Source organism: Lithobates pipiens, unplaced genomic scaffold, assembly GCF_037356315.1.
Source record: "Lithobates pipiens isolate NorthernLeopardFrog02 unplaced genomic scaffold, aLitPip1_a1.2 Scaffold_17, whole genome shotgun sequence".
NCBI lineage: Eukaryota > Metazoa > Chordata > Amphibia > Anura > Ranidae > Lithobates > Lithobates pipiens.
Window position 1 is genome coordinate 9,132,533 of NW_027507755.1, and position 144,179 is coordinate 9,276,711.

A 144,179-nucleotide genomic window follows, 5' to 3' on the forward strand; every position below is an offset into this window, starting at 1 on the left:
TCTATTCATTTCCTTGAGATGCCACTTTTTGGTGGTAGCAATTTATAGAGGCAGATATTCCTTTTAGATTTTTCAAATCTACTAATATTTCATTATTCCTACTTTTATATATTCCTTGGCGCAGTATCACACACCATTTTCCATTCTCCTTAGCAGATGCCTAGCTAAAGGAGACAGAAAACAGAAGCAGTGTGGCCGTTATAGGAGGTCTGACCCTTTTGAACATTATGAAATTGAATAGCCAGCATGTTTGGCACATCCACCATTATTAATACTAGTGCAACTTGGATAAAAATGCTAAAATGTGCATCCCAGCGGATCTAGCTGTCTACCTTCTCTATAGTGTTTTGTCATTCCGTAGCAAAAAACCCCAAGAATTAAAAAACTGCTACACCCAGAAAACCTCAAGAATTAAGGAAAATAACACATTTACTGCATCTATATAAGTATGAGAGATGTAGGACATGCTGCACCTTGGTGATAGTTTCACATTGGCACGAATCATTTAATACCCTGCCATGAGATAGATGACGACTACGATAATTTAACAGAGTTTCTAATTTGACAACTGTTATGGGAGATTTAAAAAGATTATTTAAAGTATTAATCCCATGCTCAGCAATTATTTTAATGAATAATCACAACACTAAGTAATTAACTGGCAGTATTAACGGTGCGGGGAATTTCAAGCCGCTTAAGAAATGAACAATTTTCTTTTACACGTGGCTTTTTTTTAAAATAGGAATTTGTTTTTCTAATTGAAAAAGCAGATGATATTTTAAAGTGGAATTCCAGGAAGATGGTAAAAAAAAATACAAATATATTCAAGGCATTATAAACCCTCCAACCCGTCCCTTGTGTTTTTCTTTTCAAATATAATTTTTATTGAATCCCAGGAAGGGCAAAACCAAGTAATTACATCCATAATGTGCAAACATTGAAAACTTCAATCAAATAACTTAACATGTCCAGCTAACAAACCGTTTGCTGAAGTACGTTTGTCTCAAGTAAATAACAAAGAGCATGTCAGACAGGTCTCTTCTTTTAGTTTGTTTGTCACAGAAGTTAATGGTTGACCTATTAAGTAATGGCCCGTACACACGATCCAAAAATCGGATGATTTGCATGCTAGTCTCATATCGAAAATGGAGAGGTTACGAAAATTCGTATGACAGAATAAAAAATCGGAAGTAATGTCGTGTTGTAGTGTCTTGTTATTGTATTTTCAGATGACAACTGTACTGATTAAACAAAAATCCTTTGATCTAGTGTCGTACGAGAAAAATGTCTGTGTTTGTCCGATCAGATAATATCGGACGAACTGTCGTGATTGGCTCCTGAAAGCTCTGTACTAGCAATCTGAATATGGCACGATTGATTCGAAATCGGTATTTTTTGTCCGATTTTCAGTTGCCCAATCCCATTTTCCCCTTTCCAAAAACCAGTGTAGAGAAAAAATAAATGGGTCGAGAGAAGAGAAAAGGTAAGAAAAAATAAAAGCAGGGTGGGGAGGTAGAGAAGTTTGAGATGGTTCAGGATACCCAAGATAGTCGGTCGATAGGGCTTGTTTATGATCCGAAAAGGGCCATTCCCTCTTCAGAGAAGACAATCGGGTTCCAGAGCCTCCGGGCCTTAGAATATTTTTCACGTTTATCCTGTGCTGTAAGTATTAAAGAGGTGTTCTGGCCAAAATTATACTTTTAAAATAAAAATACCCCTATAATACACAAGCTTCATGTATTCTAGTAAAGTTAGTCTGTAAACTAAGGCCCCTTTCACACTGTCGGACCGTTCAGGTCTACCTGTCAGTTTTGATGGCAGACCTGAATGGGCGCTCCATGCTGGTCTATGGAGAGACGGATGTCAGTGGTGACATGTCCGCTGACATCCGACCCGGTCCGATCCATCAAAAGCAGAGAGGTGGCCCTACGTCCGGATCCGTCGATGGCGGATCAAATCGGGGGACATCTGATGAAAATGGACATGCTGTCCGTTTTTGTCTGATCTCTCCATAGAAACCAGTGGCACTCGACAAGCCCCTTCTCGCTCAGTGAGCAGAGAGGGACCTGTCATCCGCCGGCTCAGCAGAGATCAACGGAGTGATCTCCTGCTGAGCTGGCGGACTCCGAGGCAGCGGATCCGCCTTGTGGGAATGAAGCCTTAGGTCAATTTTGTATGTTTGTAGCATTAGTTTGTTACTTTATAAACTTCCAGCAGGCCGTGGGCATCTGAAGCCAGACTTTATATTTTACTGGCTCTCATCCTTGCAGATCTCGCACATGCTCAGTGCAGCACAAGCAGTGTAATGGGTTGCAGGTCAGGTTTCCATAGCAATGGCAGTGTCAGAGGAAGTTTTCACCCCTTAGCTATGCAAACCTCTCCTCCCTCCAGGAACCAGGACATATACTGCATGTACAACAAGGAATATTATCACACTGCCACCATGAAACTGCCCTCGTCACACTGCCACTATCACATTGCCCCCATCATACTGCCCCCGGCATATCACATCGCCACTGTTCTCATAACATTGCCCCCTGACTGCGCCCATCACACTATTCTTCTGTACAATAATTACACATGCTGTGGCATCCCCCTGGATCGGCAAACGTGCTTACTGATCTCAAATAGTAAACAGTTGCTGCCCTTCTTTTCTTGGATAATACCTGTGACACGGTTCCATCATCTGAACAGTAATCCTCAAAAGTTGTCAAGTGATGGTCAAAACACTAAGGGTTTGGTATGGAATTAGAAAATGGTGTAACTGTAGAGCATTTCAAAAAGGGGGGTTTGAAAGGGCCTGTGCCGCTTAACGACGACGCTATAGAGGGCCATTGTTCCACTATTAAAAAATGGGATGCTTGGTCACCGATTTGGTATAGGGTCCTGAGTGCAGGAGAGCTAAGGGCAGGAGAAAATTGTGGATTCCCTAAGATAGAGAATAAGGGAGAGTCTCGGGTAGAGAGGGAAGTCCTGTATACAGACCTGTGAGCATAGACGGAGTGTTGTGCCTCATAGAGGGTGCAATTTTAGCACTGGCGGTAAGTGATCATAGCACACCAAAGTATCATTTAAGGGAATGTCCGTTTGAGCCTGTTCTAATTGTGCCCAAAGCTTGGAACTATAATGACGGCACCAATCAATACATCTACCAAGGTGAGTCACCTGCAAATACTTCCAGATATCGAGAAGTGCCAGTCCACCATATTGTTTGGGTAGTGAGAGTTGATGACGAGGAAGACCAGGTTTTTTTATGTGCCTAAATAAACCTAATAAAAAAAGGAGTGCACCTGTCTAAAGAAGTGAGAAGGTATATTGGTTGGTAAGGCTTGGAATAGGTAGAGGTATTTTGGCAGGATACACATTTTTAGTAGGTTACATCTACCGAACCAGGAGTGCAGTCCTTTGTGCCAATTCTGTAACAGGACACGGGTTTTAGTCAGCAGATGTGTAAAATTGAGTTCATAAGTAGGGAATAAATTTGAGGGGATATATGCACCTAAATATTTTAATGCTGAGTCTGTCCATTTAAATGTAAAACTGGATTTTAAAGAGGGTAGGAGATATTTCTACTCCCATAGCTTTTGCCTCACTAAAGTTTATTTTCAAGTTTGAGAGTGCTGCATAAGGTTCAAATTCTTGAAAAGGGGGTTTGGGAGTGACACTTCAGAGTTTGTCAAAGAGTAAATCATCATCGTACACTCATATTTTGTATTGGGTATCTCCAACCGATAGTTCTTGAATATCTGGGTTTAGTGGGATTTTGCAGAGAAATGGCTTGTGCCATTCAAAAAGGGTAAAGGGACAGGAAGTATTCTGTTGGCCTTGATTTGAGCTGTCAGGTTGGAGTCGATTTTGGTGATCCATTGTATCCCTTGTGTTTTTACCGGCACAAAATATGCATTGATTATGTAGTTTCATGGTGTCATTTGTTGCCCTGTACACACATCCTATAGTAGAAAAAAACTACATTCCAGTGTCAAAAGTTTGTGTTCAAACATGAGACATGTTGCATGGCACTGCACAAGATAATGCAAGACCTTTGTCTGTAGTCTAGGGCTGAAACAATGAATCAATAAAATCGATATTGAAAATGGTGAAAATTGTCATCGATTTTCATTATAGATTAGTTGCTCCGGGATTAGTTGGTCTAATGGCATGCACCTTCCTCCCTGCCTGTCAGTTCCGCCTCCGCCAGAGTGTTTACTGCTACAATTCCCTGTGTATAAGCCGGCGCCGATGTATACCTTTCTCATAGCGGCGCTCGTGACCAAGCATGTCTGCTCCTCTACTCCCCTCCTTTCTGATGACATCAGCCCCGTCCACTTTGCTGCCTCAAGGGAAGAGAGAGTGAGAGGAGAGAAGCAGCCGGTCACGTGAGTGGCGAGCTGCGATAGAAGATACATAACAAGCGGCTTACTTTTAAAATAAAGTGAGTGAACTTGGAAAAACATTGTTTGATATTTCTGGGAGGACAAGTGCCCCATCATTAGTATTTCTGGGGGGGGGGGATAGTGCTCCATCATTGGCGTTCCTGGGGGGAGGAATAGTGCCCAATCATTGGTGTTCCGGGGGGGGGGGGGAATAGTGCCCCCACATTGGTGTTCCTGGGGGGGAAATAGTGCCCCATCATTGCTGTTCCTGGGGGGGAATAGTGCCCCCACATTGGTGTTCCTGGGGGGGAAATAGTGCCCCATCATTGCTGTTCCTGGGAGGGGGGAATAGTGCCCCATCATTGGTGTTCCAGGGGGATAGTGCCCCATCATTGGTGTTCCTAGGAGGAATAGTGCCCAGTCATTGGTGTTCCTGGGAGGAATCGTGCCCCGTCATTGGTGTTCCTGGGAGGAATAATAGGATTTTTATAACAGCTTACCTGTAAAATCCTTTTCTTCAAATACATCACGGGACACAGAGCCACAGTATTTACTGGTGGGTTATATAGGCACGTTTAGGTGTTGGACACTAACACACCCCAGACAGGAAGTTTAGCCCCCCTCTATAACCCCTCTCCTTACTGGGAGTACTTCAGTTTTGTAGTAAAGCAATATATGTGTATTAGAAGAGAGGAGGGACCTCTGTGTCCTGTGATGTACTCCAGGAAAAGGATTTTACAGGTAAGCTGTTATAAAAATCCTATTTTTCTTTTTTGTACATCACAGGACATAGGGCCACCATATTTACTGATTGGATGTCCCAGAGCAATGCTATCTGAAGGGAGGGAGACAAAACAAAAGTAGGGTGCAATCAGACCTGGGGAACTTGTACCACTGCCCGCAGCACACTGCGACCAAAGGCGATATCCTCATGTCTTCTCACATCCACCTGATAGAATCTGGTGAATGTATAGACTGAATACCAAGTTGCAGCCTTGTAGATTTGAGCCATGGAGGCTTGGTGATGCACTGTCCAAGAGGCACCAACAGCCTTGGTGAAGTGCGCTTTGATTTGAAAAGGTGGAACTTTACTCTTCAAACCATAAGTTTGAACAATTACCTGTCGAATCCACTTAGCAATGGTAGATTTCAATGCTTCTTTTTTAGGACCTTCAGGCAACACAGACAAAACATCCATTTTGCGAATCTGAGCAGTCGCTTCCAAACAGGTTTTGACCACTTTCACTACATCAAGAGAATGTCGTGACTTTTCCTCCGTAGAACAGGGATCTGGAAAAAATTAAGGCAGAACAATATCCTGGTTTAGATAAACCTGAAACCACCTTCGGTAGAAAGCTAGGATGAGGACGCAGTACTACTCTATCCTCATGAATAATTAAATTTGGATCTTTACAAGAAAGAGCCGCCAATTCTGACACCCTTCTCGCAGAAGAAATGGCTACCAGAAAAATGTGCTTCCTTGTTAAAAGGACCAAGGGAATATGTCGCATTGGCTCAAAAGACTGTTTCTGTAATGCCAACAGAATTAAATTCAAGTCCCAGGGGTTCAGGGGAGCTCTAACCGGTGGATTAAGCCGCGTTACCCCCTGTATAAAGCTTCAGACCAAAGAATGAGAAGCAAGTGGACGCACAATATCAACAAGGCCAAGACGTGGCCCTTAATAGTACTCAAGACCAGCTTCATCTCTAACCCCATTTGCAGAAAAGGATTCTCCATATGACATACTTTCTGGGATGCCAACCCCTGGATTCACACCAGGAGACATATGCCTTCCAGACTCTATAATAAATTACTCTGGAAGCTGGCTTCCTTGCATTAATCAAGGTAGAAATTACTGGGCCTGAAAGCCCATGACTCTTCAGAATGTGGGTTTCAATAGCCAAACCGTTAAATTTAGCGTTTGTAACGTAGGATGGAACACTGGTCCCTGCGATAGCAGGTCTGGACGTGGTGACCCTACCGCCATTTTCACTATTTCTGCATATCAAGATCTGGGCCACACTGGGGCCACTAGAAGCACCGATTTATTTTCCTGCTTGATCCTGCGAAGAAGTCGTGGTAGCAGCAGAATAGGAGGTAATGCATAAATCAGTGCGAACTGATGCCACGGAGTCACCAACGTTTACTTCTACTTTAACCACTTGCCGACCGCCGCACGACGATGTACGTCGACAGAATGGCACGGGCAGGCATAAGGGCTTACATGTACGTCCTTGCCTGCCCGCGGGTCGGGGGCCCGATCGGGCCCCCGCCCGGTGCCTGCGGCGGTCGGTATTCGTTCGGGAGCGATCCCGGACGAGGGGACGGCCATTCATTCATGGCCACCCCCTCGCGATCGCTCCCGACGAATGAAAATGTCCCGTGACATCACTTCCTCTCCTGTAATGTAAACACAGGAGAGAAAGTGATGTATTCTCTCCTCCGTGTCGGTATTTTTCGTTCCGGCACCGAGGAGAGAGCATCAGTGAGTTGCACAAGCACTACACTCCACAGTAGAACATGCCAGGCACACTCACACCCCCCCTTTACCCCCCGATCACCCCCCAATTACCCCTGCCCCCCCCAGTCACAGTGACACCAATTGCATTTTTTTTTTTTGCATTGGTGTCATTTGTGACTGTAATAACTGTTAGGGCAGTTAGGGTTAGCCCCCTTTAGTTCTAATGTGCCCCCCTAACCCCCCCAATAAAGGTTTAACCCCGTGATCACCCCCCCTCGCCAGTGTCACTAAGGCTGGGTTCACATTGCAGCGGTTTATGAGAACGAATGTGATTCGCACCGCACTGCAGTGCAAATCACATCCGATCTCTGTGCGATTCGAGTTCAGCCATACAGATAGTATGGCTGAATTCGTGTCGCACCCGCCGCAAATTCGCACGGGACGCTTTTTTTGGCCCGCAGCAGAATCGGATCGCATGGGTGTTCACACCATGCGATCCGAGTTTGCAGATCGCACTGCGATATGCGAACTGATCTGGGGGTGTCATTAACATTTCACTGACACTCCCAGCAGTTCGCATAGGGCAGTGTGAACTGCCGCCGGGAGGCATGCGATGCGGGAACCCGCCGCGGATTCATGGCGTTCCCGCATCGCTCCAGTGTGAACCCAGCCTAATAAGCGATCATTTTTCTGATCACTGTATTAGTGTCACAGGTGACGCTAGTTAGGCAGGTAGGTATTTAGGTTCGCCGCAGCTTTTTATAGCGCCAGGGACCCCCATATACTACCGCATAAAGCCCCCTGATTTCCCCCTAGTTAACCCTTTCACCAGTGATCACCATATAACTGTTACAGGTGACGCTGGTTGGTTAGTTATTTTTTTATAGTTTCAGGGCACCCGCCATTTATTACCTAATAAAGGTTTAACCCCCTGATCACCCGGCGGGTGTCATTTGTGACTGTAATAACTGTTAGGGCAGTTAGGGTTAGCCCCCTTTAGTTCTAAGGTACCCCCCTAACCCCCCAATAAAGGTTTAACCCCGTGATCACCCCCCGTCGCCAGTGTCACTAAGGCTGGGTTCACATTGCAGCGGTTTATGAGAACGGATGTGATTCGCACCGCACTGCAAATCACATCCGATCTCTGTGCGATTCGAGTTCAGCCATACAGATAGTATGGCTGAATTCGTGTCGCACCCGCCGCAAACTCGCACGGGACCCTTTTTTTGGTCCGCAGCAGAATCGGATCGCATGGGTGTTCACACCATGCGATCCGAGTTTGCAGATCGCACTGCGATATGCGAACTGATCTGGGGGTGTCATTAACATTTCACTGACACTCCCAGCAGTTCGCATAGGGCAGTGTGAACTGCCGCCGGGAGGCATGTGATGCGGGAACCCGCCGCGCATTCGTGGCGTTCCCACATCGCTCCAGTGTGAACCCAGCCTAATAAGCGATCGTTTTTCTGATCACTGTATTAGTGTCACAGGTGACGCTAGTTAGGCAGGTAGGTATTTAGGTTCGCCGCAGCTTTTTATAGCGCCAGGGACCCCCATATACTACCGCATAAAGCCCCCTGATTGCCCCCTAGTTAACCCTTTCACCAGTGATCACCATATAACTGTTACAGGTGACGCTGGTTGGTTAGTTATTTTTTTTATAGTTTCAGGGCACCCGCCATTTATTACCTAGTCTCACTAGTGTACCCCTAAATTTAGGGGTGTCTACTTTCCAAAATGGGGTCATTTGGGGGGGGTTTGTGCCATCTTGGCATTTTATGGCCTTCAAAACTGTAACGCCCTTAGAAAGCCTGAAGGCGGTGCTTGGTTTTCGGGGCCCCGTACGCGGCTAGGCTCCCAAAAAGTCCCACATATGTGGTATCCCCGTACTCAGGAGAAGCAGCAGAATTTATTTTGGGGTGTCATTTCACATATGCCCATGGCATGCGTGAGCAATATATCATTTAGTGACAACTTTGTTAAAAAAAAAAAAAAAAGTTTGTAATTTTCCCGCAACTTGTGGCAAAATATAAAATATTCCATGGACTCAACATGCCTCTCAGCAAATAGCTTGGGGTGTCTACTTTCTAAAATGGGGTCATTTGTGGGGGTTTTGTGCCATCTTGGCATTTTATGGCCTTCAAAACTGTAATAGGTAGTGAGGAGTGAAGTCAAATATTTACGCCCTTAGAAAACCTGAAGGCGGTTCTTGGTTTTCGGGGCCCCGTACGTGGCTAGGCTCCCAAAAAGTCCCACATATGTGGTATCCCCGTACTCAGGAGAAGCAGCAGAATTTATTTTGGGGTGTCATTTCACATATGCCCATAGCATGTGTGAGCAATATATCATTTAGTGACAACTTTGTGAAAAAAAAATAAAAAAAAATTAAAGTTTGTAATTTTCCCGCAACTTGTGGCAAAATATAAAATATTCCATGGACTCAAAATGCCTCTCAGCAAATAGCTTGGGGTGTCTACTTTCTAAAATGGGGTCATTTGTGGGGGTTTTGTGCCATCTTGGCATTTTATGGCCTTCAAAACTGTAATAGGTAGTGAGAAGTGAAATCAAAAATTTACGCCCTTAGAAAGCCTGAAGGCGGTGCTTGGTTTTCGGGGCCCCGTACGCGGCTAGGCTCCCAAAAAGTCCCACATATGTGGTATCCCCGTACTCAGGAGAAGCAGCAGAATTTATTTTGGGGTGTCATTTCACATATGCCCATAGCATGTGTGAGCAATATATCATTTAGTGACAACTTTGTGTAAAAAAAAAAAAAAAAATTATTTTTTGTCATTATTCAATCGCTTGAGGCAAAAAAATAAAATATTCAATGGGCTCAACATGCCACTTATCAATTTCCTTAGGGTGTCTACTTTCCAAAATGGGGTCATTTGGGGGGGTTTTGTACTGCCCTGCCATTTTAGCACCTCAAGAAATGAGATAGGCAGTCGTAAACTAAAAGCTGCGTAAATTCCAGAAAACGTACCTTAGTTTGTAGATGTGACAACTTTTGCGCAAACCAATAAATATACAATTATTGACTTTTTTTTTACCAAAGACATGTGGCTGAATACATTTTGGCCTAAATGTATGACTAAAATTGAGTTTAATGGATTTTTCTAATAACAAAAAGTAGAAAATATCATTTTTTTTCAAAATTTGCGGTCTTTTTACGTTTATATCGCAAAAAATAAAAATCGCAGAGGCAATCAAATACCATCAAAAGAAAGCTCTATTTGTGGGAAGAAAAGGACGCAAATTTTGTTTGGGTACAACATTGCATGACCGCGCAATTACCAGTTAAAGCAGCGCAGTACCAAATTGTAAAAAGACCTCTGGTCATTTACCAGCAAAATGGTCCGGTCTGAAGGTGGTTAAAGGAGAAAATCCACAAGAATTAGAAAAAATCCTTAGGAATCTCCCTTACCTTATCCAGCTGCATGGTTGTGTGGTAACAGATCCAATCTTCACCTCTCACGGTGGGCTCCATTTAGAAAACCTTTAGGGACTGGGGCTCCCTTTTTATCGGGGGATCCGCAGCCCTGGGCCTGTAAAGCACCCCACCAAGAATATGGCTGAAAAAAACAAATACTGGATCCTGGGGTCCAGCTCTCTAAAAAGAGAAGCGTTACAGGTAAAACCATGTTTCCTGTCGCATCATGGCAGCATATACTCTGAGTTGTGACTCCGCCCCCACAACCTGATAGGACCACATAGCTATAAGATGAAGATACGCCCCCGCCCCGGTATTCTCTTATTTTTCCTCACCTGTTGGGACCGCACGGATCATCACCCTCTTACCGCTTCGCCCCAGCCAGGTTCTAGCCTCTCCTGGGTGGAAGTCCTTACCGGTACAGCCTCTATGGAAGGAACCCCACTCTGGTGATCTCAGGGGTATGAATACTTTTTCTCTGCAAACAGAGCATTGCCTCTATAGCCGTTGAAAGTAAGCCTTAAACAGGCTGAAGGCATATAATAAAAAGATTGGTCTTTAAGCCTTAAACAGGCTTAGTACCTGCGGTGGTCTCCGGTTTCCTGTTCCTCCCTGGTGTCACTCTGTCTGCAACCTGACAGCATACTCTCTGCCTTCAGTATCTCTTGTCAGCTTAGGTTGTCTGGTGCCTTTACCCCAGTGTTGCCTTTCTGCCATATTTTACTTCCTTTTCCTTAGCTCTGTAGTCCCAGCACTTTGGGCAGCCTGTGTATGTCTATCTATGTCTTTTCCCTTTTCCAAGATGGCGTCAGCGGCCGCATGGCACTACTGAGCATGTGCGGGCAGGACATGACCCCGGCTCCAATTTTAAAAGGGGAAGATGCCTTTTTAACGCAGATGCCTTTTTTTGCCTGTTTTTTGTGTTCAGCTGAATTTCATGACTGCTGCATTTCTGTTTTTTCTACCCCAGTGTTGCCTCTCTGTTTGGTAAGTATCTCCCCTGTATTTTTCTTCTCTCTATTCCCCTCTTGTTTCTGTTATGGCTTTATCTTCCTTACCCTTTTTTGCGTTACCTGTGTCTTCAGGCTTCCTCTGTTTCCCTATCCATGGAGACCACTGCTCCAGCAGATCACCACCAGCATAATAGGTAAGAGGGGAGGAGTTTGGTAAGTAGAGAAGATCGAAAAAGAGAGCAGGACGCACTAGCGCTACCTAAATGGTTAGCCCCATCAGGTCTGCAAGATCATCTCGCAGAGATTCCTCGCATAGAAGAAGCCGCTCTGGCCATAGGCGGAGCCATTCGGGTGGAGGAAGTCGCTCAGGGAAAGGGAGTCGCAGAAGGAGTCGCTCCAGGTCTTGTTCAAGGCGCAGCCATTCCCGCCGAAGAAGATCCCCTGACCGGAGGCGCCATTCACCAGCACGTCACTCCCATCCTTATGAAAATACCTGCTGGGTATGCGGGGCCATAGCCCTTCCAGATATGTTGGCATGCCGCCGGTGCTTTGAAGAAGCCACCAGAGAGAAAGGGCAAGAACACAGAGAGCTCACAGAGTCTTCTGCCCCACGTGTCGCTCCCGACACGGAGTTATCTCCACGGGGTGCTTCGCTGGCTCCCCCAAGTACTTCCAGAGAGCATGATTCTCCTTCAGATGAGGAAGAACTGGAGGTTTCAGCGGGCTTTGACTTCTCCCTAATAGAGCCTTTTGTGAGGTCAGTGAAGGGGGCCATTAGCTGGGAGGAACCCCAGGAGGCCCAACCCAAAAGGAGAAAATATTTCCCGAACCTGATGAGAGACCCCGAAGCCTTCCCCTTCATTGATGAGTTTGAGGAACTTATCAGAGACGAGTGGCAGAGACCCGAGAAGAAAGCAAGTCTTAACAATCGGCTTGCCAAACTATATCCTCTAAAGGAGGCTAAAATTAAATCTCTCGTGTCCCCGCCAGTGGTGGATGCATCCCTCATGCGCGTGGCCAGACACGTTACGCTCCCTATCGAGGACGCTGTGTCATTCAAGGATGTCCTGGATAGGAAGATCGATACTGATCTCAAAAGAGCTTACTTAGCAGCAGGAGGTGTATGCAGGCCAGCAGTGGTTCTTGCAGCTGTGGGTAAGGCTATTGCCAGTTGGTCAGCAAGCACAGAAAAGCTTGTATCCAAGGCGCTGATCAGGACCAGATAGTTAGGGCCCTGCAAGAACTAAGCCTTGCAGGGGATTTTGTGGCAGAGGCATCTGTGGATGCTATTAAGTCTGCATCCAGGGCTATATTGTCCTCGGTAATGGCCAGACGGGCTCTCTGGCTCAAACCCTGGGCGGCAGATCCTGCTTCCAAGTCCAATTGGTGCCGCATCCCGTATGATGGCGAGAACCTTTTCGGCGCAAAATTGGACTCTGCTATTTCTAAGGTCACTGGCGGAAAATCAGGGCTTATCCCCTCGGATAGAAAGCCAAAGCTTCAGAGGCCTCCTCCCTTTAAGCGTAACCTCCCGGACAGGTACAGGGATGCCAAGTCCTACAGGCCTGGTAGGGAGTACAGAAGGAACTGGAAGGCCCCTCAAACGTCCTTCCTGACGTCCCAGAAGCCCAGGACCCCGGCATCTACTGACCAGAAGTCCTTTTGAAGGTGCGTCCGCCCAGCCAGCAGTGGTGGGGGCCAGACTCTCAAAGTTCACGCTGGTCTGGGGGGAAACAATAAGCGCTAACCACCGTTCGCGTCGGACACAGATGGTCATTCAGGTGACTTCCCCCGGGGGACCATTTTTGCCCAACAAACCTCCCGTCATCCCGGCAAAAGAGGTTAGCCTTGACCCGATACGTTCAGGATCTGCTCCAAAAGGAAGCAATTACCGAGGTGCCCCTATCCCAAAGAGGTCGGGGGTTCTATTCCCCTCTATTTCTAGTAAAAAAGAAATCAGGGGACCTACGTCCGGTCCTGGATCTAAACGTAAACCGCTCTATCCAGGTAGAAGCATTCAAAATGGAGAGCCTACAGTCTATCCTCCAGGCCATAAATTTGGGGGACTGGATGCTCTCCATAGATCTACAGGGCGCCTACCTCCATATCCCTATCCATTCAGAACTCCAAAAGTTCCTCAGTTTTTCGCTAAACCACAGACACTTTCAGTTCTGAAGTATTCCGTTTTCAATTTCTGCGGCTCCCAGGACCTTTACAAAGGTCCTTCTTCCCGTTATCGCGCATCTGAGGGAGAGGGGGCTGCGAGTCCACCATTATCTGGACGATATTCTCCTCCTCTCAGACAGCCGGGAGTCGCTGTTACAGCATCAAAAGATCCTCGTCTCCACTCTGCAGAATCTGGGATGGCTCATAAACTGGGGAAAGAGCCAGACTTGGCCCACCCAGAGAATGATCTTCTTAGGAGCCCAGTTGAATACAGTGCAGCTGCCTCCGGAGAAGTCTTCCCTGTTGGTCCGGAAGGTGAAGAAGGCCATTCTAGCAAGATCCCTGTCGGCCAGAGTATGCCTCAGCCTTCTAGGCTCCCTATCAGCGACAATTCCTATGGTCCGTTGGGCTCAGTGGCACACCAGACCTCTGCAGAACTCCTTCCTACATCAGTGGGATGGTTCATCCATGACCCAGACGATCCGGATCTCGGAGACAGTCAGGCGCTCATTGCGTTGTGGTCCCCACAACTTAAACAATTGCAAACACATAGTCATCCCTCCTCAGGAGGTAGTGACCACGGATGCCAGTCTAGAAGGTTTGGGAGCCCACTACCAGTCCCATGCAGCGCAGGGCCGTTGGCCTTTCGAAGTACGGGACTCGGTATCGAACGTGCTGGAGATGAGGGCAGCCCTCCAGGCTCTCCTGGTCTTCAGCTTTCTTTTAACGGGGAAGCAGGTCCTCTTAACGATGGACAACAAGGTTGCTGTCGCCTACATAAACAGACAGGGGGGGACCAGGAGTCCCTCCATGATGCGGGAAGTTCTCCCTGTGATTGAATGGGCACAGTTGAACCTGTCAGACTTGAGGGCGACTTACATCCAGGGGTTCGAGAACATCTTAGCCGACACGCTCAGCAGGGAGTTCGCCTTCAACAACGAGTGGTCCCTGAGCCCTCAGGCCTTCTCCCTCATCTGCCAGACCTGGGGTCAACCAGACATAGACCTTGCTGCGACTCCGGCAAACTCCAAATGCCGAAGGTTCCTGTCGAGGTTTCCCTTTGACTTAACGGAGGGGACAGATTGCCTCCAGCATCCCTGGAACTTCCATCTCGGGTATATCTGCCCTCTGACTCCCCTGATGCGAGATTTCTCTTAAGGCTCAAGAGATTAACGGCATTGGTGATAGCGGTGATTCCTTTTTGGCCCAGGAGGCCATGGTTCACCACCCTCCTACAACTGAGCACAGCAGACCCTCTTGCTCTTCCCTGTCAGCCGACTTGCTCTCCCAGGGCCAGCTACTACATCCAGATTCGGGGAAGCTGCACTTGATGGCTTGGGGGCTGAGAGGGCTAGGTATCTATGTCAGGGCTGCTCCCAGAAGGTAGCTGATACCCTGCTCCAGGCCAGAAAACCTACCACCAACTGCACCTACTGCGGGGTCTGGAAGAAGTTTGTTGCCTTCTCTCAGGACCTTGGCCGGGATCTGTCCTCCCTTTCGGCTCCTCTGATCCTAGAGTTCCTGCAATCAGGCTTAGACAAAGGTCTTAGCTCTAGTACTCTGAAAGTTCAGGTGTCAGCTCTATCCGCCCTGACAGGGGTTAAATGGGCTCACGATCCCCTTGTTATGCAATTTCAGAAGGCCTGTCTTAAACTAAGACCACCTAGGAAGCCTTCCTTTCCAACATGGGACCCATCAGTCATCTTAGAGGTACTATCCAAAGAACCCTGTTTTCGTCTGGAAAACATCTCCCTCTGGCACCTGACACTAAAAGTCACCTTTCCTGGTCGCAATCACATCAGTGAAGAGAGTTTCAGAGATGCAATCATTACTGATTAAGGAGCCGTATCTGATCATTAATCCAGACAGGGTAGTTCTAAGACCCTTGGATCACTTTATCCCAAAGGTGGCATCCTCTTTTCACTTCAACCAGGAAATCAACTTGCCAGCTCTTAACACAGACCAGGGTGACCCTCATCCTCTGGATGTAAGGGGCAAAATCATAAAATATCTTTCCCTGTCCAAATCCTTTAAAAGATCGGAGAACCTCTTCATCATTCCCTATGGCCTTAGGAGAGGTCAAGCAGCGTCGGCCCGAACCATAGCCTCCTGGTTGGTGAAGGCCTACTTGCTGAGTGAGTCGCAAATTCCTGAAGACCTTAGGGCTCATTCCACCAGAGCAGTGGCCACCTCCTGGGCGGCGTATTGTGGGGTCTCGGTGGAGACCATCTGCAGAGCGGCCACTTGGTCCTCCAGGAACACCTTTATCTCTCACTACAAGGTGGACTCAGCTCAGCTATCAACAGTAGAATTGGGAAGGACCATTATTCAAGCCAACTCTTCTATTCCTTGCTAATAAACGTTTACCTTTGCATCTCCCACCCAGTCTGCGAGTTAATCCCCAGAGTGTATGCTGCCATGATGCGACAGGAAAATGGAAAATTGTATACTTACCTTTCCGTAATTTTCCTTTCCTGTCGCATCTTCATGGCAGCATACAATATCCCACCCACAAAGGTGATTCATATATACAGAGAATACCGGGGCGGGGGCATATCTTCATCTTATAGCTATGTGGTCCTATCAGGTTGTGGGGGCGGAGTCACAACCCAGAGTGTATGCTGCCATGAAGGTGCGACAGGAAAGGAAAATTACGGAAAGGTAAGTATACAATTTTCCATTTTCTTCGGACACGAAGCCCGGGTACCATTCAATTCGGCCTAAAAAATACACTGCCGAAAAAACTGAGGTACTCCCAGTAAGGGGAGGGGTTATATAGGGGCCTAAACTTCCTGTCTAGGGTGTGCGAGTGTCTATCACATAGTGGTGCCACATAACCCATCAGTAAATACTGTGGCTCTGTGCCCCATCACTGCTGTTCCCGGAAGGGGGACTAGTAGTGCCCCATCATTGGTGTTCCTGGGGGGAGAGGGAATAGTGCCCCATTCATTGGTGTTCCTGAAAGTGAATAGTGCCCCGTCATTGGTGTTCCTAGAGGGAATAGTAGTGCCCCATCATTGGTGTTCCTGGGGGGGGGAATAGTGCCCCAACGGTGTTCCTGGGAGGGAATAGTGCCCTGTCATTGGTGTTCCTGGGAGGAATAGTGCCCCGTCATTGGTGTTCCTGGGGGGAATAGTGCTCCATCATTGGTGTTCCTGGAGGGGGGAATAGTAGTGCCCCATCATTGGAGTTCCTAGGGGGATGAGGCAATAGTGCCCCATCATTGGTGTTCCTGGGCAGGGATAGTGCCCCATCATTGGTGTTCCGGGGGGATAGTGCCCCATCATTGGTGTTACTGGGAGGGAATAATGCCTCATCCATTGGTGTTCCTAGGGAGGAACAGTGCCCCATCAATGGGGTTCCGGGGGGGGGGGGATAGTGTCCAATCAATTAATCTAAACAATAATTGGCCAACTAATCAATTATGAAAATAATTGCTAGTTGCAGCCCTACTATAGTCTGACAACTGATAATTTCTTTGCAGGTAAATGTCCCACAATCCCTGGGTATCATGCTCTGCAATGAAAGCTGCATAATAATTAGATTTAACACTGACCCAAGTAGAGCAATAAAGGGAAGAGATGTGTTATTAGCATTCCCAAATTTTGATGTAACACAGAGGAAATGGTGAGGTGTGCATTGGATACTGTGTGACCTGGAACAAAAAGCTGTCTTGTCCCTTTGGCGAATCGGGATAAGATAGGTAAACTAATACCTGGTAATAGCGAGTTCCTGAGGGAGCATCGTGTGGCGCTGGTCTCATGGCTGAAGGCAGATTGAGATTTTTCAATTGATTTCTTATTTTTAGCACAGAAACCAGTGACATTAGTCAGACAGAAGTAACAATCTGCACATGAGCACTCTTTTCTCGCTATATCATTGGACCAGAAAATGGCATTCCAAGTTCCTCTGAGCCAAACTCTAAGATCAATAGCACATTTTGCAAAAAGAATGTGAGGAGCGCATTCCTTGTCTTGACCAACAATCTTACAATCATATTCCTTTTTTTGTTTTCCACTCCTCCAGTCATCCACTTGACCACTGGGCACTTAATCCCCCTTCCTAACCAGACCAATTTTCAGCTTTCGGTGCTCTCACAATTTGAATGACAATTACTCAGTTATGCAACATTGTACCCATATGAGATGTTTGTCCTTTTTTTTTCACACAAATAGAGCTTTCTTTTGGTGGTATTTAATCACGGCTGGGTTTTTAATTTTTTGCGCTATAAATCAAAAAAGACAGAAAATTCGGTAAAAAAATAAATAAATAATAATAATTCTTTGTTTCTGTTAAAATTTATTACAGAGTATTGGCAGAGTATTGCACAATGATGCAGAGCTGTGGGCACTACACAGTCATGACGTGACACCAGTTTGTTTACAAGTGATCGCTCCGTCATTTGACGGAGCGATCACGTGGTAAACAGCCACTAGTATCAGCCGTTTACCGTGATGAGCCGGGTCCTCCGGAGCCAGCAGTCATGGATGTTCCCGGTTGCATGGGATATCCCATGGAGACGTCCACCCAGAATAAGCCGACCACACTGTAGCCGTCTTTCGGCTATAGCCAGGTCGGCATGTGGTTAAACTTATTTTATTTAAAAAAAAAAAACTAACACGTCATACTTTTGCTCAATGCTTTTGCACAGAGCAGCCCTGATCCTCTTCCTCTTCCTCATTGGCGAGTGCCCCCACGAAAACCTGCTTCCTGGGGGCACCCATGCGTGCTCACTCCTACTCCACCCTGTCTGCGTTTATGGACACAGAACAGATGGCTTGGCCCTGCCCCCCCCAGTCACACCATTTGATAGAATACATTAAAGATAAAAAAAAATAAAAAAATTAAAGGCTTTAGAACCACTTTAGCTGCTTGCCTACTTGCCACTTTTACCCCCTTCATGCCCAAGCAAGTTTTCTGCTTTCAGCGCTGTCGCACTTTGAATGACAATTGCACGGTTATACAACACTGTATCCATATGAATTTTTTTTTAACACAAATAGAGCTTTCTTTTGGTGGTATTTAACCACTTCAATACTGGCCACTTGTACACCCTTCCTGCCCAGACCAATTTTCAGCTATTAGTGCTCTCACCCTTTGAATGACAATTACTCATGCTACACTTTACCCAAACAAAATTTTTGTTTGGCTTTCAGCGGCTGCAGGAGGAAAATACAGCTGATTTACTAGAGTAAATGTCACCCTCCCCACAGGTGTGGTTGGTGGGGGTGTTTGGGCCCCCTGGAGCATGGGGGAGCCATAATCCGTTCTGAATAATATGTCTGGGTTTCAGGCAGACCGAAACCTGAACACATGATTTGGAACCTGGACTGACCGGGTAGACATATGCAGAATTAAAAAAAATTGTTTAGTTTCGTTATTTACATAAATTTGTTTCGTTAAATTCATTTACATAAACAAAGTGGTTAAAGTCCCCCCTCTTTTTGGGAAGAAAAAGGGATCTGTTTCTCCTCGATTTGGCCTTTCCTCTTTTTTCTTCCTCCCCTACTTTAAAGATCTATTATGGTTCTGGGTTTATCTAATTATATTTTAATGTGAATACATGGCACCACATCACCCTGGTTCTGTCCATAGATAATATGCAGTGCCTCTAATAAGGATGACTGGATTCGTATTTGTGCTGTTCTATTTGCCATAAATATTTGAGTATGTAAATTCCATACAATGTAAATTCCCCTAATGAAGGAAGACCGGGATCCAACCAGATACGAGGCTATTTCTCCACCGGGGAAGGGACTTTAAAACGTGCCTAGAACGTGAGAAACCAAAATATATATATATATATATATATATATATATACCTTCATCATGAAAACATCAGTTTAATTATATCTTGTTAAAAGATGCCATCTAGATCAACCCAACAAGATACAATAAAAATGATGTTTTTATGACGTGAAGGTTTTTATATATTTGGTTTCTCATGTTCTAGGCACATTTAAAGTCCCTTCCCCGGTGGAGTAATAGCCTTGTATCCGGTTGGATCCCGGCCTTCCTTCATTAGGGCACTTTACATGGAATATATATTTATACAGACATTTATATGGAACTTGAAACTAATGGGATGGTGCCACAGTGAGACTCCTTTTTCATTGCGTTTGTAGAGTCTACTTTTTCCTTTATTCATTATTTGGGTATAAACATAGTTATAGAAAACTCTGTTCAGATTTCAAGCTTTTTTTTTATGATTCTGCAATATCACCAAACAGGTGAACTGTTTTCTACTCCATGTAGTTGCCTCAAGGGGAAAATCGAAATCAATGTTGACTTTCCAGTGCTGAATTTTGCTTAATATTCTATTTTCCGCATATGAAATTAGCTGTGTAGCTAGATTAGCATTTTAAAGCGTAACTAGTCTTCATCTGAGCACCACAAACCAAAAACTATTTTATTTTGCTGAAAAATCTACTTTGAAAAACACCCCCCTAGCATTTCTGGAAGTGGCCACCTTAACCACTTCACACAAAACAACGTACCCGTACATCAGTACTTTGATGCAAAATACCAGGGTTATGGCAGCTAGCAGAGAGCTAGCTGCCATAACCTTGGTACCTTCTGGAATGCCATGCATTTCTCTTTAAGATAAAAGTGGTCTCCATGGCGGATTCGCCACAAGATCCCTTTTATCAGTGGCGTCTCCGCCGACAGACGAGATAACTTTTGTGCAAACCAAACGCTTATTGCAATTTTTTTTAACCAAAAATATGTGGAAGAATACATATTGGCCTAAACTGAGGGAGACTTTTTTTTATATATTTTTTGGGGGATATATATTACAGCAAAAGTAAAAAAATTGTTTTTCCCCCCCAAAATTTACGCTTTTTTTGTTTATAGTGCAAAAAATAAAAACCGCAGAGGAGATCAAGTAAAAAGAAAGCTCTGTTTGTGGGGAAAAAAAAAACAAAAAAACGTCAATTTTGTTTGGGTACAGCGTTGCATGACACCATCAGTTAAAGCGACGCAGTGCCGTATCGCAAACAAGGGCTTGGTCAGCAAGGGGGTAAAGCCTTCTGGGGCTGAAGTGGTTAAAGGAGATTTTTTTTCCCCCCAAGTGACTTTTTTTCTTAAATTGCATTTTAGTGTAAATATGAGATATGAGTTTTTTTTGACCCCAGATCTAATATTTAAGGGGTTTTCAAATGACAAGGGATGCTTACATTCCTTGTAATAGGAATAAAAGTGACCCTAAAAATTTTATTTAAAAAGATAGTGTCAAAATAAAAAGCAAAAATAAATGAAAAAAATGTAAAGCGCTCCAACCCAATGAGCTTGCGCGCAGAAGCAAACACCTACGCGAGTAGCGCCCGCATATGAAAATTGTTCAAACCACACGTTGGGTATTGCCGCGATCGTTAGAGCGAGAGCAATAATTCTAGTTATATAACCTCCGATAATGCAAAACTAGTAACCTGTAGACATTTTTAAACATCGCCTATGGAGATTTTTAAAGGGTAAAAGTTTGTCGCCGTTGGACGAGCGGCCGCAATTTTGAAGCGTGACATGTTGGGTATCAATTTACTCGGCATAACATTATCTTTCACAATATATATATATAAAAAAAAATGGGCCAACTTTACTGTGTGACAGGAAGTATTGCAAAGACCGCCATTTTATTCTCTAGAGTGTTATTAAAAAAAAAAAAAAAAAAAAACACCACACAACACACACACATATATATAGGGGGATATGCTTAGCTGAGAAAATTACTCCTCCCCTCCTAAAGACTCATTTGCCTAGGCATGGAAACCAGAAAGTAACTAATTAAATGTAAAAACAAAAAAAATATGCAAGCAGGTGTAGACAGGCGGCATCTCCCTCCTTAGCGGTCAATAGGATCGCTTCTCCTCTCGGCCAATCAGGTGACAGATCTTAGGACCCACTTCCTGATTGGCCGCGAGGAGAATCAGGATGATAATAGTGCATATTAATTCGCTATTGTCACACAACCTTTTTTGAAGCCTATTCGAGCTTCTGGCTCTAATCACATGCTTCTTTAAAAAAAAAAAAAAAAAAAAAAAAAAAAAAAAAGCACCATTGGAATCCATGCCTCTGGCGCCCCACATGTAGATAAGAGGGCCAGCCCCTCAGCATTACTGCCACCACTGGTAGGTAACCTTGGCACTCCAGCTGTGGTGAAAATAAAAATCCCATGAGTCATTGCAAGACAGCCGCAGGCACAACTCCCAAAGCCAGAGGCATGATGGGATTTGTAGTTTCACCCCAGCTGGAGTGCCTTCCCCTGCCCTATAGTATTTAACTTAGCTCCTCCCACACAAACAGCGAGGTGGAGGAGCTGGTCCAGCACGGAGTTATTAGTCTTAGAAGAAGAGGAAAGGGCTGGGACTTGGCATATCTCCAGGAATGTACCTTTCCTGGGAGCAGTCAAATACTGTAGCAAGTTCACATGAATAAAAAAAATGATTTATGGAAAAGAAAAACGACAAGTAACCACCTAAAATACTTGATTTTTCTAAGATTTTTATCTGCAAATGAGTTGGCGACAGGGTCATCTGCGCAGGATAAAATGAAGCAAACAAGAAAACTTCAATGTTAGGTTTACATACATCAAGTAGAGACACATTAAAGATAATACTTGTAGAATGTTTTAAAATCCAACACAAAATATGAAATGTATATAATAGTAATTAAAATTCAGGGAACAACATTTTCTGCTCAGATATGGAGACACTGAGATCTCAGCTCTAGAGAGGCTGTATTGGGTATTCTGCTAAAGCTTTGTAGGATCCAATGAGTTACTAAGGCTGGCCATACATTATACAATTTTCTTCTATAGATTTCCTTTAGATTTACCAAAACCATATAATATGAGGTCAAATCTGAACCCTTTCAGTTTGTGTGTAATCAGGCAGGCCCTTGTACTACACAGTTGAAGGTAAATCTAAAGGATTGTAAATTGTATGGTGTATAGTCAGCTTAAGAGATGGGAGATGAGCAGTGTCAGGACACACCTATACTTTTTTTTTTTTATCATCTCTTAAAAGGCAAAATTACTTTTCTATTTTTTTGCTTTTAAGTGTAAATATAGTTTTGACCCCAGATCTCGCACTAAAGAGGCCCTGCTTATTTCTATTACAAGGGATGTAAGATCGTTAGCGCGAGAACAATATTTCTAGCACTAGAGCTCCTCTAACGCAAATCAGGTAACCTGTAACAATGTTTAAAGCGTTGCCTATGGAGATTTTTTAAGTACCGTTGTGTCTCACTATTCCACGAGTGTGCGCAATTTTAAAGCATGACATGTTAGGTATCTATTTACTCGACGTAACATCAGCTTTCATACAAAAATATTGGGCCAACTTTACTCTTTTGGTGTCCCCCCCTCCCATTTCATAAAAGTGTATTTCTTACAAAAAAATTGTGACATAAAAAAAAATATTGCAACGATCGCCATTTTATTTTCTATGGTCTTTGCTAAAAAATAAAAAAGGATATACACACATACATATATACATACAAAAAAATTGGGCTAACTTTAAAAAAAAGTGTATTTTTTCCCCAAACAATTGCTGCGCAAATACAGTGTGACAAAGTATTGCAACAATCTCCATATTATTCTCTAGGGTCTCTGCTAACAAAAATAAATATATATATATATATATATATATATATATATATATATATATATAATGTTTGGATAATGTCCAAGTAATTTTCTAGCAAAAAATTGTGATTTTAACATGTAAACAACAAATGTCAGAAATAGGCCTGGTCCTTCATACAAGAGGATATTGGGGGGGGGGGGGGGGGGACATATTAGGAAGTATAGTGTGATCTTTATGCTGGAGTCCTCATCATACACTGTAAACTGTAAGAGCGCATGTTGATGGGCATTGTTATCCTGCACTGGTCAACACAGGTTGTCAAAAAATGGCAATGACATCAATTAAATATACATGGCAGCCTGGCCTACTGAGGTGTGTTTGAGGTGCATGCCAGTCAGTCTTCTTATGTCAAATGCTGCATTTGCTATTCTTTTGCACGTTTTTTTTTTTTTTTTTAAAGCCAGCAGCCACAAATACTGCAGCTGCTGACTTTTAAAATAGTGACACTTACCTGTCCAGCGCGCCCGCGATGTCGGCACCCGAAGCCGATCTCTCGATCGTCTCTCGGGTGCTGCCGCCGCCATCTTGGGTATGGGAATCAGGAAGTGGAGCCTTTCGGCTTCATTTCCCGGTTCCCTACTGCGTATGCGCGAGTCGCGCTGCGCAATGAGGATAGACCCGCTGCCTCTGGGATCTGTGCGTTTCCCAGCAGGCAGCGGGGGACTTTCGGAAAGGGGCGTAATCTACACCCCTTTCCGCAGAGAGCTATCCAGGAAGTGGGTGCAGATACCTGTACTGTACAGGTACCTGCACCCCCCTCCCCCTGAAAGGTGCCAATTGTGGCGCCGGAGGGGGGGAGGATTCCAATGAGCGGAAGGTCCACTTTAGGGTGGACCTCCGCTTTAAACGCAGCTTTAGAAAAAGGATGCCTGTCAACAAGAGCCCTAAAAGCCAAAACGTTAGGCGAGTGATTGACTCTCACATGTTGTTACCTGGAACCCAGGGTGCTGCACAGCTCGTCTGTGAGACTCAGGGAACCCAGGGTGCTGCACTCCGTGGTATCTTTATTGAAGCATTAAAATCACAGCACAGGTATGACAGGAGCAAGAAAGGTAACGCGTTTTGTGCTAAAGTCAGCGCTAAGAGTAAGCGATGACTTTTGCGGGAAACGAGTTACCTTTCTTGTTCCCATCATACCTGTGATGTGATGCAATTTTAACCACTTGCCAACCGCTGCACACCGGCACAATGGCAGCAGTGGGCATACCTGTTGCATCCCCTTTAAGAGGCGGTGATGGAGCGCGCATGCCTGCCGCATACAGTGTGACCGTGCCCTCAGGACTAGCGGACTTTGTCTGCCAATCTCCCGGCGATCGTGTCACAGAGCCTCAGAACAGGGAAGTGCCTATGTAAACAAGGCATTTCCCCGTTCTGCCTTGTGTCACTACAGAGAACACTGCTCTCTGTCATGTGAGTTGAAGCCCATCCCCCCCACAATTAGAATAACTCCCTAGGACACACTTAACCCCTTCATCACCCCCTAGTGGTTAACTCCTTCCCCACCAGTGTTATTTACACAGTAATCAGGGCATTTTTATAGCAATGATCGCTGTATAAATGACAATGATGCCAAAAAAAAAAAAAAAGTGTCCTCCATAATGTCGCAGTGACGATAAAAATGGCAGATGGCCACCATTACTACAAAAAATAAAAAAATAAATAAAAAGGTATAATAAAAATGCCATAAAACTATCCCCTATTTTGTAGACTCTATAACTTTTGTGCAAACTGATCAATATATGCTTATTGCGATTTTTTAACAAATATATGTAGAATACATATCGGCCTAAACTGAGAAAAAAATATTTTTTTATATATATATTTTTGGGGGGATATTATAGCAAAAAGTAAAAAATATTGCATTTTTTTCTCCAAAATGTAAGCTTTGTTTATAGCGCAAAAAATTTAAATCGCAGGGGTGATCAAACACCACCAAAAGAAATCTCCATTTGTGGGTGGGTGGGGGGGACATCAATTTTGTCTTGGTACAACGTCGCACGCCGGCGCAATTGTCAGTTAAAGAGACACAGTGCCGAAACGCAATAAAGTGCCCTGGTCAGGAAGAGGGTAAAATCTTCTGGGGCTGAAGCAGGTAATGCTTCAATAAAGATTCCAAGGAATGCAGCAATATTCCAAATTTTGCAAGTTAAAGAGCCCCAAAAGTCCAACAAGTGACTCAATCCATCATGCACCACCTATGGCGGCATTACCTGTATGAAATCTTTTATTGAAAAATAATACTAAGAAAGTAAGGCTGCCATGGCCCTTCTGCAAATGATTGTTCCTGGTCATACTGATTTATTAACTTCATTGCTTTGTGTCACAGGCCTGGGGTAACAATACAAATCAGAAGACTCTGACTTTGCATTGCTTCCTCTAGGCAAGTGACTCAAAGTATAGGATGTCAAGAGGAAGTCAGACAACAAGCATTTTCAGAAGGTCTTCAGTAAAGGCAGGCTTTGTAGTTCTCGGAGTAGAAATGTGTCATATATTATATATACACAGTTATTTCACTTTGAACATTGATAGCTTTGTAACATTATCTAGAAACATTACATCATAAATTAATTTTTTTAATGTTTTCATAAAACGTTGAGTGCAGACCACAATTTGGAGAATTACAGTGTCTATAAAACTGCTTGAATGTATGCATTAAACAAAGCTTAGGTCTGTAGGCATGTACTTGTGGATCTACAATAGTTTTCTAATATAAAATTACAAACAAGTATTCTTTTCTTGCTTTGCTCAGGAAGCTGCAATACATGTGCTGTATCCGTGTGATGTGTATTTGGTCAGAGTGTCCTCTGACTGTCTCTGCAGTTCCTCAATGTGAGAATTCAGAATCCTTTCAAAGTCCTGAGCTCTTCTGTTCTCCTCCAGCAGGAATCTTTCTGCTGCCGCTAGGAAGGATTCTTCTCGGTCACACTACAATGGAACAAGATATTGCAGTAAGTGCTAGTTCACCGGTCACAGCCAGGTCTCAATACTATGGGGCTATATTGTCCTCGGATGACAACCATTGTGAACAATGGTCTCCTAACTGTGGCCCAAGGGCCAGATGCAGCCCTTTGCTTCCCTTTAGTTGACCCTTGGGGCACCGATATAAGGCACTATCCCTCCCACACCATTAATGAGGCACTATCCCTCCCACACCATTAATGAGGCACTATCCCTCCCACACCATTAATGAGGCACTATCCCTCCCACTGACACCAACGGTGGGGCACCGTTCCTCCCACCGACACCAACAATAAAAGGGCTTTTGCTCTTACTAGCACCAACAATGGGGCACTATTGCTCCCACTGACACCAAAAATAAGGGTCTTTTCTCCTCCTACTGACCAAAAGGCACGAGGAGTACAAAATCTGCACAGAAACCAATTAGCTTCAATATTTTTGTTAAAGGTTAATTGAACAAGCTGAAGTTAGAAGCGGATTGGCTACCATGCACAGCTGCACCATTTTGTGCCCTCCAGTTTTAGTGAATCAATCCCCAAGGGTCAATGTCTCCCCCGCCCTCCATTGCAGCTAATCAAGCACAGAGTATGGGGAACATCTCTTTTCACGATTGTGACTGTAGAAACACATGGATCTGTTTTACTGAACAGCCAGACACTGGCTAAAAAAATAAAATAAAAATTAAAATAAAAAAAGATTATACCAAGCTCATGAGATCTGGACGTTTTAAAAAACGGCCTAAGCATGGCAAGTGGTTAGGATGGCAAATACAGGTACATCTAAAAAAATTTGAATATCATCAATTCAATAGTCATTCAATTGAAAAAGTGAAAATTATATATTATATAGATGCATTACACACAGAGTGATATATTTCAAGCATTTCTCTCTTAATTTTGATGATTATGGCTTATAGCTAGTGAAAATTCAAGATTCTGTATCTCAGAAAATTAGATTACAGAAGACCAATAAAAGAAAAAAAAGATTTTACTACAGAAATGTTGGCTTACTGAAAAGTATGTCCATGTACAGTATAGCATGCACTCAATACTTTGTCGGGGCTCCCTTTGCATGAATTACTGCATCAATGTGGTGTGGAATGAAGGTCAGCTGCTGGCACAGCTGAGGTGTAATGGAAGCCCAGGTTGCTTTGATAGCGGCTGTCAGCTCACCTGCATTGTTGGGTCTGGTGTCTCTTATCTGCCTCTTGACAATATTCCACAGATTCTCTATTGGGTTTAGGTCAGGCAAGTTTGCTGGCTAATCAAGCACAAAGATACCATGATAATTAAACCAGCTACTGGTACTTTTGGCAGTGTAAGCAGGTGCCAAGTCCTGCTGGAAAATAAAATCAGCATCTCCATAAAGCTGCTTAGCAGAGGGAAGCATGAAGTGCTCCAGAATTTCCTGGTAGAGGTTTGCACTGACTTTGGACTTAATAAAAACACAGTGGACCAACCCCAGCAGATGACGTGGCTCCAAGTCATCAAGGACTGTGGAAACTTCACACTGGACCTCATGCAACCTGTGCCTCTCCACTCTTCCTCCAGACTTGGGGACCTTGATTTTCAAATGAAATGCAAAAATTTACTTTCATCCGAAAAGAGGACTTTGGACCACTGAGAAACAGTCCAGTCCTTTTTCTCCTAAGCCCAGGTAAAATGCTTCTAACGTTGTCTTTGGTTTAAGAGTGGCTTGACACAAGGAATGTGACAGTTGTAGCCCATTTCCTAGATACATCTGTGTTTGGTGGATCTTGAAGCATTGACACCATAGTCCACTCCTTGTGAATCTCCCCCAAATTCTTGAATGGCCTTTGCCTCAAAAAACTCTCAAGGCTGTGGTTATCCCTGTTGCTTGTGCACCTTTTTCTATCCCACTTTTTTTCTTCCACTCAACCTTCCATTAATATGCTTGGATACAGTACTCTGAACAGCCAGCTTCTTTAGCAGTGACCTTATGTGACTTACCCTCCTTGTGGAGGGTGTCAATGACTGTCTTCTGGACAACTGTCAAGTTATCAGTCTTCCCCATTGTTGCATAACCTACTGAACCAGACTGTGAGACCAATTAAAGGCTCAGGAAACCTTTACAGGTATTTTGAGTTAATTAGCTGATTAGAGTGGGACACCATGAGTCTACCATTTTGAACTTTTTCACAATATTTTAATTTTCTGAGATACTGAATTTTGGGTTATCACTAGCTGTAAGCCATAATCAAAATTAAAAGAAAAATACTTGAAATATATCACTCTTTGTGTAATGAATCTATATAATATACGCATTTCACTTTTTGAATTGAATTACTGAAATAAATGATGATATTCTAATTTTTCAAAATTTCTAAATTTTTGAGATGCACCTGTATGTAACGTTCATTAAAAATATGTGCTGATCCTAAGGTCTTTGTTCAGGCACTTCCTTTTATAAAGGTGACAATTGTGATCTAAACACAGTAAACAGGAGTAGAATGTGAAATTCTGCCCAATTCAGAATCCCAACTCACTCTCTTGTCGCAGAAAGATCTCCTATTCCTCCTTGATGATTGAGGCACACCGGCATCTAACTGGATCTACATCAGGTGACCCACCGAGGAGATGATCTTGTGACATAGAAGGAAACACATTTCCTAAGATTTCAGGATATAGGCCAGAAGATGTGGATTCTCCAACGAGACCCAGGATGGAGATAGTAGGGTGAGCCAGTCTCAATGTAGTGTGCGCCACATCAATAAGAGCCAAAGTGGCCTCTTAATGCCACACTAATAACACAGGACTGTGACTCCTCAAGTATAACCTCGCCCGAGTAGAGATTAAAGAAAATATGATTGAAGAAATGAAAGCCTAGAAAAATTCAGCTACCACATCTACAGTGAGGGAAAAAAGTATTTGATCCCCTGATTTTGTACGTTTGCCCACTGACAAACAAATAATCAGTCTATTATTTTAATGGTAGGTTTATTTTAACAGAGAGACAGAACAAGAACAATATCCATAAAAACCCATTAAAAAAAAAAAAGTTATAAATTGATTTGCATTTTAATGAGTGAAATAAGTATTTGATCCCCTATTAATCAGCAAGATTTCTGACTCCTAGGTGTCTTCTATACAGGTAAACCGGGGAGTAAAAGGGAGTGCTCCTAATATCAGCTTGTTACCTGTATAAAAAGACACCTGTCCAAAGAAGAAATCAATCAGATTCCAATCACTCCATCATGGCCAAGACCAAACCTCTGTCCAAGGATGTCAGGAACAAGATTGTAGACCTACACAAGGCTGGAACAGTCTACAAGACCATCATCAAGCAGCTTTGCGAGAGGGTGACAACAGTTGGTGCGATTATTCGCAAATTTAAGAAACACAAACTGTCAATCTCCCTCGATCTGGCGCACCATGCAAGACCTCAACTTGTGGAGTTTCAGTGATCATGAGAACGGTGAGGAATCAGCCCATAACTACACAGGAGAATCTTGTCAATGATATCAAGGTAGCTGAGACCATAGTCACCAAGAAAACAATTGGTAACACTACACCGCAAAGGACTCAAATCCTGCAGCGTCCGCAAGATCCCCCTGCTCAAGAAAGCACATGTACAGGCCCATTGGAAATTTGCTAATGAACATCTGAATGATTCAGAGGAGAACTGGGTGAAAGTGTTGTGGTCAGATGAGACCAAAATCAAGCTCTTTGGCATCAACTCAACTCACCGTGTTTGGAGGAGGAATGCTGCCCATGACCCCAAGAACAGCATCCGCACTGTCAAACATTGAAGTGGAAACATTATTCTTTTAGTGTTTTTTCTGCTAAGGGGACAGGGCAATTTCCCGCATCAAAAATACGATTGACAGGGGCCATGTACTGTCAAATCTTGGGCGAGAATCTCCTTTGCTCGTCCAGGGCATTGAAACTATGTTGTGGATGGATAGTCTAGCATGACAATTACCCAAAACACATGGCCAAGGCAACAAAGGAGTGGCTCAAGAAGAAGCACATTAAGTTCCTGTAGCGGCCTAGCCAGTCTCCGGAACTTAATCCCATAGAAAATATTTGGCGGGAGCTGAAGGTTCGAAACCAAAACGTCAGTCTAGAAAACCTTAAAGAGGGATTTCACTGGGAAAAAAAAAGCCAGCAGCTATAAATACTACAGCTGCTGACTTTTAATTGATCCTTTCCTGATCCCTCCTGTATTGATTTGTATCCTGATCCCTCCTGTATTGATTTGTTGGCGCTATATAAATCCTGAATAATAATAATAATAATAATAAATGGACACTCACCTGTCCCAGGGTCCAGCGGTGTTGGCAGCCGAGGCCGATCGATCGGCTCTCGGCTGCTGCCGCCGCCATTCTGGGTGAGGGAAACAGGAAGTGAAGCGTTGCGGCTTCACTTCCCGGTTCCCTACTGCGCATGTGTGAGTCGTGCAGCGCAATAGGAATGGTCTGCGCTGTCTCTGGGACCCGTGTGTGTCCCAGCAGACAGTGCATCGGGACAGGAAGAAGCATAGACTCCCGTGGGAGTCTATGCCCGTAAGTGGGTGCAAATACCTGTCTTAGCCCTTGTACACATGGTCGGACATTCCGACAACAAAAACCCGACGGATTTTTTTCCCCGACGGATTTTGTCCGAAACTTGTGTTGCATACACACGGTCGGACAAACTAGAAAATCCGACCGTTCGGAACGTGATGACGTCTGTACGTTACAACAGGACTACATTCAGGCTAGTAGCCAATAGCTTTGGTCTTGTAATTTGATCTGAGCATGCGTGGCACTTTGTCCGATCGGAATTCTCTACAAACGAAGTCCTATCGGAGCATGTTGTTGGAAAATTTTATATTCAGCTCTCAAACTTTATTGGTCGGACATTGACGGAAAAAGTCTGATGGAGCCCATACACGGTCGTATTATCTGACAACACGGTCCGATCGGACATTTTCCGTCGGAATTTCCGACCGTGCAAGGGCATAGACAGGTATCTGCACCCCCCTGAAAGGTGCCAACTGTGACACCGGAGGGGGGGGGGGGGGGGGGGGGGGTTCCGATGAGCGGAAGTTCCACTTTAGGGTGGAACCCCGCTTTAATGACTTGGAGAGAATCTGCAAAGAGGAGTGTGCAAACCTTGTGGCCAACTACAAGAAACGTCTGACCTCTGATTGTCAACAAGTGTTTTGCCACCAAGTCATGTTTTTGAAGGGATTAAATACTTATTTCACTCATTAAAATGCAAATCAATTTATAACTTTTTTGATATGCGTTTTTCTGGATTTTTGTTATTTTGTCTCTCACTGTTAAAATAAACCTACCATTAAACTTATAGGCTGATCATTTGTCAGATGGAAAACGTACGAAATCAGCAGGGGATCAAATTTACCCTCACTGTAATTGGCATGCTGCAATAGATTACATTTTTGTTTGTGAGTTTTAGGCTCCATGTACACTGAAGCTCATAAACGGAAGTTTTTGCTTTTTTTTTTTTTTTTTTTTACAGCCCATAAACTCCCCTCTATGTTATCCTATGTGTCCATGCACACATGGATATTTTTGGATGTTTATCAGCAGTGGAGTTTATGGGCTGTTTTCTAAACGCCATAAAATTGTGTTCAGGAGTCGTTTTTCTGACCACAAAAAGGCCAAACGCTCAAAAACATGGCTCACCAGTAACTTTTTTTTTTATGGATCAAAAAAGTTAAAAACCACTAATAAACACTATTGCAAAAATGTAAAAAAAATAAATAAATAAATAAAAAGTTGAAAGACTCACCGCAAAGCTACGGCTTTTTTTAACGTTATTTTAACGTCCGGTGTGCATGGAGCCTTATGATATAAAATGATGCATGCACAATACATACAATTGTGATTAAATCATACACAAGCATTAAATAAGTATTACTTACAGATGTAGAAGTTCCATCTAGCTGATCATAAACACAAATCAGAGACAGATCCATGTCTGGGAACTGGTGGCCACTGTGTAGAGATGTCTCACTATTTAGAAGAGGCAGAATGGCTTCCAGGCAGCTCTGATCCATTAGGAGGCTCTGGGATGGCGTTCCCCAGCCACTGTTATTCGGAGTAAGCTGGCAGGCACCCCGCAGTGTTAAATTATTACTTGTGGTGTTTTTTAGCCGTTTTAGCTTTCCAAGGTGATTTTCTTCATTACATAATCTGAAATAAAAAGTATGATTACAACGTTAAACTATTATTGCACCAAACTCATATCTGACCCAATGAATAAAAAAAATGTCATGTGTGCAATGAAGAGGACCTTGAAAGCTGTAATGAAAACATTACACAATCTCTGCAAGCGTAAGAAATGGTCTCTGCTGCATAATAATGCAGTATTAATGTCACAGAAGATAAACACAATTCATGTACTGCAGAGCAAACATTATATATTCAATTACAGCCAACTACAAAATGAGGTTAAAATTAAAATACCATTCTACAAGCAATATTGCCACGCAAAGTTATATGAATAGTATAAACACACACGCCAAAAAAAGTACCTGTGTACAAAGCCAGCTCCATAAAGAGATGGTTTGATGCGATTGGTGTGGAGGAACTCAAGTGGCCTTCACAGAGCCCTGACCTCAACCCTACTGAACACCTTAAAGAGGATCTTTAGTCGTTTTTGAACATTTTTTAAATCAGCAGCTACAAATACTGTAGCAGTTTACTTTTAATAGACACTTACCCATCCAAGGATCCAGCGCAGTCCTCACCCAGGCCTGTTCTTTGCCGGTTTCTTGGGTCCCTGGTGCCACCTTGTTGACTGTGGGAAGCTGGTTGGCGCTCTATGAATGGTCCCACAGCCTCCTGGGACCTGTAAAATGTTGGGGAGGAGGAGGATCAGAATAGCTCTTTTAAAGTGAAGTTCTGCTTTGAGAATGAACCAGAATGCCAACTGTAATTCAGGTCTTCTCATCCACGATCTGTACATGTCGCAAATGCTCTTTGGGCTTAATGGGCAAACATTCCCACAGCCACACTTTCTTGTGGAAAGCCTTCCTGGGAGAGTGGAGGCTTTTTTTGGCCCCAAAGGGACCAGGGTGGGGGCGGGGGGGCCTCTCTATATACACGTATATGGTTATGGAATGGCATGTCCATCAAGCACCCAAAGATGTGATGATCAGGTGTCCCCAAAATTTTTTGATTAAAGCTCTACCCACTCAGACAGTACAAATTGCTATAATATACATTTGCATAGAGATCTGCACAGTTCAAGCCAGTGGATATAGAGTAAAGTTGGCCAGCGACAGATCGAAATTCAGCTGATTCAGCAGAAACAGGATGAATCTCAATCAGTTTTTGGTCATCCCTGCTCAATAGAAGATGATCATTTGAATACAATGTCCCAGTTGGAAGGGGGGGGGGGGGGGGGTGGCGTTCCTGCATCCAACTTGTTTGTGTGGATGGAGGAATCTTTCATTCATCCAGCTGGCTGAGCAGAAAAAAAAACCTCCACCAGACGAATAAAGAAAAAATATCCATGAAGACTCCTTAGATGTATGACAAAATTTTGTCCAAGGCCAAAAAACCAGGAAGAAATATATATATATATATATATATATATATATATATATATATTTTTTTATTAAAACCACCAAATATAACATACCTTCCTATTTACAAAGACTAGTAGCATAAGGCTTTAAAATAGTTAAGGAGTTTACTTCCACTTTATGTCCCCTTTTAGGAAAACAATGGAGTATTGTCTGTTAAAGTAAACATTTACTTTTAGGTATTTTTTTTTTTTTTGATATTTTACATACAAATTTAACCAGTTCCCGACCACCGCATGCAACTATACATTGGCAGAATGGCACAGGTGGGCAAATGGGCGTACCCGCTTGTCCCTCCTTCAGAGTGGGCTAGTAGGCGTGTGCTCCCCGTGGAAGCGTACCCGATGCCCGGGCTCGATGTCCGCCAGTGGCCTGTGATCACGGCGAGCAGAGGCAGAACGGGTGCTATGCAAACAAGGCATTTCCCTGTTCCTCCTAGTGACATGACAGAGATCACTGCTCCCTGTCATCTGGAGCAGTGATCTCCGTTATGTTCTAGTGAGCCCATCCCCCCTACAGTTAAACACAGTTAACCCCTTGATTGCCACCTAGTGTTTAACCCTTCCTTGCCAGTGACATTTATATAGTAAATCGGTGGCTATTTTTAGCTCCGATCGCTGTGCAAATGCCAGTGGTCCCAAAATAGTGTCAAAGGTGTCCGATCTGTCTGCCGCGATGCTGCAGTCCCGATAAAAATTGCAGATCGCCGCCATTACTAGTAAAAAAAAAATATATATTAATAAAAATGCCATAAATCCACCCCCCCCCCCCATTTTGTAGACGCTATAACTTTTGCACAAACCAAGCAATATACACTTATTGCGATTTTATTAACAAAAATATGACGAATACATATCGTTCTACACGGAGGAAGAAATTAATTTTTTAGGGATATTTATTATAGCAAAAAGTATAAAATATGGTTTTTCAAAATTGCAGTTTTGTTTATAGTGCAAAAAAGAAAAAAAACGAGGTGATCAAATACCAAAGGAAAGCTCTATTTGTGGCGAAAAAAGGATGTCAATTTTGTTTAGGTACAGTGCCACACGACCGCATCAGTTAAATCGACACAGTGCTGAATCACAAAGAGTGCTCTGGTCATTAAGGGGGCAAATTCTTCCAGAGCTGAAGTAGTTAAAAATGCTCCAGCCAGTGGCAATCCATTGTGGGGACCAACTTTAAAAGCACAGCTCCAAACCAAATACAAATTTATATGTCCATCAGATTTTATTTATTGCAGCGTCAACAGCCGGCGGGGAGATTTTTCCATTCTTACTTTGTAGTTACAGAGAAAAGAAATGGGCAAAATTTCTAACAGGTGCTAAAGACAATTAAAAAGGAAGACTGAGAATCTCTGATGGGCATTAATGTCTGTCTCTAATGAGGAGATCCCTCACTTTGATCACCAGGATAGAAGTTTCCCGTGATGGTGACAGACCATGACAAAACCCAAATATGTAAGAAGCAGTATGAGTGGCACACCAATGGTCAAAGAGTCTTTATTTTCTAAATTATAAAAGAAGAGCCAACTCATTTTAGAGGTTTAAACACTCTACCTTCACCAGGGCTGAAATATTAACAGCTTGCTGACCAGATGCCATCATTATTCCGTGGCAGGTCGGCACGATCCCGTGAGCCGCCGTAGCTAGAGGTCAACGGATATGGGTTTCTCTCTGGCCGATGCTGATATTTAGAAATCGTGGTGGAAGTTAGGCCTATTTTTTTTTTTTTTTATTTTTTTTTTTAATATTCCCTTCGTCTCATAAAATCTAAGAGTTAAACCCCTTTCACACTAGGGCATTTTTTCAGGAGCTTTTGGGCTAAAAACAGCGCCTATGAAGTGCCTGCAAAATGGCTCCCCTGCAGTCTAAGCCCTTGTACACACGGATTCATTCCAGAAGAGGTCTGGAAGTGATGTTGCATGCACACAGTCGGACTAAGTTGTTGGAAAATCCGATTGTACATAACGTTATTTCGTTATGACGGGACTACGTTCAGGCTAGTAGCCAATAGCTTTGGTCTAGAAATTTGATCTGAGCATGCGTGGCACTTTGTCCGTCGGAGTAGGCTACACATGAGCGGAGTATGTCCGATAGGAGCATTTTGTCGGAAAATTTTACCGGCAAGTTGGAAAAGTTCGTCCATCGGATATTCCGACGGAAACAGTCTGATGCAGACCACACACAGTCGGAATATCTGACAAAACGCTCCGATAGGAAACATTCCGTCGGAATCTCCGACCGTGTGTACAAGGGCTTAGTGTAAAAGCCAGAGTGTTTTCACACATTTTCTCGTTCAAAAGTTTTTATTTTAAAAAACATTGAATATCAACAAATACAGATTATTTAGACAATTATAAGAGAATAATATTGAAGTACTGACATTGCAAGAAAAGATTATAGACTTCAGTTTTCACAAGGTCAATAAAAGAAAATGATAAATACTCTGTATAATGTTTAGATATTGGATAATCTTGTGTGTAAAAAGAATGATTATTACTAGAGAGTTATAAAAAAAAAATTCTCTAAACCGGAGTATGTATTAATATATCCATTTAAAGATTTGAATTTCACAAGCTCTTAACCTTAACTTCAAATATTTGTTTAGAACTAATACTGTATTTTAAGAAAAGACTGAGTTTGAAAAGATAATAGTTCTTGAATATACAATGGAAAAGAAAATAATAAAAAGGAAATGAAAGAAAATAAAGGCTAATGAGAGGGGAGGATGGCAGAACTCCGAAGGCAGATTTTGCAGAAACATTCTGTTGAAAGAGAATCAATCACCATGACGAGAGTATTCGATTGTCAAAGTTGTCTGACATAGTATTTAATCCACGGTTTCCATGTATTGTCAAACTTCGTCAAGAGATTTTTATCTAAAGCATCCATTTTAGCACGTATAAAAGATTGATTCCAAGCTTAGTTTCTGTAATATTCATTGCAGATGTTTTCCCAAGCATTAGCTATAGTCTGTTTTGCGGCTATCAGAAATGAGGAATAGTTTAAATTGTGTCTGAATAAGAGGGGTTTTAAATTAAGAGCCACCATTGGGTCTGGTAAAACTGAACACTCAAATAATTTTGAGGCTATTGCAAATATCTTTTTCCAAAATATGTGCACAATTGGGCACTGCCACCAGATGAGCGTGTATGTACCTTGATCCGGACAGCCGCGAGAACAGAGGCCAGGATTGTCTATTGTAAATTTGGCTATTCCGGAAGGAACCAAATACCATCTCATAAGAATATGATGTCTCAACCGCCAATATATTTGTAGAAGAAGATTTGGTATTAGACCATATATGGGACCAAATCTTGGGATCAATTGTACAATCAAGGTCTTTTTTCCCCGTTTTCACACATTTTTTCCACATTTTGTCATGTTACAGGGGGGCTGAATACAAATGCACATCAGTTTTCACATATTTGTAAAAAAAAAATAAAAAAAAATAATGGAAAACAATTTATCATTTCCCTTTCACTTCACAATTATGCGCTGCTTTGTGTTGGTCCATCACATAAAATCCCAATAAAAACACAATTACGTTTTTGGTTGAAAAATGACAAAATGTGGAAAATTTTCAAGGGGCAAGGATATTGTTTCAAGGCACTGTATGTAATAGGAAAATTACATAGGATAGTCTTTTTAGGCTCGAACACAAGAGCCCAAAGGGTTCTGGGAATGTTGGAGGCTGACAACAGATGCGTGCATTTGGTATCTGCATATATAAGACTTGTAGGTGCAGGGAATAATTCATGCCGTCGTCCTTAGAGCTCAAGGGACCAAAACAAAAAGAACAAATAAATATATTCCTTTCATCCATATTACAAACCAATTTAATAGAACACCAACTGAGCGTGATCATTTATATAACAAATATTCTATTTCCGTAATGGTGGAATGGTTCCTCTAGCATTTGTAATTTTCCTAAAAGGCGGCTCGAGCCCTCTTTTCCTGTGTGGCTGGGACATTAATCTGATGTATTAGCATACATATCTGTATTATAAAGAACGCAGCCCAGTGTAACCATGGTGAGCGCTCACTGTAACGGCGAGCGCTGGGCTCCATGCAGAGTTATATAGAGATTTCACTATAGGGATTTTTCTTTATACTTCAACATCTTGCAATAAAATAACACCAGTCCAAGGAGGCAATATGTTGAATTGTTAATGTGAGCAATATGGACTTTTTGGAAAGTCCATATAACTTTAAGTCCATATAATATTACTTTTATTAACATAATTTTTATGTTAATAAAAGTAAATTAGTATTACTGTATAGACCGTATTGGATACCTTAAATGTCCCTCTTTTCCTTTGATGCGTTACTTCCGATGTGGTATCCCATATTGGTTTAGATCACTTCTTTATTATAATTATTATTTTTTTTATTTATTATCAGATTCAGTTTATTACATTTTTTTCCATACAAACAAAACAAGAGATCGATGGACCATACAAAAGTAAGGCAAAGTGTTTAACCGCTTGCCGACCACCCGCCGTCAATTAACGGCGGCAGAATGGCACTCCTGTACAAAATGCCGTAGCTGTATGGCAAGCACTTTAAGGAATATAGGGCGCATGACGTAGGAGCTCGTGAGTGCGGCCGGCAGCCCCGATGGCCACCGGTTACTCACGATTTCCCCTGAGAAGGAAAGAATGGAGATCTGTCGATGCAAAGCGACAGATCTCCGTTCTGTCAGGGGTGAGGAGAGCGATCTGTTGTTCCTAATGCATAGGAACAATGATCAGTCTCCTCTCTCAGGCAGTCCCCCCCCCCCCAGTTACAATCACTCCTTAGGTCACACAATTAACCCCTTGATCACCCCCTAGTTCCAGTAACATTTATACAGTAATCAGTGGATTTTTATAGCACTGATCACTGTACAAGTCTCACTGGTCCCAAAATAGTGTCAAAAGTGTCCGATATGTCGCAGTCTTGATAAAAAAAAAAAAAAAAAAAAATAATATATATATATATATATATATATATATATATATATATATTTTTTTTTTATTATACACACATACATACATACACATATGTATGTATGTATTTATTAATAAAAAATGCTATAAATCTGTCCCCTATTTTGTAGACATTATAATTCATGCAAACCAATCAATATACGCTTATTGCATTTTTTTTTTACCAAAATTACCATGAGCTCCAATTCTTACTCTCCATTCCCTAAAACCATTCAGAAGAGGGAAGCAAGTAAAAGAGAAAAAACAAGTAAATAGAAAAAACAAAAAACTTGTAAACTTTAAAAAAGTAGGTGTACATACACACACACACACACACACACACAGTTAAAAGGTCAAGTTTCTATGATGTTATTACAGCACTCAGTCTTTGGGTACGAGTCTATCAGCATAGCAGATCTTGACTTGGCAATATTTGAACACTCTTCTTTGAAAAAAAACACTCCAAATCTGTCAGATTGCGAGGGCATCGCCTGTGCACAGCCCTCTTCTGATCACGTCACACATTTTCAAATCGGATTCAGGTCTGGGCTCTGGCTGGGCCATTCCAAAACTTTCATCTTCTGGTGAAGCCATTCCTTTGTTTATTTGGATGTATGCTTTGGGACGTTGAAAGATAAAGTTCCTCTTCATGTTCAGCTTTCTAGCAGAAGCCTGAAGGTTTTGTGCCAATATTGACTGGTATTTGGAACTGTTCATAATTCCCTCTACCTTGACCAAAGCCCCCATTTCAGATGAAGAAAAACTGCCCCAAAGCATGATGCTGTCACCACGTTTCATGGTGGGTATGGTGTTCTTTTGATGATGTGCAGTGTTGTTTTTGTGCCAAACATATCTTTTGGAAAATTAAGGCTAAAAAGTTCAACCTTGAATTGATCAGACCAGAACACATTTCCCCACATGCTTTTGGGAGACTTCAGATAGGTTTTTGCAAAATTTAGCCAGACTTGGGTGTTTTTCTTTGTAAGAAAAGGCTTACGTCTTGCCACTCTACCCCATAGCCCAGACATATGAAGAATACGGGAGATTGTTGTCACATGTACCACACAGCCAGTACTTTCCAGATATTCCTGCAGCTCCTTTAATGTTGCTGTAGGCCTATTGGCAGCTTTCCTGGCCAGTTTTCTTCTCGTCTTTTCATCAATTTGAGAGACATCCAGTTCTTGGTAAGGTCACTGTTGTGCCATATTTTCTCCACTTGATGACTGTCTTCACTGTGTTCCATGGTATATCTGATGCTCTGGAAGCCCTCTGGGGACCATGGCTTATGCTGTACGATGTGACTAAGAAAATTTCAGGAAAGACCTACTAGAACAGCTGAACTTTGGGGTTAATCAGAGGCACTTTAAAATGATGGCAGGTGTGTACTGACTACTATTTAACAAGAGTGTGAATGTGATTGCTTAACCACTTGCTTACTGGGCACTCAAACCCCCCCTCCTATCCAGACCAATTTTCAGCTTTCAGTGCTGTCGCACTTTGAATGACAATTGCGCGGTCATGCAACACTGTACCCCAAATTTTTTTTAAAAAAAAGAGCGAAGAACGGGTAATTTTTGTCTGTCATTGATGTATGCTGATGAGGCGGCACTGATGGGGACCGATAGGTGACAGTGATGGGCACTGATAGATTACACTGATAGGCAGCACTTCTAGGTGGCACTGATTGGCACCACTGGTGGGCATTGATAGATGGCACTTGTGGGCACTGTTGGTCGGTATAAATGAGGCATAATTGTCTCTTCCTCTTAGGGACCGATGTCCCTTTAAGATAAGCCGGTGATCGGCTTTTTTTTTCTCCTCTGTCAGCGTGAGGAGAAAAAAAAAAAAAAACGATCACTGAGCTTTTGTTTACATCATGTGATCAGCCGTCAATGGCTGACAGCTGATCACATGGTAAGGGGCTGGGACCGGCCCCTTACTCAGATCGGTGATCACTCGAGTTTCAGTGACTCGGTGATCACAGAGCGATCCGCGCGCACCCCATAGGGCACATGCAGGGAGCGTGCACAGGGGAGGCCATCATATGACAGCCTCCCGGGAATTCACACGGATGTCAGGTAGTTAAAGCTGAACTTCAGTCATTTTTTCATCTTTCCATCCATTAAATCTCTGCAGCATATTTGGCAAATACAGCATCACGGTATATATAAAATAATACGCAAAGTGGTTGGAGGGAAGCTTCAGAATGGCAAAGATATTTTTATTATGAATTATGTGACTGCAGTTCCTCCAATTCCGAAAACAGCGACATCCCCAGTTAGAGGATTTGCACTTATGCAACCACACTATTTTAGTTTTACACCCCACCTCCTCCAAAAGATTTCAGTATGTTTTTCAACTGAGTTGTACAGTTTACAGGTTATATTAAAAAAGGTGGAAAAAGTTTATCTTTTTCTCCTTTTTTACATCACAGTAACCTGACATTTTAACAGGAGTATGTAGACTTTTTATATCCTCTGTATAATGGTTTGCATTTCCTTGAAATCTTAAGAAATCCATGTAATACTGGCACCCCATATTAAGTAAAAACATTGCTTATGTAGCATCATTACACTGAACGGGAGGAGGTTCTTCCTCCAAAAATTCTATTTTGGACAAATTGTATAGGAGCTAGACCAGGGGTGTCCAGCCAGGCATCCCATATATGTTCAAATTTGATTGGACTATCTCTATGTATTTAAACCAATTTCTACTTTGGCAATGTTGCATTCACAGCAACATGGGATGGAGATGTTGTAGAACCATTTCTGTGCTAGAAGTTTCCAAGCAATAAATACAATTTTAATGATAGCTGTGTATATGTGTGGTGTAGAGCTACTCATGTAACCAGCCCACGAGACAAAAGTTTAGTGTCTAACGTGAGATTAGGATTCCATATACTGTTTATTGATCCAAGCATCTTTATCCAATATCTCGTCAGTTTGGACACATCCATAGCATATGAAGGAGTGTGCTATTACATTTTGGGCAAAGAGGGGCGTCCCTCTTCTGCCAAGCATGTTGTTTCTGTGGAGTAAGATAGGTGCAGTGTATAATAAAAAGCTGAGCAAGTTTCTGAGCTGATGACAGAGACTTTAGGACCATTCTTCATTTGAGACATGTTCCAGGTCCTCTGACCATCTAATTCTACACAATAGAGACATAGCATTGGAAACTTGAGACATGAAAGAGCCATATAAAGACGAGAGGTTACAAGTTGAGCAAGTATCTCTGGGTCACCCAACTGAACTTAAATCGGGTGGAAATGGCATGCCTGAGCTGTAAGTAATGGTAGAATATATGGTTCAGTAGACCATATTCCTTTCTTAGTGTCTAAATTGACCTTCAGAAAATTGCGGGATGTTGTGTATACCAAAACCAGACCAGTTCATAAATCCCTGAAGTTTTGTAGTTCAGGGTAATTACTGTTCTTAAATATGCCCGACATTGCACCAACAATCCACCAATTGTAGGTGCAATGCTCTGCAGGCTCCTGAGAAAAAAATATATAGTTTTCTACCTCCAAAAATAATAATAAAAAATAAATAAAAAAAATAAATTAAATTATATATATATATATATATATATATATATATATATATATATATATATATATATATATATATATCCATCCAGGTGAACCTTAAATCCTGCAAGGGGGGGGCATTACAATGGTAGATTTTGTATAATTTCCAAAGTTCAGATTTGGTAGCACTCTTAACTGACCTTTCCATTATGGCCCAGATCTCAGACAGAGACAGAAGCAAAGCCTGCTCCCACTCCACAAAATAAATAAATGAGAAAAAAAAAAAAAAAAAAAAAAGTAAAGTTCTTCTTTATTCTTACAGTGAAAGCAAATACAACCCCAAATACAGATCTTTTCATTGCACTTTTACATAATACAAAGTCGTATTTTAGGTTTATAGGTCCCTTAATGGAAAGAAGAATTCAGTAGGAACAAAAGCACAAGGCTACAGATGAAGAATAATGACAGTCTTTTATTCATTAAAAGCATGGCACCTCAGACTGAGTCACATTTAATTGCTGTATGACTAATTTAGACACACAGACTCCTCACAGAGTCAGAAGAAATAAATGTAATAAATGTGAATAATTACAGTTCTGACTATGAAGACAGAATTGTGACCATTACAATTAGAAAGGGCTCGTGAATAAAGAAGCTTGTATTTATCATGAGCGTACTCATGGGTTCTGATGCTTGGGACGGCAGGGTGGGGGGTGTGGAGTACCAAGCTTTAAAATGTTTAAACTGGAATACCCATTTCACTTATTTGGTTTCCTCCTTCTGCCCAACTCTAGACATTGTGTAGCAAAATTCAGCAAGAAATCTGTAGGGGGGAAGGATATGAAGATGGAACCACTCATGGGCAGCACAGTGGCTTAGTGGTTAGCACTTTGGTTCAAACCATGTGCAGTTTGTTTCGTTCCGAATTGAAATTCGGACTAATTTTCAGTTTTGAGAAATTTGAGTGTATCCGAATTATTTGAATTACAATAGTACTGAATTTAAATGAATCCAAAATAATTTTTTTTTATCAATTTAAAATAGTTTTCAAATTTGAAAGGTTTTCATATTCAAAAACTTTTCAAATAGTTTTCACTTTACAAAAAGAGAATAAAATAGAAAATAAAAAAGGAATGGAAAAAAAAATAGAATAGAAAAGAATAAAATAGAATAAAAAAAAGAATAGAATAAAATAGAAAGAATAGACCCATCTTTTGAAATTAGAACTTCAAATAGAATACATTTTGAACTAATAGCAAAAGAATAGAAAAAAATAAAATAAAAATAGAATAGACTATAATGGAATAGAATAGACAAGAAAAAAATAACCACTTCCCAAAATTCAATTTGAATATAAAAAGAATAAAATATAACCATCTTCCGAAAATGGAATTTTGAATAGAAAAGAATAGAACTAAAAAAAAATAATATAAACAAAGAATATAACCATTTCCCAAAGTTCAAAAAGAATCAATTCAAAATTTGAATAGAAAAGAATAGGAAGATGCTTATAGTCTTTCGATTATAACCATTTTCTTTCTATTATCCTATTATATATTTTTTTCTATACTATTCTGTTATTTTCTATTCTAATCTATTCAAATTGATTCTATTTGAAATTTGGGAAATGGTTATTTTTTTATTCTATAGTTTTTTTTAAATTCTATTATTTTATGTTTGAAATTCAGAAGATGGTTATATTATATTCATTTTGTTTTATTGGATTTTGTATTTTATTCAATTTTTTTCTATTCTATTCCTTTTCCTCTTCTTTTCTAATTTTATTATCTTTGGAAATGGGGAAAAAAAAATAAAAAATCCTTCCATTTCGAAAAATTTTGAATTTGGAAAAATTCTAATTGATTCGAATAGGAACGAATGAAACTAATTCCGAAAAACGTATTAAAATATTTTAAACTAAAGAAATTTATGTAAATAATGAATCAAAACAAAAACGAAACTGCGCATGTATAAACCCTGCTTAGGACACTATCTGCATGGCGTTTGTATGCTCTCCTTGTGCTTGGACAGGTTTCCTCCGGATACTTAGGTTTTCTCTCACATTCCAAAGGTAGATTAATTGGCACCTCTCCAAATTGGTCCTAGCATGCATGTATTAAATTAAAAGGCAGGAACTTATGTGAATGTGCTGCATGTAAATTGATGCTGGATATAAAAAACAAAACAAAAAAAATGTAATAAATAAAAATCTACAAAGACAACATTGGCAGGAATCTGACACTGAATAAGATTCTCTGTTCGTGACAAATGAAGGCGAACAGGGACTGCACGCAGTTGCCGCACATTTGTCAGCAAAAAACGGGGTAAAATGGACAGCGAGGAGGCGTCACATTGCGTCACCGTCTGTCAATCTCCAAGTTTGAATGCAGATCACACTTTAGTGGAGAGGTAGATTTAGACGCACGTTCAACTTAGCAGCTTGCTTGTTTTTCCATCAGTGTTTAATAAACCCTCCGAATTGTTTTTAGACTCCAATTTCTTCTACAATAATTGAAACGCCAATAAAAAAAACTCCAATAATAAAAGAAATGCACGTCTCCGGAGACCTGCAGAATGCAGCCGCCGCTACAAGTTTAACCATTCCTCATTAGCCCACAGATTTGTTTACCTGAGACAGCATTTAACACCTGGACTATCGCTCGCTAGCAAAGGCTTTGTGCTCATTAGCGTCACCGAAAAAAAAAAAAATAACTGTTCCCAAAGTAGTTTTATTAAAGGCATCATTCGTACCGTCTGCATTGTTTCTGGGCTTCTAGCACAGGAAAATGTAGTCCTGCTTTAACCACTTGCCGACCGTATAATTTACATATAAAGGTGGCAAGTTGGCTCTGCTGCGCTGGATCACGTACCTGACACTTCTGGGTAATGGGCGTGCATGTGCGACCCCGGCAGCCACACTCCGCTGTGATTAGACACAGCGGGAGCTAATCTGCGGGTACCGCGGACTCGATGTCTCCCGATTATCCAGCAGAGGGGCAGAACGGTGGTCTGCCTATGTAGACAAACCCAGATCGCCGCTCTGACAGGAGGGAAGGTACGGATCCTGTGCCTCTGCAAAGCAGGGACAAGAATCCATGTCTTCTCCTAGTAAAAGCCCTTTCCACAGTACACTAAAACACTGGCTAGGAACACAGTTAACCCTTTGATCGCCCCTGTTTAACCCCTTTCCATCCAGTGTCATTAGTACAGTGACAGTGCATATTCTTAGCACTGATCACTCTATTGGTGTCACTGGTCCCCAAAAAGTGTCAGTGTCCAATTTGTCCTCCGCAATATCGCAGTCCTGCTATAAAAGTCGCTGATCATCGCCATTACTTGTAAAATAAATAAAAATATGCCATTGTTTTTAAATGCTATAAAACATTTGTGCAAACTAATCAATATATGCATATTGTGATTTTTGTTTACCAAATATATGTAGCAGTATACATATTGACCTAAATGTATGATTTTATTTCATTGGGTATGTTTCATAGTAGAAAGTAAAAAAAACAAAACAAAAACAAAACAAAAAAACAAAAACAAAAACAAAAAAAAACAAACAAACAAACACAGGTGATCAAAAACCACCAAAAGAAAGCTCTATTTGTGGGAATAAAAGGACATACATTTTATTTTTGTGTACAGTGTTGCATGACCAGTTAAAGTAACAGTGCCGTATCGCAAAAAATGGCCTGGTCAGGAAGAGGAGTAAATCTTCTGGAGGCCAAATGGTTAAAAAAGGAAAAATAAAATAAAATACAATTGTACAACTTGAAAGGGATCTACCTAGAAAAGGTTTTGACACAAGAGTCACACAATTTCACAAATTTTTCCATTTGGATTGAATTGGAAAAGGGTGCTCCTTGGTGAAAAGTTGTGCGATTATGGGTGAAAACACAAAAAGAGACCCCAAGTGTCTATATAGGGAAACGTATTTTCAGTTTGTGCATTGAAGGGTTAAATCCCTTCATATTATGTCCCGGAGACACAACAGGAAATCAGAGGAAATCTTTGCAAAGTGAAAGAAATCTCAACTTCCAGAGTCATCAATGGAAGAGATATCTCCATCAGAGGATAATGCCTTACCTCTTGCTCTAATGACACCTCATACTTTTTGTATTTTTCTCTTGGTGAGAAGTCACTAGGAAAAACGAGGGGACACTCCCTACATATGATTAAAGCCTGACAATGGGTCTATAATTTTCATACTCTATCCAAAACAAAAAATATTTTTACATAGGCATAAATATGAAACTACAGATATCTGCCATCTGTGAACCCTCCTTACCCTTAGATCTATTTTTATATCATGAAATACCCATTTTTTCTATTATTCTTAAGCCCCATACACACCATCAGATTTTCTGCTGATTTTTGTCTTCAGATTTACCAAAACCATGTAGTGCAAGGGCCTGCCTGATTGCATACAACTCCTAAGGTTTGACCTCATATTATATGGTTTTGGTAAATCTGAAGACATAAAAAAAAAAAAAAAATCAGCAGAAAATCTGATAGTGGACAGGGATTAGAACCAGTTATGTTTTATCGATGTCTCTATTCATCCTGTTTACCATTATCGTTAAAAGTGAAAGAAAAAATAAATAAATAACAAAAATTGTGGGTTGTCCCCAGAAAAGTAAGAAGAAATCTTCCAATGAGTACACTAGTTCTGGTGACCTGGGGGTCCCCAAGAGATTCCCTTAATTTACAGGGATTTCCTCTCACTTCCTGTTTTGGCTATGGGACAGGAAGTGACAAAGATGGCTTACTCTATCCAAAATGATAGAAAAAAAAAAAAAAAAAAAAAAAAAAGGTTTTTCCTACAATTCTACTTTAAGCTATAAAAATCACAGGTCCTTTTCTTGGCAGTAATGGTGGGTGGTCTGTCTTTCTAGATAGAGAGACACTCAGTTTAGGAGTACTGCAAGCCAAGACTGTTTGATGATGCCGCCCCCCCCCCCCCAACTTTAGGGGCACAGTCTACAACAGCCTGGGCTCACGGGAGGTGGGTTCAAGTAGGGTTCAAGTAGGGTTGCCCCCCCCCCCCCCCCCAACAGATGCAAGTTGGCATTTTGTTTTAAAATTAAATCTTGAAGTTGCAATTTAGAGCACCTCCGATTAGTACTACAGAACTAGTTTATGCTAGGTAAATTAATTAAAATGAATTAACTGGTTCATGCATACCTTTGCTGGTTCTCTTGGCTCTCTGTTCTGCAGGTAGCGCTCTGCCATGGAGCATCTTTCATCCTCTCTGGCTGCTCATCCAGTATCTTTTGCTCTCCATTACTGCACTTCACTGGCTCCTCTTCCTCTTCTGGTAAGGACAGACTGTATCCGGCTTTGTATGTGGATTCTGCTGGACAATGTATTGCCTAAAAGATGTATTACACAACTGATTAGGTCACAGGGACAATCCAACATAATGTTCCCACATATCTAGAAATAGATCAGAGTATTCTGCACTCTTTGGTACATACTCTGTATGGAGCATGTCATGCCGTACAACAGTAGCCATCAACCCTGTCCTCAGGGCCCACTAACAGGCCAGGTTTTCAAGATAACTGAAATACATCACAGGTGATATCATTTTCTGTGCAGTGATTGCAGTATTCTAGTCTGCATATCCCCAAGGTAATACATAAAACCTGGCCTGTTAGTGGGCCCTGAGGACAGGGTTGATGACCACTGCCGTATGGTCCATGGCAGTTCTAAAACACTCTTTGAGTCCCATGTCACACTTGAGATGTGGAATTTAGGATCTCTACGGACAACATGTGGACAGTGAAACATTCACCTGCTTGCATGCGTCCTAAACTGGCTGGGTAAATGTAATGTGGCTCTGTTGTTGGTGACTTCGGCAGCATTTTTGAAGGTGATAGAGCAACACGCTGCTGATCCAGTCGGCACATTTAGCTATCCTGTTCTGTTCTCACCAGCAACAGGACTGCATGTGAGATGGCCCTACATTTTTCTGAGTATTGAACATGGAAAAAGAGTTTTCACTAAACCACAACCTGTGAAACTGTTGCATGCTCTCGGACATACTCTACAAACCACAAATAGCACGCTTAACGTGAGTATATGGGTAGGCTAGACTCTCCTGATTTAGGGTTGTCACTTCATCCCTTTAAACCCAAACACATATGAATTACACAGGTTCTGAGGCCAATTAAATGCATATAAGGCACAGAGATTAAATTACCACCTTAATCAGCCACAGTGTAATTAATGTGTTCGGGTTTAAGGCCTGATTCCCACCTATGCAGGTTGCAGTTTGCATATTCCAGGTGAATTTTGAGTTTTTCAATACATGTTGTTGTTTTATTGAAGTCTATAGAACTAAAATCCAGAAAAAAAAAAAAAAAATCACTGGTCCTTTCCATAAAAAGCACAGACATGAACTACATCCATAGGAAACCATGTTAAATAGACTGTAGTGCGTTTCTGCAAAACTGAAAATGCACAAAAAAAGAAAAGCAGGTGTGAACCAGGCCTAAAGGGATGAGGTGGCAACCCTATCCTAACTAGTCAAGAACATTTATAAAATCTTCAATGATAAACGATGCACAGCATACGTGTGAAAAAAATAAGGTGCGTTGGTGACAAGTTTATATTAAATTTTTATGTGCCTCTTAATTACAAAACTTTTGCACTTGACATAAATGCCTACTCACTAAGACTAAGCAAAAGGAAAATTGTACATTTCATATTCCTTATTAATGTTGGCCTCACAAATATCTAATAAAGCCTCTAATATAGTGATCTTAAATGACTCATACCGTAGGAACGTGATTGTAAACTGACCATATGGACAAGCCAGCCCATTCTCCTTTCAGGAATGTGCTATTTTTCTTAGAAAGTCATTTTTCTTGCAGTGGGGGTTGACCATTTCCTACACACAAATCCTAGATTACCACAACCAAAACCTATATGACCTCAGTTTCATCTTCAGAGCTTGCAATCATGCATGAGTCTGTCTGATCACCTGTGTGCCACGCTGCATATGCAGATGGGACTCTGTGGTCGAAACAGCATCTTTAGTTAACCGCTTGCCGACCCGCGCATGTACATTTGAAATCGGCAGAATGGCATGGCTGGGCAAATGGGTGTACCTGTACGTCCCTTTGAATTTCCCGCCGTGCTGGCACGCGCGCACCCCCGTCGCGTGCTCTGATCACACCCGTGGATCCTGCAGACTATGTTCGCCAGTCTCCCAGCGATCATGCCACAGGAGAGGTAAGAATGGGAGATGCTTTTGTAAACAAAGCATTCCCCGTTTTGCCTAGTGACAGGACAGTGATCTACTGCTCTGTCATCGAGAGCAGTGATGACGGTCCTGTGTGTGTTCAAGCCCAGCCCCCTCACAGTTAGAATCACTCCCTAGGAAACACTTAACCCCTTCACCGCCGCCTACTGGTTAACCCCTTCACTGCCAGTGTCATTTACACAGAAATCAATGCATTTTTTATCGCACGAATCGCTGTATAAATGACAATGGTCCCAAAATAGTGTCAAAAATGTCCGATGTGTCCGCCATAATGTCGCAATCATGATTTTAAAAAAAATAAAATAAAAAAAAACCGCCGCCATTACTAAAAATAAATAAAAATGCAATAAAAAACTGTCCTCTATTTTGTAGACGCTATAAATTTTGTGCAAACCAATCAATATACGCTTACTGCGTTTTTTTTTTTACCAAAAATATGTAGAAGAATACATATCGGCCTAAACTAAGGAATTATTTTTTTATATATTTTTAGGGGATTTTTATTACAGCAAAAAGTAAAAAAATATAGCTTTTTTTCAAAATTATCACTTTTTTTCTTTAATAGCGCAAAAAAATAAAAAATAAAAAAAATAAATGGATGATCAAATACCACCAAAAGAAAGCTCTATTTGTGGGGAAACATTTTTGGTTTGGGTACAACATTGCACGACCGCGCAATTATCAGTTAAAGTGACACAATGCCGAATCACAAAAAGGGCTCTGGTCAAAATATATCCTTGCTATAGGTGTAGGCCATTTACATACCTCCCAAAGCCTGGCTGAAAAGTTCCCAGAGGTTTCATTATCAAATCTGCTTTGTTGCTAGAGGCCCAGCGGTTACTGTTCACCACCAATGTTCTGGAGATTTAAAAAAAAAAAAAAAAAAAAGGAAGAAGAAATGGACTTTATAGGTACGCATAAAAAATTATTACAAAATGTATTAAGAATTGACAAATCAAAAATACAATTCCTAACAATTATAACTGGACAATACAAAAAGAAAAAAAGGAAATGTTAAAGGGTTTTTTACATTTCCGTTTTTTTCTTTTTGTATTGTCCAATTATAATTGTTGCTATTTAATTGTATTTTTGATTTGTGAATTCTTAATAAAATTTTGTAATAATTTTTATACGTACCTATAAAGTCCATCTTTTTTTTTTCAAATAAAATATCAAAAACTACTATTAGGATGTGGCACGTGTTGTATTTTGGGTGTTTTGATTGCCACCCTAGACCTAGGGCATAGCAATCAATTTTCTTCCACCAACACTGTTCACCGCCATCATCACAGGCGTGAGCTCTTTCTCCGATTCAAACCCCTTCACATGTCATCTCTCCCCTGATGCAGTAGCTCAGAGTTTAGCATTTGAAAGGCAGGGTGGGATTTGGTCATCGCCGGGAGTTTTTCAGTCAGGCTTAGCGAGGTACGTAAACAGCCCACATCTATAGCAGAGACATTACTTAACTTTGGTCAAAGCTGCACCGTTTTTTTTTTTTTTTTCCCTATAGGCACTCCTTACCTGCATATGCTTTTTGGTAAAGGTGAACTAACCAATTAAAGGAACTGTATACTGACTGCACATGGCTGTATATGCTAGGATTTTCTAAGTGGAGTTTACAAGGAATACCACACTAGACACTGCAGACAAAATGAAGAACGTTCTGCAGATGGAAGTTATTCCAACTGTTCAAATTTCATCCAATCGTTTTTACAGTCAGATTTATCCTAAGTCCATTGTCTTTAGGAATACAAAGTTGCACAGTCTCTGCTTTCTTCTCAGGCAACATTTTATTAGCAGTGAAATCAGCAAACGAGGAAAAAGATTCGGAAATGCCATCCATTCACAGCGTCATTCAACAAAGATGAAAGCCACCAACCCGCACCTGCTGCAGGGATTTTTGGCGATACAAACGTTCGGGTGAACAAGTGATGTTCTCAAGAAGCGTCTGACACCCGGCAATTGATCACGTCTGTCTGTTTTTATAGCCGTATAAATAAAAGCTGTACTTTGTAGGCCTTCCAGCTACTTCACAGACTGATGAATGCCAAGACACATGACAGATGAGAGGCGAGGAATGGCGCACGGCCTGTGGGAAGGGGCGGAGGAGTCCTAAGTCTCTCACCACGTTAGATGAGTCTTCTTAGGCATCAAAAGACATATCTACAAAGCACTGTATAGGAATATAGTCTACGGTAGCTGCCAAGCCAAATCCAATTGCAGCTGGACGGTTTTTCATGATAATTGACAGCTCTGTCTTATCACTTTGGGCTCAGTTTGGTTGGTGTAAAAACTGCAAGTAGAGCAGGGAGATGCTGATTGCACAGAAAGAGCAATGCTAGCATACATACACACATGGACAACTTGTTTTTCTTAGAAAACAATGGACTTGGTTTTTTAAATCATAAGTTCGCCTTTGTAAAAATAAATAAATGCACATCTTTTTTGCAGGTTAAAAAAAAAAAAAAAAAAAAAAAAAAAATGTGCATGTATTATCTTTTACTAGAAGCCTGGAAAGCAGATGGTGGGTGCAATGCAGGACTCCTTCAGACTGTCTGTTAGTTGCTCATACAGGAAGGCAGTTACACACCGACAGGAACAAACAATTCACTACCATATTTTTCGCTTCATCAGACACACTTTTTTCCCCCCAAAAAGGAGGGGGAAAGGTCTGTACATTTTATGGAGCGAATACTGACTTGGCCACAGATAGCAGTCTGAGCGGCCAAATGGAGTATGGCTACAGTGGCTGCTCGGGCTGCCCTGTCTTTATCCGACTGCCAGGCGGATGTGATGAAATCCTCACGAGGGAATGCCAATCTGTGTGAGGTGTCCCCCCCTCCTAGACAGAACACTGATCCAATGATACACTGAATCAGTGTGATGTGTACCATAGGTGGCGGGACTTTGTTAGAGTGGGCGCCAGGATATTCAAATCCGTGATGTGACAGAGTTCTGCGTGGTAAGGCTGCATTTTATGGGCACAGGTCAGGCTGCATCTCACGGGCGCTGGTAATTATTTTAGTATACCATTTGGTTTAGAATATTTTTTCTTGAATTCCTGATCTAAAAACCTAGGTACATCTTATGGAGGGAAAAATACGGTACCTAATGTTCACCGAGAACTACAAGCTGGCAACCTCAAAAGGATGTCATTACTTGTAGTTCATTCATTCACAGAACTCTGTTAATGAAGGACATGGCCAGGTGGGCTAAGCCCCACACAGCAATGTATTTTTTTTACATTTCTGATAGTGGTTTAGGGGGAAAAGATCCCTGGATTGTTGTCACTAGAGATGGCGGGTCAGGGAACATGTTACATATTCCAACCTAAAAAAACGGGTGGAACATGTAACATGTTCCCAAAGGTGAATTTATTGTTTAAGCCAGAACATTGACCCCCTAGCTACCTGAGGACCTGTCACCATTTTTTCTGGTAAAAAAAAAATGCATTTTTTTTTTTTTTACACTACAGCCTGTAAGGCATTTTACCTGCAATCAGCAGATCACGGATGCAATGCCAGGACCCTGCAGACTCCGCCACTGTCTGCTTGTACATCCTGTGCACTGAGAATCAGTGGACTACTTATCAGCGCCCTCGCAGTTCCTTGAGAAGTACAAGTTGTCTACCGCTGGCCAACAGTATTTTGTAGTTCATTCATTCACAGGAAACTGACCAAATAATGAGCGGCTGTGTCCGCCCACACAGCTGCGTCATTTAAATTGTGTTGGCAGCAGGAGGTGGATGTATAGGAGCAGGTTACATGTTACACCCCAAATATGGGTGTAATATACGTCTAAAGGTGAACCTAGCCTTTAATCATGATAAAGGATTCCAAGAGTTCTACGGGTTAGCAAAGTGAAAACACAGCAAAGCACCCTTTAATTGAAACCTCAGGCTGTGTGACCAGGGGATCAGGGATGAGTGAGCTGGGTAAGGTTCTGTAAACCACAGGTGTTTCACATGCCACTGTAGTCCTCAGAGATAGCCGAGACCGATTTTAACAATGGAAACGATTTCTGGAAGGGTCCATGAGTACTTTTTAAACTTCTTGAACAGATATAACAAAAGAACCCCAATGATATATTTTGCTACCCCTAAAAGCCCATTAGGGCAGCTGGAGGGTATTGTATACATGCTGCGGCAAATCGAACTTAGCTTGTTGCGTTTGACGGGTGACCTGTCAAACTCTTTCACTGAGGACTATGTCACAATCGCTAGCCTTTTGGTGCAGTAGTAGAATGGAAAAAAAAAAAATAAAAAATAAAAAAGTTGTTTGGGTACAGCGTTGCATGAAGGCACAATTGTCATTCAAAGTGTGAGCGCTGAACTCTGAAAAATGGCCTGGGCAGGAAGGGGGTATAAGTGCCCAGTACGCACCATGCACAGTAAATGGGCACCAATATTACAGGTGCTCTTTAAGCATCTTAAAAGGTGTCCTGACAGTCTACCTGTAAAAGTAAACGAGGTCCCTCCATTTGTGTAAATAAGCCAGCAGATGAAGGATAGCCTTACTGGAACATGCATTTACAATTGCCATACCTGCTTGTTCTCATTTTCCTGCTCGCTGACGTGTAATCCCCGCTCCAGTTCACAGACTTTCTCCCTCAGGGTTGCCATAGTGACATCTTGTTGGTTTAACTTTGCAGTCAGGCCATAGAGGTCTGCCTTCAGAGTCTCCAGGCCGGCACCCCCATCCTTCTTATTCTGGGGATCTTTCTCAGCCTGTCAAACAGAGCAAGGACGGTATTAAGTGTCCGTATTCACAGCATACACAAATGACTCAAAAGACATTACTTTAAGGATAGTTCACCATTACCAAAAAACGACCTATCTGTAGATAAAAACAAACTGTGCAGCTTTGACTAAAGTTGAATAATAACCTTGCCATAGGTGTATGTAGACCATTTACATATCTCATCCCTCAGCCCGATTGGAATACTCCCAGGACATTGCTAGGATGTTGCTTCAAACCTCCTTACATGCTCTCTCTCTCGCCTGATGCAGTAGCTCTTAGCCAAGCGTTTGAGAACTCATTCCACTGATGGGGAAGGTGAGCAATAACAGCTGGGCCTCTCTTAGCAATGGCCTAGCAACATACTGGGAGTTTTCCAGTTAGGCTTCTTGAGGTAAATAAATGGCCTACACCTATAGCAAGGGCGTTCAACTTTAGTCAGAGCTGCACAGTCCGTTTTCGTCTACAGACGTCCCTTTTTTGCATTGGCTGCTTTTTGGTAAAGGTTAACTAATCCTTTAACGTGAAAGAAAAGCCAAAACTATAAACAATGCAATGAGACATGAAATAATGGATTTATATTCTTTCAAGAGCTGATGTGGCCAGTCTCTATAGCAGTATTTCTCAGCCACCAGGCCATGGCCCACTGCTGGGCCATCTTTTCCCCTTCTCTTTGGCCTCCAGCCACCTGCACATCTCTTAAAGTGGAAGTAAACCCATCGATTAAACAGTTAAAAAAAAAAAAAAAGGCATGCCGGGAATGCCAACTGCACATTGGCTGTGCTCTCAGCCAAACTATCAAACCGTCCAATGGCTGGTGTCATAACAAATCACATGTGCAGCACCATAGCAGTTGAAGATTAAAACAGAGGCAAAGATGGCAGCTTCCTCGGCTGAAAACGATAGGGGAGTTTACTTCCACTTTAAAGCGGATCTTCACTGCATCTCAGCACCACAAACCAAAAATACCATTTCATTTATTTTTAATATTCAAAGCCTACTCCTCTATCCATCCTTGTCTCCATGCTTTATATTGGTGATAAATCACTTTGAAAAACTTCCCTAGCATTTCTGGCCATGGGTATCTTGAGTAAGAGCAAATCATTCATGTAGCACTTACTTCCTGCCCTTAGCTTAAGTATGCATACAGGTGAGTGTGCTTAGCTGTGAAAAACTCCTCCTTCTCTTCTCCTTTCCTGAAGGCTTCATTTCAATGAGTGTTTTTGGTGTGTTTTTTTTCCTTTCGCTCTCCGGCAGCAGAGCATCGGAGGTCTCCGGGTGCTTCCGTGGCTGCTCACGCTGAGGAGGAGTGGCTGAACATCACTTGGCTGTAGCTGAGAGGCTCAGAAAGACTCTGTGTCCGCCCCTGCTCATGAGGGACAACCATGAGGCAGCCTTCTCCAAACTTTGATGGGCCCTAAACTCCCTCGGCAATTCCGATGCACAAAAACTCACGCATGCTCAGATTCAACTACATAGACGGAAGCTATTGGCTACCGGCTATTGAACTTCCTTTTTCTAGCCCCGTCGTAAAAACACTGATTACTATTGAAGAGCTACAAAAGCTGGTATTGGAATCAGCCAACCAAAAAAACACCAGGACCAGATGGATTACCAAGTGAGATCTATAGGGAATAGGTGTGAAATAGGGCACTGGAAAATGAAGAATTACGGGGATCCATGACACAGGCTAGGATTGTAATAATACCACTGCTCTTGAGCTGGGCTCAAGAGCATTGCTGCCCCTCGATGCGGTCAACACATTTGACAGTGTCGAGTGGCAGTATTTGTGGGAAATCTTGTCAGCATTTAATAATCAGCCGTGTATTTATAAAATAAGTAAAGTTGTTGTATAAAAGGGCCCAAGGGTGAAAGTGAGGATTAATGACAGAGTCTCTGAATGTTTTCCATTCGTTCGGGGGGACATGGCATCTCCCCTGCTTTTTGCCCTGGCGGTGGAACCGTTGGCCATAGCCATTAGAACATTGTACAAAGTTACATAGTTGCTGAGGTTGGGGAAAAAAAAAAAAAAATCCAACTTATCTGTGTCAATATTACATTGTATATTGCAGTTGTTCAGGTGCTTCTCTAATGCCGCGTACACCCGACTGGAATTTCTGGCAGACTAGGTCCGTCAGAGTTCTGATGGACTTTTTCCGAACGAAAGTCCTTTGTTTACGTCATCACGTTCAAAACGAACGAAGTTCAATAGCCAGTAGCCAATAGCTTCCCTTGCATCGTATTTGGTGCATTGGACCAGCACACAGACGAATGGTTTTCCTGATTTTAGTCGATCGAAATGGAGTCCGTCTGATAGATTTGAAACATGTTCTATTTCTAGGTCCGTTGGATTTTTTTTTTATAAAACGATCAGACTAGCCCACACACAATCAGATTGTCCAACGGACTAATCCCTTCGGACCTAGTCTGCCGGAAAGTCCGGTCGTATGTAAGCAGCAGAATAGTTTTTTGAAAACTAGCGATTCTCCCTGCTGAGACCACCGCCTGTGGAAGGGAATTCCACATTCTTGACGCTCCTACAGTAAACCTCTTTTCTTCTAATTTTAATGAGTAGCCACGTGTCTTGCTAAACTCCCTTTTGCGAAAAAGTTATCCCTATTATGGGGTCACCAGTACAGCATTTATAAATTGAAATCATATCCCTCTCAAGCGTCTCTTCTCCAGAGAGAATAAGTTCAGTGCTCGCAACCTTTCCTCATAACCAATATCCTCCAGACCTTTTATTAGCTTAGTTGCCCTTCTTTGTACTCCCTCCATTTCCAGTACATCCTTCCTGAGGACTGGTGCACAGAAGTGGACAGCATAATCTAGGTGTGGCCGGACCAGAGTCTTGTAGAGCAGAATTATCATTTTATCTCCCCTTTTTAATGCATGCCAATATTCTGTTTGCTTTGTTAGCAGCAGCTTGGCATTGCATGCCATTACTGAGCCTATCATCTACTAGGACCCCCAGGTCCTTTTCCATCCTAGATTCCCCCCAGAAGTTCTCCCCCTGGTGTATAGATTGCATTCATATTTTTGCCACCCAAATGTATTAAGTTTAAATTTTTCTACATTAAACCTCATTTGCCATGTAGTTGCCCACCCCATTAATTTGTTCAGATCTTTTTGCAAGGTTTCCACATCCTGCGGAGAATTTATTGCCGTGCTTAGCTTAGTATCGTCCACAAATACAGAGATTGAACCATATAGCCCATCCTCCAGGTCGTTTATGAAAAAAATAAATAGGATTGGTCTGAGCACAGAACCCTGGGGGATCCCACTACCCACCTCTGCCCATTCCGAGTACTCCCAATTTATTACTACCTCTGAACTCGCCCTTGTAGCCAGTTTTCAATCCATGTACTCACCCTATTGTCCATTCCACCAGCCCTTATTTTGTTCAGTAACCGTTTATCGGGGACTGTGTCAAATGCTTTTGCAAAATCCAGATACACCACGTCTACGGGTCTTCCTTTATCTAGATGGCAACTCACCTCCTCATAGAAGGTTAATAGATTGGTTTGGCAAGAACGATCCTTCATGAATCCATGCTGATTACTGCTAATGATACCGTTCTCGTTACTAAAATCTTGTATATAGTCCCTTATCATCCCCTCCAAGAGCTTGCATACTATTGATGTTAGGCCAACTGGTCTGCAATTCCCAGGGATGTATTTTGGGCCCTTTTTAAATATCGGTGCTACATTGGCTTTTCTCCAATCAGCTGGTACCATTCTAGTCAATAGACAGTCAGTAACAATTAGCAACAATGGTCTGGCAATTACTTGACCGAGTTCCCCAAGTACCCTTGGATAAAAGCCATCTGGTCCCGGTGATTTATTAATGTCAAGTTTCCCCAAGTCTAATTTTAATTCTGTCCTCTGTTAACCATGGAGGTGCTTCCTGTTATGTGTCATAAGGATAAAAACTGCAGAACAGCGGGTGATATAAGGGGCTTCAGAATGGGGGTGGATGAGGAAAATATTTTTTGATATGCAGATATCCTCCTGTTTCTGAGAGATACGAAGCGCTCGCTGACAACAGCAATGGATATTATAAAAATATTTGGATTGTCCTCTGGGCTATCAACTGGGACAAATCTCTTCTCCTCCCAGTAGATGGAGTAGCACAAGGGCTACCGGAAAATTATCAAAATCTACAGGTAGTACAGAGCTTTAAATACTTGGGTATAAAATATAAAAAAACAGTAAATCCTAAATTGTGCATATTAAAAAATCTAGAGCACTTGATAAAAGGAATTTAGAGACAAATGTTGGACATGGAATTGTCTCCCTCTGCCAGTAGTGGGTCGTTGCAGTTTAGTTAAAATGGTATGGTTGCCTCAACTTCTATATACACTGTACAATTTTCCAATATGGATCCTCGGGGTGTGGTTTAAGAAACTGGAGGGTCTTTTTAGGGAACAAATTTGGAGGAAGGGACAAGAGTTCGTCTGAGGGTGCTGCAGTTGCTGAGAGACAGGGGAGGCTTGGCTATGCCCTTGGAGCTATATACTGGCAGCTCAGTTACAACAAATGGGGGGCTAGGGGGATGGGTAATGTTACTACTAGCTATAAATAACGAGCATTACTGGCCTGTACCCCAGCACTAAAAGTAGACACAATGGGGCGAGGGACCAATGCCCGTCTGCAAAGTTGTTGCTGAAGGTATGAAACACAGTATGATCAATATTACAGCACTCAGGATTTACAGATATCTGGGACAATGTGAAACTGCCTGAGCTTGAGAGGTTGGAGAATTTTGGCAATTGGAAACAGAAGAGGTGCCAAGACTATCACAATTATATACAGCAGGGGTGATGAGGACATTTCAGGAGTTGGAGGAATTTGGATTTTCAAATAGAAATTTCTATCATTATTTACAGTTAAGGCATGCACCGACAACACAGTTTAAGGAGGGGGGAATACTAAAATGGAGTGGGTTCCCCTTACTAAAAATCGTAGTAGGGGGTCAGTTCCCTAAAGGGGTTCAAAGTTGTATCAAAACATACATTTAAAAAAAGGTATTGGAAAAACTCTCAGTTGTCAAGTAGAGCAAAACAGGAGGAGGATGTGGGTAAACTAACAGATGTGCAATGGAATGGTATAGTGACCTCAATAGAATGATTATCCCTCTCATCAGCCCAGTAGCTCACACAGTTCTACATTGTCCACAAAGCATATTATACACCAAAAATAATATCTATACTTGGGGGATGTCTGGATGCATCTTGCCTCAGATGTCGGGGTGCAACTGGAGGTGTCCCAAAATATATTGATATTGGGAAGAGGTGCTGGACAAAATACATTCAGTATTTGGGACAAATTTATGCTTGGATCCGATAATTTGTGTAATAGAGCAGAGTGTGGGGTCTGGGGCCATACAAAACAGACATTTTGAGATGTTTTTGCCAAGCTAGAAAGGCAATAACCTGGAAATGGCTAAACACTAGACCACCATCTACAACGGAATGGCTGAGAATGGTTAATCACACAATAGTAAGAGAAAAACTGGCCTATATGAGAAGGGGAAGGGGAGGCAGATATGGAATGTATGGGTAGAAACCCGGGACTGATGCCCAAGATTGCGAATTTCTAGAAAGCTTAATTTGGAAATGTACTAATCCTAAAAGAGGTGGATATGTATTTATGGATCGTATTTTAATGTCTTTTCTATGAAAAATCTTTTGTGCACTGGACATTTTTTTAAAATAAAAAGTCAAATAAAAAAGACTTTGCTGTAATTGTAGTAATGTATGCTCTTCGTTGAGGCCTTGGAATCAATAAAAATCATCGAAGAAGAAGAAGGTTGAGAACCACGGCTCTGTCGGACTAATGCTTTGGCATGGTTTTATTATTTAGACGCTCCCTTTTGTATTTGTATTAGGACATTTCTATGGTCCGTATTTGCAGTCTTTAACCACAAATCCTGCCAAAACCTTCTTTTAAGTCTTCAATAAAGCAGGCAAGTATTGTCAAGTTTTTACTGCTGTCTGTGTACCCAATAAGGGAAGGGGGTAATCTATCCCGATTGTCTGAGATAGTAGAAAAAAAGGTGCAGGTAAAGGGATCTCTTATTAGAGATCTCTCTAGAGCAGTAGGTGTTTGCAATCTGGTCTTTAAAGTATATGAAAATGCAAAACTTTTTGTTTCAGTTTTGCATAGAGTAGAGAGGGATTAGAACCGCTGTCATCACGTTTCTATTGCTATACACACCCAGTTTAGGCTGGATTCACATACAGTAGGTACAGAAAATAATCACCCCCATTTAAAATAATCACATTTTGTTGCTTTGCAGCCTGAAATGAAGACAAGCACTGTTTTATCCACCTGTATCTATATTTGAGATTATTTCACTTTTGGTAGTAAGGCCCCTTTCACACTGGGACGGGAGCGGCGTCGGCGGTAAAGTGGAGCCATTTTTAGTGCTGCTTTACCGTCATTTTAGCAGCGGCATGCGACCGCTAGCGGGCGGTTTTAACCCCTGCTAGCAGCCGAAAAAGGGTTAAAACTGACCGCAAAGCGCCGATGCAGCGGCGCTTTACCAGCGGTATAGCCACACTGCCCTATTGATTTCAATGGGTAGGAGCGGTTTAGGAGTGGTGAATACACCGCTTCCAAGATGCGGCTAGCAGGACTTTTTCCACTGTCCTGGTAGCGCACCGCTCCAGTGTGAAAGCCCTCCAGCTTTCACACTAGAGTGAAAGGGGCCAGATTTTTTCAGGCGCTATTTTTATTGATGTAGCACCTGAAAAACGCCCCAGTGTGAAAGGGGCCTAAGGGTAAACAAGACAAAGGGAGGGGGTGAATCTCTCTTAGGCTCGGTTAACGCATGTCCCACTGCAGTTTCAGTACACTTTTTAAATGGAGTGTGGTGCGGTTTTGTTCCCGGTTCAAGTGGGCATTTTTTACTTGAAATCGCACCTGAACCAGACTGAAAAAATGCACAGGACTTTAATTTTTAAAGTCCACTGGGGCCAGCCCGCAGATAAAGTATGTGAACCGGCTCCATAGAGAAGGCTGCTAGTTTACATGTTATGCGAATTGGATTTTTCTTTGTATTTATTTGCTAGTTTACATGTTATGTGCATTGGATGTGGTTCAAAATGCCAGTTTCCTCCTGGCCATTTCATCCAGTTTAGAGCGGTGTGCTGATCCAGGGAGGGTCTGTGTTGTACCAAACACCTTCCACTATTTATGGCCCATACACACGATCTGAAAAATCGGACGAAAAATAACGCTTTTGACACGATCGTACAATAATTGGATCGTAAGTACAGAGCTTTCGAAAGCCTATCACTAAACAATTAATCTCATATTATTTGATTGGACAAGCACAAAAAATGTCCTCGTACAATATCAGAACGTATGCTTTTCGTTTAGTCAGTACAGTTGTCGTCCGTAAATACAATACAAATACACTACAACACATGACATCACTTCCAATTTTTTTTTTCTGTCGTATGAGAATTTCCGTGACTTTAGTAACCTATTCAGTTTCTACTTGCGACTAGTAAGCGAAAAAAGAGTTGGACGATTGCCGTCCGATTTTTGGATCGTGTATACGGGGCATTAATAATAGACTTCACTGTGCTTCTAGGCAACGCTAAAGCTCTTGACATCTCCTGACCTGTGCCCGTCCACAACTTTATCCTGGAGATCTCTTGACAGTGTCTTGCCACCCATAGTTGATTGTTTGCTCCAGTTGCACCAACAGGGACTGAAATACTCCAGGAAGCCCAGGTTCACACGGATGTTAGAAATCATGCAAGTTCAGCTGAACTCACACAATTTCAGTCCAACTTCAGGAACTCATTTTGGGAATCAGTGTGGTGCCATTACCAGCTATAGCTGCCAATTTGGCATATTGCATACAAAATCGGCCCAATGTGAACATTGAGCTAATCAAAATGACCACAGCTGATCACAGTTGAAAGTCAAATAGCTTTGTGTGCCATTGAGAAGGTGATTAGCTACACCTGACTGAGTATACAAGTCATTTTTAGGAGGGGGTGATCCTTTTTCCACCTCAGCGATTCTGTTTTTTTATTTTTTCTGACATGCTGGTGTTCTATCTTTCACTTGGACGTTACAAGTTGCACTGAGTAAATACTGCTCCCTAAAACAAAAAAAATGTCTGTCTTCATTTCAGGCTGCAAAGCAAAAAAACTTGTTTATTTTAAAGAGGGTGATTTTTTTTCTATATCCACTGTATATGCAAATTGGGTGCATTTTAAACCACATCTAAATTCGCTTGACACGTGAACTGGCAGCCTCCTCTATGAAGCTGGTAAATATATCTGCCCGTCCAGTCCTGTGTGTCTTTCAGTCCAGTTCAGGTGCAATTTGAAGTCAAAATGTGCACTTGGACTGGTGAACAAAACTGCATCAGATTCCTTTTTAAAAAAAACATGCTAAAATCACAGCTGAACAAGTGTGTATCAAACCGTATGGCCCATACACACGATTAGAAAATCCCCAAACTGTTCCCACAAAGTCGGGAGCATGAAATTGTCCAAAATGTCTTGGTATGCTGATGCCTTAAGAGTTCCCCTCACTGGAACTAAGGGGCCAAGTCCAACCCATGAAAAACAACCCCACACCATAATCCCCCCCCATCACCAAATGATTCGGACCAGTGCACAAAAGAAAGGTCCATAAAAGACATAGATGAGCAAGTTTGAGGTGGAGGAACTTGACTGGCCTGCACAGTGTCCTGACCTCCACACGATTGAACACCTTTCCGATGAATTAGAGCGGAGACTGCAAGCCAGGCCTTCTTGTCCATCAGTGCCTGACCTCACAAATGTGCTTCTGGAATAATGGTAAAACATTCCCATAGACACACTCCTAAACCTTGTGGACAGACTTCCCAGAAGAGTTGAAGCCGGGGATGTCATTAAAGTTCACGTGCGTGTAAAGGCAGGTGTCCCAATACATTTGACAATATAGTGTATGTATTTAGGATGATCTCAAAACCCTATATGCTTGCATATCTGTCAATACCGTATACTAATCCGAATTGTTTGTGTGATATTCATTGCCCGGTTGAAGGGGGACCTCTTGAACCCCAGAAGCACCTGATATTTGTGACTTGTGAGTGCAAATAAAATTGAATCTGGACTACTACTAATTGAAGACACACACACAAAAAAAAAAAAAAAAAAAAAAAAACACAAAAAAAAGGGCCTAAAATAAATAAAAATAAATGTGCAGTGTCTGTCACTGCCAGTCAACAGCCTCCAATCTACCGGGCAACCAGCCAGCTACAGATCCCTTCACCTCCTTCCGTGCCCCTCAACATGACCACAGTGCCCCCAGACCCCCTGAGAGCCCTAAGCTTCAACAATACCCCCAACCTCCCACAGCGTTCTATTGCTGCAGGCTCTGTCACCAGAGAGGTCTATTCTGTTCCTGTCCTTGTGACACTAGGACAGAAAGTGAGCCAACCTAATATCGTCCCTCTGTAAAAAATAAAATAATTGCTGTAGTTGGCCTGTCAAGTTTGTTTAGGTTCTGTTTTTCCTGTGCCAGAATAGCTTTTTTTTAATATAGGCCAAAACTCTTTTTTTTTTTGTTTTGGTTAGAGTTAAAGCCTCCATCAGGTTTTTTTTTGTTTGTGCCCCCTTAGGAAGATTTCCCTTCACTTCCTGTCCCAAAATGCACAAAAGGAAGCTAGAGGCAATCTTCCAAAAATGAGGGGAGATCCTCTTAGGCTGGCCATACATGGATTGAAATTCAGCAGGGACTGGTCGACTATCGATCCATGTATGTGTGGACCCTGAAGGTGCACAGAAGTTGATCTACCATTCGCAGTTTGGGCAGCACTGGCCTTTTTGGTTATTCGATCTACTGTTCATCTTCTGTACAACCTGGTTTTATTGTCAAAAGCTTAAATTGAACAAGCTGAAGTTAGAAAAAGATTGATTATTATGCACAGCTGCACCAGTTTTAGTAAATCTCCCCATGTGCTCTACTGCAAATGTAGTCAACCAGCGGTCCTATGTGCTCTACTACAAATGTAGAAGTCAACCAGCGGTCCTATGTGCTCTACTACAAATGTAGAAGTCAACCAGCGGTCCTATGTGCTCTACTACAAATGTAGAAGTCAACCAGCGGTCCTATGTGCTCTACTACAAATGTAGAAGTCAACCAGCGGTCCTATGTGCTCTACTACAAATGTAGAAGTCAACCAGCGGTCCTATGTGCTCTACTACAAATGTAGAAGTCAACCAGCGGTCCTATGTGCTCTACTACAAATGTAGAAGTCAACCAGCGGTCCTATGTGCTCTACTACAAATGTAAGAGTGAACCAACAGTCCTATGTGCTCTACTACAAATGTAAGAGTGAACCAACAGTCCTATGTGCTCTACTACAAATGTAAGAGTGAACCAACAGTCCTATATTTTCTACTACAATTGCAGGAGGCAGCCAGTGGCTTTATATGGTCTACTACAAAATGTAGAAGATGATGGTCAAAATTGTGTGTTAAGAAATGATTCACCCAAGCAGCCCAATATCAAAATTTTAATCCTTCACTTTCGTTCTTCTCTTTTCATTTACCATGAGACACTTGATATTTTTCTTCACTTTTTGTAGAGTCCTCCTTTAACACCACTTTTTTTGTAATTTTCATATGTTTATACACTCAAAACCTAGAAACAGGAGGCATTGCATGCCAGGCGTATGCGCCGCAGAGATTCTCTAGAAGTTGACCACTTTCTTTGTCCCATGTATAGTTTCCTAACAAAGGGCCATATTTTACAGTTGCATCACACAATAAGTATACAGGGTTAAAGGACAAGCACAGCGATATAATCTATAAGTCGATTGATTGCAGAGAAGACCTTTGTCAAAGTAAAATGAAAAAAGACAACGGGGCAGAAATGCTAATGATGAAGACTTACAAAAAGGCCTGTAGGACTGACCTGCATCCCCAATGCCAGTTAATGTCAATACGAAAAGAGCTCAGTCTGTTCTGTAGAAAACAGGATTCATATTACCAGACATATTCATTGTATTAACGGGCCAGACCATGGTATCCCATACCCATCTATGAAAAGGAATACCAATGTTTTTTAGCCCATCTAATGATGGGAAAGGTATACAACAGGTGCAGTTTAATATCATTCCCCTATAAAACATATACATTCAGGTTTGGGACTGTCTGTTTAGTCTGTTCAGATGACTATAGAGTCTACGCCAACAGAGGCTGCAGGAGTCCAATTTAGCCTGGAAGAGTGAGCAAGCTAACGTTTCCTTGATTACTTGTTTGCATTTAGCCATTTGGCTCCAAACACACTTTTCTACCACTGTCATTAAGAAACACCTGTTCCGTTATATTAATATATGGGTCAATAAACCCTTTACCCATAATCCAATAGCATTTAAAGAAAATCCGAATGCCTTTATAAAAATGAGAGGACGCAAATAATGATTTACAAAGATGACAAATTTCAGCATGAACTTTTTCCTACACTAAAATTGTAACTACAAAATGTCAAAAAGTGAGCACATTTTTTTTATTGCCTTTGGCAAGGTGGAACAAACCAGGCAGTTATGGTTTTTAGTGGTGTTGTATTCCATGTACCGTATTTTCCGGCGTATAAGACGACCTTTTACACTTAAAAAAACTGGGCAAAAAGGAGGGGTCGTCTTATACGCCGGGTCAGCTGCTGGGATGCCTTCTGGATGTCCGGTAATACTGCATGTAGCTTCGGCTACATACAGTATATACCACTGAGCCAATCCCAGTGAGCGATGTATTCAAATGAATACAGAGCCTGCTCGGATTGGAGTAACAATCTCTACCAATCCGAGCAGGCTACACACAGTAGCCTGCTCGGATTGGCTTTGAGAGTGAGAGAGGCGCAGGCTGATGATGTTACAGCCTCTGCCAATCCAAGCAGGCTTTATATTCATTAATGGAATACATCGCTCGCTGTGATTGGCTCCAGCACCAGCAAGAAGGAAATGGCTCCAGCAAGAACGAAGAAGAGGGATATGAAGCGTCGGAAGCCTCGGAATGGGGGGTCGTCTTAAAACGGTGAGTACAGGCAAAACATTTTAAAAACCTGTACAGTTAGGGGGTCGTCTTATATGCCGGGTCATCTTCTACACCGGCAAATACGTTAGTCATTTTTTCCTACTTTAAATATAATAAAATTATTCTGAGAAAGACCCAGCCAGAAGCAAAATCCCCAAGGACCAGCCCAGTTGGGAACAAAGACCAGCCCTGTGCAAACACCCCAGCCTGGAACAAGGACACTGGGGCGTACCTAACCTGGGGCAAACCCCACACCCGGAACAAAGACCCAGCCTGGTGCAAAGACCCAAACCTGGGAAAAATAACTCGGGGTAGGCCCAGCCCAGAACAATACCTAAGGTTGGATCAAGCCTAGAGAAGACGCCATGGGCAGATCCAATTTAGAGAAGACCCTACACTGTTGACCTTGCTTGTAAAGAACACTTTGGGCTTACCCCACTTTAAAAGGCACCGGGAGCATACATAGCACTTTCCAGAAGGATATTTGCTGCATGGTCTCTAAACATCTTAAAAAACACCCACAAAAGCCTGGTTTATTAGCTTGACTATTTAGCCTGCTGCACCCAGTACCCACACCAGAATAATTATTGTAAAAGGAGGTGATGCTTAAAAAGTGTTCCTGCACAAGCTCTGTGGTAACTTGTTCTCGTCAACGTGAAATATGAAAAGTGGAGGCAGGTTGCCTACAGAAGCATTTGTTTTAGTTAGTGGCTGGTCCAGGCTGGGGGGAAGAGAGTAAAATGTATGTGCTACTGTTCCTGGGCTTTCTGGATCCAGCCTACCCACCAGTGATATAATTATGTGGGAAGGCTAGGTTTGGAGCTCCTTTTCATGCTGCCCTAAGCAGGACATGCTGTGACTACTGTGGAGGAGGGCTGCTGCACCTTGCAGTCCGTTGGAAGCACTGGGAATCCATAGACCGTAATGCTGAAAGACTTTGAAGTAAAGTTGCATCAACTGTTCTAAACCTGGTCTGAAGTTATTCAAAGGGATGCATGTTGGTTCTGGTATATCAAAAGAACTTGGGTCAGTAAAGCACATACAGGGTATGAATTAAAGCCACTACTAACAGAGGTCTACTCAGCAGGACAAGCAGGAGAGGTAATGTAGTTGCCACAGGTAACCAAGATCTGGTGGGAAGTGTATAGCGGCCGGTCATGAAGAACGATACCTGGTGTAGGTGACTGGGCCTCCAGTAGCGAGGGGGGGGGGGGGGTGTCGGTGATCTGGCTCCCTCCCCAGTAGTTGGTTTCTACTAGCAACTGGAATGGAACCTGCGTTATGAAGCTCCATAACCTGGTCGCATGCTACAAGAGTGAAGGAGTTAACAAGTACATGCATGAGGTCTACACTATGTGCATGGTGGGACCCCATTCTGTCACTGGGAGTGAGGTGTCAGAGTTACACTGGACTGGTAGAGATGGCATGGGCTCAGCAATGGCCCCCCAAATTGCAACATACATCAGGCAACAAGTGTGTAGTGACATGGAACAGTAATTTTCAGAGAAACTTGGTCATTTTATTAACTGCACACGGCTCATCTCTAAGGCCCCTTTCACACTGAGGTGGTTTTCAGGCACTACAGCGCTAAAAATATCGGCTGCAGCGGCGCTTTGCGGGTGGTTTTAATTTTCTTTCAGCCACTAGCAAGGGTTAAAAAACTGCCCCGCTAGCGGCCGAATACCGCCGCTAAAACAACGGTAAAAATAGCGCCGCTTTACCACCAACACCCGCACCGCTCCAATGTGAGGGGCCTTAGTCAGAGAACTGCCTTAAAGTTAGATTCACACATGACCGCAGTCCCCGCCTGGTCCCGGGCATTGATGAGCGCGTGCACAGCGAAAGGTACCCCCACGCACAGGGTCAGTGGTCCCCACCCACAAATTTTAATAACAAAAAGCAGGAGATACAACTTGTAATGCACCCTAAGCAAAAATTAAGAAGATCTTTACCAAATGACATGCAATTGTGGGGGGGGGGGGGGGTGGGGGACTGTACTTTAAGTTTGTTTTAAGCCAACTACAGGCAACATTTCAGTTTCAGACACTGAAGTGTTAACCCCAGGCTATTCTTTAATACCACGTACACACGATCGGAATTTTGGACGGAAAAAGGTCTGATGGTTTTCCCAACGGAATTCCGATGGAATTTCGCGCAAGCTTGCGTACACACATTCACACAAAAGTTCTCTGAACTTTCGACCGTCAAGAACGCGGTGACGTACAACACTACAACGTGCCAAGAAAATGAAGTTCAATGCTTCCAAGCATGCGTAGGAATTTTGCGCATCGGAATTTGTACAGACGAACTGAACTTTTTCCAACCGAAAAATGGAGAACATGCTCTCAATCTTTTGCTGGCCAAAATTCCACCAGCAAAAGTCAGATGAAGCATACACACGATCGCATTTTCGACCAAAAGCTCTCATGAGTCTTTTGCTGGCCGAATTTCCGATCGTGTGTACGAGGCATTAGTAGGGTCTGTCAAACAGAAGATTACCTTTGAATAGGCCTAGGAAGTGTGCATGTAAACATCAACCTTTCCTTGCAGCACAAGTACAATAAGTCAATGTGGTTACCTCATCTTGGCTGCAAGGAGACATCTTCCCCCCCTTCCGAATCTGTTCTTTGTGCTTCGACTCCTTGTAGCTGGAACAAAGGGAAAAAAAAAAACAACATGTTTTCCAATGAAATACAACGAGCAGGTACAGGCATCAAATTTAATTGCTTCTCATCCAGCAGAGTTTTGTCAGCAAGCAGACTTTTAATCTAATTAAATTGTGAACTAAGTGGATAGAGTAGAAATAGCTCATTATACCTCTAGATCTTCCAAGACACTGAAGATTTTATTAGAGATAAATAAAGTGGACCTGTTGCTGGAAGACATGAATGCAGTTAAAAAGAAGGAATCAGTTAGACACTTTTTTTTTTTTAAACAATTAAAGCTTTATTTAGTGTTCATATAAAACAAGCTTGGAAATTCGTTCTGACAAAAAGGTAAATTATGTACTCAATCTCTCACAAATGACCCCTGGTGTATGACAAGGTTTGTAGGCCCAGGATGTAGATGGCACCTTGACTTCTGCCAAAGTTCAAATGAATTCTGCCCCTCCCAGTGCCAAGCCAGACAGAACGTATCCCCCCCCCCCCCCCCCCATTCTCCACTTGTTCCTCACTGAGCTGTGCCATTCTCTAATCACACAACTTGCATATTGAACACTGTCCGTATCCTCTCCATAGACATTGCACACACAGCTCAGACACTATCTTGAGGTTCAGCCGTTTCAGCCAAAGCAGCAAGATGTGTCTGATACACTGTTACCAAAAGTATTGGGACACCTGCCTTTACATGCAAATGAACTTTAACGTCATCCCAATCTTAGTCCGTAGGGTTCAATATTGAGTTGGTCCACCCTTTGCAGCTATAACAGCTTCAACTCTTCTGGGAAGGTGGTCCACAAGGTTTAGGAGTGTGTCTATGGGAATATAGATCATTCTTCCTGAAGCGCATTTGGAAAGTCAGGCACTGATATTGGAAGAGAAGGCCTGGCTCACAGTCTCCACTCTAATTCATCCCAAAGGTGTTCTATCAGGTTGAGGTCAGGACTCTGTGCAGGCCAGCCAAGTTCCTCCACCCCAAACTCATTCATCCATGTCATTATAGACCTTGCTTTGTGCATTGGTCCAAATCATTTGGTGGAGGGGGGATTATGGTGTGGGGTTGTTTTTCAGGGGTTGGGCTTGGCCCCTTAGTTCCAGTGAAGGGAACTCTTACGGAGTCAGTATACCAAAACATGTTGGACAATTTCATGCTCCGAAGCAAGGTCCATAAAAAGACATGAATGAGCGAGTTTGGGGTGAACGAACTTGACTGGCCTGCACAGTCCAGGCCTCAACCCAGTAAAACACCTTTGGGATGAATTAGAGCAGAGACTGCAAGCCGGGCCTTCTTGTCCATATCAGGGCCTGACCTCACAAATGTGTTTCTGGAAGAATGGTCAAACATTTCCATAGACACACTACTAAACATTGTGGACAACCTTCTCAGAAGAGTTGATGCTGCAAAGGGTGGACCAACTCAATACTGAACCCTATGGTCGAAGGCTGGGATGCCATAAAAGTTCATGTGTGTGTAAAGGCAGAAGCCCCAATACTTTTGGTACTATAGTGTGTATGTTTATTAAACCCATAGTGCCCATCCTCATCTCTTGTACATTAACCCCCAAATCAACCCATATGCATTAACCCCCAAGAACCCAGTCCAAGCATTATTTCCTCAGTGCTCAGTTTCCTACACTTGTATATTAAAGTGGATGTAAACCCAATTAATTAAATTTGAGCTGGGCACATATTTCTGTAGAGTTTTCTTTATCTCTCTCCAAAGAACTATTTTTCATAGCGGTCTCTTCCTCCGTAGATCTATTATCAGCCTGATAACTTCTCACACTTTCTCCGAGGCGGGAGACAGACGTGTGTGTCAGGGGAGGTTGCTAGCATTAGCGCACAGTTTGCCACCTAAGAGCAGACCTCTGCACATTCCTTTCTTCATCTGCCTATGAGGAGAGGGGGGTGTGTGCCTTTCTTCCAATCAGCTGTCTTGGCTGTATGCCCAGGCTTCTCTGCAGTGTTAACCAGGAAGAGAAAATCCCCTAAAGGGATGTGCACTTTCTAAACAATATATAAAGATGAAGACAGCAGATATACATGTAAAACATATGTAGGGAGATTGGTTTCATCCCTGTGTATCATCTGAGGCCATTCACTTCACTAAGTATATGCGAGGGTTTACATCCACTTTAACCCTCAGTGGCCAGTTGCCAACATGTGTTAACCCAGTGCCGTTTCTCTGCCTAGGCCGACAAGGCCCAGGCCTAGGGTGGCAAAAAGCCACCCGCCACACGAAAAAAGCCCCCCCAGACCTGTCTTATCCCGGCCCCGCCTCCTGGACAAATTCTGCCCCCAGCATCGGCGGCCGATTTGCTATTGCATGGCACTTGTAAATATTATGGCTGTGTGCTTGGCTGAGGGGGTGGAGCGGCTGGCCCGACCAGACAATTTTTTAGGATTTTTCATGAATTTGATATCTATAATATAAGTAGAATATATGTATGGGTCACCGTAGCACTAGCACTTTACACATACATTTTTGATAGCACTGTTACATCAAATGCACATATATTTGTATGCACAGAGTTGCACATGCACTGGGTTTTAGCGCCATAGCCCATTTTTTTATTTTCTAAAATCCAATTACTATCTGGGTTTTGTTCCCCAACATGTGTAAAAACTGAGGGCACATGCATAAACCGCTTATACTCAGTATAACTCAGTATATGTGCAAAAATCCCTCACATTTATTGCATGCACCATGCCAAATATTTCCATTGCCCCTGGTTCCTATAATCATCTGAGCTCCACTGCTCTTTTCCTGCTTAAACATTCCCTGGCAATCAATTCTCATCTCGCACTTCCCCAGTACCACCTCCATCGTTCCTGGACAGCATAACAGTCCTTTCTAATGATATGCTTGAATTTTGGTGTCTTTTTTCACCTCATTATCCCCAATTCCACTAACACGCATCCTGTTTAAATTTCGGTGTCTGTTGCCAATTATGGAAAGATCAGGATCAGCAACCACCATTTTGAGTCAAAAAGTTTAAATTGTACTGTCCACTTCCATACCCTCTGCAAAAGTCCCTCAAAGTACACCCTTCTACATTCCTCTCCTGCACATACTGTGTTCTACCATGCCCGCCGCAATGCTCTCCTCTACAACCCCTCAGTGTCCAGTCCCCAGTCAGCGTATTGTTTCCATCGTATATGCAATGACCATAATTTAATGAGATTTTGGTGCCAATTATGATTAGATCATTAATTATTTGTAAGTGAAAAAGTTAACAGTACTGCTCAGCATCATACCATCCGCACTGCTCTTGATGCACAGATTGCCCCCTCATCATACACTCTGCACTCCTACACTGCATATGCTACCTGCCATCATACCCTATGCATTCTTCAGGCAATAACATTTCTTATTAATTCTGCAGTCCCCCTCCTGCTGTTATATACCCCCCACGCCTCTATTACACAAACCTCCCTCTTTCATATCCTCCATATGCATTTCTTGCACAGCCCCTCAGCATTCAGTCCCCAGCAGGTACATGAACACCTCAGCACTTAGTCTTCAGTAAAAAATTAAAATCCCTGCTAGCTCCTCACTCCTGAACTTACTGCCTTCTGTTATACCCTCTGGACCCCTCTCCTAAACATTACTATTAAATATTCCCCGAGTCCCTTCCTACATCCGCCCACACTCCTCTCTTGCACACATCACCCCCCCCCTCCCCCCACCACATACCCGCCAAAAATCTTATCTTGCAAATACCCCCCCCCCCCTTATACCTTCCCCACATCCCTCCTGCACATACTACCCCAAAGTCATGCCCTCTGCACTCCTCTCCTGCACATACTGCCCACTAAGACACTTCTTTAGCATGGTTTGCAACATTCCCAACCTTACCCATTCTAGAACGGGTACTGTTCCTAGGCTATTATACCATAGTATTATTAAAGCCATCTCATTGCATATTAAAATGTTGACCACCACCTATACCATTTGGTAACTTTATTGGTACACAAAGCTACAATGGTAGAAAGTGCTTGTATCGTAAGCGATTGGATCAACTTGGGTACAACCAGCATGTTGGATTTCTAGCATGCAATTATTGCTAGCAGCTATAGCTGCTACCAATAATCTTTGTGTTCTCCTGGCAGGACGGCTCCACAACAGAGATTCTCATCAACACTTACTGTGTTGTTGGGGGAAATCTAGTGATTTTCTTTCCTACAACCTATGGTTGCAAGAAAGAAAAATCACATAAAAGCTACGACCGGCCTAAGTAGTACTGATGTTAGTTAAAGAACCTGGGTGGGGTGGTCCTGCCCAATCTCATGCACACAAAAGCCTCGTCCTTCCGGCCTTTAGCTAGCACCAAAGATAAGCCTATAATTCTATCCACTTTGACCAAACAATATCTTCTATATTGCTATAGTTGTCCTTTAAATGAAACAGAGGAAAGCATCCATCAAAAATGTAAACGTAACATTTTCAGAACCAAACTGCAGACACTTTGCTAAAATGTACATTTGTTAATCCTCCGCTAGAGTTTTGCAGTTTTGGGACGCTCAGGATATCAAAACTACACCAAACAGAAAGCCTCAATTTCAGCTAACCCCCCATCCACTTTGGAACTTAGCAACTAAGCCCCCTACTAATAGTACACGTAAAGGTGCTCAGATTGGACCGCTGAATGACATGTGTATGACTTATGCCGCGTACACACGATCGGACTTGCCGGACTTGGTCCAGCGGACATTCCGACGGGCTTTGTAGCTGAGGTCCTCCGGACTTTCAAACTAACCGACTTGGCCACACGCGATCACTCCAAAAGTCCGACGGATTCAAATGTGATGACGTAGAATAAGGAAGTTCATAGCCAGTAGCCAATAGCTGCCCTAGCGTCGGTTTTAGTCCATCTAACTAGTATACAGACGAACCGATTGTCCGCTAAAAGCCGAGTTTGGTGGACAAATTTGAAGCCAGTCTTATTTCTAGGTCCGCTGGACTTTTGGGAAGAAAAATTCAGCTGGAGCCCACACACGATCGAATTGTCCGACAGACTCTGGTCCGCTGGAAAGTCCGATCGTGTGTACGCAGCATAAGTTCTATGCCAGAAGTCAAGGCCCTACATTTAGCATCGAGGCCCCGTATTTAAAGTCTGGTCCCAAAGACATCTGGCTGAGGACTACCCAATGTACATGAACTCAAGCCAAGGTCCTGCAGTTTGACAACACTGCTAGTTTTTAGTTTGAAATTCAGCTAAGCCCACTTTTCCGCGATCTCTGAGACATTTTCAGACTGTCTGATATTGTAAAGAAATGCTTATTCAACCACGCTGTTAGTTATATTATCTAACCTCACAGGTCAGGACCAAAGTCTCCGACTCTACCGGGAATGGTCTGCACAACTGATTTATTAAGCAACGTGCAGTACACCATAGCAACCATTCATCAATTACAGATCATTGTACTGACAACTAATTAAAGAAGCAGTCCGATTTGTCATCTGGGTCGCTGCACCCTACTCTTCACCTTATTAAAAAAGCCCAGCTAAAAGAATAAGCAGTATCTGCATTCCCCATAATGATCAAATGTTTAATTATCTCCAGATAAACTGCTTATGTTCACAAGGGCAAAACGAAACAGCTAATTTGCGCACATCTTAATTTTTTATTGGCAAAGTAACCCCAAAGAATGTTGAAAGTTTGTCTTCTCAATGTTTGAAGTACAACAAATCCAAAAGCAGGATTGCATGTTGCATTGCCTTGATTGATCTAAACCAGTGGTCTCTCTAAACTGCGACCTTTGGGCCAGATGTGGCCCTTTGTCCTCATTTGGCACGATTCCTCCCACTACTACGAGACATTTATTACACTGGATCCCAAGATTGGGACAGAATTCCTGCCATTGACACAAAGGATGGTGCACTTTCTCATTGATACAAATGATAGGGCACTATTCCTCCAACTAATACCAATGACAAGGCACTATTCTTCTCACTGATACCAATGATGGGTCACGATTCCACCAACTAATACCAATGATGAGGCATCATTCATCCTACTAACAACAATGATAGGGCCCTATTCCTCCAACTGATGCCAATGATGGGGCACCATTTAATCTTCTTATAGACCACAGGCACTATATAATTATTTAACTTCTACTGCTCATCAAGCTTAAGGCATTGTTTACTTCCACTAAAGTTGTGACATTTTCTACACCCACTGGCCACAATTCAGACCCCCTGAAATCTGAAGGACAGTAAACTGGCCCTTTGTTTATATTTGTGATCTCCAAAATTTCTAAACTAATCAAGGTTGAAAACTGATTTGTTAGTAGGTGTGTTATAGCACCTCATCATTACACTTCGTAGTACTTCACTGAAGCTGCTATGCAAGCCTACCCTAACTATAGCCCATCTCCCTCTCTTCTATAACCTAATCAACATGTGATAATGAGCAGTAGACTGCTTTAGATACCTTCTACTGCCCTGAGACCACATATTTCTTTCATAACCCATTTCCTTTTTAAGTTTCAAATGAATGCCATGTTCACTTTAAGTCAGATTTCATCAAATAGTTTTTGAAAAACGATTATATAAGCCATACCTGAATGTATTGCCCTGCGAGTTCTGATATGGAGCCACATCTAGGTGCATCGGGCTTTGATCGAACTCCGCTGCTCTCCAAAGGTTGTCATGTGCCCGAAGTTCAGTTTTAGCTTCAGAGAGTTGAATTTCGATTTTCTGGAGTGGCAAACAATACAGAAGAGAGTGACTAACTTGTACATCTGGTAAACCATCACTTTCAAGACTACCGATTCAGCCAATAGTGGTCACAATCAGCTGGATTTGTTCTACAATGCTGAAAACATTTATTTTTAACCAACCGAGTTCCAAATTGAGAACATACCCCAGCATGTATAGCCCCATGGGCAAAGCCATCACCTTCAAGTCTAACGCCAGCTTTTCTATCACTTTAACCACTTCAGCCCCGGAAGGATTTACCCCCTTCCTGACCAGAGCACTTTTTGTGATTCGGCACTGTGTCAATTGAACTGACAATTGCATGGTCATGCGACGTTGCACCCAAAGAAAAATTGGCACCTTTTTTTCCCCACGACTAGAGATTTCTTTTGGTGGTATTTGATCACCTCTGCGGTTTTTATTTTTTGCGCTATATACAAAAAAGGAAGCCTTTTATTTTATTTTATCAATGAATACAGGGCTTTCTCTGGCTGGCTGAAGTGGAGATTGTGATGTTGTCCACATGCCTCTCTATCTTGGCCAATCAGAGAGCCTTGTATTAAAAAATTTATAAAAATATAAGGCTTCCTATGAATGGCTGGGCAATGCACGACCCGCTTTGATTTTGTCCTGGGAGTGGGGCGAACGTCCCTGTCCCGCTGCTGGAACACAGCACAGCATACTGTAGGCAGCTTGTGCTACAAACATACAACACAATTTATACAGTGCCGACAGCAGCCACATATATTAATGAGTAAAGGAAATTGTTTGGACCCGCTTGGCATAAACTAGCCATTTAAAGTGATGCTCACAAAGAGAAGGGGAATCTACTCTCTCTGTAGCGGGGGATGCAGGCAGAAGACTCCCAGAAGGATACTCGCAGGAGGCTTGAAAGACAGTGCAGTTCATACTTGCCGCCCACCATTTACATATTAACAATCCTCCACTGCAGGTTTTAGATTTATATTTTTAGGGAGAACAACAGAAGAAATGGAGAATATATATATTCTGGTGTCTAGTTTAGGGGGATCAATCTGTGCCTGCTGTACCATGTACTCCTAGGGAAAATAATCCTGTTCTCTTTGTATGAAATCCCTGGTGTTCCCGCCAGTCCCTCTGCTTTTCTATCAAAAACTTACCGCACTGGGCATGAGAGCACACCATGTTTTTTTTTTTTTTTTTATCAAATAACTTTTTATTGTTTCCAACAATGCATTACACTTCATGCTGTATTGCGTAACATTAGCTCAACAAGGAAGAAAATGAGCAATCGTTAGGGGCCTCCCGCCCGTTGACCCACCACAGGGAGCTTTCTGGAACAGGTACAGACCAGGCCAAAGAGACTCCTCCGCGATCAACCGGGCCAGCACTGGATATAGATATATAGTGCCACCCATCATAGTGTCCAGTGAGGTAGCCCAATAGCTAGGTACAGATATCTACAAATGTTACTAACTGCTCACTCCAGTAGTTTTCAAAGCAACTTTCTAAAGGAACGATAAGGCACATGGAAACAAGAGCAAAGGAGATTAGAGAATCAAGAAGATAAAGGAAAGAGATACTAAGCGATAAAGAAAAGAAAGGGGAGAGCAAAGGCGAGAGAATAGGAGATAGAAGGGATAAGAGAAGGGAGAGAGAACTTTAAGAAATAGAAGAGGGGTGAGGGGTGGGAGGGAGAGTGGGGGAATGAAGGGGGAGGGAAGAGGGGGGTCATCATCGTGTGTGGTCCCCACGCCAGATCACATCCGGTCCTCCCGAAGATTCCATGGGCTCCAGACCACATCATGAGCCTCAATCCATGGTTGGTTTTTTAGCTGTGCTGAGAACTCAGCCTGTTCTCCAATGAGCAGACTTATGCCAACACACCCCCTCTGCTGCACAGCCATTCACTGGGAAGATCGGTGTACTGCTGTTTCTCCCTCCTCCCCCAGCTCTCCAAGATCACTTATTCAAAATGGGGGGGGGGGGGGGGATTATATACATACACACACACACCTCACATTTTTGTAAAACATTTTATTATATCTTTTCATGTGACAACACTGAAGAAATAGCCCTTTACTACAACGTAAAGTAATGAGTGTACAGCTTGTATAACAGTGTAAATTTGCTGTCCCCTCCAAATAACTCAACACACAGCCATTAAGGTCTAAACCGCTGGCAACAAAAAGGAGTACACCCCTAAGTGAAAATGTCCAAATTGGACCCAATTAGCCATTTTCACCCCCCCCGTGTCATGTGACTGGTTAGTGTCATGTGTGAATGGGGAGCAGGTGTGTTAAATTTGGTGTCATCACTCTCACTCTCTTACGGGTCACTGGAAGTTCAACATGGTACTTCATGGCAAAGAACTTTTTGAGGTTCTGAAAAATAGAATTGTTTCTCTACATAAAGATGGCCTAGGCTATAAGAAGATTGCCAAGACCCTGAAACTGAGCTGCAGCATGGTGGCCAAGACCATACAGGACAGGTTCCACTAAGAACAGGCCTCGCCATGGTCGACCAAAGAAATTGTGTGCATGTGCTCAGCGTGATATCTAGAGGTTGTCTTTGGGAAATAGACATACGAGTGCTGCCAGCATTGCTGCAGAGGTTGAAGGGGTGGTGGTCAGCCTGTCATTGCTCAAACCATATGCCACACACTGCATCAAATTGGTCTGCAAGGCTGATGTCCCAGAAGGAAGCCTCTTCTAAAGATGATGCACAAGAAAGCCTGCAAACAGTTTGCTGAAGACAAGCAGACTACGGACATGGATTACTGTCCTGTGGTCTGATGAGACCAAGATAAACTTATTTATCTGGTGTCAAGAGAGTGTGGGGGCAACCAGCTGAGGAGTACAAAGACAAGTGTGTCTTGCCTACAGTCAAGCATGGTGGTAGAAGTGTAATGGTCTGGGGCTGCATGAGTGCTGCTGGCACTGGGGAGATACAGTCCACTGAGGGAACCATGAATGCCAAATTGTACTGTGACATACTGAAGCAAAGCATGACCCCCCTCCCTTCGGAGACTGGGCCCAGGGCAGTATTCTAACATAAGGACCCCAAACACACCTCCAAGATGACCACTGCCTTGCTAAAGAAGCTGAGGGCAAAGGTGATGAACTGGCCAAGTATGTCTCCAGACCTAAACCCTATTGAGCATCTGTGGGGCATCCTCAAATGGAAGGTGGAGGAGCACAAGGTCTCCAACATCCACCAGCTCTGTGATGTCATCATGGAGGAGGGGGAAGAGGACTCCAGTGGTAACCTGTAAAGCTCTGGTGAACTCCATGCCCAAGAGGGTTAAGGTAGTGCTGGAAAATAATGGTGGCCACACAAAATATTGACACTTTGGGCCCAATTTGGTCTACTCACTTTTGTTGCCAGTGGTTTAGACATTAATGACTGTATGTTGAGTTATTTTGAGGGGACAGCAAATTTACACGGTTATACAAGCTGTACACTCACTACTTTACATTGTAGTAAAGTGTCATTTCTTCAGTGTTGTCACATGAAAAGATAGAATAAAATATTTACAAAAATGTGAGGGGTGTACTTACTTTTGTGAGATACTATGTACACACAAATATTTTGCTATTCATTTCTATTTTAAACTGAATGGTTTGTTTTTTCCCCCCAAGGTTTGGGTTTACTTAAACGGTACTTTAATGGAGTAAAAGGAGCAAATCTTTCCCCCATCTCTCCTGACGAAACATCAAGTATTATATGGCTGGCTTTATAGTGACACTGCTGTAAATTTACTTTATGACCCCCTTCATCGGACCCTACATACGATCCATTATGACTTGATTGGATGTATTGCTGACAGACGCTGTGCTCCATCACTGCATTACCTGGCAGCGCATCTGATAATTCCTCAGTTCCTGCAAGAGCTGCCGATTTTCCTCTTTCAGCAAGTTCCTGCTTAATGTGATTTCTTTTACAGCAGACTTGAGGTTTTCAATGATGACCCCGTCACTTCTGATCTTCTCCTGCGAGGCATCAAGCTGGCACCTCAATCTTCGGATTTCACTTTGGTTATTGGTAATGAGCTCATCCTGCAGCTGTGTCCTGCTCGAGAGCTGCTCCTGATAGCTCTGCGACTGCTTCTGCACCGCCAGGAGAAAAAAAACAAAAAAAAAAAAAAACTAAGATCACAATTAATTACACACTGAATTCCTTATTGTGGGCACAATAACGAGACTCTGAGCACCAATTAGACAAATGAAACAGCAAACACCCACTGCTTCTGCTCAGCCAGCTGGAATAATTACTGGAAAAGGTTCTGCAGATGAGGGGAGATGAGACACAGAAGGTCGGTACAAAAGTTTACCAAAGTGTACATATCTGGAGCAAAACATTCTACTTTCTTGTTAAAAAACAGACAATCCCAAAATTCTTTTAAGCCGACTCTGTTCCCCTTCACGTAGCTTGGCACCACACACCTGGCTGCTCTGTAAGGCTAAGTTTACACTTGCAGTTGGGGGGGGGGTGATAAAAACAGGTGGTTGAGTTGCGTTTTTAACTGCCCCCGACCATTTACCCCTTCCCCTTCTTAAGCTGTAAAGGCAACCAAAAAGGGTTAAAGTTTACACCCAGGATCCTTTGCTTGGCAATGCAGCAAGAATTATTACCCTCCGTCACACCTGGCTGGCAGCACATTCAAGTGAATCATGGTTACGCCACAACTGCTCTGCAGTATCATGCAATGCAAGCAGTTGCAGTGCAGACTTGCAGGCTCTTGGGGGTTGAAACAGGCAGTGGAGAGCGATGTAATGCCTCCCAGGCTCCTGCCCTTTGAAAAGTAATGCACCAAAGATAAGACAATGATCATGCAAAAGGAGGCCTAAGGGCTCAGGCATGTGGCCAGAAAAACACTTTTTTAATCAGTTTCAGAACGCAGATGTATTGCGTTCTATGGGCCAACGCACACATCTGCGTAAAGATTAGCCCAGGTAGCAAGCAATTGAGCTGAAAGTTTGAAAATAACTTGCTAAGATATTGCCAGACTTCACAAGTTTGTTACACAATTGCAGCAAGTCTGCATTGCATGACTCCAGATCAACTTTCTTTGCAAACATTCTGAAAGTCTGCTGCTAGTTCTGGTTCAGTTATTTTGTGCAATAGTCATCCCACCACAGGGGGCACTGTGGCTGAATTTGCATGCTGTAAACTTGCAGAGCTCTTGCTGTAGAATCACCAGTGCCACTTTGCTTTTGCTAGAGAGAGTGGCCTTGAAAATTTGCTACAATTTGGAAAATTGCCAACTAGAACTTGTGCTCCAAGTGCTCTTCAAGTGTATAACTTGCCAATGAAAATGCACAGCAAGTTAACAGACTTACAATTCAACAGTGCCATAAATTTGTGGCAAGTTATCCTTGCTATCTGGGAGTCAACTAGTGCTGCATTCAGATCTTTTAAAAATTAAATATAAAATTCTGCATTTAAGATTTTGTGTATGGACTGTAAGAAGCAAGAAGCATCTGTGTCCTAGCAACAGAGGATGCTAGGCAGCAATAGCTGCCTGTGTCCTACCAACTGAGGAAGCGATGTGACAATAGCCACCTGCGCCCTAGAAACAGACTGCAAGGCTGCAATGGATGCTTGCCTTCTAGCAACAAAGGACAATAGGCAGCAGTGGCCATCTGCATCCTAACAAGCGATGGGCTGCATTAATGCTGTACGCATGTACACATTTCTTGACTTTTGCATGCGTACAGGACAATTTACTCCTGAGTAAATTGTCATATGGCTATTTACCCTTCATAGATTAAGTCTAAAGTGAACTTCCACTAACTATAAGTAAAGCACTTTATCGTTGCCTTTTCTAATGGGACAGGAAAATGAAGGATAATCTCCCCAGTGGGTGTTTGGCTGGAGTTCCTCTTTATTTCACATGTCGGAAATCTACTGCAATCAGAGTTATGCTGTTTTCCTGACATTAAAAGGGTTGTAAAGGTTAGTTTTTTATTTTGTAAATAGGTTCCTTTAAGCTAGTGCATTGTTGGTTCACTTACCTTTTCCTTCAATTTCCCTTCTAAACGTTTTTTTTCTTTGTCTGAATTTCTCACTTCCCGTTTCTCCTCAGTAAACTTCACACCATCACCTGAGCGGTGTTTAGTCAGCCAGAACAGCTTACTGAGGAGGAACAGGAAGTGAGAAATTCAGACAAAAAAAAAAAAAAAAAAAAAACACACCACACCACATCACACATTTAGAAGGGAAATCGAAGGAAAACGTAAGTGAACCAACAATGCACTAGCTTAACCGCTTCGCGCCCGCCCTATAGCCGAAAGACGGCTACAGAGCGGACGCTAACTGCCGGGAGGCCGTCCCTGGATGTCCTCCTGTTTACTTCCCCTCTGCGCGCCGCCGCGCATCGGGGAAGTTCTGTGCTGGCCATGTCCCTCGGACACAGCCAGTCACAGATCGCTGTAAACGGCCAATCACAGCGGCCGTTTACAGCGCAATCGGCGTGTCCAATGAGAGATGATCTCTCAGCTCCGCTCTCCCTCCTCACACAGACAGCGTGTGAGAGGGGAGAGATGAACGGCTGCCCCAGTGCCACCTGTTGTCAGTGCCACCTGTCGTCAGTGACACGTACAAGTGCATCCGTCATCAGTGCCATCTATCATCAGTGTTACGTATTAGTGCCATCTGTCATCAGTGTCACGTGTCATTGTCCTGGTGCTCCAGGGCCTTCAAAAGTGTAATAGGTAGTCAACAAGTTAGATGTGTAATTTATGCTCCTAGAACATGTGATGGCGCTCCCTGCATGTTGGGTCTCTCTATGTGGCCAGGCTGTGAAAAAGTCCCACACATGTGGTATTGTAATACTCAGGAGGAGTAGCAGAATTTTTTTGGGGGTGTCATTTGTGGTATACACACGCCATGTGAGAGAAATAACCTATTACAATGACAATTTTGTGGTAAAAAAATAAATAAAAATAAGAATAAAGAATCTTAATTTTGCAAAGAATTGTGGGAAAAAAATGACATAAAAAAGCTCACCATGCCTCTTACTAAATACTTTGGAATGTCTACTTTCCCAAAAGGGGTCATTTGGGGGGTATTTGTACTTTCCTGACTTGTTTGGGTCGCAAGAAGTGAGATAGGCCACCAGTACATCAGATGTGATCAATTTTGTGCGATTCGCACCACAGCTTGTAGACTCTCTAACTTTCACAAAGACCAAATAATATCCACTAATTTGGGTTATTTTTACCAAAGATATGTAGCAGTATAAATTGTGGCCAAAATTTATGAAGAAAAATTAATTTGCATAATTTTGTCACAGAAACAAAGAAATATGCGTTTTTTTTAAATTGTATGTTTGTAGCATCAGCTGCCTACAGTATGCGGTGCCGTGTTCCAGCAGCGGGACAGGGACATTCGCCCCACTCCCAGGACAAAATCGAAGCGGGTCGTGCATTGCCCAGCCATTCATAGGAAGCCTTATATATTTAGAAATTTAACACAAGGCTCTCTCTGGCCAAGGTGGAGAGGCGGACGGACAACATCACAATCTCCACTTCAGCCAGCCAAAGCCCTGTATTCATTGATAAAATAAAAGGCTTCTTTTTTCATTTATAGCACAAAAAATAAAACCCCAGAGGTGTTCAAATACCACCAAAAGAAAGCTCTATTTGTGGGGGGGATTCATTTGGGTACAGTGTTGCATTACTGAGTAATTGTCATTCAAAGTGTGAGAGCACCGAAAGCTGAAAATTGGTCTGGGCAGGAAGGGTGTTTAAGTGCCCAGTAGGCAAGTGGTTAAAGGAACCTATTTAGAAAATAAAAAACAAACCTTTACAGCCCCTTTAATTGAAGGGCAGAACTGCTGCCTCTTGTTTCAATATTCTCGGTTTTACGTCTTCTACACAGTTTCCTGCCATCGAATAGGATTGCAGAAAGCTCAGAGATAAATGTGACCAGTTAAAAATTCATCCATCCAAGTAAATTGTCTGTCTCCCCTACCCTTCTCCTTCACATCTTTATATTTATTACTACAGCACAGGTGCTCTTCAAATGTTAACCACCTCCTCTTTAATGGAGGGTACCTTAATGACCTCTCTAAAAAGACAAATGAAAACAATTTCCACTAAGTGCTAATGCTCATGTATCTCCATGTCCACAAATCTCATTTTATACTGGCTATCATCCAAGCAAAGCCAAAAATAAAATATAGCATCAAATAAATCCAATTTCATTTGTTTCATGACAGAATTGAAAAGGTGTCAGTTAGCCTGTAATGCAATGCCCGTAATATTGTTTAACCACTTCAGGCAAACACACCGAGATCCCACGATTACATCCCAGACCCTCTTGTAGCTACAGTATATTCAGGAGAAGTTGCAAACCAATTCTGTGACTGAAAAAAAGACCATTACAGCACTATTTTATAATGGTTTGTAAACAAATGCAGTTGAAGGACCACTATTTGTGTATACTATATGGTTGAGCATTTGTGGACACCAGTACATTACACCTCGTTGGACATCCAATTCCAAAACCATGGGAATCAAAATGGACGTCCCCCGCCCCGTTTGGGTTTCAAAATAACCTACACTTTTCTAGGAAGACTTTTCATAAGATTTTGAAGTGTGCCAGTGGAAATGTGTGCCCATGCAGCCAAAAGAACATTTGTGGTTAGGTACTGAAGATGGATGAGAAGACCTGGCCTGCAAAAGATGTTCCATAGGGTTGGTTTCAGGCCTCTGTGCAGGCCACTCCACTCCAAGCTCAACAAACCATGTCCCTATGGAGCTGGCTTTATACACAGGGGAGGGGGGGGGGGCAATCATGCTGGAACAGAAATAGGACCTTCCCTAAACTTGTGCCACAAGGTTAAGCGCACACACACACACACACACGTAGAGTTCATTATGAGTGGCACCCCTTATACCTCTCCAGCTTACCCCAGTTACTGCACAGTGTGGCAACACACTATTGTGCACGGTGCTGTGCTGCCATAAATGCTATACTCTATATGGTATCTCGTCAGTGGTGGTGCACATGAGGTTTTTACACACCACAGCGACCCAGGCTGGAGTAAATGGGTCCTAAAGTGTATAAAAACAATCTATTTTTCAGTATATTTGGCATCATCCCTCAATATATCAGGTTTTCATAAGCCAACAGTTTTTTATGAATTGGTTGCAAAGTTGCTTAGCTGGCAATCCGCCTGAAACAGGAAGTGCTGTTATTGACTGGGAGGATGCTTAACCGTTGGCTTCAAAAGTGTTGAGAGTTTTCCTTTAGTTAGCTTTTGGGCTTCTTTTCAGGTCTAGTAGATTGACAGCCCAATGGCCAAATCAAGGAGCGCCTACAACGTCTGACAATGCTGCTGCTAATTAATGGTGGTAAGTCAGTGTCTTAGCACTGCCAATCTGCACATTGGAGACACAAAATGGTTAAAGCCCAACGCTGGCGGGTGCATAGATGGGACTAGTAAGTTTCATGCATGTCTGCTTTATCCCTTTTGTTAGTTCTTAGTTTAAGTTAATGCAGTGTGTGTGTGTGTGTGTGTGTGTGTGTGTGTGTGATGTTCCCTCCTTCCTCCTCTTAGCCATTTCTGAATTATTTTATAATCTTTGTAACTTTTGATTACTCCCACCTCTGGTTAAATAAATTACACTGGTATAACTAACTATGTCGCAAGCCCCCGGCCCATTCCGTATTGGGGGCAGAGAGGGCCTGTCATTTCTGCACAAAAAGATGGCCACCATATGTGCAGACATGCAAACACGTCTCAGCTCCAAAAGGGGAATAGCATACTTTGGGATCATGGCCTTGGGTGCCAGAATACTTTCTTCCATCACTGTGAGCATCTACTGTACCTAAAAGAATAATAATGAAGCATCCCATAAAAACAGGACCAGATGCACAAACTGCAGTGATTTATGAATGAGGTGCTCCAGTTACTTATTCTTTATATGTTTATTTGGAAATTACCATGGACTAAATCTCCTGAAGATTGACAATTAGACATACCTCCCAACTTTTGAACTTGAGAATGAGGGACATTTCAGGGAAACTGTGACCTGCAAAAAGTGGGTGTGGCCAAACATGGTCATGGGAGGGGCTTAAGGGCAGTGGTTAAACAAAACCTGGGCTTCCTTGTACCTATAAAATATGCTTTGATTGCAGTGCTACAAGCTGGAATCTCAGGGATACATATAAACCTCAAAAGGATCACATGGAAGGCAGGAAGGAGGATCATTATGGCACATGGAAGGAAGAGAGAGGGGAGAGTTCACTCACCTGAGGCTGGCCGGTCTTAGGAATCTCAGGCAATGAAATCATCTGCAATGCTTTAAAAATCCTGCCCACACAACCCCTTCACAAGCACATAAATGGCCGAGGATGGGCACAGGGGGACATGGACATGATTTGGAGATTACCTAGCCTCCCTCCAAACCCATTTGTATGGGTTGTGGAGCTGGTGGGGCACTGAGCGAGTCTCAGCCTTGACAGCTGCACCTGCCAGGAGTCAAGTGCTGGAACTTGTTCCAGCACTTGGCTCCACTGCAGGATTCAGCCCAGATTCGCAGGACACTGGGATGTACGTGAAATCCTGGGACGATCCCGGTGAATCCGGGACAGATGGGAGGTATGCAATAGGTACTGGTATATTCCTGTGAATATACCTAGCTTTATTTATGAGCTACATAACATTAAAGTGGTTATAAACCCTTGCATATACCCAGTGAAGTGACTGATGCACAGATGAATCAAATCCTCCTACATATGTTGTACCAGTTTATTTGCAGCGTCTCTTCTGTATAGCAGTACAAAATGTGGGATTTATACAGCCCGAGAACGGACACCACCCAATCAGACAGCACACAAAAACAGAGCTGAGGCTGTCTATCACAGGCTGTGAGCTAAAGATCCCTCCTGTTACATTTTTAATCTCTTGGATAAAGAAAACCTGTCAGAATTGACTCATGCAGATAGAGAAAGGAGGCAGCAAACAGAAATGACACTTAGTGCTCTGGATTGAGACAAGTACACACTATAGAGTGATATGCTTTGTTCATGTTTCATATGCAAGGTCTACAACCACTTTAACTGCAAGTGCACACATGACCTCCTTTTCTGCATTTAAACAATGCTCTCAGGGCAGCTCAACAGGTCTACACATGGAAAAAAGCATACCTGGAAAAAGTCACATTTTTCTTGTAGAGCCTTCCTCTTCTCATTCAACGCATTTAAATCATTCTGATAAAGCAACCTCTGCTTCTGCCATTGTTTAGCCTGAATGTTATATTCCTGTAATTGAGAGATCAGAAATATAAAAGGGCGGTACAAATTTCATCATTGTAAGACCCATACCGTTTCTTTTTTACCAATACACATAGTTTTCTCAACAAAGCTGGAGTTTTACCCGACAACATTAATCAGAAAGGTGATTGGCTACTAAGACTCTGCACTTTGCACACCACTGCTCCACACATCACTGAATAAGCATGTTATTCCGGTACCTTGAAAGGCTCCTAGCGAATAATTTACGTGTACAATGACAGTAATTACACCGTTAATTAGAGCGCGCTGAACCTTCTGTAAATTGCTGCACTCAGAAATTACTGTTTACTCAATGAATCAAAGCGATCACAGCCAATAAAAACAACAAACTACTGAGAAACGGCTCCGGTACACCACGGGGATTTGCAGCATTATATCAGTCAGAGACAAGCTAAGCACCAGAAGAGATTTCTTAATTACAGCGCAGAGACGGAGAGACGGAGATAAAACAACCTCACAGGAATTAATGGGCCATCACCACATAGCGCACCAAGGAAGAGAGGATTCTGCCTGCTGTATGGTCCAAAATAACAAAAGAAGCGAAGCATTCGAAGGGGAATGACATCCTTTATAAGAAGAACTCACTGTTGCCCCCACATTATACAGTTAAAAAAAAATAAAAAAAATATAGTAAATAAAGAAAAAAAATTCTAGAAATTCTAGAGTCGGATTCTAATATTTTAGATACAAGTCTATTAGGGTTGCACTGATATCACATTATTAAGACCGAGTAGAAGTAACGATACTTTTTTCAAGTACTCGCCGATAACGATTACCAACACTTTTTTTTTTTTTTTAAAGTATGGGATTTTTTTCATACTTACCTAGGTGGATGCAGGTGGAGGTGGATACACCATCTGTCCAAAGCTGCATCTGTCCCCTGGCACCTCCACACTGAGAACCGAGCGATCAAACATCGCCGCTGGCTCGGTTCTCACAGCTCTCTGCTCTACTCCCTCCTCGCTCATCGGAGGGTAGATCTGTGGAAGGGCAGGGAGCCAGGGGCGTAACTATAGGGGGTGCCCCTCTCCTGCTCCATGCATTGCCGCTCAGTCCGATGTCTGTTCTCCCCAGCCAGAGTTCCCCCCCCCCCCCCCCCCCCCCCCCCCCCCCACACTGCATACTTCTCCCGTGTAAGCAAACTTTAAGTACACAGATGCAGTGCAGCCCTATGAGAGCTTAGAGCAGTAGTTTTTTTTTTTTTTTTAAACAATAATTTTTATTATTTTTTACAATGTATAGTTGTTTTTTGTTTTTACAATTTAACTTTTAAATATTTATTACACATTTTCCCCTTTATTTTATTATTATTTTTTAAATTAATCCTGTTGGGGGGTGTTTGGTGAGATATCAGGGGCCCGAAACAGACCCCTGACATCTCCCCTTTGAGAAAGGGAAAGAAGCTGAGGAAAGATATTCCCCATTCCCCTTCTCTGCAGCCTCAGCTGCACTGAAAATTAAATGGACAGGAGACAGAGGCTCCTCTTCATTCATAAACTGAGACATCATAAAAGTTTACGAACGGACATTCATAACACAGTGATCACTGTGTGTGTGTGTGTGTGTGTGTGTGTGTGTGTGTGTGTGTGTGTGTGTGTGTGTGTGTGTGTGTGTGTGTGTGTGTGTGAGATTAAGAGAGCAGTGCCACTCTGAGTGCAGTATGTCAGTTAAAATTCAATGTTTAATAAACGTAAGATAAACTCACATTTTGAGAAGACATCAGCCTCAGGAACCACCGGAGCCGCCGGGAACTGCTGACCACCACCGCTGCCCAGCTGGACTACAGAAGCCCAAGCTACTAATGCCCTGCACATTATATCTCACCAAAATGTGAGTTGATCTTATATATTTTCCATATCACACTAGCTGCGTTTCTAGGGCTCAAACTTTTTTTATTTTAATCACCGACTCTGCATTTGGAAAAGGAAGGAACCAGTAAATGACACCGATTTTCCGGCTCCTTCCTCCGCTCTCCATCCAGACAGGTCCAGGACGAGGGATGGGACCAAGGAAGGACACAGGGACAATCAATGCGGTGGGGACAGTTAGAAGCACCAGTCTCCCTAAGAGCCGTGAGGAGGAGGAGGAGGAGGAGGAGGAGGAGGGGCTGTCAGAAAAGCTATACGGGGAGATCAGTACTTATAACTGCCCCCACACCGATCATTTGTGAGGCTCAACACCCCCCCCCCGCTATGCCAAGGTCGCCATGTGTACTTGCCTGTTGCCAGGTATCAGGTCAAGCATTGGAGCATTTGCACGTGTAAAAGTACTCGTGCAAATGCTCGGTATTGGCATCAATACTAGTATTAGTGCAACCATAATGTCTATACAGGTTACACCTATAGAAAACAACACGAAAGGAACCAAACCTAAGATAATGTCTATACATGTCACAACCTGATCACGAACATGCAGTCGCTGTCCAATATCCTATATTCACAAGACGACAGTGTGTTTGGCAAACAAACCATTTCATTTAAATCCAATCAGATACACCCCTGTATTTCACAAATGTTAGTAAATCTAAAAGGAGATTGTATGATTGGATTATTGGGTGGCCAGCTTAAAGAGACCCTTTCACCAGATATTTTATTTCAACAATCTTTCCACGAGTTTAGTATGTACTTTAGCAGGTTTTAAGCATGTTATCCACCCATAAAAGCCCCCTCCCCCCCCCCCCCCCCCTATTGACATCCAAAAGCCTGGAGACATCTTGTAAGTGATGTCAGCAGCCCTAGCAGAGTCAGAGCTGTCACTTAAAGTGGTAGTAAACACTTTATTTTTACCTACAGGAAACCTTAGAATAAAGCTTACATGTAGGTAAAATGAATATATTTCCTAAACGTGCACCATTTAGGAGATATTATTTATGTACCTATATGGAGCCATCAATTTATGCAAGGCTTAGATATTCTAGTGAGCAGCAGCTGGTAACTTCACCGGCGCATGCACTCTGAAGGAACGGCATACCTGTGTCACAGCCGATACTCCCATACGCATGCATGGGAGTGACATCATCGTGGCTTGTCCAGATGGCCAGAGTCCCCCAAACCTGGAAGGAAGATTGGGTGAAAATAGAAGCCTCTGCAGCAGGGACAGCGTGACACTGGAGAACTTCTTTACTGGACACTTATACCCCCTTTCCCACCCAGGCCAATTTTCAGCAATGTTGAATGACAAATCGAGGTCATGCAATACTGTACCCAAATAACATTTTTAGCATTTTCTGCCCCCCAAAATAGAGATTTTTTTTTTTGGTATTTGATCACCTTTTATGTTGTTTTTTTGCCAAACAAAAAAGGACCGAAAAAAAAAAAATAAAAAATAAAGTTTCTGTTTGTTATAAAATTTAGTAAATAAGTTTTCTCTTTCACTGATGGGCATTGGTAAGGTGGCACTGATGAGGCACGAATATGCAGCACTGATGGGTGGCACAGATGAGGAGGCACTGATGGGCATCTCTAATGGGCACCGATTGGCACCCCTGGTGGGTCTGCATTGATGATCAATGCGCTAATTATCAGCGCAGACCCCCCTGTAAGGATAGCTACTGATCGGCTCTCCTCTACCTGTGCCTTTTCAGCGCGAAGAGGAAAAGCTGACAAAAAATAAAAATAAAAAAAAAAATGTCCCGAAATACATCCCTGGGAATTACAGGCCAGTTAGCCTAACATCAATAGTATGTAAACTCTTGGAGGGGATGATAAGGGACTATATACAAGATTTTAGTAATGAGAACGGTATCATTAGCAGTAATCAGCATGGATTCATGAAGAATCGTTTTTGCCAAACCATTAGTTATATTAGTGGGCGGCACAGTGGTGTAGTGGTTAGCACTCTCACCTAGCAGAAAGAAGGGTCGCTGGTTCAAATCCCAACCACGACACTACCTGCCTGGAGTTTGCATGTTCTCCCTGTGCCTGCGTGGGTTTCCTCCGGGTACTCCGGTTTCCTCCCACAAACCAAAGACATGCAGGTAGGTTAATTGGCTTCTGTCCAAAATTGGCCCTAGTATATGAATGGGGACCTTGGATTGTGGGCTCCTTGAGGGTAGGGACCAATGTGAGTGTGTAATGTACAGGGATGGGGATAATTGTAGACACTCAGGTTGAACTGGAAGGACTGGTGTCTTTATTCAACCTTACTAACTATGAAACTATGAATTAGTTATGAAGTTATGAAGAAAGGTTGCAAGCACTGAACTTATTCTCTGTGGAGAAGAGAAGCTTGAGAGGGGATATGATTTCTATATACAAATACCGTACTGGTGACCCCGCAATAGGGATAAAACTTTTTCGCGAAAGGGAGTTTAGCAAGACTCGTGGCCACTCATTAAAATAAGAAAAAAGGTTTAACCTTTAACCTTCACAGCTGGGTTTCCCACTGCGCATGCGCGAGCTGAGCTTTGTGAACGGTCATGCAGCCTTCTGGGACATATTAAATGTCCAAAAAGGTTTCAGGCAGCAGAAAAAGGGAGGGCAGAGTAATTCTCCACAGAAATCTTACCTGTCAGACCTAGGTACTCGGTACTCCTCCCCCTCCCCCCCCCCCAAAAAGTGGCTAAAGTACAAGGGGGAGCATAAAGTGGAACTTCACCCTAAAACATCTACCAAAAGGAACCTTGAGTATTGTAAAAAATATTTAAAAAGTGCAGGTATATTAATAAAAAATAAATAAAAAAAAAGGATGAGTAACCTCTCCATCTCTCTATATATACCCCTGATGACGCATTTTCATGACGAAACGTTGGGTGGAGCCAAGGACGTGTGACATAGGACGTCAACTGGGACACTGGTGGCCATTTTGTTGGTTGGAAACGCTGGTCGTTTCCATATGCCTGTCAGTATTTTCAAACATGTGAGTGTAATAGCTTTTTTTTTGTTTTTAATAAATTCATTACTTGGATGCCTGCGCAATAAGCGGTATTCTCTTTTACATTTACGTTGATGCTGGAGTTTATCGGTAGAATTCTTATATGTATGGAAGAGGTCTTTGAGGCCTTTTGCTCATTGGAAAGAGGATTTGTTTAAATCTCTGTGGAGTGGATCGATCTGTGCAGAAGGATCGTTGGGGCCCATAACCCAATACATTTATTATGTGTACCCTACACACTGATGGTAAGAGTCGGTAGTAATGGGTGTTGGCTATTCTATCCATCCTTATCCGGATTTATCTAATAGAGGACTTTGCCTTGATTGTCTTCAACTAGTTTACCATTGATGAACTTTATTGTTTATTTATTTGATTTTTTTAGCGCTACACCTCTTTATATTTTTTGTCATTGTGTCTAAGCAGTATAGTGTTAGCTGTTTTTTTTATTGCGTTTCAATGCAACAGATTAGAGACAGAGATGATAGAGACAGAGATGATAGAGACAGAGATGATAGAGACAGAGATGATAGAGACAGAGATGATAGAGACAGAGATGATAGAGACAGAGAGGATAGAGACAGAGAGGATAGAGACAGAGATGATAGAGAGACAGAGATGATAGAGACAGAGATGATAGAGACAGAGATGATAGAGACAGAGATGATAGAGACAGAGATGATAGAGACAGAGATGATACATTATATACACACGCTCCAAGATCTCTTCCATAAATATAAGAATTCCACCGATAAAACTCCAGCATCCACATAAACGTAAAAGAGCGCAGAAAAAAAAAAATATATAAAGTGTGTGTGTGTGCGCGTGTGAGGATCAAAAGGCTAATCTTTTAATGCAATTAGTAATCACTTATGGTTCAGTATTCATGCTGGGTTGTTCACCATCAGAATTATCAATTACCCACGATAAGGTCATGGCAGCCTCGCTAAACATGACCCAGACTACTGAATCAACAATAACACTGCATAGTCTATACCAGTGATGGCGAACCTTGGCACCCCAGATGTTTTGGAACTACATTTCCCATGATGCTCATGCACTCTGCAATGTAGGTGAGCATCATGGGAAATGTAGTTCCAAAACATCTGGAGTGCCAAGGTTCGCCATCACTGGTCTATACAATCACTGTAATGTGTGACATTACTACACTTGTGTAAACCATATCATCTGCAATAGACCAGGGCCGTGGTCTCAAAATTGCGGCTCATTGCGAGATTTTATTAGGCCCACAGGGGGACTCTGATAGGAACATAAACATAAGAGGGAAACGCTTCATGGGATCTCCTATGTTTTAATCATTTTTTTTTCTTTGTTCTGATACAGATTTTTTTTTTTTCCAACCCGTGAATATTTGTAAAATGTATTTGATGGCCCTTGTACTGAACAGTTTGGAGACCTCTGGACTAAAACACGTGGGTGAATAAAACTCTTTGGTGCTCAGATTGACTCAGCAGGTGGTTTTATCGAAGAAGAAGACGAAGACGAAGAAGACGAAGAAGACGAAGAAGACGAAGACGAAGACGAAGAAATGTGTCCAGCCCTGGACAGCAAAGTCATTTTTACTCAACTCGGATAGTAATCAGCGCTTCCATGGGGACACGTAATTTTTTGGATCTGTAAATACATTGCAGTTGTACGGTGGAAGGACCATACCCTTTAATATGTTAAGAACCGTTTAAAAAAAAAAAAAAAAAAAAAAAAAAAAAAGGGAAAATGTGCAAGCTTAGGTTATGTTATACAAACATTTTAGGCTTAATTCAGGTTGTAAACAAGTATAAGATATTTTTAGACACAGGACTGTAATTTTTTATTTTTTTGGGGAAAATTTTAAAAGGAAGGATCCTCATCCTGGTATTTTAGCTTTGTGAATTAAGCTTAATGTATTTTCATTTAAGTTTCATTAAGCCTTTATTTTCTGCCTAAACCTCTCTGCACCCTTTCCAGTCAAGAGCCGCACTCACCTCTAACTTCTGGGACAAACATATCAGCTCAGACTGGCTTTTCTCCTGCCCTGGAGTGCCTGCAATGGGCGCATTCTTCTGACTCTTCACACAATAAAACTGCAGTTTTTCATAACTTTTCTTCAGCTTACACAGCTAAAAAAAAAAAAAAAAAAAACAAGGATAAAAGAAAAACAGACTACTGAACATGGAGGAGATCGGTGCCTTTCCAAGAAACAGAAAAGTCTTATATAAAATATACAGTGTATAGTCTATGAACATAGTATCCATGTTTTCATGGAAAAAAAAAGTTTGAAGTGTGTAAAGGATGCACAGCTGTATGCAGAGGGTTAACTGAGTCTTTGTGCTCTGAAAGAAAGAAAAGAAGAGAGAAAAGAGAGAAAAGAAAAAAAGGCACAACTCTTACACACACACACACACACACACACACACACACACACACACAGTTGTGCTTATAAGTTTACATACCCTGGCAGAATTTATGATTTCTTGGCCATTTTTCAGAGAAAATTTAACAACACAAAACACTTTTCTTTCAGTCATAGCATTTGTCTGAAGCCGTTATTTTTAATCAACTGCGTTTACTCTTTTACGTGTGTGTATAAAAGGTCAGTGCGTTTCTGGACTCCAGACAGACCCTTGCATCTTTCATGCAGTGCTGCACTGACATTTCTGGATTCTGGGGAAAGCAAAAGAATCGTCAAAGGATCTGCGGGAAACGGTAGCTTTACTGTATAAAACAGGAAAGGGATATAAAAAGATATCCAAGGAATTGAGAATGCCAATCAGCAGTGTTCAAACTCTAATCAAGAAGTGGAAAATGAGGGCTTCTGTTGAAACCAAACCACAGTCAGGTAGACCAACTAGACATTCAGCCACAACTGCCAGGAAAATTGTTCAGGATGCAAAGAAAAACCCACAAATAACTTCAGGGGAAATACAGGACTCTCTGAAAACATGTGGTGTCGCTGTTTAAAGATGCACAATAGGGAGGCACTTGAAAAATGGGCTGCATGGTCGAGTCGCCAGAAGAAAGCCATTACTATGCAAATGCCACAAAGTATCCCACTTACAATACGCCAAACAGCACAGAGACAAGCCTCAAACCTTCTGGAACAAAGTCATTTGGAGTGACGAGACCAAAAGTTAGCTTTTTGGCCACAGCTATAAACGCTATATTTGGAGAGGAGTCAACAAGGCCTATGATGAAAGGTACACCATTCCTACTGTGAAACACAGAGGTGGATCGCTGATTTTTTGGGGATGTGCGAGCTACAAAGGCACAGGAAATTTGGTCAAAATTGTTGGCAAGATGAATGCAGAAAGTTATCAAAAAATACTGGAGGAACATTTGTATTCATGAGCCAGGAAGCTGCGCATGGGACATACTTGGACATTCCAATGATCCAAAACACAAGGCCAAGTCGACCTGTCATTGGCTACAGCAGAATAAAGTGAAGGTTCTGGAGTGGAAATCTTAGTCTTCTGACCTCAATATCATTGAGCCACTCTGGGGAGATCTCAATACGTGCAGTTCATACTAATAATTTACAGGAACTGGAGGCTTTTTGCCAAGAGGAAGGAGCAGCTTTACCATCTGAGAAGATAAAGAGCCTCGTCCTCAAATACCACAAAAGACTTCAAGCTGTTATTGACGTTAAAGGGCAATACACAGTATTAAGAACTGGGGTATGTAAACTTTTGATCAGCATCATTTGGGTAGTTTCTGTTGTGATTATGATTTAAAAAGAGTAAACACAGTTTATTGATAGTAAATGGCTTCAGAAAAACATTAATCATGAGTGAAAAATGTTTACGTTTTATCATATTCTCTGAAAAATGGTCAAGAAATCAAATTCTGCCAGGGTATAAAAATTATGAGCACAACTGTATGTCCAATCCTCATAGTGCAGGCTTCCCCTAGTGCAGAGATGGTGAACACTGGCACCCCAGATGTTTTAGAACTACATTTCCCATGATGCTCATGCACTCTGCAGTGTAGTGGAGCATAATGGGAAATGTAGTTCCAAAACATCTGGGGTGCCAAGGTTCGCCATCACTGACCTAGTGGGCAATAGTGAGTGTCTCAAGCAACAGTAGTCTAGGGTGGGCGATAATGAGTGTCCAACCATAAGTAAAGCAGGGTTCCATAATGTGCGATAAGGAGTTTGAGCTCAAACACTAACTGTCTGGAAATCACAATTGGCTGAGGCCTGGGCTACAGAGGGACAGCTCACAGCAGGATCAATTAATGGCAGAGATCACTCTGTAAATTCCAGATGGGTACCTTGAAATACCAAGCAATCATATATCATTTTTTTTCTAGCACGAACTTGAAAAATGACTGGAATTTTACATAAAATTATAAAGTAGCTCTCCAGTCCCCTTAATGAATAAACCTTCACAACAAGTAGAACTGAAGGCCAACATTACATTATTAAAGAGGAACTGTAAAGGAAACCAAAAAAGGTTAATAAACCCGTAAAAGTAGAACTAAAAAGGCAAAAAAATGTTTTCCCATGTTTGATAAAGTAAGAGAGGGTTATAACCCCTGTTAGGTTTTTGTTTTTCCCGCCATCTGTGCCCCACTGGGTATAAATCAAAGTCAAATCTTCTGGACACAGATGACACAGCTTTAGGTGTCATTTGGTAGAGTTAGTTGCGGTGTATGGAAAATGAAGTAGCATTTCACTTATATGTACTTCCCCCACTTAGTAAATGAGCAAATGTTTAGTAAAATTCTCCTATAACATTTTACCCACCAAACACAGTATGCTGTTTATCTGATTGTAATCTTTTAAACGTGGGATGCCTGAATAAAAAGATAATCCCTTAGTAGCTGAGCGCCATCTTGTGGCCATTTGTAAGAACAACTTAAATAGAACAAAATTCTCACAAAAGAATACTTTGTTTTATAGGGTGTTGTAAATTAAACATGATTGCATTATCTAATATTATTAATAATATTAAATAATAATTATTCACTATCCCTGCACTGTAGACTCCTTGTGCAACCACTTCAATACCAGGCACTTTCACCCACTTCCTGCCCAGGCCAAATTTTCAGCTCCCAGAGCTGTCACACTTTGAATGACTGAAATGACTGAAATTGCGTGGTCATCCAACACTGTACCCATATCAAATTTTTATCATTTTTTTTTTTTCAAACAAAATAGAGAGATTTCTTTTTGTATTTCATCACCTATTTTTATTAAATAAAATTAAAGACTGAAAAGTTTAAATAAAAAATCCATCTTTCTTCATAAATTTAGGGCAAAATGTATTCTGCTACATTTCCTTGGTGAAGATAACCCAAATCAGTGTATATTATTTAGATTGTAGGGAAGTTATAGAGTTCAGAAAATATGGGATATATCTGAATATTGATCACACCTGATGTACCGACAACCCATCTCATTTATTTATATTTATTATTAACAAAAGTACAAAATAGTGTTTTTTTTATTTTTTTAATTGTGTATATCGCGGAAACAAAACAAACAAAAACACAGGAGGTGATCAAATACCACCAAAAGAAAGCTCTATTTGTGGGAAAAAGGAAATCTACTTTGTTTGGGTACAACATCTCACAACCGCGCAATTGTCAGTTAAAGTAAAGAAGTGCGGTATCGCAAAAAACAGTATTTTTTTGTACCCATCGTAAAATCCTTTTCTCTGTAATTCACCGACTGACACAGCTCCTCTCTGTAACAAATGGGTTGTTAGCCTTATCACTAGGAGAATACTAGGCATAGTTGTAAACACAACACTCAGAACTCTTAGTCCCGCCCGGGGGGCGGTCCCTCAGGCTACAACTCCCCACCCTGCAAAACAGCATCAGTACATCAACAAGCAGTATAACGTAAAGATAAAAAAGGAGGGGTGGGTACTGTGTCGGTCTGAATTACAGAGAAAAGGATTTCACGGTGAGTACAAAAAAAATAAAAATAAAAATCCTATTTTCTCTTATATTCGCCGACCGACACAGCTCCTCTCTGTAGCAAATGGGACATCCTCAAGCAGTGCCAAACGAGGGGTGGGAAAATCAGCATAAAACTTCAACCACCATGGCAAGTGGGAACTAGTGAAACTATACCCACAAAAAACAAAACAAAAACCAGGGTATCCTCAACAGGAGTGATCACCCAAGACCGCACCAAACTGCGGAAGTAATGCAACAGTGCATTAACCTAACAGTACTGCATTTTTAAATTGAAAAACCAGGAAAATTTTTTTTTAATATAATATATATATATATATATATATATATATATATATATACACAGTGGTGTGAAAAAGTGTTTGCCCCCTTCCTCATTTCCTGTTCCTTTGCATGTTTGTCACACTTAAGTGTTTCGGAACATCAAACCAATTTAAACAATAGTCAAGGACAACACAAGTAAACACAAAATGCAATTTGTAAATGAAGGTGTTTATTATTAAAGGTGAAAAAAAATCCAAACCATCATGGCCCTGTGTGAAAAAGTGATTGCCCCCTAAACCTAATAACTGGTTGGGCCACCCTTAGCAGCAACAACTGCAACCAAGCGTTTGCGATAACGTGCAATGAGGCTTTTACAGCGTCCTGGAGGAATTTTGGCCCACTCATCTTTGCAGAATTGTCCTAATTCAGTTACATTAGAGGGTTTTCGAGTATGAACGGCCTTTTTAAGGTCATACCACAACATCTCAATAGGATTCAGGTCAGGACTTTGGCTAGGCCACTCCAAAGTCTTCATTTTGTTTTTCTTCAGCCATTCGGTGGTGGACTTGCTGGTGTGTTTAGGATCATTGTCCTGCTGCAGAACCCAAGTTCGTTTCAGCTTGAGTACACAAACAGATGGTCGGACATTCTCCTTCAGGATCTCTTGGTAGACAGCAGAATTCATAGTTCCTTTTATCACGGCAAGTCTTCCAGGTCCTGAAGCAGCAAAACAGCCCCAGACCATCACACTACCACCACCATATTTTACTGTTGGTATAATGTTCTTTTTATGAAATGCAGTGTTCCTTCTACGCCAGATATACTTGGACACACACCTTCCAAAGAGTTCCACTTTTGTCTCATCGGTCCACAGAATGTTGTCCCAAAAGTCTTGGGGATCATCAAGATGTGTTGTGGAGAAATTGAGACGAGCTTTGATGTTCTTTTTGCTCAGCAGTGGTTTTCTCCTTGGAACTCTGCCATGCAGGCCATTTTTGCCCAGTCTTTTCCTGATGGTGGAGGCATGAACGCTGACCTTAACTGAGGCAAGTGAGGCCTGCAGTTCCTTGGACGTTGTTGTGGGGTCTTTTGTGACCTCTTGGATGAGTCGTCGCTGCGCTCTTGGGGTAATTTTGGGCGGCCGGCCACTCCTGGGAAGGTTCACCACTGTTCCATGTCTTCGCCATTTGTGGATAATGGCTCTCACTGTGGTTCGCTGGATTCCCAAAGCTTTGGAAATGGCTTTATAACCCTTTCCAGACTGATAGATCTCAATTACTTTCTTTCTCAATTGTTCCTGAATTTCTTTGGGTCTCGGCATGATGTGTAGCTTTTAAGGATCTTCTGGTGGACCTTACTGTGTCAAGCAGCTCCTATTTAAGTGATGCCTTGATTGTGAACAGGTGTGGCAATAATCAGGCCTGGGTGTGGCTAGAGAAATTGAACTCAGGTGTGGACAACCACAGTTATAGTATGTTTTAACAAGGGGGGGCAATCACTTTTTCACACAGGGCCATGATGGTTTGGATTTTTTTTCACCTTTAATAATAAACACCTTCATTTACAAATTGCATTTTGTGTTTACTTGTGTTGTCCTTGACTATTGTTTAAATTGGTTTGATGTTCCGAAACACTTAAGTGTGACAAACATGCAAAGGAACAGGAAATGAGGAAGGGGGCAAACACTTTTTCACACCACTGTATATATATATATTTTTTTTTTTTTTTTTTTTTTTTTATATTACACATACACATATATATATACACACACACACGGTCGCCTGCAAAACAGGCATCAGCCGATGCACTGACGTCTACCGTGTAGTACTTGGCAAACGTATGGACGGACGACCAGGTCGCCGCCTTACACACATGAGCAACCGACCATTGGTGTCAGAAGGCCCAAGACATTCTTATTGCCCTTGTGGAGTGGGCCGTGACCGGAAAGGGGGGCACCTGCCCCTTCAAGGCGTAGGCTTGTACTACAATCTGTCTGAGCCACCTGGAAATGGTGGCCGACGAGACCGCCATGCCTTTCTTTGGACCAGCCATCGAAACAAACAGCGAGTCTGACTTCCGAAAAAGGAGCAGTGGCAGACAAATACACATTCAGAGCCCTAACCACGTCAAGAGCGTGAAGGGCCACCTCCTTAGGGTGTTTCGGCTTAGGACACAGAGATGGTAATACAATGTCCTCATTGATATGAAAAGCCGAGGTCACTTTCGAGGAGGAGAAAGAGAAGGAGAAGGAGAAGGAGAAGGAGAAGGAGAAGGAGAAGGAGAAGAAGACTGTTGCAGATGCAACACCACCTTATCCCTGTGGATAACCAGATAGGGCAACTTGCAAGACAAGGCTGCCAGTTCCGAAACCCTCCTGGCCGATGTGATGGCCACTAGAAAGACCACCTTCTGGGAAAGGATCAACAGGGGAATCTCCCTGATGTTTTGAAACGGCGGTTTTTGAAGCGCCGACAACACCAGGTTCAAATCCAAAAGGGGGTAACGGTGGACGCACCGGAAGGACTACATGTTGTACCCCCTGAACGAAGGTACTCACTAAGGAGTGCGATGTCAGAGGTCGCTGAAAAAAAAAAAAAAAAAAAAAGACAGCTAAGGCTGAAATTTGGCCTTTGATGGTGCTCATTGCCAATCTCTGGTCTACTCCTTGCTGGAGAAACAGCAGGATCCTAGATATGGAAAAAGAGCGCGGGTGCCATTATTTCTCCTCACACATGGAGATGTAGGCCTTCCAGATACGATGGTATATCTTCCGAGAAGAAGATTTCCGTGCTCTCAACATAGTTGGAATTACCGAGTCTGTCAGACCCCCCGGTTGCTCAACACCTGGCTCTCAATAGCCATGTCGTTAAAGCAGGATGGAGAATTAGACTTTGAGGCAGAAGGTCCTCTTGCAGCAGCAGTCGCCAGGGAGCATCTGCCACCAGATGTACCAGGTCTGCGTACCAAGGACGCTGAGGCCAATCTGGGGCAACCAGTATCACTGGGATCCCCTCGGCTTCCACTCTGCGAAGCAGACTTGGCAACAGTTTCAGTGGAGGAAAGGCATAGATCAGCTGGTACTGATCCCACGGAGCCACCAGCGCGTCTGATGCGTCGGCCCACGTATCTTGTCCTTCTCCACACCCGGATGTAAATGGCTGACAGGGCCGGTACGTGTCACTCTGCCCACCGAAGCATGCGATCGGCCTCCCGTGCAGCGGCTGAGCTTCTTGTTCCCACTTGGTGATTGACGTACGCCACAGCCGTGGCATTGTCTGACTGTATTCTGATCGGACGCCCTTGAAGTCTCATCGACCATGTGCAGAGGCACAGCCTGATCGCTCTCAATTCGAGCAGATTGATCGGCAACTCAGATTCTTCCATCGACCAGAGGCCCTGAGCCCACTGAACCCCCATCACTCCACCCCAGCCGGATAGATTGGCGTCCATCATTATCACCGTCCATTTCAGAGGAATTTCTGGACTGAATCATCGGGGATCTCAACCACCAAATCAGTGAGTCTCTGACTGACTGGCTCACCTGGATCTGTTGATCCAGGGACAACTGAGATTTGTCCCATTTTGCCAAAATCTCCTTCTGCAGGACTCTGGTGTGGAACTGGGCATATGGTACTGCCTCAAAAGGAGGCTACCATGAGCCCCAGTACTTGCATGCAAAAGCAGAGTGACGACCACTTGTAGTCCCTCAGCAGTTTTACCGCGGATCTGAGAGTCTGCAATTTGTCTGAAGGGAGAAAAACTCTCGCTTCCTTGGAGTCCAGCAGCAATCCTAGGTACTCGAGACGCTGGGTCGGCACAATCAGCGACTTTTTGAGGTTCAACAGCCACCCAAATTCTTGCAGGGTCTGCACGGTGATCGCCACATCCTCCTCTAATTCTGAGGTGGAAGATGCCCTCAGGAGGAGATCGTCTAGGTATCCCACGATTGCGATCCCAAGTTGTCGCAGCAACGCCAAAACTGGAGCCAGTACCTTGGTAAAGACTCGGGGGGGCTGATGCCAAAACAAAAGGAAGAGCCCAAACTGGTAGTGGGCTTCCCCGACTGCAAATCGCAGAAACTTTTGATGCCAAAGGCATATGGGTATGTGCAGGTACGCATCCTGGATGTCCAAGGACGCCAGGGAGTCCCCTTGATGGAGTGCAGCGACTACTGAGCGAACTGATTCCATTCTGAACCTCTGCACTTTCACAAAGTGATTGAGGGCTTTTAGGTCCAAGATCGGACATACCCCTTACTTCTTGGGAACCACAAACAGATTTGAGTAGAATCCCTGGAAGCGTTCCAAGTCCGGAACAGGTACAATCACCCCGTGATTCAGCTAATCTCTTAACGCCCCAACAGGGCCTCCCGGCGAACCCAGCATACCCGTATGCTTGAGGGGAAGAATCTGTTTGGCGGCCAAGAGGGAAACTCTTGTAGCCTGTGGAAATCAGATCAAAGACCCATTGGTTGGATAACCGGGAGGACCACCGGCTGCAAACTCTGAAGGCGACCCCCCACCCGAGACATGGGTGGGGCAAACCTTCATGCGGTAGCACTTTTATTCGCAGGCTTGTTAGGCTTGCGGTTCCAGGGACGCTTTTTACCGTCCGTGGGCGTCCTGTCGGCTGGGGACGCTTTGTCGAAGATCCGGGCGGACGAAGAAGCAGTTTGTGAGTGGAAAAAAAGAGGCTCCTTAGCCTTCTTGGCATGTGGGAGTAGGGTACTCTTACCACCGGTGGCATTTTTAATAATGTCATCGAATGAGGCTCCAAAGAGCCAGTCGCCAAGGAAGGGAAGATCCGTCAGGGATTTTTGGCTGCCTCGTCAGCAGATTAGCATTTTAGCCAAATTAGGCGCCTCGGCACCACAGCTGACACTGAAGCCCTGGATAACAGAGGTAGAGTATCCAGGGCCTTGTGACAGACGTACTTAAGGCCTTGCACTAGTTGGTCAGATAGTTCCACGCAGACAGGGGAAGCCTGCTGTTCTCCCAATTCAGGGTGCAAAAGTTTTGCCCACTCAGTCAGTGTCTGCGACACAAGTGCGGATGCCAGTACAAGTCGCACGGCTGACCCCACAACCATAAACAAGGAACGAGCCACTGCCTCGGCCTTCCCGTCCATGGGATCCTTGAATGCAGGAGTCCCCTGAACCTGGATCGTGGTTACTTTATTTAAACCTGGATACTGGGGGGGTCCACGACCGGAGGAGCCGAACATTTCTTGAGAAGGCTTTCCTCAAAGGGGCAATGCACCGCCATGTATTTGGGGACCGAAAAGGTCCATTGCGGGCGACCCCATTCCTGGTAAATGAACTTGTCAAAATAAGTCAGATACAGGAACACCTTGGGTGAACGTGCTGGCTTGCAGGACCCAAAAGGGACCGGTACATCAGCAGAGGGATCCGCTGGCTCCTGAATCTGCAGGGTATCACGCACAGCTGTGATAAGTGCTCCAATGAGCACTTTGTCGTGCCTGGACCCGGACGGGGACTCCTCCTCACTATCCGAACGGTCCTGGTCAGCGTCGTCTGACAAGAGGACGCTTTTTAGCACCTTTCATCCAAAGCACCGCCTCCATCTTGGCAATGAACGAATTGAGGAACGCTGTGAGGGTTTCCATGGGGACTGCGCAGTCCGCAGGTGACCCGGTTGCAATTGCCTGGATTTCCGGGAAGAAACACCAGTTTCTGAAGGGGCTCTAACCTGCCGGACTCCCCACCCTGAGGAGTTCTGAGCTGTTCACAGCAGTGCCTGTAGACCCCTAGCGCTCCCAGGTGCAGAGGAAATCCAAACTGTGTTGTGGCAGTCCGTCAGAACGATCGCTAAAAGGATCTGAAAAACGTGTTCAGACTACATAGCATCCAGTAAAACAGACAGGAAGCTGAAACATATGGCTGCTTGCTGGAGAACACTGAAATGTGCTCAGATGGCTGCCAGTGTCCTGAATAGGGAAGCACTGTGAAAATGGCCGCGTGAAGCCCAGACGATCTGCTGCCCTTGCCCACACCTAAAATGGCCGCCGGCCAGCTCCAGAAGGGACAGAGACAGAAAACGTGGCAGAGACACAGCGCTGCACCAAAGACACAGCCAGACCCTCACAGGCACCTCCCAGGAGCAAAACACACAGAATCCAGGCACCACCAGCCAGCCAGTCCCCTATTCCAGGTGAGAGCCCTCAGGGATCACACACACACACACACACACACACACACACACACACACCGCTCAGTACCACATGCAGCATCCCCCCCCCCCCCCCCCGTGAGGGGGAGGGGAGGGAAGAGAAGAAAGGGGAGGTGAAGGACCTCCAAATCGACCTCCCAGTGAATGCCCAGCTGCTCAACCCCGCTGGGGCAAGGAGAGCTATACTTACCAGTCCTGAAGAGCTGGGAGACATTCCATTGTAGATCTACAACTGATCGGTACAGGGTAGCTACTTGCCTCAGCATACTGTGACACAGACATCAGTTACCCAGTCATATGTACCCCCCAGAGCATAAAAGTTCACCAACCACCTCTGGAGCTGAGCTATGTCGTGGCCTGCCGAGCCGTAGCTGCGACCTGCACACACTCGATGGCCAGACTGGGGAGACTACAAGGATAAGGGTATCCAGCCTGTCACCCAGCCGGCTTTAGTAGTATAGTATATCACAAGCTCATTCATCTTGCGCAAAAATCCAAGCTTCTGCGTAAAAAAAAAAAAAAAAAAAAAAAAAAAAAAAAAAAAAACACACACGCATGGACCGATGGGCCCGAAGGGTTCCTAGGTCTTTCTCCTTTACTAGGCAAAGTAAAAACTGATACTGTTTTGCGGGGGGGGGGGGGATTGTAGCCTAAGGGACCGCCCCCCTGGACAGAACTAAGAGTTCTGAGTGTTTTATTACAACTATGCCTAGTATCCTCCTAGTGATAGGGCTAACAACCCATTTGTTACAGAGAGGAGCTGTGTCGGTCGGTGAATATAAGAGAAAATGGCCCAGTCAGGAAGGGACGAGAGCTGAAAGAATGACAACATTCTAAGAATTCTCTTCACTTTGAAGAGATTTCCTCTCAATTCTTGTTAGTTCTCTAGAAAAAGGAAAAAAAATAAAAAATAAAAAGGAAGAAGGAAAAAATAAATAAATAAATAAATAAAATAAAAAAAAAAGGGAAAAAGGACGAAGGACGAACAACTGTATGCGTTGTAATCCTTTCACACTCCAAATATAAAAAAAAAAAATTTATAGCAGGTTTTTTCTTTATTACCTCATTGAGATCTGTTAGACTCCCATCACTATACACTGATCCCTGGAGTACAAGCTGTAGACTACACAACTGGCACATCTGCAGTGACACCCTATCCTATTCATATCATCACAGTAAAAAGGTGAAGGCCTCACCTGAGATTTCAAGACTTCAAGCTGCTTCTCATAGTTCTCAACAGTTTCTTCTCGAGAACGATCGGCTATTTCCAGCTTCTTGGAGAGAATTCGGATCTGCCAGTCACACAAAGAATGTCAATTGTTTGAAAACACATTGCTGCCATCATCTCCTACAGCAGATACCAAGCATAACACATACAGTATATATTTTAGCCATGCTTGCGGTTTTGCAGCTCATAAGAGGGTAACTCCACTTTGGTTGGGAAAAAAAAATAAAAATAAATCCACGACCAGCCCATTTTTTGTTAAACAGCACTGTGTTACTTTAACTGACTTTAATTGTGCGGACGTGCGACACTGTACCCAAAACGAAATGCACCCCACAAATAGAGCTTTCGTTTGGTGGTATTTATTGTCTGCGCTATAAACAAAAACAGACCAACAATAAAAAAAATTAAATCAAATTCTTTCATAAATGTAGGCCAATATGTATGTATTCTTCTACATATTTTTGGTAAAAATTATAATTATTTATGTAATTGTATTTTTACTAGTAATGGCAGCGATTAGCAACTTAGAAACGGTGCTGCGATATTGCGGTGGGCATTCTGACACGTGAGACTTTTTGGGAACCAATCACCCCAATAGTGATCAGTGCAAAAATAAATAAAAAATGCAATGTCACTGTACTAATGACAGTGGCTGGGAAAGGGTTAAAGTGGTTGCAAACCCATGGGCAAAAGGCATAATGAGCTAGTATGCATAGCCTTATGAATAACTTACCTGAGAACTAAGCCCCCGAAGTGGTCCTCCGTCTTCATGTCTGCCGCTGCCATGGATCCCGGAGTGACGTCCGGGTCTCGCTGCTCCAGAGCTGTGATTCGCCGGAGCAGCGATGATGTCACTCCCGCGCATGCGCAGGGAGCCGACACTCGCGGCATATCTCCGAGATTTGCGGCCTGCCCAGTGCGCCGCTGTCTGCAGCACATGCGCCGTAGACAGCGGTGGCTGTCTTTTTGGAAATATCTCCTAAACCGTGTAGGTTTAGGAGATATTTCTTGGACCTACAACTAGTCTTTATGTGTACTTTGTGTTAGGTAGCAACAAATTTTCGGTGAGGCCGATAATCGGCCGACGATATTCACTTTTTTTTAAGTATTGGGCACAAAATGTACCCAATAACCCAATATTACTTCAAGGGGTTTTGCTGGGGTGATGCCTGCAGCTGTGGTACCTTTCTTTAGAGCGGACAGTCGGCTTTATTGTAACAACAACTGATGTGGTTCAGCAGCCGCTCGGCTGTTGTTATTACAAGCAGCGGAAGGTGTTATCCCCCACCCCCTCCTACCACTCGCCCAGGCTCTCCCGTCCCACCGGGATACCCGAGCCACCAGCCGGAACCTCCACCAGCTGGCCAAAGACCCAAACAAAGCCGATGCTTCGTTCTTCTCGGATCTAGTAACCCGGAAGCGATGTCATGACATCACTTCCCGGATTACTGCCATCTTAAAAGGCTCCCGTTTTAAAAAATATCAAGTATTCAAAAACACAGATCTTGAAGTTTTGAATACTTTCATGTGCAGAGGATGGGTTTAGGGTCTTATAGACCACCGACCCCTACAAAAAGGGTACCTGTCACTGCCTACTATTGTCACAAGGGATGTTTACATTCCATGTGACAGCAATAACAGTGGGGAAAAAGGAAGTGGAAAAATTATATTTTTAAATGTACAGAATAAATCGGCACACAACATCGGCCTGAGAGGTGGCTGAAATATTGGTATAGTATCGGCACCAAAAAAACAATATCAGTTGATCCCTACTTTGTGTGGTGCTTTCACTAAGGCTACTTTCACACTGGGGCAGGCGTTAGCGGTAAAGCTCTGCTAATTTTAGTGGCGCTTAACTGCTGTAATAGCGGCGCTTTTTGGCTGCTAGCGGGGCACTTTTATCCCCTGCATGCAGCCAAATAAAGGGTTAATAGCGCCCGTAAAGCGCCGCTGCCCAAGCACTTTACAGGCGCTTTGGAATCAATGGGCACCACTGCCATTGGCAGGGGCGGTGGAGGGTCATGTATTCACCGCTCCCACACTGCCCGAAAGATGCTGCTTGTAGGACTTTTTCTAACGTCCAAGCGCACCGCCCCAGTGTGAAAGCACTCAGACTCTCACGCTGGGCGTTTTTCAGGTGCTTTACAGGCGCTATTTTTAGCACCTGAGAAATGCCCCAGTGTGAAAGTATTAGATTTTATACCCTGCTTTGCGGGGTAAGAAAACCTTTTACTTCTCCGTTGACAGGACAGGGCTCTGCCTTGTTTCCATTGCTTAGAGGTTTTAGGCTTCTTGATTGGGTAAGATGTCACCCCCCCCCCCCCCCCCACATATGCACAGAAGTCAGCCATTATAGCCCAGCTGGAGTGTGCCAGGAATGTATGCCAAGTGGTACATGCCCAGTTCAGTGTACAGTCAATAGAACACCGCAAACAGCAGGTAAGTACATGCTAATGCAGAAGAAACCTAGCAGGTCTTTTCTGCAATAAAAAGCTGCCTGCTTTCAGTTTTTGACAGATTTGACTTAGTTCCATTTTAAATGAGCCAATAGGAAGGGAGAAGTGATGTGTGTGAAAGAAAATGTAGAAAAACAAATAAAAAAACAAACAGAAAAAAAACACATTTCTAAAAACGTACCCGCTCTCTGCAAAGTAAATTGCACAGAGTGGCTCCGCACCTCTTCTCCCGCCGACACTCCTGGCTCCTCCTATCTGTCCAGTGCCCCCCACGGGAAGCAACTCCTTAACCCCTATTGCTGTGTCCATTGACACAGACAGCGGGGCTTGTTCAAAAAACAGACACAATTTTCATATGGGACAAAAAGTGAAGGGGAATTGCCCCACTGGGACACAACATTTTGAAAACAGATCATTTTTCTCCTTCACTGATGGGCACTGATTGGCAGCACTGGTGGGCACTGATGGGTCTGCACGGATAATCAGGACACTGATAATCAGTGCCAATGTCCCTTTAACACAAGCCAGTTGTCAGCTCTTCTCCTCATGCGGTCGGCATGCGGAAAGAAAAGCCGATAACCAGCTTGTGTTGACATCCGTGATCAGCTGTCATTGGACACAACTGATCAAGTGGTAAAGGTCCACTGTGGTTGGCCCTTTAACCTGATTTGCTGTCATCTGAGTCTGACAGAGTCGGCGATCACAGAGTGACCCACCCACGCACTGCAGGGGATGCGTGGGCAGCGCGATTATGAGAGGACCTCAATAGACCTCCCCCCAGCAAAGTAAGCCTGCACTGTAGCTGTCATTCGGCTATAGCAAAAGGGGTTAATGCAAGGAATGAATTAAGGGAAAAATGGGTTAGCACTGATCATTGTATTGGGGTCACTGGTCCCCAAAAAGTGTCAGTTAGGTTTCAGATTTGCCAAATTGTCTGCCACAGTGTCCCAGTCCCGCAATCAAAAAAACTAAAAAAATACCATAGTTTGTAGGCACTACAACTTTTGTGCAAACCAATCAATATACACATTTTTTTTTTTTGTTTATAGTGCAAAAAAATATATAAAAATCACAGAGGTGATCAAATACCACCAAACAAAGCTCTATTTGTGGGGGGGAATACATTCCTTTTTTTCCCACGACCGCGCAATCGTCAGTTAAAGTAACAGTGCCATATCACAAAAAAAAATTAAAAAAAATGGCCTGGTCATTAAGCGGTGTAAAACCCTCCGGGGCTGACGTGGTTATGGGTTGGCTGGCTATTCTTAAAATTTTCAGGAAGGGTCACAATTTGTATAGTAAAAGCATCGCCGTTCCACTTTGCTGGCACTATAAAAATAGCTGTAATAAAATGAACACTTAAAATACAGTTTGGTTTTCTATTAGTCAATATAAAACATGAAAATCTACAGATACAATATTGGAAATCATTCTGTTCTGTTATAGAGAAGTGTCAACAAAATTTTTTTTTTTTTTTTTTTTAGTTCTATATGACAAGGGTAAGAAGACGGGAGAATACATATCAGTAATCCTGCCCCTATATGGGATTGTGCACCCCCCCCCCCCTTACCTCGCAGTCCTTCTGATCCAGCACCCCCCTGGCTCCGATCAGCTCCTGATCCCGCACCTCCAGCTTCTGCTCCATAATATGCACTTGTTTCTCCCATTCCACCTTCTTACTATTCACCATAATGTCAATCTGCTTCATCAGTTCCTCCAGATCGTTTTCACAGGCTAAATCACTGGTACACCGAGGGATAAAGCAGAATTTAAAATGAGACTTTATACCGAACACATTTTGTTTTTGATAAGGTGGGGAAGGTCTAGTACTTCTTGTATGTTGTTACTGCTGGCTATATCACAGCTAGAGAGATTTCCAAATGCTTCCTGGAGCAACAATTGCTATCCCCTTGAGAATGTCCAAGCAGACGAAACACGTCGGTTCGGAGCGCAATTGCTGATGTCAGAGCACATGCACGCTTGATTTAGCAATGTGCTTTCTATTATATGCAGTTTTATCTTTGTCTCTCGAGTATAATTTGTACCCAATATAGAGGTTATAGCACTATATAGTTTTTCTTTGCTCACTAATGCCAATTGGGATTTTACTGGAGCCACCATTGGTGCAGATTGCTCATTGCTTTCAAGGATTTTACATTGACGGTTACTGTGGCTAAAATAGAGGCTGGAAGGTCGGGAAGCTGACATCAGACCACCTGGCAGTCGACAGGCATTGTCCTGTACATAGGCCCTGTTGGCTTCTAAGGTTTGGGGTCAGACCTGGTAGGGAGGCAGAGTATCTGTGGCATTGGAGCAGTAGATCTGCCCTGTGGATTGCTGGCACATGTAGTTCACACATCACAGGACTGATTAGCATATCTATTTTTTGTCTAGAAATCAAATTTTATAATGTTGTGCGGTTAGCATGTCATGTCACTGTATGAATGTCACTATACTTATTGTGGTTTGATGGTTATTTAAAAAAGTACTTAAATGCTCATTATGTCTAACTGGAGGAAATTACATTTTACATTATCTACTCTATCCCCTGCACTCTCTTCTCCCCAAAGCCCTGGAGTGTGGGCAACCCTCTGCACCATCATGTACAATGCAGGGCTATTAACCCTGCATTGTGATTAAAGGAGGCAGGAATGCGACCATACACTATACAATCTGATGGTAAAATATCCTATAGATATACCATCAACATTGTAGTGCAAGGGTCTGCCTATTAGGGTACTTCATGCATAGATTGTTTAGGTTTGTCCTCGTGTTGCATACATGAACCCCGCTAATGAGAGACATTAAAGAGGAACTGCAGTCGGCACACATAAATTTGTAATAAAAACCATCTTTCCCATTCTGAAGCTTCCCTCCAACCACTTTGCATATTATTTTATACATACTGTGATTCTGTACTTGCGAAATATGCTGCAGAAATCTATCTCCACTGAGACTGGCTGCAACCATTTTAACTGTGGACAGCTGAAGCCTGTTCACTATACACAGATACACACCTCTAGCTCTCATTGGCCCTCTTACGACTCATCATGAGGCACCCCTAGACTTCACGTGGAACTAAAGTTCAGATATCACCAACTGAAAGCAGGCAGGCTCTTTATTGCAGATAAGACATGCAATGTCTCTTCTGCAATAAGATACACCTACCTGTTCGGTGTCGTCTCTGGCATGAAAACTGAGCTGTGCAGCTCAGCTTACATCACTGGCACTATCCCAGTTTGGGCACGCTCCTCTCATGATAGCGACATCCCAGCTTGGGTATATACATTACAGACATGTATACAGTACAGAAACTGGGAGATGGCTACTTACCCCATCATCCTTTGTACCCTTAAAGTACTGTTGGATTGTCTCAGTCTTTACTTGGCTCTCCAACCTGTGACACAAAGAGAGATCACCATGAGTTCATCCTTCATAGCACAGCTCCTGACACATTTTCATTTCCTACCACTAACCATAAAATAAACGTCATAACACGGCATCATTCCGCATAATACATAAATCCCATACACTTCATTCACGAGTCTCCCCGCATTGCTGCAACATGGTATGGAACCAGTGCCAAAGTCCCGCTACTCTTCCATGGCATACTTCAAAATGTCAAAAACAACACTTCTGAAATATGCTGAAAAAGGTGAAAAAACTGCAAGTCCACCCCCTTTCCGTTGACCAATACTATGCAAATCTGATTATACAATATTATGGAATAGAATACTGTTTTTTTTTTTAACGTAGTTTTAGTTGCACCGAATTTATTGGCACCTTTAGCGCAAGAAAAATCCATCCTTTTAAATTCTATTTATGTCTTCACACTGGTCCATTGCACTTCTGTTGTTGTGTTAAAAAAAAAAAAATCAAAAATGCACCTCCCTTTTGAAACGCATTGAAAACACAGCAAGAACGCATCAATAACACACCTGTGTAAGCCTCAGTTCAAACCTATGCAGTTTGCTTTTCGTCCTTTTTGCAGTGCGTTTTTCTAGCACATGCGATTTTAATGGAATCCTCATCATTCTGCCCGCAAAAATAAAGTGGCAAAAGCGTGTGGCGTGCATTTGGATGCCAATCGAAATGGCACCCTAGACGTGGTACGATATTGCAGATCATGGCAAAACGTGCCTTTAAAAAAAATGGTGTGAAGTCTGTTGCCCAAAAAGGAGCATGAGCTTCTTTTGGGTGACAAAACGCGCATAGGGAAGCCCGTTGAAGCAAATGGACTGCCCTATGTGTGACACACGGAATAGTGTAAAAGAAGAAAAAACGCCCATGCAAAATTGCGAGCAGGAACGAGAGTTCCTTCTACATTAAGTGTGAATGGGGCCTAAAGCCTCATTCACAACTCAGCCTTTTATAACTAGTTTACCAAGGCACAACAACGGTCAACAAGAAGAAACCCACTGAGCTCCTTCACATTTGAGGCCACAATTTTTGGCAGATTTTCTTTTTTTTTGGGGGGGGGGCATATTTTAGGAGCGATGTGTCGCCGCACAGGAGATTCATTTGGGCAGGATCAGGTGTTTTTGACCCCATAGATGTCCATTATTGAATCTCCTGAAAAAAGAATATAACGACATGCAGCTTTGTGCATTTTTTTGGCCACTCCAATCGAAGTCTATGAGACCAAAAACGCACAAATTGCCTGAAAACAAGCCCCTGTACTTGCAGGTGCAAGAGCGTTTATTTAGAACAATGAAGCTTTTATGGGTAAGTGGTTTGTAGCTTCGGGGTGTGAATGGGGACCAAGCGTTGCGTCACTTGGCACTCTAAAAATGTACATAAAGCTTTTATGAAGGCAGAATCACACTAGTCACTGCCCTACTGACATGATCCTGCACATAATACCCACCTCTGTACACCCCGCCGCACTCCTCACTTGCACATACTACACACCACCAAGGATGGGCTCAGGCGTGTTCGCAACTGGCATGTGCTCGCACCCGCCAGGAAGCAGACACTGCGCATCGCTAATCATGGGCAGTGAGACATCTCCCAATCTTTGCAGCTGTGGATCGGCAAATATCTCACTGCCTGTGATTAGCGCTGCGCAGTGTCATCTTCCTGGCAGGCACATGCAGTTGTGAACACGCCTGAGCCCATCTTTACACACCACCATACACTTCCGCACTCTTCTCCTGCACATACTACCCACCTCTATACACTCCGCACTGTACAGTCCCGATTTAACATCACCGCATTCTAAACGATGCAAGTCATCTCTAACCACACCCACTTTAAGCCACACCCAATGTTAATCACAATTTAAACCACTCCCCCGTTTCACTGCAGCGAAATGTCGAGGGCTCACTTTTGCTCTTGCACACAGGCCTGCTGATTTCATAATACACCCATGCCCATCAGTTTAGGAGAAAATGACCCATTTGCTTTAATGACAAACTATGCAAAAAAGTTTGTTTATTTTTCAAAATATTCTGGCTTTTTTTGTTTGTTTAGAAAAAAATAAAAACCCAGCAGTGATTAACCACTTGCCGCCCGCCCTATTACAAAATGACGGTGGCAAAGTGGTTTCATAATCCTGATCGGACGTCATATGACGTGATCAGGATTATGAGCCACTGCGCGCCCCCGGGGGCGCGCATCGCGGTGATCGTTGTTGCGGGGTGTGAGTCTGACACCCTGCAACTACGATCTTGGTAAAGAGTCTCCAACGGAGACTCTTTACCACGTGATCAGCCGTGTCCAATCACGGCTGATCACAGTGTAAATGGGAAGAGCCGGTGATCGGCTTTTCCTCACTCGCGTCTGTCAGACACGAGTAGAGGAGAGACGATCGGGTGCTCCTCTGACAGGGGGGGTCTGTGCTGATCGATTATCAGCACAGCCCCCCCGAGGATGCCCACACTGGACCACCAGGGACGCCACCAGACCACCAGGGATGCCTAGCATAAGGTATGCCACCCTAGACCACCAGGGATTCCAGTCAGTGCCACAATGGATGCCAATCAGTGCCCACAATGGGCATCACTGATTGGCATGCATTATTGCTTGGCACTGATTGGCATCCATTAGTACAGTATAATAATACAATGCCGCCTATCAGTTCCCATCCGTGCCGCCTATCAGTGCCCATCCGTGCCAACTATCAGTGCCCATCCGTGCCCACCTGTGCCGTCTACCCATGCCCACCTGTGCCGCCTACCCATGCCAGCTATCAGTGCATATTTGTGCCACCTATCAGTGCCCATCTGTGCCGCCTATCAGTGCCCATCAGTGCCCATCAGTGCCGCCTATCAGTGCCACATATCAGTGCCACCTCATCAGTGCCACTTCATTGGTGCCACCTCATCGGTGCCCATCAGTGCCGCCTTATCATTGCCCATCAGTGTATCCCCATCAGTGAAGGAGAAAATGTACTTATTTACAAAGTTTTGAAACTGAAACAAAAAAAAAACATTTTTTTTTTTCAACATTTTCGGTATTTTTTTTATTTGTTTAGCAAAAAATAAAAACCGTAGAGGCGATCAAATACCACCAAAAGAAAGCTCTATTTGTGGGAAAAAAATGATAAAAATTTCATTTGGGTACAGTGTAGCATGACCGCGCAATTGTCATTCAAAGTGCGACAGGAAGGTGTTTAAGTGCCCGGTATTGAAGTGGTTAAATACCATCAAAAGTCTATTTGTGTGAATAAAATGGAAAAAAATAAAATAAAAAATCATATGTGTACAGTGTTCTTCCTAGTGTCATGACAGAGATCACTGCTCCCTGTCATTGGGAGCAGCGATCGCTGTCAAGTGACTTGAAGCACAGTTAGAATGACTCCCTAGGACACACTTAAACCCTTCATCACCCCCTAGTGTTAATCCCTTGCCTGCCAGTGTCATTTACACAGTAATCAGAGCATTTTTATAGCACTGATCACTGTATAAATTACAATCTGGTCCCATAATAGTGTCAAAGGTGTCCGATGTGTCCACCATGTCGCAGTCCCGATAAAAAAATAAAAAATAAAATAAATCGCAGATCTACTAATAAAAAAAAAAGTTTAAAATAAAAATGCCATAAATGTACCCCCTATTTTGTAGACACTATAACTTTTGCGTAAACCAATCAATATACGCTTATTGCGTTTTTTTATTTTTTACCAAAAATATGTATTATACATATCGGCCTAAACCAAGGAAAAAATTTTTTTTATTTTTTTATATATTTTGGAGGATATTTATTATAGCAAAAAGAATGCGTTTTTTTTCCAAATTGTCGCTCTTTTTTTTTTGTTTATAGCGCAAAAAATAAAAAACGCAGAGGTGATCAAATACCACCAAAAGAAATCTCTATTTGTGGGGAAAAAAAGGACATCAATTTTGTTTGGGTACAGCGTTGCACGACCGCCCAATTGTCAGTTAAAACAACGCGGTGCCGAATCACAAAAAGTGCTCTGGTCAGGAAGGGGGTAAAATCTTCCGGGGCTGAAGAGGTTAAACTCACTTGGTGCCTTATCTGCATTAATTTAGCCTCATAACCTGTGTAATTCTTATGTGTTCAGGTTTAAAAAGGGGTGAGGTGGCAACCCTAGGGGGTAAAAGTGCTCGGTAGGCAAGCGGATAAAAGAAGTTAATGCAAGATACAATGAAATCGCAGAAAAGTCACGCAGGAACCCATTTTAAAGTTGCTACGACTGGAGTCGCGGCAATTTTGAGTGGTTCCAATCCAGAAAAAACAGGGAGCAAATTATTATTATTATTATAATATGGGATTTATATAGCGCCAACAGTTTACGCAGCACTTTACAATATAAAAAGGAGAAAATACAGTTACAATACAATAAAATACAAGAGGATTAAGAGGGCCTTTCTCAGAAGAGCTTACAATCTAATAATAATCATGCGACTTTAAACCGTCAAATCGCATTGGTGCGAACAAGGGGCTAAAACCGGTACAGCGTCCAGCCACATACGGTCACAGCCCACCATAGACTTCCAGAGGGCTGGATGCTGCCCCTCCCTAGGGCACACTAAGGGCCCCCGTTCACACCAATCGTGGTGCTGGAAACACAACACGTTGCCCTCGTTGAACGCACACGGGTTGATGGCACACCACCAAACGCATGGGCATTACAGGCACTAAAAACGCACGATTACAGCAGTACCATGCAGATTGGTACAGTGTGATGTTAGAAAAAAATAAAAATAAATAAATAAAATCGCACCTGCTGAACCTCGCTTGCCCATTCCTGTGTGTTTGGCAAACCATCAAAATACTTGGTCTGTCGCACTTGTTGTGGCGTGAATTGGCCCCCGGACGCAATGCATCTGAATGAACAGCCTTAGATCTACCATCAAATTATAGGTGTGTCCTTCTAGTAACTCTAAAGAAAATTGTACAATCAGGTTGTACAGTGTATATCCAGCTTCACTCAATGAAAGAGAAAATGAAAAAAAATAAAAAATCATTTTTTTGTTTAAATAAATGAATTAATTGCTTGCAATTTGATCTTACGAGCAGCAATCAATCATTACTAATGAATGATCACCAATTGGATACAAACTGTTTATAGCACAGCTTGTCTCTCTGTATCTGGAGATCGCACACAACACATCCCCCCCGATCCTTATCCCCGGGTGGCTCACTTACCTGTGCCTTCTGTGCTCTCCGCCGATCTCTCCGGGGAATAACCGATTGGTCGGAGATCACGCCGCTCATCTCTCTGTTTAGCGCCACTCATGCCGCTCTGAGCCTTGGCCCCGCCCGTCCCTTCATTCTCCCCGCCCACTCCTGCATTCTACTACAGCGGCGAGTTACAGCCCCCCCCCTTCCACCAATCCCGAGCGACTTGAAACATAGTAACAGTTTACACTGGTTGTCATGGTGATAGAAGTTTAGCCAGCTGTCAGGCAGGAAGGAATCTCTTCCTCCAGGTGGGATGGAGATCTCAGCTGTTGCAAGTACACTCTGCTGACCTATAGGGGGCGGCTCACCTCAAACTCAAACGCATTATTCTGATTGGCCGCTGACAAGACATACGTTGCAAGACGCATATAGTGTGCCGTCCCAGAACGACACGCGTGGTGTTTTCTGGGCAACGCGCGTTAGGCTCTGTTCACACCTATGCAGGTGCGGCAGAGAGCACGCAGCATTTCCGTGCGTCACGTTTAGACCGGCTTTACACTGGGGCGGTTTTCAGGCTCTTTATCGCTGGAAAGAGCCTCTACTAAGCGCAAAAAAAAAAATACGCCTCCCATTCATTCCAGCGTGTCTTTTCAGACTGGGGCGGTGCGCTTATGGTGGGTTGGGAGCGATGTTTTTAGCGATCTCAAAACGCCCTACCAATTGGAATGAATAGGCAGCACTTTCAAGGCGCCTTAAAAGCGATTTGAAAGCGCCGCAAAATGGACATTTTACCCTTTTTTTACCCACTTAAGCACGCATACAGGGCACTTTCACACCTTCCTGCCCAGGCCAATTTTCAGCTTTCAGCTCTGTTACTGTTTAAATGACAATTGCGCAGTCATGCTACGCTGTACCCAAACTAAACTTTTATCATTTTGTTCCCACAAATAGAGCTTTCTTTTGGTGGCATCTGATCACCTCTGAGATTTTTATTTTTTGCTAAATGAATAAAAAAACAGAACATTTTAAAAAACTAATTTTTCTTTGTTTTTGTTTTAAAATTTTGTCAATAAGTAAGTTTTCTCCTTCACTGATGGGCACTGATAAGCAGCACTTCGGGCTTTCACACTGGGGAGGCATGAGAGGCACTTTACAGGCGGTATTTTTAGCGCTAAAACACCTGAAAAATGCTCCAGTATGAAAGGAGACTTATTTGCATACTTACCCCCTAAGCATACATTTACTATCCTCCTAGTACAAATCTGGCCCACTTCTGTAATCCCCCCCCCCCCAATCTCCTTGTGGTGCCTTCCCATCTTACATGATACCACAGTGCCCAAGGCAGCCGCCCTTAGTGCCCCTAGTGCCCTGTATGCAAAAAAAAACCACTAACGCTCCGTTCAGACTATGCAGACGCGACCGAGCAGACATGTGTTTTTTCGCATGTCTTTCAGTGCTATTTTCGAAAAAATAGATGTTTTTCTTTGGTTTCATTATAAAATTTAATAATTCACCCTTCACTGATGGACACTGATAGGTGGCACTGATGGGCACTGATAGATGGCACTAATGGGCACTGACGAGTTGACACTGATATGCAGCACTGATGGACACTGATATGCAGCACTGATAGGCGGCAATGATGGGCATTGATAGGAGGCACTTATTTACATCACTGATGAGCTGGCACTGATATGCAGCACTGATGAGGAGGCACTTATATGCAGCACCGATGGGCACTGATAGGTGGCACTGATATGCAGCACTGCAAGGCAGCAATGATGGGCACTAATAGGAAGCACTGATGAGGAGGTACTGACAGGCATCACTGATGGGCATTGAAAGGTATCACTGATGGGCACTTATTGGCATAACCAGTGTGCACTGATTGGCATCAATGGTAGGTGGCAGTGGTGGGCATCGCTGATGGGGCTGCACTGGTAATCACTGTACTGATTATCAGCGCAGACCCCCCCTGTCAAGAGAGTTGCTTAGCGGCTTGTCGATAACTGTAATTTCCTAGTTACACTGTGATCAGCTGTGATTGGACACAGCTGATCACATGGTAAAGAGTGATACACCGCATTACCGATCGGCGCGCTGAACGCCCCCGGAGGGCATGCACAAGCTGCTTGTTCTAAAGGACCTCATATGACATCCAGTCAGGACAGGAGAGCCACCGCTCGGCCATCCTTTTGCTATATGCCAGGCAGGATGTGGTTAAAAATCACACCACCAAAACGCATGGTACTTTATTACCATGTATTTTGGAGCGCACATTAACAAGATGCCTGGGGATGTCATCAAGAATGAAAGACACTTGTCTACTAAAGGGCTGTGCACTTTTGTGCGTTGTGGGAAAGCACGCGTTTTGGGCCGCGTTCAGACAAGTGTGAAGGCAGTCTAAAGAAGCACATAATCCTTTTAAAAATCGCACCCCAAAACGCATGGAACTTGTTACCATGGGTTTTGGCATGAGCAAACATGTACAGAGTAGCAGGATGTCTTTAGGTACCATTAAGAATTAAAGTGATAGTAAACTTTTTTTTATTTTGTTAAAGAGGAAGTAAACACTGATGGGTTTACTTCCTCTTTGATTCCCTGCAAAGGTAAAGCATAATGGACTACTATGCATCGCATAGTAGTCCATTATGTGTCACTTACCTGACACAGGAGCCAGTGATGTCACCCCTGTCCCCTGTAGTCCGGAGCATCCATCTTCTCGGTGGGTCTCGCTGCTCCGCCGCTGTCATCCGATGAAACCGCGATGACGTCACTCCCGCACATGCGCACGGGAGCCTCCACTCTCGGCATATCGCCGTTGACAGCGGTGCCTGCGTTTTAGCAAATATCTCCTAAACCGTGTAGGTTTAGGAGTTATTTCTTGGACCTACAGGTAAGCCTTAATGTAGACTTACCTATAGGTCAAAGTGGTTTGTAAGGGTTTACAACCACTTTAAAGTGGTAGTGAAGTGTGACCTACAAGTGAGCCTATAATAAGACTTACCTGTAGGTACAGTGACTATCTAGTAAACTTGCACCATTTAGGAGATATTCACACTGCATGCAGGCGGTGACATCACTGGCGCATGCACTCTGAAGAGACGGCATACCCGTGCCATCGCTTCAGAGCTCTGTGCCTTGACCGTGACTCCCGTGCACATGCGTGGGAGTGATGTCATCGCAGCTTGGTCAATTGGAAGGCCGCAGCACTCGAACCCGGAACGAAAGACCGAGTGAAAATGAAAGCCCTGTCAGTGGTGACATTGCACCGCTGGAGGGCTTTGTTCTAAGGCAAGTATTGTATAATGTGCTAGTATGCAGTGCATACTAGCACATTATGCCATTGTCTTTGCAGGGTTTTATAACAAAAAAAAAGTGTGGTTTACTACCGTTTTAATAATAAACATGGTTTACTTACCTGCTCTGTGCAATGATTTTGCACAGAGCAGCCCCGATCCACCTTGGGTCCCTCTCCACTCTCCTGGCTCCTCGTCTTCTCGGTATTGCACCGTAGCAAGCGGCTTCCTATTGTGGCACACCTGCAAGCTCAATCTTAAGGTGCACTGTCTCTGAGTCTATAGACACAGACAGTGGGGCTCAGCCCCGCCCCCCGCTCTGCCGTTACAGTATTTGATTGACAGCAGCAGGAGCCAATGGCTCTCACTGCTATGAATCTGCCCTGTGAGAAGGGAGAGAGTGGAGAGTGTCGCTGCTCTCGGGCACACCACTGGATCAAGATCAGGGTCAGGTAAGTATAGAGGAGCTGGGGGGGGGGGGCTGGAGGGGGGGTTGGGGGAAGTTTTTTACTTTAAAGGGGTTGTAAACCCTCAAGGTTTTTTACCTTCATGCATGCATTAAGGTGATAAACCTCCTGTGCTGCAGCTGCCCCCAGAGCCCCCCTTTTACTTACCTGAACCCGGTCTTTCCAGTGACGGAGATGAGCACACCAGCTCCAGCGGTGTCTCGGGTCATGATTGGATAGATTGATAGCAGCACAGCCACTGGCTCCCGCTGCTGTCAATCAAATCCTATGATGCTGGAGCCGAGGGGTGGGGCAGAGGGGCGGGGCTGCGTCCTGCTGTCTGCGTCAATAGAACAAGGTTCTCAGAGCGAGAGCAGCTCCCCAACGGGGCACTCGAGAAGAGGAGGAGCCAGGAGGGCCTTGAGGGACCCCAGAAGAGGAGGATCAGGGCCACTCTGTGCAAAAGCCACTGCACAGAGAAGGTAATTATGACATGTTTGTTATTTTATTTTTTTTAAACCAAACCTTTATATATCATTTAATGCAGAGAATGCAGGTTAAAAAACTTAAAGCGGACCTTCAGTCATTTTTACATCTGTCCTTCTATTAAATCTTCTGCCCTTGTTGTTTTAACTTTGGATAGTTAAAAAAACAGTTTTTCTGCTAGTAAATCCTTATACAGACTTATACAGCCCATGTCCTGTTTCTTATCTGGTCATTAGCCTAGGCTTATGACTAGGGATAAGCTTCGTGTTCGAGTCAAACATACGTTCGACTCGAACATCGGCTGTTCGTCCGTTTGGCGAATTCCGAACATTATGGGCCGTTCGCACCAAATTCGTGTGGCGCTCACGGCCCACAATGCACTGCGTCATCGCAGTGCATTGCTGGCTCATGATTGGCCAAGCATGCACTGTGACCCCGCATGCTTGGCCAATCACAGCGCCAGCAGCGAGGAGAGCCATGATTGGCCACAGGCAGGATGCCTGTGGCCAATCATAGCTCAGGCTGTGTAGTACACACCCCACACTATATAAGGCCGCCAGCGCGGCGGCCTTGTGTAGTGTGTTGGCGTCTGAAGCAGTTAGTGGGTGTTCTGTGTACCTTCAACACAGTATACACCGATCGTTATCGGCCGATTTTCGATCTTGCTCTTCTGTAGTGGTTGTTGTCTGCGTGCCCTGACCGCAGTATACACCGCTATATTCACCTCACCTATATAGCTAGTGATCTATCTTTTATAATAGAGCTTGCAGTCAGTAGTGTTAGGAGCTTGTGCGTGCTGTCTGCGTGCTCTGTACCCAGTACACACCGCTATATCCACCTACATAGCTCTTCTCTATTTGAGCCCACTTGCCATCTGCAGGAGTTATTGGAAGTTGTGTGTGCCTCCAGCACAGCACAGTATACATCTGTATATACCCCTTTATCTCTGGTGTTCTATAATAAAGGCATCTGCAGGAGTTAGTGGGTGTTTTGTGCCTCCAGCACAATATACACCTGTATCTACCCTTTATTGCTGTTCTCTAATAGAGCCATCTGCAGGGCTTAGTGGGTGTTGTGTGACTCCATTACAGTATACCCCTTTATCTCTGGTGTTCTATAATAAAGGCATCTGCAGGAGTTAGTGGGTGTTGTGTGCCTCCAGCACAATATACACTACCCAACTGCTGTTTTACCCAACTCCCTTAAGGCCATTACCATGTCTGAAAGGCCAGCAAGGAGAGGCAGACAGGCGCGAGCTGATAAAAGAGGGCAAGCAGGCTCTGTGTCTAGAGACAACAGTGCTGGTCGTGGACGCGGTGCATTGTCATCAGCACGTGGCCATGGGACACACTTGTCCTTCTTTTCAGCAGCTGGACATGTTGAACCGCAACATGCCAACGACTTGGTAGAGTGGATGACCAAGCCCTCTTCATCCTCCTCATCCTCTCTCACCCAGTCTCAGGGTAGTAGCAAAGCAGCTGCCAACGCATCGTCTTCCCTCCTCTCAATGTCATCATCAGTGACTCCTTCCCTAGACCCACCACGTCCTCCTGAGGAGTCTCCTGAACTCTTTGAGCACAGTGTTGGGTACATGCTCCAGGAGGATGTCCAGTGTTTTGTAGGCTCTGATGATGATACTCAGCTAGAGGAAGGCAGTAGCGTGAATGCAGAGAGAGGGGATGCTCAAGAAGGACAGCAATCTGGCAGTCATGTTCCATAAGCTGCAGCATATTGCCAGGTTTGCTACAGCGATGAAGAGGGAGGGGATGATGAGGGCAATGACTCCACGTGGGTGCCTGGTAGGAGAGAGGAGGAGGAGGAGGAGGAGGAGGAGGAGGAGGCACATGTCCAATGAGGCAGGATGCCCTCCGGGGGCCAGCTTAGGGGCAGCACACCGACTGAATCACACCGCAGAGCTCCGCCTGTGCAGGGCGCTGCCTCTGCACGTTATTCTAAACGTTATTTGGTGTGGGCCTTTTTTGAGACGAGTGCATCAGATCGCACCGCTGCTATTTGCAACATATGTCTCAAGCGTATCTCGCATGGCCAAAACATCAGCCGCTTGGACACCTCATGCTTGACCAGACATATGTTGACCTGCCATGCAGCTCGTTGGCAAGCGTACCTCAAAGACCCACACCAAAGAACAAAGCGGACCTCTCCTTGCTCCTCATCAGCTGGCATCTCCAACCCCACTAGACCTCCAGTCCTCTCTGAAACCTACTCTGAGAGGAATGAAGGTGTAGAATTAGGTGTGTCACAGCCAAGTGCTTCCGGGCAGTCTGCTAGCAGTACACCCACGTCTGATTATAGCAGGCAAATGCCCCTGCCCCAGCTGCTGGACCGGCAAAAGAAGTTCACTCCCAGCCATCCACATGCCCAGCGGTTGAATGCTAGCTTGGCTAAATTGCTAGCACTTCAACTGCTGCCTTTTCAGTTGGTAGACTCGGCCCCCTTCCGTGAGTTTGTACAATGTGCAGTTCCTCAGTGGCAGGTCCCCAAACGCCACTTTTTCTCATGGAAGGCGATTCCGGCTCTCTACCGGCATGTGGAAGGCAAAGTCCTTGCCTCGCTGGACAGGGCGGTCAGCGGTAAGGTGCATATTACCGCTGACTCATGGTCCAGCAGGCATGGACAGGGACGTTACCTGTCTTTCACGGCCCATTGGGTCACTCTTCTGGCAGCTGGGAAGGATGCAGGACAAGGTGCAGTAGTGTTGGAGGTTGTTCCGCCACCACGCCTCCAAAATGCTACTATTGGTTGTGACACACCTCTCTCCTCCACCCCCTCCTCTTCTTCTTCCTCCATGGCCTCTTCCAGTGCTCTGTCCTCAGAACCAGCGGTGCCCCGTAGGCGTTCCAGGGTCTACGCAAGTACGCAGGCAAAACGATGCCATGCCGTGCTTGCGCTGGTTTGTTTGGGGGACAGGAGCCACACTGGGGCGGATGTTTTGTCAGCTCTGCAGGGGCAGGCCGAGAGGTGGTTGACGCCACGCCAGTTTAAGCCAGGAATGGTGGTTTGCGACAATGGCACCAACCTCCTCTCCGCCCTCCGACAGGGACAACTGACCCATGTGCCCTGTGTAGCTCACGTCCTTAACCTGGTGGTGCAGTGGTTCTTGGGCAGGTACCCGGGCTTACAGGATGTCCTGAAGCAGGCCAGGAAAGTCTGTGTGCATTTCCGCCGATCATTTAATGCCTGTGCTCGGCTGGCTGAGCTCCAAAAGGAGTTGAACCTGCCCAAGAACCGCCTTATATGTGACATGCCCACCAGGTGGAACTCAACGTTGGCCATGCTGCAACGGCTGCACACGCAGCAGAGGGCCATCAATGAGTACCTGTGCGACTACGGCACCAGGACAGGGTCAGGGGAGCTCGGTTTTTTCTCATCACGCCAGTGGGGCATGATCAGGGATGCATGCACTGTCCTGTCACCGTTTGAGGAGGCCACAAGGATGGTGAGCAGTGACAGTGCATGCATCAGTGACACTGTACCTCTTGTCCACCTCTTGGAGCATACGCTGCGTGGAATAATGGACAGGGCACTTGAGGCAGAACAGAGGCAGGAAGAGGAGGACTTCCTTGCCTCTCAAGGCCCCCTTTATCCAGACAGTGTTCCTGCTGTGCCACCCATCACACAGGAAGAGGATGAGGAGGAGGAAGAGGAGGAGGAGGAGGATTGTGTCAGCATGGAGGTGGAGGCTGGCACTCAGCATCAGCAGCAGCAGTCTTATAGGGATGATTTACAGTCCCAAGAAACACGTGGACTTGTACGTGGCTGGTGGGAGGTAGCTGCGGATCATGTTGTCCTTAGTGACACAGAGGACTCCGGCCTGAATGCCTCAGCTAACCTACGCTGCATGGCCTCCCTGATCCTGCAAAGCCTGCAGAGGGATCCTCGTATTCTTCGGATCAAGGAGAGGGACCATTACTGGCTGGCCACTCTCCTTGATCCACGGTACAAGGGTAAGGTTGCCGACCTTATCTTGCCATCGCAGAGGGAGCAGAGGATGAGACATCTCCGGGAGGCCTTGCAGAAAGGTCTGTGCAACGCGTTCCCAGAGTCTGGGAGGTTACAAACTCCTGGTCCTGGACAACGTGTTGCTGAGGCATCGGTCAGAAGGAGCGGTGGAGAAGGTGGCCGTCTGACTGATGCTTTCAGACAATTTTTTAGTCCGCAGCCCCAAGGTTTGATCGGTTCCAGCAACCATCGCCAGCTTCTGATATACATGGTGCAGGAATACCTAGGGGCAAGGTCAGACTTGGACACCTTTCCCATCGAAAATCCTCTGGCTTACTGGGTCTTGAGGATGGATCACTGGCCAGAGCTTGCACAGTATGCAATTGAGCTACTGGCCCGTCCTGCATCCAGCGTTCTTTCGGAACGCACCTTCAGTGCTGCTGGTGGCTTTGTTACCGATCACAGGGTGCGCCTGTCCACCGAATCAGTTGATCGACTGACCTTCATCAAGATGAATCAGTCTTGGATCACCCACAGCTACCAAGCACCTGAAGCTGATGTAACCGAATAATTTTTTTTGAAATATCACATCCCTTCAAGACTGCCTATGCTGATGCTGAGTGACTGTCCTGTTATGTTGATTGTCTATCCTCTTCCTCCTCCGCTGATATGTTGGAAGAACATTTCTGTTCTGGGTGATGCCATCTGCCCAATTTTTCTGCCCCTGTTTAACCACCTCAATACAGTGCAGTTTCACCCATTTCCTGACCAGACCAATTTTCAGCTTTCAGCGCTCTCACAGTTTGAATGACAATTACCCAGTCATGCAACACTGTGCCCATATGAAACTTGCGTCCTTTTTTCCACACAAATAGAGCTTTCTTTTAGTGGTATTTAATCACTAGTGAGTTTTTTATTTTTTGTGCTATAAATAAAATAAAACGTAAATTTTGTGAAAAAATGCCTTTTTCTTTGTTTTTGTCATAAATGTTTGCTAATTAGTAATTTTTCTTCATACATTTTGGCCAAAATTTATACTGCTACATATGTTTGGTAAAAATGACCCACATTAGTATATATTATTTGGTCTTTGTGAAAGTTAGAGAGTCTACAAACTATGGTGCCAATCGCTGAAAATTGATCACTTCTGATCAGGCCTTCAGTACATCAGGTGAGTCTCATTTCTTGAGACACTAAGGCCGCGTACACACGCGCGGACTGTTCGCCCAACTTTGTCCGTCCAACAGTTTCGGCAAACAGTCCGCTCAAACTTAGCATGGACGGACATGGCCACACACGACGGACGAACAGTTTGCTGAAACCGTGCGCGATGACGTGAACGGCACGTACGACGGGACGAAAAATACGACGTCCTATACACTACATTATAGCTTTCGGCGTGAAAATCCTTTCTGAGCATGCGCGCAACTTTGTTTGACGAACAAGCCTACACACGGGCGGACTGTTCGCTCAAACAAGGTTTCAGCGGACAGTTTTTCGGAAATTCCGAAAAACCTTGTCCGTCCAACTGTCCGCTGAAACTGTCCGCTGAAAGCCCACACACGAGCAGACTGTCCGCCCAAACACTGTTCAGCGGACAAAGTTGGGCGAACAGTCCGCCCGTGTGTACGCGGCCTAACAAGTCAGGAAAGTACAAATACCCCCCAAATGACCCCTTTTTACAAAGTAGACATTCCAAGGTATTAAGTAAGTAGCATGATGAGTTTTTTTAAGTTGTCATTTTTTCACACAATTCTTTGCAAAATTAAGATTTTATTTTAGTATTATTTTTTTTTTACAAAATTTTCATATTATCAGGTTATTTCTCACACACAACATATGCATACAACAAATTACACCCCAAAATACATTCTGCTACTCCTCCCGAGTACGGCGATACCACATGTGTGAGACTTTTACACAGCCTGGCCACATACAGAGCACCAACATTGATGTAGTACCTTCAGACGTTCTATGAGCAAAAATGACGCATCTCATTTCTCAACCACCTATTACACTTTTGAAGGCCCTGGAGTACCAGGACAATGGAATTGCCCATAAAATGACCCAATTTTGGAAAGAAAACACCCCAACGTATAATCTGTGAGGCATAATGAGTCTTTTGAATGGTTCATTTTTTTCCAGAAGTTTTTGGAAGATGTGTAAAAAAATTAAAACGCATTTTTTTTTTACACAAAATTGTCAATTTATGAGATATTTCTAACACATAGCATGTATATAGCAAAAATTACAACCCAAAACACATTCTGCTACTCCTCCCGAGTATGGCGATACCACATGTGTAGGACTTTTACACAGCCTGGCCACATACAGAGCACCAACATTGATGTAGTACCTTCAGACGTTCTACGAGCAAAAATGACGCATCTCATTTCTCAACCACCTATTACACTTTTGAAGGCCCTGGAGTACCAGGACAATGGAATTGCCCATAAAATGACCCTATTTTGGAAAGCAAACACCCCAACGTATAATCTGTGAGGCATAATGAGTCTTTTGAATGTTTAATTTTTTTCCAGAAGTTTTTGGAATATGTGGAAAAAAATTAAAACGCATTTTTTTTTACACAAAATTGTCAATTTATGAGATATTTCTAACACATAGCATGTATATAGCAAAAATTACAACCCAAAACACATTCTGCTACTCCTCCCGAGTATGGCAATACCACATGTGTAGGACTTTTACACAGCCTGGCCACATAGAGAGGCCGAACATTGAAGTAGTACGTTCAGGCATTCTAGGAGCATAAATGACACATCTCATTTCATTCCTACCCATCACACTTTTGAAGGTCCTGGACCACAGGACAGTGAAATTACCCACAAAATGACCCCATTTTGGAAAGCAAACACCCCAACGTATATTCTATGAGACATGGGCTGCAAATAGGTACTGGGGTACTCTGATGGGCTGGAGATAGGTACTCGGGTACTCTGATGGCCTGGTGACAGGTACTCGGGTACTCTGATGGCCTGGTGACAGGTACTCGGGTATAGTGATGGACGAACTTCCGACGGGACGTTTCGCGAACGCGAAACGCGAACGGACACAAACGTTCGCGAAAACGACCGTTCGCCGCGGGCTCCATTGACTTCAATGGGAGGCGAATTTCGCAAACCTTTAGGTCGAATTTGCGGCCACGGGGTAATTATTAGGGGGTAGCACGTAGTCCCACCACCTGGACAATAGCATAATACATGTATGAGGTGAATTTGGGATCGATAACTACAAGCATTTTTTTTTTATTTGGGAAATTGTTCTGACAATTCAGGACTATGGAGCTAATGAAGGCAATGGAGGAGAGGGAAGGTCAGGGACCAGGGTAGGCAAACAAGAGGGTGCAGGAGATACAGAGCACTGACAGCAGCACCGTAATACAGAGCACTGACATCAGCACCGTGACATACAGCGCTGACAGCAGCTCCGTGACATACAGCGCTGACAGCAGCTCCGTGACATACAGCGCTGACAGCAGCTCCGTGACATACAGCGCTGACAGCAGCTCCGTGACATACAGCGCTGACAGCAGCTCCGTGACATACAGCGCTGACAGCAGCACCGTGACATACAGCGCTGACAGCAGCTCCGTGACATACAGCGCTGACAGCAGCTCCGTGACATACAGCGCTGACAGCAGCTCCGTGACATACAGCACTGACAGCAGCTCCGTGACATACAGCGCTGACAGCAGCTCCGTGACATACAGCGCTGACAGCAGCACCGTGACATACAGCGCTGACAGCAGCTCCGTGACATACAGCGCTGACAGCAGCTCCGTGACATACAGCGCTGACAGCAGCTCCGTGACATACAGCGCTGACAGCAGCTCCGTGACATACAGCGCTGACAGCAGCTCCGTGACATACAGCGCTGACAGCAGCTCCGTGACATACAGCGCTGACAGCAGCTCCGTGACATACAGCGCTGACAGCAGCTCCGTGACATACAGCGCTGACAGCAGCTCCGTGACATACAGCGCTGACAGCAGCTCCGTGACATACAGCGCTGACAGCAGCACCGTAAGCAGCCCCAGGAGGAAGTCAGCACAGCACAGGGATGGTGTGATCCCCTCATAATAAGAACCCCCAGGAGGAAGTCAGCACAGCACAGGGATGGTGGGAGCCCCTCATAATAAGAACACCCAGGAGGAAGTCAGCACAGCACAGGGATGGTGGGAACCCCTCATAATAAGCAGCCCCAGTAGAAATATGACACCGCTCAACCTCTTCAAAGAGGAGGGTAGGGGCATATAGTACGGTGTGCTTTTTTGGGTCAGGGAAGTGAGCCAAATGAATTAAGAAGGTCTGTGTGCTTGATTCCAAAAATTGTTTATAGACATATACATGGTCTACTGATCACATGTGTTGAATTCCTCCGAGATCCATGCCTCATTCATTTTTAGAAATGTGAGGTAGTTAACACTGTGGTGAGCTAGGCGAGTACGCTTATCGGTCACAATCCCCCCTGCTGCGCTGAACGTCCTTTCGGACAGGACACTGGATGAGGGGCAAGCCAACAGTTCGATTGCAAATTGGGCAAGCTCTGGCCAGAGGTCAAGCCTGCCCACCCAGTAGTCTAGGGGTTCATCACTCCTCAGAGCGTCCACATCGGCCGTTAACCCAATGTAGTCGGACACCTGACGGTCTAGGCGTTCCCTGATGCTGGATCCGGATGACACCTGTCGATGGGTCGGCTGAAAGAATGACCTCATATCCGAAGTCACCAACACATCTTCAAACCGGCCTCTTCTTGCAGGCGCTGTTGGATTGGTACCCGCAAATCCTTCTCTGGGAGTGGGAATTGCTCCTCTGCCAGCGCACGCAAAAGCAGAATGCAGCATTTCTCGAAGCAAGGCCTGGAAGTGCTGCATTCTGACAGCCCTCTGCGACGGCGGTAACATTTCCGCCATTTTGTGTTTGTACCGGGGGTCTAAGTACGTTGCCACCCAGTACTGGTCCTTGACCCTCATGCTTTTTATACGGGGGTCCCTATTAAAACACTGGAGCATGAAGGCCCCCATTTGCACTAAAGTGGAAGCGGTGTGGTGGCCTGGCTCCTGCTCATCATCCAGGATAATGTCGTCCTCTTCATTCTCCTCTCCCCATCCTCGCACAACAGGGATCCCAGAAAGGTTTAAAGCATGCTCTTCTTGCTCCTGCTCATCCGCCCCGGCACCATCCTCCTCTGACTCCTCATCAGACTCCTGTTGTTGACTTGTCTCAGATAGAGTAGCCCCCCCTGGGAATTCATCCAGCATTGCGACTTCCTCATCTTCCCGCTCCTGCTCCTCCACAGCCTGATCAATGACACGACGCAATGCACGCTCCAGAAAGAAGGCATAAGGTACCATGTCACTGATGGCGCCATGGCTGCGACTGACCAGTTTGGTGATCTCCTCAAATGGCCGCAGAAGTCTGCATGTGTCGCGCATGAGCAGCCACTGGCGCGGTGAAAAAAAACCCAGCTCCCCAGAACCGTTTCTTTCGCAGAGTTCATACAGGTAGACGTTAACTGCACGTTTCTGCTGGAGCAGCCTATCAAGCATATAGAAGGTTGAGTTCCATCGCGTCGGGCAATCGCAAATAAGACGTCTGACCGGCAGATGGTGTCGCCGCTGAATGTCAGCAAGGCGAGCCATGGCCGTGTAAGATCTTCTGAAATGGGCCGAGATTTTCCTTGCCTGCCGCAAGATGTCCTGGACCCCAGGGTATTTGACAAGGAATCGCTGCACGACCAAGTTTAAGACGTGTGCCATGCACGGCACGTGCGTGATTTTGCCCTGTTTCAATGCGCTAAGCAGATTGGCACCGTTGTCACACACCACTTTACCAACTGTCAAATTGAGCGGTGTTAGCCACTCATCTGCCTGTGAACGCAAAGCTGAAAGGAGTGCCGGGCCAGTGTGGCTCTTTGCTTCCAGGCACAACAGACGCAGCACGGCATGGCAACGTCTCACCTGGCATGTGGAATAGGTTCTGGGGAGCTTGGGCGGTGCAGTGGAAGAGACGCTAGCAGCGGAAAAGGAGGAGGCAGCTGAGGAGGAGAGGGAGGAGGATGGAGTAGGAGGAGGAGAAGAAGAGTCAGGCCTGCATGCAATCCGTGGCGGTAAAACCAAATCTACACGGGTGCCACGGGTTACATGCTTGACGGCCGTCAGAAGGTTCACCCAGTGGGCAGTAAAACTGATATACCTTCCCTGCCCGTGTTTGCTAGACCACGTGTCTGTGGTCAGATGTATCTTGGCACCGACACTGTGTGCCAGAGATACATTCACTTGCCGCTGAACATGGCCATATAGCTCTGGGATGCCCTTCTCTGAGAAATACTTCCTTCCTGGGACCTTCCATTGTGGTGTTCCAATGGCCACAAATTTGCGAAAGGCCTCCGAGTCCACCAGTTTATATGGCAGTAGTTGGCGGGCTATGAGTTCTGACAAGCCAGCCGCCAACCGTTGGGCAAGAGGGTTATCCGGCGTCATCATTTTTTTACGCTCAAACATTAGGCCCACGGAAGCCTGCCTTTTTGCAGAAAAATGTGAGCTTGGCGTGATGGAAGGTGGAGTGGAGGACAATTGTGAGGAGAGAGGAGAAGGAGAAGTAGAAGACGAGGCTGGACGGTGAGAGCCTGCAGTGTGGCTTTGTGTGTTCCGTTGCTCCCACTGGGCTCGGTGATGGCTGCTCATGTGCCTTCTTAAGGCGGTCGTCCCTAGGTGAGTATTGGGCTTACCGCGACTAACGCGTTGACTGCAAAGATTGCAGATGGCAACGCTATTGTCAGCAGCGGACACGTTAAAAAAAGCCCACACTGCGGAGCCATGTGCCGGTGTCCTGGGAGCGCCAGATGTGACCGTACATGGTCGATGACTCGCTCCTGATACATTTGCAGTCTGCTTTGTCCCTGCTGTGCAATGTAAGTCATTGCTGCTTCTCCTCCCTATCTGCTGGTCCATATCTCCCTCTGAACTCCCCTCCTCTTCCTCTCTTGTGGGCACCCACGTGACATCACTAGACACGTCATCATCAACGTCACCTTCCCCACCGCTATAAGTAGAGTAGGCAGCAACACCGGGGACCAACCTCCTCCTTGGGCTGATCTGGGTACTGGCGTCAGACTGCTGAGTAGCGCTTGTTGCTACCTCCTCTTCCTGATCCAATACCAAGAGTGGCTGCGCATCAGAAATGTCCTCTTGATATGGATCGGAAAATAATTCCAGTGACTCAAGCGGAAGGTATGTGGTGGTGGTGGTGGTGGTCGTGTTGTTGGTGGTAGTGTCTTTGGGGGTGCACATAGCAGAGAGTGAAGAAGAGGGTGCAGATCGAGAGGATGAGGAGGGTGCAGAAGAGTAAGGCTGAGCGAGCCACTCAACCAAGTCTGGTGCATCCTTTAAAGTAATTGAACGCACCTTCTGCAACTTCCCACTTTGGCTCAAGCCTGTTGCTCCTGCCCTACCCCTACCACCCCTGCGGAAGGGCCTGCCTCTTCCTCTGCATGTCATTTTTTAAATGACCCTGTGACAAAACTCTTAGTCCCTATACCGCTGAAGGACTGCTGCAGTATAGGTGAGCGGTCAGCAGTGGTGCACGTCAACCCTATCTATTGTGGACCTATAGCGGTCCTTACAGAACAGCAGACTGTACCGCACTCAAGCCTATGTACCGTAGCACCCTATACCAAGTTACCAGTCCTTATAAGAACTTTTGTGGACCAAGCAGGTTGTGTATTAGTGTTTAGCAGACTGTACGTCAGTCCCTATACCGCTGAAGGACTGCTGCAGTATAGGGCAGCGGTCAGCAGTGGTGCACGTCAACCCTATCTATTGTGGACCGATAGCGGTCCTTACAGAACAGCAGACTGTACCGCACTCAAGCCTATGTACCGTAGCACCCTATACCAAGTTACCAGTCCTTATAAGAACTTTTGTGGACCAAGCAGGTTGTGTGTTAGTGTTTAGCAGACTGTGCGTCAGTCCCTATACCGCTGAAGGACTGCTGCAGTATAGGGCAGCGGTCAGCAGTAGTGCACGGCAACCCTATGTATTGTGGACCGATAGCGGTCCTTACAGAACAGCAGACTGTAACGCACTCAGGCCTATGTACCGTAGCACCCTATACCAAGTTACCAGTCCTTATAAGAACTTTTGTGGACCAAGCAGGTTGTGTGTTAGTGATTAGCAGACTGTACGTCAGTCCCTATACCAATGAAGGACTGCTGCAGTATAGGGCAGCGGTCAGCAGTAGTGCACGGCAACCCTATGTATTGTGGACCGATAGCGGTCCTTACAGAACAGCAGACTGTAACGCACTCAGGCCTATGTACCGTAGCACCCTATACCAAGTTACCAGTCCTTATAAAAACTTTTGTGGACCAAGCAGGTTGTGTGTTAGTGTTTAGCAGACTGTGCGTCAGTCCCTATACCGCTGAAGGACTGCTGCAGTATAGGGCAGCGGTCAGCAGTGGTGCACGTCAACCCTATCTATTGTGGACCGATAGCGGTCCTTACAGAACAGCAGACTGTACCGCACTCAAGCCTATGTACCGTAGCACCCTATACCAAGTTACCAGTCCTTATAAGAACTTTTGTGGACCAAGCAGGTTGTGTATTAGTGTTTAGCAGACTGTACGTCAGTCCCTATACCGCTGAAGGACTGCTGCAGTATAGGGCAGCGGTCAGCAGTGGTGCACGTCAACCCTATCTATTGTGGACCGATAGCGGTCCTTACAGAACAGCAGACTGTACCGCACTCAAGCCTATGTACCGTAGCACCCTATACCAAGTTACCAGTCCTTATAAGAACTTTTGTGGAACAAGCAGGTTGTGTGTTAGTGATTAGCAGACTGTACGTCAGTCCCTATACCAATGAAGGACTGCTGCAGTATAGGGCAGCGGTCAGCAGTAGTGCACGGCAACCCTATGTATTGTGGACCGATAGCGGTCCTTACAGAACAGCAGACTGTAACGCACTCAGGCCTATGTACCGTAGCACCCTATACCAAGTTACCAGTCCTTATAAGAACTTTTGTGGAACAAGCAGGTTGTGTGTTAGTGATTAGCAGACTGTACGTCAGTCCCTATACCAATGAAGGACTGCTGCAGTATAGGGCAGCGGTCAGCAGTAGTGCACGGCAACCCTATGTATTGTGGACCGATAGCGGTCCTTACAGAACAGCAGACTGTAACGCACTCAGGCCTATGTACCGTAGCACCCTATACCAAGTTACCAGTCCTTATAAAAACTTTTGTGGACCAAGCAGGTTGTGTGTTAGTGTTTAGCAGACTGTGCGTCAGTCCCTATACCGCTGAAGGACTGCTGCAGTATAGGGCAGCGGTCAGCAGTAGTGCACGGCAACCCTATGTATTGTGGACCGATAGCGGTCCTTACAGAACAGCAGACTGTAACGCACTCAGGCCTATGTACCGTAGCACCCTATACCAAGTTACCAGTCCTTATAAGAACTTTTGTGGACCAAGCAGGTTGTGTGTTAGTGATTAGCAGACTGTACGTCAGTCCCTATACCAATGAAGGACTGCTGCAGTATAGGGCAGCGGTCAGCAGTAGTGCACGGCAACCCTATGTATTGTGGACCGATAGCGGTCCTTACAGAACAGCAGACTGTAACGCACTCAGGCCTATGTACCGTAGCACCCTATACCAAGTTACCAGTCCTTATAAGAACTTTTGTGGAACAAGCAGGTTGTGTGTTAGTGATTAGCAGACTGTACGTCAGTCCCTATACCAATGAAGGACTGCTGCAGTATAGGGCAGCGGTCAGCAGTAGTGCACGGCAACCCTATGTATTGTGGACCGATAGCGGTCCTTACAGAACAGCAGACTGTAACGCACTCAGGCCTATGTACCGTAGCACCCTATACCAAGTTACCAGTCCTTATAAGAACTTTTGTGGACCAAGCAGGTTGTGTGTTAGTGATTAGCAGACTGTACGTCAGTCCCTATACCAATGAAGGACTGCTGCAGTATAGGGCAGCGGTCAGCAGTAGTGCACGGCAACCCTATGTATTGTGGACCGATAGCGGTCCTTACAGAACAGCAGACTGTACTGCACTCAGGCCTATGTACCGTAGCACCCTATACCAAGTTACCAGTCCTTATAAAAACTTTTGTGGACCAAGCAGGTTGTGTGTTAGTGTTTAGCAGACTGTGCGTCAGTCCCTATACCGCTGAAGGACTGCTGCAGTATAGGGCAGCGGTCAGCAGTAGTGCACGGCAACCCTATGTATTGTGGACCGATAGCGGTCCTTACAGAACAGCAGACTGTAACGCACTCAGGCCTATGTACCGTAGCACCCTATACCAAGTTACCAGTCCTTATAAGAACTTTTGTGGACCAAGCAGGTTGTGTGTTAGTGATTAGCAGACTGTACGTCAGTCCCTATACCAATGAAGGACTGCTGCAGTATAGGGCAGCGGTCAGCAGTAGTGCACGGCAACCCTATGTATTGTGGACCGATAGCGGTCCTTACAGAACAGCAGACTGTACCGCACCCAAGCCTATGTACCGTAGCACCCTAGACAGACCAAGTTACCAGTCCTGATAAAGAGCTTTGTGGAACAAGTGAGTTGTGAATGATTAGCAGACTGCAGCAGAAGGGCAGCAGTCAAGTATAATATTCTTTCTATATTTGGAAGAAAGAATATTATACGTGTACAAGCCTATTACCGTACCACTGATACCAGTCCTGAAAAGAACCTTTGTGGAACTAATAGTAACAGCAAGTCTTTAAAATTATCCTCACTGCCTGACACACTGCTTCCTGCCTGTCCCTATACAAATTGGCAAAAAAGAGTAGGCTGGAACGATTAGCTGGAACAGCTCTTTTGTGGACCTGATAGTAACAGCTAATGATGATGATGATGATGATGATGAAGAAAGACTAATCTGGCTGAGCTGTCCCTAAAATAGCAGCATACAGCGCTCTGTCCCTTTATCTAAACTGACAAAAGAAACTCAGGCTGCTGACCTAACACCTATACCAGTCCTGAAAAGAACTTTTGTGTACCAAATAGCTAGCGTTTTCTCTGTCCCTACTCCACACAGGATCCTTTCCCTACAGTGACAGAAGAAAGAATGTAAAATGGCCACCGGATCGGGTGTATTTATAGGTTAGGGGGAATGTCCAAGTGTCCATGAGCTGTCATGTCTCAATTGGTTGTCCTGTAACACATGATAAACGTGTCACGAAAGGTTAAAGTTCTTGTATACATTAAACACGTAAGTCCGCCGGGGCGAACGACGGAAAAAGGCGTTCGAACCCGCGGACGGCGAAAGTCGGAAATTCGCCGCGAAACGACCGCCGGGCGAACCGTTCGGCCATCACTACTCGGGTACTCTGATGGCCTGGTGACAGGAACTCGGGTACTCTGATGGCCTGGTGACAGGTACTCGGGTACTCTGATGGCCTGGTGACAGGTACTCGGGTACTCTGATGGCCTGGTGACAGGTACTCGAGTACTCTGATGGCCTGGTGACAGGTACTCGGGTACTCTGATGGCCTGGTGACAGGTACTCAGGTACTCTGATGGCCTGGTGACAGGTACTCGGGTACTCTGATAGCCTGGTGACAGGTACTCGGGTACACTGATGGCCTGGTTTACAGGTACTGGGGTTTTCTGATGGCCTGGCGACAGGTACTGGGGTACTCTGATGGCCTGGTGACAGGTACTTGGGTACTCTGATGGCTTGGTGACTGGTATTTGAGTACTCTGTAGGGCAGTGACAGGTACTCATATGGACTGTGACAGGTACTCGTGTACTGAGATGAACTGTGACAGGTACTCAGATGAACTGTGACAGGTACTCGGGTACTCAGATGAACTGTGACAGGTACTCGGGTACTCAGATGAACTGTGACAGGTACTCGGGTACTCAGATGAACTGTGACAGGTACTCGGGTACTCAGATGGGCTGTGACAGGTACTCGGGTACTCTGATGGGCTGTGACAGGTACTCGGGTACTCTGATGGGCTGTGACAGGTACTCAGGTACTTTGATGGGCTGTGACAGCTACTCGGGTACTCTGATGTGCCGTGACAGGTACTCGGGTACTCTGATGGGCCGTGACAGGTACTCGGGTACTCTGATGGGCTGTGACAGGTACTCGGGTACTTTGATGGGCTGTGACAGCTACTCGGGTACTCTGATGGGCTGTGACAGGTACTCGGGTACTTTGATGGGCTGTGACAGGTACTCGGGTACTTTGATGGGCTGTGACAGGTACTCGGGTACACTGTTGAACCGTGACAGATACTTGGGTACCATGATGGACTGTGACAGGTACTCGGGTACCCTGATGGACTGTGACAGGTACTCGGGTACCCTGATGGACTGTGACAGGTACTCTGATGGACTGTGACAGGTACTCAGGTATTCTGATGTGCCGTAACAGGTACTCGGGTACCCTGGTGTGCCGTGACAGGTACTCGGGTACCCTGATGTGCCGTGACAGGTACTCGGGTACCCTGATGTGCCGTGACAGGTACTCGGGTACTCTGATGGGCCGTGATAGGTACTCGGGGTACTCTGATGGGCCGTGACAGGTACTCGGGTACTCTGATGGGCCGCGACAGGTACTCGGGTACTCTGATGGGCCGCGACAGGTACTCGGGTACTCTGATGTGTCCCATGACAGGTACTCGGGTACTCTGATGTGCCGTGACAGGTACTCGGGTACTCTGATGGGCCGGGACAGGTACTCGGGTACTCTGATGGGCTGGGACAGGTACTCTGATGGACTGTGATTGACAGGTACTATGAGGGGTGGTGACAGGTCCTCTTTATTGGGGGGGGGGCAATCAGTGTGATTGGTGTACACTGGGCGGTAACGGGATGTTACCGCAATCTCCTCCTCACACACGATCGGTGTGTGAGGAGGAGAACAACCCGGTAACATCTTGTTACTGCGGTTTGTTTACATTTTAAGGATCGGTTGTGAAAGGATCACAGCCGATCACGTGGGTAAACAGCCGGCCAATGGCTGTTTACCAGCGTCGGTGACGAGCAGTGTTCCCGGGGAACCCGCCGCCATCGACGTGCACGCGCAGCGCGTTCGCGATCGCGCGCATGCGCCGTGCACAGCCGGGGAGTGAACATCTGTGATCGGCTGTGACTTCATCACGGCCGATCACGTGGTAAACAGCCATGACCAATGGCTGTTCACCCCCTTCGGTGGCGAGCGGTGTCTCCGTGACACGCCGCCACCGAATAAACAGGGATGCGCGCGCACGATCGCGCGCATTCTCTGTTTAAACGGGAGGCCATCATATGACGGCCTCCCACCACAATAGGTGCGCCGCCTGGCCGTCATTTGACGGCCGGCGGTCAGCAACTAGTTAACAGGGGCGTTTAATTACAATTTTTGATGCAATGCTTTGCAGCAGGGCTAATTCCTGCAATAAAAATAGAGTATATGGGAGAGGTTGCAGTGTGGTGGCACCAGCACCAGTGCCTAAGGCCCAATTTTTCTGCCCCTGTTTAACAGGGACATGTATTTACAATTCTTGATATAATATTTCACAGAAGGGCCCGTTCCTGTGCCCACCCAGAGTAACGGTGAGGACTTATAGTGTTGTGGCACCAGCACCACAACCACCAAAGGTCAATTTTTCTACCACTGTTCAACAATGGCATGTAATTACAATTCTTGATATAATCGTTCACAGCAGGGCGCTCCAGCGCCCACCAAGAGTCACTTTGAGGGCTTACAATGTTGTGGCAAAACCAACACCTTGTTCCGCCATTTCTGCAGAGCATATAGGGCAGGCCCCTACTTTCAAACATCCAACTTACAAATATCTCCTACTTGCAGACGGAAGGAGACAACAGGAAGTGAGATGAAAAAAGATGGACGACAAAACAAATTATACAGGGGTGATAACCCTTCCCTATGTTTTCCAAAAAGCTTAAAAATTGTTTTTTGGACTGGAGCTACACTTTAAAAATGTACCAGTTGAAAATTACAAACAGATTCAACTTAACACAACAAACCTACACAGTCCCTTTCTTGTTTGCACCGCCTGTATACTGCTGTTCTGAGTATATAGGGCCTGGGGGCCACACGCATTTCCTTTTTTTAATATGGGTACGGGGTTCCCCTTAATATGCGTACAAGACCCAAAGGGGCTGGTAATGGGCAGGGAGCGCTACCCATGCCATTTTTCTCAATGATTTTCAACCATATTGCAGGAACCAGATATAACATTAAAACCGCAAGCAGTTTTAAATGATGTTATTTCCGTTTAATGTCATTTTGTGCAGGGACTGTTCTAAACACGAGAAACACGTGGCTCTTCACAGGCATACTACAGACACCCCCAGGCACCATATTTAAAGGAATATTTCACTTTTTTTTTTTACTTTAATCGTCAGTAAAATCAGTGCTCCCGCCAAAAACGGCCATTTTTAAAAACATTTTAGGCATTGACCCATGTCCCCTGGGGCAGGAGCCAAGTCCCCAAACCCTTTTTAGGACAGTATCTTGCATATTAGCCGTTAAAATTAGCACTTCTAATTTCGAATGTTCGAGTCCCATAGACTTCAATGGGGTTCTAAAGTTCATACGAATTTGGGGTCCGTTCGAAAGTTCTGGTGCGAACCGAACCGGGGGGTGTTCGGCTCATCCCTACTTATGACATCATGCACAGCTCTCTCTCTCACTCTCCTGAGAGTTTGCCAGGAAGGGAGGGGGGTTGAGTCATAAGAGAGCCAATGAGAGCTGCAGATTCGGAGGTGTGCCTCTGTGTGTCAGTGTAAATCCAGGAAATTAACACAACAACAGCTTCAGCTGCCCACAGTTAAAATGGTTGCAGCCAGACTCAGTGGAGGGAGATTACTGCAGCATATTTGACAAGTACAGAATCACAGTATATATAAAATAATATGCAAAGTGGTTGGAGGGAAGCTTCAGAATGGCAAAGATGTTTTTATTACAAATTATGTGACCAGACTGCAGTTCCTCTTTAAGCCTTTAGAACTACTTTAATGGCATTGACACATCTTAGGAACTGCATGTTTTTGTGTGTTGCACAAGTGTAAACGTAGCCTTTGCTAGGTGCTTTGGAGTGTATCTCATTCTCAGAATGAATGGCACCACATCAGGGCAACTCATATACAATTATTTGCAAGGTGTTGGCAAATTTGTTGCAGCTAAGTGATGCCATTCATTCCAATTGGTACCCCTATGCATCTGCCAATGGATGTGCATTTCAGTGCAAGGCATAGCAATGTACTTACATTCACTGCAGTGTGGTGCCATGTGCTGTCAAAAATTGGTGTCTCTCCCTGTCACACATTGTGCTGCTCTGCATCACATGTCTATCAGCAGGTGAGCTGGGGTATTGCTCATAACCAGGGGTCCTCAAACTACGGCCCTCCAGTTGTTCAGGAACTACAATTCTCATCATGCCTAGTCATGTCTGTGAATGTCAGAATTTTACAATGCTTCATGGGACATGGAGTTCCTCAACAGCTGGAGGGCCGTAGTTTGAAGATTCCTGCTTAAAACGAATTGCAACACATTACCCCAAACGCATTTAACACACTTTGCCATGTAATATGGTAATGCACATCCATGTTAAATGCATTGACCTATTTGGTGCCATTCATTCTGATTGTTGCAGCACTAATTTGCATTGTGTTGCACGGACAAAAAATGTTATGTGTGCTATTTTTTGCTGGTGAACTGCAGCATAGCTTAGTGCCTTGTAAGTGTGCTGAGTGAATGGTATGTATACCTCCCAACTTTTTGAGATGGGAATGAGGGACACCTATAAGCAAAAGTAAACAGTCATATACACACCCCCTGCCACGACCACTTACAGGAGAATTGTACAAAAAAACAAGATTGGTTAAACCCACAACTGCTTTTTTTTTTACCACTACTATTCCTTTATATTGGCTTTTGGAATTTAGAAACGCAGCAAATTAGAAATCAGATGAAAGGTTTAGCACTGGAAAACACTTTTTGATAGATAAAAAGTGCATTTTATATACATGTAGCACTAACCCCCGAAGGAGCTGCTGGTTAGTTTTGGGCTTACCGTTACCTTCTGTTCTCCTCGTTGTACGTCTAGGGGATGTCCCGTGGTAGATGGCCCAGCAACTTAGAGACTGACAACTAGTGATGGACGAACTTCCGACGGGACGTTTCGCGAACGCGGACCGCGAACGCGGCCGATAGTTCGCGAACCGGAACGTTTGCGGCGGGCCCCATTGACTTCAATGGGAGGCGAACTTCGCAAACCTACAGGTCAAATATGCAGCCACAAAATAATTAATAGCTGTGCAAACATAGTCCCACCACATGGCCAATGACATAACACATGTATGAGGTGAATCTGGGATCGACAACTACAAGCATTCTTTTTTTATATGGGAAATTGTTGTGACAATTCAGGACTGTGGAGCGCATGAAGGCAATGGAGGAGAGGGAAGGTCAGGGTAGGCAAAGAAGAGGGTGCAGGAGATGATCACCAGCAGCGTGACATACAGCAATGACACCTGCACCGTGATAGAGTCATCTGACACCAGCACCGTGATAGAGAGCACTGACATCAGCAGCGTGACATAAAGCACTAACACTAGCACCGTGATAGAGAGCACTGACATCAGCACCGTGATATACATCACTGACACCTGCACCGTAAGCAGCCCCAAGAGGAAGTCAGCATAGCACAGGGATGGTGGGAGCCCCTCATAATGAGCATAGCACAGGGATGGTGGGAGCCCCTCATAGTGAGCATAGCACAGGGATGGTGGGAGCCCCTCATAATATGCACAGCAGAGGTACAGCCCCAGGAGGATGTCAGCACAGCACAGGGATGGTGGCAGCCCCTCATAATAAGCAGCCCCAGTAGAAATATGACACCGCTCAACCTCTTCAAAGAGGAGGGTACGGGCATATAGTATGGTGTGCTTTTTTTGGACAAGGAAGTGAGCCAAATGAAGAAAGAAGGTCTGTGTGCTCGATTAAAAAAAGGTTGAGCGAGCCACTCAACCAAGTCTGGTGCGTCCTTTAAATGAATTGAACGCACCTTCTGCAACTTCCCACTTTGGCTCAAGCCTGTTGCTCCTGCCCTACCCCTACCACCCCTGTGGAAGGGCCTGCCTCTTCCTCTGTCTGTCATTTTTTAAATGACCCTGTGACAAAACTCTCAGTCCCTATACCGATGAAGGACTGCTGCAGTATAGGGCAGCGGTCAGCAGTAGTGCACCTCAACCCTATGTATTGTGGACCTATACCAGTCCTTATAGAATGGCAGACTGTACCTCACTCAACCCTATGTACTGTAGAACCCTAGACAGACCAAGTTACCAGTCCTTATAAGGACCTTTGTGGAACAAGTAGGTTGTGAGTGATTAGCAGACTGTACGTCAGTCCCTATACCGATGAAGGACTGCTGCAGTATAGAACCCTAGACAGACCAAGTTAACAAGTAGGTTGTGAGTGATTAGCAGACTGTACGTCAGTCCCTATACCAATGAAGGACTGCTGCAGTATAGGGCAGCGGTCAGCAGTAGTGCACCTCAACCCTATGTATTGTGGACCTATACCAGTCCTTATAGAATGGCAGACTGTACCTCACTCAACCCTATGTACTATAGAACCCTAGACAGACCAAGTTACCAGTCCTTATAAGGACCTTTGTAGAACAAGTAGGTTGTGAGTGATTAGCAGACTGTACGTCAGTCCCTATACCGATGAAGGACTGCTGCAGTATAGAACCCTAGACAGACCAAGTTAACAAGTAGGTTGTGAGTGATTAGCAGACTGTACGTCAGTCCCTATACCGATGAAGGACTGCTGCAGTATAGGGCAGCGGTCAGCAGTAGTGCACCTCAACCCTATGTATTGTGGACCTATACCAGTCCTTATAGAATGGCAGACTGTACCTCACTCAGTCCTATGTACTGTAGAACCCTACACCAGGTTATTACCAGTCCTTATAAAGAAACTTTGTGGAACAAGTAGGTTTGAATGATTAGCAGACTGCAGCAGAAGGGCAGCAGTCAAGTATAATATTGTTTCTATATTTGGAAGAAAGAATATTATATGTGTACAAGCCTATTACCATACCACTGATACCAGTCCTGAATAGAACCTTTGTGGAACTAATAGTAACAGCTACTGATTAAACTGACCCTCACTGCCTCACACACTGCTTCCTGCCTGTCCCTATATAAACTGACAAAACAGAGGCTACTGGAACAATAACTGGAATAGCACTTTTGTGGACCTGATAGTAACAGCTAATGATGATGACTAAACTGACTGTCCCTACAGCAGAAAAATAAACAGTGTGAAAAATAAAAGCAGAAAGAAGAAGAGACAAAAGACGCACCCAGACCCCACATCCTAAGGCTGGCCAGGGTTGTCGGGAAGAGGCCCTTGTCCTCATCAACATGGGGACAAGGTGCTTTGGGTGCTTTCCCCAAAGCACCCCCCATGTTGAGGGCACGTGGCCTGGTACGGCTCAGGAGGGGGGGGGGGGGGGGGGCGCTCGCTCGTCCCCACTCCCTTTCCTGACTGGCCCGGTAGCGTGCTTGGATAAGGTTCTGATATGGACCTAGAGGGGGACCCCCACCCCGTTTTTTCGGTGTAGGGCTTCCCCTTTAAGTCCATACCAGGTGACGGGGCCAGCAACGTTTCCTTCGCTGGTCCCGGCTACCTGGCAGGAAAAGTCAGTTCATTTCAAGAGTACGGTGGACTAGCACACACACGGCTGTATTGTCTGCCGAAATACGAGTCGGGTGGACATATTTGAGTGCAAAACTACTTTCTTAGTCCGCCGGACTTTTGGGTAAAAAAAGTCAGCCGGAGCCCACACACGGGGGGATTGTCCGGCGGACTTGAGTCCGCTGGACTTTTCCACCGTATTGTTTGATCGTGTGTACGCGGCTTTACATCCACCAGCTCAATGATGTCCTCATGGAAGAGTGGAAGAGGACTCCAATGGCAACCTGTGAAGCTCTGGTGAACTCCATGCCCAAGAGGGTTAAGACAGTGCTGGAAAATAATGGTGGCCACACAAAATATTGGGGCTTTGGGCCCAATTTGGACATTTTCACTTAGGGGTGTACTCACTTTTGTTGCCAGCGGTTTAGACATTAATGGCCATGTGTTATTTTGAGGGGACAGCAAATTTACACGGTTATTAGACATGCGCACAACAAAAAAATGTGTTTTGTTTGGTTTTTTACGTTTCCGTTGATTCGTAACAGTTCGTAATTTCGTAAGATGCAAGTTTTTATATTCGGACTTGTTTGTATTTTCTTAACAGATATATTTTCATTGAAACCAAATGATTCGTAATTCCGTCAAATTTTCTTTGAAAATTTTACATTCCCAAGTTCATATTTTCGTGTGTTTGTTATTTTTCTTATTCGTAATTCCGTAATTTTCATATTTTGGTTCTTTCAGCTATTCGGATGTTGGAATACTAACAAATTCGTATGAAAATCTATTCATTGCGAACCGAAACTCACATGTCTAATGGTCATACAAGCTATATACTCACTACTTTACACTGTAGAAAAGTGTAATTTCTTCTGTGTTGTCACATGAAAAGATATAATAAAATATTTACAAAAATGTGAGGGTGTACTTACTTTTGTGAGATACTATGTGCTTTAAAAAAAGACAAACATATTATTTAGATTTTTTTTAAATGTTAAACCCTGATCACAAT

The 144,179-nt window shown here is 44.0% G+C and overlaps 1 protein-coding gene across 1 annotated transcript; it reads right to left on the reverse strand.

Moving 5' to 3' along the window:
- Window positions 1-21,866: 21,866 nt before the first annotated feature.
- On the reverse strand, window positions 21,867-116,374 carry DEUP1 (deuterosome assembly protein 1). Its single transcript, XM_077484989.1, has 13 exons — window positions 116,289-116,374; window positions 111,009-111,072; window positions 109,246-109,417; window positions 105,188-105,283; window positions 93,600-93,734; window positions 86,602-86,715; window positions 79,296-79,550; window positions 75,326-75,462; window positions 68,675-68,744; window positions 53,855-54,037; window positions 47,229-47,416; window positions 31,879-32,149; window positions 21,867-25,953 (listed from the first exon to the last, which is right to left on the reverse strand). The coding sequence occupies exons 2-13, from the start codon at window positions 111,014-111,016 to the stop codon at window positions 25,774-25,776; spliced, it is 1,809 nt and encodes a 602-aa protein (XP_077341115.1). The 5' UTR covers window positions 111,017-111,072; window positions 116,289-116,374; the 3' UTR covers window positions 21,867-25,773.
- Window positions 116,375-144,179: the final 27,805 nt, after the last annotated feature.

What these genes read in the sequence shown, in the direction of transcription:
- DEUP1 (XM_077484989.1), bottom strand. An exon ending in TCGCAGGGCAATACATTCAG is followed by an intron (nt 68,745 to 75,325) that starts GTATGGCTTATA and finishes CCTTTGTTCCAG; the next exon opens with CTACAAGGAGTCGAAGCACA. An exon ending in TAGATGGAACTTCTACATCT is followed by an intron (nt 25,954 to 31,878) that starts GTAAGTAATACT and finishes GTTCCATTGTAG; the next exon opens with TGTGACCGAGAAGAATCCTT.